The 122,777-nt window shown below is 24.7% G+C and overlaps 22 protein-coding genes and 2 non-coding genes across 26 annotated transcripts; 11 read left to right on the forward strand and 13 right to left on the reverse strand.

Moving 5' to 3' along the window:
• Nucleotides 1-1,889: 1,889 nt before the first annotated feature.
• Nucleotides 1,890-1,962, reverse strand: Trnaa-agc (transfer RNA alanine (anticodon AGC)). The gene has a single exon. It is a non-coding gene; the product is annotated as a tRNA-Ala (tRNA).
• Nucleotides 1,963-2,065: 103 nt separating this feature from the next.
• LOC128958522 (thioredoxin reductase-like selenoprotein T) lies at nucleotides 2,066-3,258 on the forward strand. Its single transcript, XM_054304393.1, has 3 exons — nucleotides 2,066-2,758; nucleotides 2,830-2,917; nucleotides 2,978-3,258. Exons 1-3 carry the CDS (start codon nucleotides 2,318-2,320, stop codon nucleotides 3,127-3,129), a joined length of 681 nt encoding a protein of 226 aa, XP_054160368.1. The 5' UTR covers nucleotides 2,066-2,317; the 3' UTR covers nucleotides 3,130-3,258.
• Nucleotides 3,259-3,554: 296 nt separating this feature from the next.
• On the reverse strand, nucleotides 3,555-5,320 carry LOC128958520 (arrestin domain-containing protein F-like). Its single transcript, XM_054304391.1, has 4 exons — nucleotides 5,162-5,320; nucleotides 4,619-5,102; nucleotides 3,885-4,555; nucleotides 3,555-3,807 (listed from the first exon to the last, which is right to left on the reverse strand). The coding sequence occupies exons 1-4, from the start codon at nucleotides 5,209-5,211 to the stop codon at nucleotides 3,597-3,599; spliced, it is 1,416 nt and encodes a 471-aa protein (XP_054160366.1). The 5' UTR covers nucleotides 5,212-5,320; the 3' UTR covers nucleotides 3,555-3,596.
• Nucleotides 5,321-6,025: 705 nt separating this feature from the next.
• On the forward strand, nucleotides 6,026-6,911 carry LOC128957916 (mite allergen Der p 3-like). Its single transcript, XM_054303731.1, has 3 exons — nucleotides 6,026-6,201; nucleotides 6,293-6,683; nucleotides 6,750-6,911. The coding sequence occupies exons 1-3, from the start codon at nucleotides 6,026-6,028 to the stop codon at nucleotides 6,909-6,911; spliced, it is 729 nt and encodes a 242-aa protein (XP_054159706.1).
• Nucleotides 6,912-8,960: 2,049 nt separating this feature from the next.
• On the reverse strand, nucleotides 8,961-14,588 carry LOC128957917 (phosphatidylinositol 3-kinase regulatory subunit gamma-like). Its single transcript, XM_054303732.1, has 3 exons — nucleotides 13,973-14,588; nucleotides 13,759-13,847; nucleotides 8,961-9,088 (listed from the first exon to the last, which is right to left on the reverse strand). Exons 1-3 carry the CDS (start codon nucleotides 14,485-14,487, stop codon nucleotides 8,961-8,963), a joined length of 732 nt encoding a protein of 243 aa, XP_054159707.1. The 5' UTR covers nucleotides 14,488-14,588.
• A 3,702-nt stretch (nucleotides 14,589-18,290) lies between these two features.
• On the reverse strand, nucleotides 18,291-19,871 carry LOC128958524 (protein LTO1 homolog). The gene is made up of 3 exons (XM_054304394.1): nucleotides 19,261-19,871; nucleotides 18,587-19,114; nucleotides 18,291-18,426 (listed from the first exon to the last, which is right to left on the reverse strand). Exons 1-2 carry the CDS (start codon nucleotides 19,311-19,313, stop codon nucleotides 18,637-18,639), a joined length of 531 nt encoding a protein of 176 aa, XP_054160369.1. The 5' UTR covers nucleotides 19,314-19,871; the 3' UTR covers nucleotides 18,291-18,426; nucleotides 18,587-18,636.
• Nucleotides 19,872-20,411: 540 nt separating this feature from the next.
• Nucleotides 20,412-21,835, forward strand: LOC128958521 (replication factor C subunit 4-like). The gene is made up of 2 exons (XM_054304392.1): nucleotides 20,412-20,997; nucleotides 21,051-21,835. The coding sequence occupies exons 1-2, from the start codon at nucleotides 20,639-20,641 to the stop codon at nucleotides 21,781-21,783; spliced, it is 1,092 nt and encodes a 363-aa protein (XP_054160367.1). The 5' UTR covers nucleotides 20,412-20,638; the 3' UTR covers nucleotides 21,784-21,835.
• Nucleotides 21,836-22,035: 200 nt separating this feature from the next.
• Nucleotides 22,036-25,246, forward strand: LOC128957918 (kinesin-associated protein 3-like). The gene is made up of 8 exons (XM_054303733.1): nucleotides 22,036-22,080; nucleotides 22,138-22,269; nucleotides 22,708-23,203; nucleotides 23,284-24,433; nucleotides 24,513-24,611; nucleotides 24,669-24,754; nucleotides 24,808-25,157; nucleotides 25,213-25,246. Exons 1-8 carry the CDS (start codon nucleotides 22,049-22,051, stop codon nucleotides 25,244-25,246), a joined length of 2,379 nt encoding a protein of 792 aa, XP_054159708.1. The 5' UTR covers nucleotides 22,036-22,048.
• A 544-nt stretch (nucleotides 25,247-25,790) lies between these two features.
• LOC128957919 (protein arginine N-methyltransferase 1-like) lies at nucleotides 25,791-27,561 on the reverse strand. Its single transcript, XM_054303735.1, has one exon. It carries the CDS (start codon nucleotides 27,321-27,323, stop codon nucleotides 25,791-25,793), a length of 1,533 nt encoding a protein of 510 aa, XP_054159710.1. The 5' UTR covers nucleotides 27,324-27,561.
• Nucleotides 27,562-36,923: 9,362 nt separating this feature from the next.
• Nucleotides 36,924-42,920, forward strand: LOC128957920 (serine/threonine-protein kinase Nek8-like). The gene is made up of 11 exons (XM_054303736.1): nucleotides 36,924-37,074; nucleotides 37,483-37,961; nucleotides 38,040-38,168; nucleotides 38,301-38,524; nucleotides 38,595-38,697; nucleotides 38,845-39,648; nucleotides 39,717-39,813; nucleotides 39,913-39,960; nucleotides 41,245-41,478; nucleotides 41,647-41,816; nucleotides 42,606-42,920. Exons 1-11 carry the CDS (start codon nucleotides 36,924-36,926, stop codon nucleotides 42,918-42,920), a joined length of 2,754 nt encoding a protein of 917 aa, XP_054159711.1.
• Nucleotides 42,921-45,218: 2,298 nt separating this feature from the next.
• LOC128957921 (acetylcholinesterase-1-like) lies at nucleotides 45,219-47,108 on the forward strand. The gene is made up of 4 exons (XM_054303737.1): nucleotides 45,219-45,435; nucleotides 45,514-46,231; nucleotides 46,383-46,871; nucleotides 46,943-47,108. The coding sequence occupies exons 2-4, from the start codon at nucleotides 45,618-45,620 to the stop codon at nucleotides 47,106-47,108; spliced, it is 1,269 nt and encodes a 422-aa protein (XP_054159712.1). The 5' UTR covers nucleotides 45,219-45,435; nucleotides 45,514-45,617.
• A 2,323-nt stretch (nucleotides 47,109-49,431) lies between these two features.
• Nucleotides 49,432-51,203, reverse strand: LOC128957922 (GPN-loop GTPase 1-like). Its single transcript, XM_054303738.1, has 4 exons — nucleotides 51,077-51,203; nucleotides 50,504-50,932; nucleotides 49,767-50,440; nucleotides 49,432-49,484 (listed from the first exon to the last, which is right to left on the reverse strand). Exons 2-4 carry the CDS (start codon nucleotides 50,872-50,874, stop codon nucleotides 49,432-49,434), a joined length of 1,098 nt encoding a protein of 365 aa, XP_054159713.1. The 5' UTR covers nucleotides 50,875-50,932; nucleotides 51,077-51,203.
• LOC128959008 (U4atac minor spliceosomal RNA) lies at nucleotides 51,075-51,204 on the reverse strand. Its single transcript, XR_008484570.1, has one exon. It is a non-coding gene; the product is annotated as a U4atac minor spliceosomal RNA (small nuclear RNA).
• Nucleotides 51,205-51,538: 334 nt separating this feature from the next.
• On the forward strand, nucleotides 51,539-52,253 carry LOC128958406 (cyclin-dependent kinase 2-associated protein 1-like). Its single transcript, XM_054304255.1, has 2 exons — nucleotides 51,539-51,981; nucleotides 52,046-52,253. The coding sequence occupies exons 1-2, from the start codon at nucleotides 51,720-51,722 to the stop codon at nucleotides 52,174-52,176; spliced, it is 393 nt and encodes a 130-aa protein (XP_054160230.1). The 5' UTR covers nucleotides 51,539-51,719; the 3' UTR covers nucleotides 52,177-52,253.
• A 105-nt stretch (nucleotides 52,254-52,358) lies between these two features.
• On the reverse strand, nucleotides 52,359-53,981 carry LOC128958583 (succinate--CoA ligase [GDP-forming] subunit beta, mitochondrial-like). Its single transcript, XM_054304461.1, has one exon. The coding sequence runs from the start codon at nucleotides 53,839-53,841 to the stop codon at nucleotides 52,486-52,488; it is 1,356 nt and encodes a 451-aa protein (XP_054160436.1). The 5' UTR covers nucleotides 53,842-53,981; the 3' UTR covers nucleotides 52,359-52,485.
• Nucleotides 53,982-54,197: 216 nt separating this feature from the next.
• Nucleotides 54,198-55,885, forward strand: LOC128958584 (ribosome production factor 1-like). The gene is made up of 7 exons (XM_054304462.1): nucleotides 54,198-54,649; nucleotides 54,714-54,770; nucleotides 54,837-55,164; nucleotides 55,241-55,323; nucleotides 55,393-55,571; nucleotides 55,634-55,760; nucleotides 55,821-55,885. Exons 1-7 carry the CDS (start codon nucleotides 54,311-54,313, stop codon nucleotides 55,860-55,862), a joined length of 1,155 nt encoding a protein of 384 aa, XP_054160437.1. The 5' UTR covers nucleotides 54,198-54,310; the 3' UTR covers nucleotides 55,863-55,885.
• A 112-nt stretch (nucleotides 55,886-55,997) lies between these two features.
• LOC128958582 (serine/threonine-protein kinase/endoribonuclease IRE1-like) lies at nucleotides 55,998-59,225 on the reverse strand. The gene is made up of 3 exons (XM_054304460.1): nucleotides 58,875-59,225; nucleotides 58,593-58,810; nucleotides 55,998-58,497 (listed from the first exon to the last, which is right to left on the reverse strand). The coding sequence occupies exons 1-3, from the start codon at nucleotides 58,944-58,946 to the stop codon at nucleotides 56,004-56,006; spliced, it is 2,784 nt and encodes a 927-aa protein (XP_054160435.1). The 5' UTR covers nucleotides 58,947-59,225; the 3' UTR covers nucleotides 55,998-56,003.
• A 1,228-nt stretch (nucleotides 59,226-60,453) lies between these two features.
• LOC128957923 (organic cation transporter protein-like) lies at nucleotides 60,454-62,421 on the forward strand. The gene is made up of 6 exons (XM_054303739.1): nucleotides 60,454-60,642; nucleotides 60,802-60,912; nucleotides 60,995-61,253; nucleotides 61,327-61,643; nucleotides 61,705-62,193; nucleotides 62,287-62,421. The coding sequence occupies exons 1-6, from the start codon at nucleotides 60,454-60,456 to the stop codon at nucleotides 62,419-62,421; spliced, it is 1,500 nt and encodes a 499-aa protein (XP_054159714.1).
• A 4,732-nt stretch (nucleotides 62,422-67,153) lies between these two features.
• LOC128957580 (transmembrane protein 53-like) lies at nucleotides 67,154-68,780 on the reverse strand. Its single transcript, XM_054303370.1, has 2 exons — nucleotides 68,151-68,780; nucleotides 67,154-68,079 (listed from the first exon to the last, which is right to left on the reverse strand). The coding sequence occupies exons 1-2, from the start codon at nucleotides 68,238-68,240 to the stop codon at nucleotides 67,216-67,218; spliced, it is 954 nt and encodes a 317-aa protein (XP_054159345.1). The 5' UTR covers nucleotides 68,241-68,780; the 3' UTR covers nucleotides 67,154-67,215.
• Nucleotides 68,781-69,765: 985 nt separating this feature from the next.
• LOC128958816 (39S ribosomal protein L51, mitochondrial-like) lies at nucleotides 69,766-70,662 on the reverse strand. The gene is made up of 2 exons (XM_054304753.1): nucleotides 70,297-70,662; nucleotides 69,766-70,228 (listed from the first exon to the last, which is right to left on the reverse strand). The coding sequence occupies exons 1-2, from the start codon at nucleotides 70,436-70,438 to the stop codon at nucleotides 69,885-69,887; spliced, it is 486 nt and encodes a 161-aa protein (XP_054160728.1). The 5' UTR covers nucleotides 70,439-70,662; the 3' UTR covers nucleotides 69,766-69,884.
• LOC128958818 (DNA-directed RNA polymerase III subunit RPC8-like) lies at nucleotides 70,637-71,588 on the forward strand. The gene is made up of 5 exons (XM_054304754.1): nucleotides 70,637-70,778; nucleotides 70,839-70,935; nucleotides 71,013-71,163; nucleotides 71,222-71,426; nucleotides 71,503-71,588. The coding sequence occupies exons 1-5, from the start codon at nucleotides 70,668-70,670 to the stop codon at nucleotides 71,551-71,553; spliced, it is 615 nt and encodes a 204-aa protein (XP_054160729.1). The 5' UTR covers nucleotides 70,637-70,667; the 3' UTR covers nucleotides 71,554-71,588.
• A 257-nt stretch (nucleotides 71,589-71,845) lies between these two features.
• Nucleotides 71,846-72,737, forward strand: LOC128957729 (mediator of RNA polymerase II transcription subunit 20-like). The gene has a single exon (XM_054303539.1). It carries the CDS (start codon nucleotides 71,958-71,960, stop codon nucleotides 72,681-72,683), a length of 726 nt encoding a protein of 241 aa, XP_054159514.1. The 5' UTR covers nucleotides 71,846-71,957; the 3' UTR covers nucleotides 72,684-72,737.
• Nucleotides 72,738-73,208: 471 nt separating this feature from the next.
• On the reverse strand, nucleotides 73,209-93,905 carry LOC128958872 (type-2 histone deacetylase 1-like). 3 transcript variants are annotated; one of them, XM_054304831.1, is made up of 4 exons: nucleotides 93,786-93,905; nucleotides 87,052-88,912; nucleotides 73,907-74,296; nucleotides 73,209-73,838 (listed from the first exon to the last, which is right to left on the reverse strand). In XM_054304831.1, the coding sequence occupies exons 2-4, from the start codon at nucleotides 88,889-88,891 to the stop codon at nucleotides 73,324-73,326; spliced, it is 2,745 nt and encodes a 914-aa protein (XP_054160806.1). In that variant the 5' UTR covers nucleotides 88,892-88,912; nucleotides 93,786-93,905; the 3' UTR covers nucleotides 73,209-73,323. The 3 variants fall into 3 exon arrangements, with proteins under 3 accessions (XP_054160806.1, XP_054160805.1, XP_054160804.1); XM_054304830.1 differs by having other exon boundaries at nucleotides 87,052-88,941; XM_054304829.1 differs by lacking the exon at nucleotides 93,786-93,905 and adding an exon at nucleotides 91,315-91,585 and having other exon boundaries at nucleotides 87,052-88,941.
• A 17,613-nt stretch (nucleotides 93,906-111,518) lies between these two features.
• Nucleotides 111,519-121,846, reverse strand: LOC128957924 (ras-related and estrogen-regulated growth inhibitor-like protein). The gene is made up of 5 exons (XM_054303740.1): nucleotides 121,786-121,846; nucleotides 113,354-113,410; nucleotides 112,437-112,516; nucleotides 112,123-112,371; nucleotides 111,519-111,917 (listed from the first exon to the last, which is right to left on the reverse strand). Exons 1-5 carry the CDS (start codon nucleotides 121,844-121,846, stop codon nucleotides 111,519-111,521), a joined length of 846 nt encoding a protein of 281 aa, XP_054159715.1.
• Between the last annotated feature and the right edge of the window lie 931 nt (nucleotides 121,847-122,777).

Raw genomic sequence — 122,777 nt, forward strand, 5'->3', positions numbered from 1 at the left:
ATTTGAATGCAATGACTGTACTAACAAATGGAGGAAACAATAGACCAGTGAATCATTGCATTCATTATTTTGATGACAAACTCCCAGTCATTGAATAGTTTAGTGATGAGAGCCATCTGTTTGGTCAACACATCACTCGTAATCACTTAATATTCACATTGAATGCCATAATATAATATATAGACTGATAGTATGCCATAATATAATAGACTCAATGATGAGCATTGCATCCCAATGTTCACACATCCGCATCACTACTATATCTCTATAATTAACTTTTGTATCGTTTTTATTGACTTAAAATACATACGGTATATATTTTTGACGACATATGTGTTGAGTATATAATAAAGCAGTGCTAACACTATTGATAGGGTTTTACTTAATAATTGTTAACAAATACAATGTTTACTTAATTTTTTACTGAAAAGAATTTTCATTTTTATTTCTTTATATATTGTGTTTATATATTTAATAAACAATTTTTAAAAATTAAACTCAACTCTCTCTCTCTCTCTCTCTCTCTCTCTCTCTCTCTCTCTCTCTCTCTCTCTCTCTCTCTCTCTCTCTCTCTCTCTCTCTCTCTAACATTTATTTTCAGTTTTGATGCATAAATACTGTATATGCAAAAACACTTTACTTTAATTACACGAGAAGTACAATTAATTTTGTTGTTTTTTCTCTAATCCATAAAAAGTTTTGCTTAGCTTTGAAATTAACTAAAATATCAAAACATTTTATGACCGTATTTTCAAAATAGCTTTTATCTAAAGTATATGTCATTTAAAATAACAATTTCTTCTATTTTATTTAACATAATTTAAATATTATAAAAATATATCAATTATTAAAAAAAAACATTTTATTATCACTGTTGTGACTAAAATTGTGATAAATATTTGCTTTGAGAGATAAACACTTTACTCTTACACTCATTCTTAAAGATATAATTTATTAAATTTAGGCTAAAAGTGATAAAATTAGAAAAAATAAAACAAACATTTTTTACAAATTACAAATAAAAGGTTAAAAATATATAATAATTATGAACTTATATTGTAATAATAATATTAATAAATAACAATCTTAATTGTAAATTATAAATTTGATTTAATAATTTATTAAATTAAAATTTATTTTATTGAATCACATTGAAACTAGTTTATCATATATTAATTAAAGCTATTTTTTAATTTATGAATTAATTAAAAATTTATAAACTAAAATATCAAGATTTAAAATATTTATATATTAAGCAATTCATAAAATATAAGTTAATTTGTATTATAAAATACCGCTATAATAACATGTTTCTAAAAATTATTACAATATTAACATCAATTATAAATTATAATTAACTAATAATTGCTAAAAAATATATATAATTTTTAAAATATATTAATTTTAAATTATTTATGACTTCCTAGAATTAACATTAAAAATTAGTATTTAAAGTATCACAAAACTGTTTTATTGTGTCCCATATTATGTATTTAATGTAAAATAAAAGTTTTGCCATTAGTTTTTCACCACAAAAGTTAATTTACTTGTTTTACTCCTAAGAAGTTAAGTCTTTAGTTATTAAGATATATTAAATATTTAAATACTTTCTGTTGGATTAAACATACAATACATGCATTATATAAGTAAATAGTGATTTAGTTCACAAACTTTTTTAACACAATTATTGTTTTGATTACTATTTATTGAAATATTAGTTAAAATTATTCATCAAAACAATCAAATTACTGTATATTAATTATGACAAATAAAGTGAAATATAGTACTATATTTTAATAATATAATAATTTAGCAAAAATAGACTAAAACAAAAATTTAAATAAATGTTAATAATTAGTTTGTTCAATGTGAATGCAAAAATTAATGAGTGGAGGCGCCGGGTATCGATCCCGGTACCTCTCGCATGCTAAGCGAGCGCTCTACCATCTGAGCTACGCCCCCGATATGTCCTCATATGACTATAATGTTATAATAATTCCAATTGAAATCACATTGAATTGTAAGTGTAATACACTGTGTATCACGTGATTAGTGATACATTACATTAGGAATCATTGACAGCCAACCAGTGATTGACGTTATTTAGGGTTTAATTGTGTAAATCATTGATAAATGCATTGATTAACAACACATTGTTTACATTGATTTATATTATAAATTGATTGCAAATTGTTTACGTATTTTAATGATTGTATGAAACACGTGGTGTGATCTCGATTTTGGTCAACATTTGAGACCAATAACTGATTGGATTAGTGTTTAGTCATAAGCAAAGTGTAAACAAATCTCAAAAAAGATGGAAAATAACTACTTTTTGATAATTTTCCTCATATTTGTGGCCTTCACGGCACGGGATATACTGGTCGGTCACCAACAGAGGACTACTTCAGATAATGACCACAATTCGGGTCCTGATATGGCGTCGATTGTTAAGAAGGAGATCCCTTCGATGACATTAAAAGCACCCGCAAGTGGACCGACACTTAAGATACTGTATTGCTATTCATGTGGTTATAAACGGGCTTTTGATGAGTATTCACATCTGATTTCTGAACGGTTCCCACAAATCAATATCATTGGTGACAATTACAGTCCCGGTTTAATCAAAAACAAAGTCGTTCAGTTGTTATCTGTCCTCAAACTAGTAATCATAGCACTACTCATGGCTAATGTCAATCCCTTCCAACTAATGGGTGTCCCGACACCCGGTGTCTGGTTTTGGATGACTCAACACAAGGTATTATTGATTGCATTGATTTTAATATATTTGATTTGTTTATTAAATGAATGTCTTTGTCTATCCATCAGATGTACGCTTGTCTCATGTTATTCTTCCTGAGTAATACCATAGAGAGCCATCTTATGTCAAGCGGCGCCTTCGAGATCTACTATAATGGTATGAAATATCTATTAGACATTTATAATATTATTAATGATAATAATTACTAAACAACAGATGTCCCCGTTTGGTCCAAAATAACGACTGGTCGCATACCATCGCCTCCCGAAATGTTTGAGATAATTGAAAACCAAAACAAGTTATACGCTAATCAAATGAATATGAATATAGATTTTAATTCAATGCCATTACCCGGTAGACCAGTTTAGTGATTAATTGTTTTAATATACTTTTGTATGAATTTTTCAATTATTTTTTTTGTTATTATTGTTAATCAAGTTTATAACGACATAGTATTAGTTTTATTTCTCCACTGAATTAATAATATTTTGTAATAGTTTGCCACAAATGACATTTAAATTAATTTGTTAAATTATTTTTTTGCACCAAACGGTGCACTAATTTAAACTTAAATTTAATTGATTTTCAATTAAAATTTTATTTAATAATTACCGGTAGTAAAAATTTATAAACCAAATCTTATTACAATATATTGAAAATATACAGAAAACATCAACAGTTTTTAAACATCTCTATACTCTGATATATATATATATATATATATATATCTATTAAAATAAATTTAAAAAAACATTTTAAGCGTCAAAAATAACAAACAATGATATTTCAAGTTTTATTTGTAGTGAAATAAAATGATAATTTCACGAATACCTTATTATTGTGTTTTACTTGTCTTGACTTTAGTTAAATACGGCGTAAATAGTTTATATATGATCTCTTCCCAAGAGGTATAGGCCGGCAATTTTGTAGCAAACAATTGAGTCAATAAAATATTTGTCAAAAACACCAACAAAATCAATGATAAAACAACTCGAAATGTTGTCTTCATATTAATGATTGCTAAGAATGTCATCATTTTGCAAAACCTATATTTATAATAACAAAATTGCAATTAATTGAGAGAACAAACAAACAAATAACTTGTTATTGTATATATAATTACCATTTTGACAGATATTTTTCAATCACAACTTCATTTGAATTTACAATATTTAGATCCTCTCCATCAGTGACTCCATTAGTGACGACTGTTTCTGAATTATCTATTATTTCAGATCTGTTGTGTAATTCATTGCTTTCATCACTGACGGGACGTTTTATTGGAGATATGTTTTCCGGACTAAAACAAGAATTCAAATTCTCGTCATAAATATTATCACTATTAGTAATGAAAGGTTTAACAGGACTTTCATCATTAAAATCTTTGAATATGTGATCCATTTCGTCTTCATTGACACTAAAGGAATAGTCAGGAATTTCTGAATGAGTTTTAAATAAAATTGAATCTCTTGTTTGAGAATCTCTCGTCTTTCTTGTGGTATTATTGTTGTTGTAAACAGAGTTACGGAAAGAGTCATCAAACTTAGTCTTATAAAACCAAAGTTCATTGTCTTTATCAGCTATTTCTCGCTCTAAGTCATGAATATTAATCTTAAGATCTTTGATATCATTCTGTTGTTGAGCGCACTCCACGTAAACACTCTGCAACTGTTCCAAAGTCTTGTAACGGTTGTCTTCCTCCTCAGTATACGCTTGTCTCGCACTTTCATAGGATGTGGTCAACTGTTGCTCAATCTTTTGACTTTCCATTAATTGCATTTCCAGATAATACAACTAAAAATAAATTATAAAAAATTATAACTAAATTTATTAAAAATTATTACAAAACTTCAATACTTTGTCTTCAAGTTCTTTGACATAAGACTCGAGTTTGAGCTGTACTTTGTTTTTCTCATCTAATTCTTTGAGAAGACTTGTGTTTAAAGACTCGCAAATAAACAAACTTTTGTTCAAACAATCAATATCTTCGCTCTTCAGTGACAATCTTTTTTCAAAACTTTCTTTCAATTGATTGATCTCTGTTTGTAAAACTTCTTTATCTTTTATTAGTTCCACGTTTTGCTCTTCAATATCAACTAATATTTGTTTGTATTTTTTAAGTTCTTCGTTGTCATCAATTAATCTTTTGATAATATCATTGCAATTATTAATACAAAACTCGCCGATTGTTTGGCTTTTAACTGGTTTAATGGTATTTATGTTTTGCAGATAATTGTCTTCGCCATCAACAGAGACATCAAATGATTCATAAATTAAAGACTCGTTGTTGAGGTCGATGTCACAGTTGGTCTCAAATAAATGATTGATTGCATTGTCGTCGCTGTAAATGTAATGTTAATTCAATTAAGACTTAATAGCATATAATTAGTTAATACTTACGACAAAGAGTCTACTTCTTCACCAATGATATCATTATCATTGGTATCCATAGTTGATATGTCTTAACGTTGACTACAAAACAATGATTACAATCAAAACAATTCATTTAAATGACAATTGAGTTAACATTTCAATACATTTATAATCAAAACTCAATTCAAATTCAAATTTTTAACCAAATATTTGGCGCTTTTGTTATAAAACATAAATTACGACATTTTATTTGTATTAATGTAACAAATATTTTCATTACTATTACCCTTAATATTACTATTAATTAATTCAATAATATAGTTGAATAATATTAATAATTAAAATTTATATTAAATCTTATTATTATTTATTATGACTTCAATTCAATTATAGCGATATCAAAATAAAGCATTTATTTTTTAATTCATTATTTCTTATAATGTTTTAAAATTGACAATTAATAGTAAAGATATAAAATAAAAATAATATAAGAATATTCCATAATTTTCAAATAATAATAATAGATATTATTATTGAATATATTGATACTTAACCACTTGATAATATTTTTTTTAATATAAATTATTTCTCAAATGACCTATTTTTTCTATTAAATCACTTGTATATCAATGTAAATAATATTATACAAAGTGTATATAAATTATGCAAATCGTGATAAACATTGCCATACATTCAGTTAAATTCGTGATTAAACTAAATAATAAACACATTTTCATATTTAGATGACATTCAATTAGAATGTATTTAAACACAATTGATATAAAAATTATTACAACATTTTGTTTTAATACAATTATAATCAGAGACAACATAAAAATGTCAATTTTATTGAAAAGTTTTATAACTTTATTAAGTATTAATGTAATACTAATGAATAGCGATGTAGACAAGGATGAGCTTAAAGATGAGAGAGTAATCGGTGGTAGGGATGCCTTAATGGGTGAGTGTCCGTATCAGATCGCATTGATGGCCAACGATCGGTTCATTTGCGGCGGATTTTTTATACACCAGAGCGCTATTGTGACGGCAGCTCACTGTGTAAGCGGGTATGTAATCAACTTAAATACTGTACATATAATCAATTTAGTCATTTTAAGTCATTTAAGTTTTTTATTTTATTTTATTAAAAACTACAAGACCTGGAAATACTGTTTATAAAGTCCGATACAACACATTGACTCATAAAACGGGTTCATTAATAGAAGTAAGAAGAGCTATACCGCACCCTAATTACAATCCGCGAACCAATGCCAATGACATAGCGGTGCTGATACTGTCGGCGCCCTTTAGTTTTGGTGAAAACGCTAATATCATTGATATTTCCCGATCAATGGATCCCAGACCTAACTCAATAGTAACAGTGTCCGGATGGGGCCGTATATCGACTTCCAGTTATGAAGTGTCAGAAACACTAAAAGTTGCAAATCTTAGTGTAATTAGTCGTCGCCAGTGCTCTGATATATGGTCACCAATCACTGTAACTAATGGTATGATATGTGCAATGGATAAGTATAGAAGTGCTTGTAATGTAAGTTTTTATCAATTATCAATTTTTTCGTCAACTTTGCATTTATCAATGTATTTATCAAAATAGGGTGATTCTGGTGGTCCACTCGTACAAAATGGTGTCATTGTAGGGGTTGTCTCATTTGGGTCATCTCGTTGTCTTCACGATCGACTACCCAATGTCTATACAAGAGTTAGTACTTACGCTAATTGGATCAGATCTGTTGTTTACTTTGCAATAAACTTATAGCACTTAAAGCATAATTTGCTTTAATTTTATTTAATAAAATATCAATTTTAATAAATTTTATAACAGTAAATACAATACTTTATTTTCCATTATAATTATTATTATACTGTATTTATAGACTTGTCATATTAATTTTTACATCACATTTTTATATCATTAAATACAAAATTTGTTTAAATTAAGCATTATAACAACATTTTATACAATATATTTTCAGTATATATTTTTTAACACATTATAAGACATTGTAACATATTATTCATATATTAGTTTTAATAGAAATTTTTAAACAAATATATGAAATATAATATAAGTACTTTTAATACATAAAGTAAATAATAATATAGTTATATAACAATTAATAACTCAAAACTTACTCAAAGATGCCTTTAAATAGTTTAGTATCCAAATGAGAGTTTTTAGATTTTAGTGAAACTTGACTATAATGAGTGATCAAACTATCAATGGTTGGATGTACTCCGGGATCTATTAGACCAAAGCCTTCATCTGTTTTCTGTATTAGCATCTGATGAATAAAATAATGTAGAGAAACGGCCAAAACATACTGTCCCTCAAAACGGCTACTTTCTCTAACAAGAAAAGTACCGTCAGGTTTGTCTCTTAGCAGATAATCTGCCTCAACGTTGGAACAGTTGTGAACAAACCATTTTGGAGACAATTGTGTCGAATTGTTTGTAAGCCATATATAGTCTTCACTTTCATGCAAATTGATCCGATCTGTCGGTGATCTCGATATATACTCTTCAATGACAATATCTGGTATTTGAAACTGTCGTTTAGCTTTCTTCGCTGACAATCGGTGTTTAGCCGCTATTAGTGTTGAGCCAATGCATCCCATTTTGTTGGCAAATTGATAATAATTTTTGTATTTTGATTTAATAATATGTAAACTTATAAATTATTATAATTTTACTCAACATTAATAACTGATTATTTTGTGTTAAATTTATTTTTCTTTCATCAATGATATGAATGATTGGCTTTGATGTCACTCTTAATTCAACTGACAATACAATTACTGTCCTTCAAATTGATTATACATTTCATATATCATGACTTTTATTAATATTACATAAAAATTTCAATTTTTAATGAATGAATACTATAGTTATTAGAGTTTTTGATATACTGTACACTATTTATTTAAAATAAATGAATGAGTTTTCAAATATTTATTAAATGTGTGATAAATTTTCGCAAAATTAACTTTAAAGTCAAGTTTATCTGATATCAGTGTTGTTTAACTTCAGTGATTATATTTAACTTATAAATAATTTGATTAATCTTTTGTAATTCATAAAACAACAAAAAAAATCCAAAAGTATTAATATTTTTTATAATTTATAAATAATTATAGAGTTATTGACTGTGACTACTAACTTGAGTAAGGATTTTAATTTTTAATTAAGTGATCAGATTGTAATTAAAAATTTACATTAAGTCAATAGATTTATTATTCAAATATATTTAATATATTAAAAAGTTTTTTTGTATATAAGTTGTACATTTATAGTACAATTTTTAACGAATTAATAAATAAAATTTTGTGTTATCTTAACGTAAGTATTGCTTTTATACTTTATTTTATTGCTTAACTTAAAAATGTTATCACAATTTAATTTGTTGCATATATTTTTTATACAATTTTGTAAACAAATTTTAAGTAATAAACAAAATACTCTAAATAGAGATAAAATTATTAAATAATATTTATACAAAAATTAATAATTAAATATTATCATGTACTATATTCTGTATTTATAGTAATATAATAAATATTAAATATCATTTATATTATATAAAATAATTATATTTTAAAAACAAAATATATCTTAACATTATTATTTTTAATTATAATATTTTTAGAAAATAAAAACAAATGTTAATTTATATGTAATACAGTAATAAATTAAAATTTAGAGATTCAGTGATTTTATATCCAATTAATAACTCAAAATTTTTTTGACATAATATTAAAACTGCGAATCAATCGATTGTTTTATTGAATTGTTATTATATTTATTGAATTCAAGCGAAAACTGGATATTTAAGAGTTGTATTGAGTTTCCAATTGAATTCAGAGAGTGAGTGCTTTGCGTAATGAAATACAAACTGTTGTAGTGTTGAGTATTTGTACGGCTCTTTCAAACCAAAACCTACAGAAAAAAACATTATTATAATAATTCTGATTAAAAAACATTTATTTAAGCATTTATTTATAGAATATGTTATATATGATTACAGATTCAAATAAATTATTTTTTTTCATTACGATTTTAGTATATAATATATTTTAATATAACATTTGTTATTAAAAATTATATAATGCTTTTGTATAAAAAGCAATATATAATGATTTCTTATGATATGAATATATATAATAAATATAAATTAAAAAAATGTTTTGCGTTTTTGTGTAAAAAATTAATATATTAGCAAAATATAGTCAAAATACTATTTAGTATAATATAAGTCAAATGTTATATTAATTATTTAGATTACTTTAATATTCACAGAAATATTATTACTTAATAGGCAATGTTTTTTACTTATAGTTTATAGTAGAGGTTTTATTACATTATAATTTAAATATACATATAAATTTCAAAAATAATTATTATGTTTTAACATTAATATTCTACAATTTTTTCTAAATTAGTAAAAATTGTAATATTAGTCTTTTATTATATATCGGTAATTAATAAAATCTTCATAAATGATTTGTAATATGTATTAATAAACTATTGTATATAAATATTAATAAATCTTAGAAATTATTGATTTAATATTTTAACAGTTGTTATCTATTAATTTTGAAAAAATAGTTTGATATATTGAATATATGAATTTATAAAGGTTTAAAATTCTATTTTTATAGTGATCTTTGAAAAAAACTAATATTTTATTTATAACTATAAAATATTAATTTTTTACTTTTGATAAATTCTGTAAAAATATATATAAATATTGATAGACATGTTGTATGTGGTATTTTTTTAAATATTACATTATATGTTAATACTGTAAATTGCATAAACTATTGAAATCAATTGAAAATAAAACATTTAATATTCAATAATGTATTGATATGTTATTTTTGAGTTGTTTAACCATTTATTGGTTACTTGTGTGTTGACTGATAAGTAATGATATTATTTTAGTCTCACATCCTATACCATCAAGACATCAGTATTTTTATATTGATTGTGAAGTGACGGCTCAACACTTAAGTTAACATTTATTTTGAAACACATGAGCATTGGGTAACTACTTATGCAAATAACTATTAAAATCATATTTATTTGAAATGTAGCGACAAATTTAATTTATATTAAATTTTGTGAAATAGTATGAGTTAAGCTCATTATTATTTTTTGATTTTTGTTGTTACAAAACTTGTATTTTAATATTATTTATTTTGAAAAATTCAACTCTAGTGCAAAACAAACTTGCGATTAGGAAAAGACAAATATAAAGAGATTATAATTTGATTTTTCTATACATTTAATGTTTTTCTAACCGTTTATTACAATACATTGTATGTGAGTCGAGAGTTAGGTCCGGGAATGACCTACTTTTCCGATGTCTGAGCAGAGAAAACACAAACTACTGAAATGTGAACGAAAAGTCTTTATATTATGAAAAGCAGTATTCAATAAATGAATGGAAAGTGAATTATACTGAAAGCTAGCGTTTAATTCGTTACATCTATTAATCATAGAATAAACATAATTGTTATTATAATAAGAAATTCAATTGATTTGTTCAAATGCATCAATATTTTTACTATTTATATATTATTTGTCATTTGGCCAACAAATCTAATACACTATTATATATCAATAAAATTAGATTAATGTTAGATCAAACCATAATCTATTATTATTCATAATATTGGTAATTTTATATTTTAACAATATTAAATACATTTAATTAATTGGCATTAAAAACTTATGGGGGATAATATTTTATTTTTTACTATAAAATCATTTTGAAATGTCATTAAATGTTATATACAGTGCTTTATAAATGAAAAAATAAATTTTTATGAAAACCTATTCTTCATAAGCAGTGATAAAAAGGTTGGATCTCACTATAGCTTAGCTGTTATTTAATAGTATTTTAGATTTAAATATTTGTTGTTGACATTTGTGGTTTAATATGAAATATCTATAATTTACAATAGAATTAATTTTTAAGTTAATGAAAATATATTTCTATAAAGTATACTATATTTTTAAAGATAACATTCATTGAATATATGATATTCTGTATAAATATTATAGTACTATATATACAACTAAATACTCTATTCACATACTCTAAAAATAAATGCTATTATTAAACACAATTATATAATATTTTTCTTATTGATTGCTAATATAGTCTTATTACATGATTTGCAAAAAAATGATTATTTAAAGATGAAATTAGTTATAATTTTAATTAATTAAAAATGTTTTTTAATAAATAATTTATATATCATATAAATAAATTATATCAATGGCTTTCGTTAATTTAATTATAGATTATACAGTATTTTATTGTATTAATATATAAATAATTTATTAACAATGTTAAAGACTTTACTATTTAATTAGTGATTGATAAATTTACTACTATCTATAATTAACAATTTTTTATTTTTATTTTACTTTTCTAACCAATATTTGATGGTCATAAATTATCTATATATAAGTTATATCTTTGCATCATTATACATATCTAGTGTATATAATATATAATTTGTATATACTATATATTATACTAATAATAACATACTGTATATATAATAATAATATATATAATGTATATTATTGAGTATAGCATAATGTATTATTAACAATTTAATACTGTAATATTCTAAGTTTTGTATATAATTTAATATTATATTTTAGACTCAATGTTAAATTTTAAATATTAAATATTAATTACTGTATAAGCTATTTACTGTCTATAATTGATAAGTTAATATAATTAGATATCTTTATTTGAAACATTAATATTATTTAATTATTCTCTATTAAACAAACCGATTAATGTGTTAAAAAGTAATTAAATATTATTTTAAAAACTTTGATACTATAAAATAATAGTCAAAAATTAGAATAAAAACTAATTTTATATTATTTATATTTGAATAATTTTTATATAAATAATTGCTGTATATTTAGTGAAGTATTCATTATTGTAGCGCTTTTAAAATGACACAAAAATAACTATAATTTATTATAAAACAGACATTTTAGTTTAGTATATATAGTATTTATGTTTAATACATTGTGTTTATAAATAAAGGTTTGTGTAAAACAAGTTTGGATAAAAAAAATCTTAAAATCTATATTATTATGATATATAGTATAGTACTGTATTTATATAATGTAATACTTTACAATATAACGATAAACTGATACACAATTTGTATTATAAAAATACAGTGTATAGTCTACTGCACTATAGACTATAATTTATAGTAATATGAAAGTATTAGAGATTTTGATAAATTATAAATAAATGACATAAAAACCAATTTTAATTGAAATAGATTTTATTTCACAAATATTTTATGGTATAACTTATATTATTAATGTTATAGATGTGATAACTTAAATTCATCAATAAATAGACAATTAATTAACATTTAGTTTTTAATAAAATGAAAGCCTAACTTACGATGTTATTGATATAATGTGGGAGTAATTAAAGGCATGAATTATTTGCTAAATTGTTTATTTTGAACACAAACTGCAATAATTTTAGGTATGGTTTTGTAAAGTTCATATGAGAGGAGAGTGGGTGTATATTTTAGTACTAAAAATCAATAATTAGCCAAAAATTGGAAGTAAATCAAAATTATCATTATATTAATATTATATTATATATATTTAATTCCTGTCGATTTTTTAATATTAATATTTTTTATATTGTTTAATAAAAAATTGATTTTTGTATTTTAAGAATTTTCAATAAAAAAATTCAGTATAAATATTAAAAATATATTTTTCATTAATATGTTAAATCTCCAAACTTTTATTTATATTTAACATTGTTAGCTAAAAAAGCCAGTTTACACAATAATTTTGGAAAAATATAACAAAATGATTTAAACTAAAATAAAAATACAATACCATAATTATATCAAAAATTTAATAACTTAAAAAACTTTATAAAACAAAATATTATCAAATCGATATTTATCAAAACTATATCATGAAAACCTAATTGAATTAATTAACTAAAGGATTGACACAAAATTTGTTTTTAAGTTATAGTATGCTTTCTTACAATATATACCATTACTATGATAACTATGACACTGTATTTATCATAACTTAATTGATTTACTAATTATGTTTATTATACTTATGAAAAACATAATAATATACTGTATTATACACTCTGTATTTGGTGTATTATGATGGCAATTATGCACACACACACACACACACACACACATATATATATATATATATATATATATATATATATATATATATATATATATATATACATACATACAAATAATATATATATCTTATAATAGAAACTTTACTAAGATAAATAAAGTATAATTTTATTAAAATAAATTGCAATTTCTACTTTAACTTTAATTTCAATGTATAGTTAAAGGTATAGTATAATTGACGTTATTAAGTGATGGCATTTTAGTATATTAACTACAATACAACTTTAATATAATAAAAATTATTTGAATTGTAAATATAAGTCATTGAATACATAATTATTGTGTCGTATAATTATATTAAAAATTTATTATTTAATATATGAAAAATGTATTAAAATGGAAAAATTGAATATAACTAACCGTAAACTGATCTCAATATAAGACAGTGTCTGATGTGTGATCCGCACACAAACGATAGGGTGTATTGATTGGGAAATTTCTCGCTTTTTCTAAATACAGACATCAAAAACATTAGATTAATCAATAAATTTTGACACAAATAAAGAAAAGACTGGCATTTTAGGGTCAACTCCTTAGAGAAATATATTAATAGATGTATAAAGAGAATGCTTACCGAACCAGAAAAGTTCCGTCAGATCTACCCCTCAGTAGACGTTCGGCACTAACTCGGGTACAGTTAGGTAACAACCAATTCAATAGATTATAACGAGTTAACCGACAATCACTACAAACACATTGCAGTGAACAGTGATTGGCATAACTTAACGGTCGGTTTGTTGGTGGAGGTGTCGGTGGTGTCAAACTAAATGCCGATTCATTGCCGATGTCTTCGCAAATGATTTGATTCTCAATTAATGTGGTCTTCGGTCGCATATATTGCTTGATATCGCTATAAATATTTGGTTCTATTGTTGTTTTTGGTCGACTTCTGTCTGCAAATGTAGGCGTCGGTCGAAGAAATTGTCGGTCAATAGTTGAGTTTCTTTCGGGAGTCAAATCAATTTGACTGGTAGTCACCCGAACCAGAGTTACGTAATCGGATTCATCTGAGATCTGATTTTCAAATTTTTCAAATTGATTACTAAAAAGCGATTTTCTGTGTCGAGTGGACGAACCCGACTGACCCATACTTGAAGCCACTCTTTAAATTCTGAATTCAATTTAGTTAATCAACTATTGTTTTATCACTAAAAAATTAAAAGATAATGATTTGTAATGTTTGAAATACTGCTATCAAATATCATTATTTGATGATTTAACCAAAAGGTTTGTATCTATGTTTCCTATAGGATATGATTTCATTTTCATATCATTAGAGGAAATCAGTCAATATTTCGGAAATTCCGACAGAATTTCATATTTTTATATATAATTATAAATAAAATTTCTATAAATATTATGTTGTTTTCTAACAACGTATTTGGCGATCAAATTTATGTCATTTGATTTTTGACGTTTCAATTAATACTTTCTATTTTTTATATAGATTTTAATTAATATTTATTAAAAATGTATAATTTGACAAATTCAAATGTTTTTAAAAATATGTATAAATAAGTATATATAAAAAATAATACATGTACATGCATAAATTAAGACATTTTTAATTATGAAATTATACCAATTGTTTTTGTATGTAATTTTTTACATAATTAATAATTTGAATATAATTAGCAATACATTTAGTAAATTCATTATTATGCTTATGTCATTGATAACAATTGCCAAAATATTACAATGTAGATAAATGATCATACAATTTAAATTTATTAAATTTATATATTTTCATTGATGAATTGATTTACTGTTAAATAATTTAACAATTTTAACAAATTTTGTGCATAAGTTCACATAGAAATGGTATCTTATTATACATTGTAATATACAGTTGAACACAAAACTATAGGGCCTATAGTATAGGCTATATCAATACCTTTTATAAATGCCTAACATATAATATAACAAAAACAATTATTAATATTTTATAATTGCTTTTTAATTTATATAAAATAATGAGTAGGATAAACTTACCATTACTAATTTATTACTAGTTTATTTGTACACAATTTAATTTTATAAAGCTTAATGACTATATAATAGTTAAACAAAAATACATTTAAAAATATCATAAAAGCAGGGTTGCGAAAGGTTTTCGATCTCAGGGGGGGGGTATAGGGTGGGGTAAAATGTCAAAATTTTTGAAAAAGCTTGGGGGGGGGGTATAGGGGGTATAGGGGGGTGAACAATTTTTATTGCATTTTTAAACGACAATTTTTCCCAAATTTGAGTAAATTCCCAATAAATTCCCAATAAATTCCCAATAAATTCCCAATAAATTCCCACTAAATTCCCACTAAATTCCCACTAAATTCCCATTAAATTCCCACTAAATTCCCATTAAATTCCCATTAAATTCCCATTAAATTCTTCATAAATTCTCACATAAATTTCTTAAAAAAGAAAAATATTCCAACTTAATTTCTTAAGACTCAAAATATATTTTCAATATTATTTTTACAATATTAAAAAATGAAATTTTACATAATATATATAAGATAAAAACAATTACTATAATTACTTGTCTACTATTTAATTAATTATTTACAATGTTGTTAAAATTAATGATATTGTAGTGAATTTATTGTCTTAAAAAATTAAATTGTAATTTAGTTAATTTAATTAGTAATTATTAAAAAATCTGAAAAATACAGATCAATTTGTTTATTAAGTAGCATAAACAATTATTATAAATTTATAAAATAAAAACATCAATATTTTTTTGATAATTGGAGGGAATTTATTAAGGGACTATCCACCCTTGAAATGCCCCAACTCTAAATAGTTTTTTTAGTACTTAACAAATTTATATTTATTTATTTTCTAAAGATAAGCTATTTATTTATATTAAAACTCAATTAGTATTTATATTTTTGTTTAATATTAAATTTTACATAAATGAAAAAATTTCTTGAAAATTGGTGGGAATTTATTAGGGAACTAGTGGAGTGCCCCAACTGGTGTAAATAATGTTAAATTGATGTAATTAAGTATTTTTATCTATTTATTTTGTTAAGATAAGCTATTTATTTATATTAAAACTTAATAAAGTATTTATATTTTTATTTAATTTTAAACTTTACACTAATCAAAAAAATTGGTAGGGGGCCCCCTAACTTTTTGGCTTTAGGCCAGGGGGGGTAAAACCTAAAAATCTCGACCTCAGGGGGGGGTAAGATGGCCTTACCCCCCCCCCCCTTTCGCAACCCTGCATAAAAGGTACTCTAAGTTTTGATATATTAATATCATTGTTGGCAGAGACAAAATATTTGTATAATACAAAGCGTAATATAGAGTTTAATACAATGTAAAATACATGACCAATTTTGTTTACAAAATTTTGTTTGCACCAACTAGTAATAAAAGCATTGATATAAGCAAAGTAAATAATGTTTTATAATTAATATATATTTAATATTATTTTTTTTTATTGAATTTCATTTTTTATTTTAAATTATTTGATTATTATAACTTAGAGACGATTATAATAATAATGCATTTTCTAGCAATTATATTTTTTCTAAATATTTTAAAGTAATTTTTAACATAATATACACTGTATATTATACAGTATATTAGTTTTAAATTTTGTATAATACTAGTTAGATCCACGTAATAAAATGTGTATCAATAGTTAACACGTTCAACAATACTCTCTCGCAATCTATCTCTTTACTAAACAATGCTTTCACGCGCTATAAAATATACAGTGTATTATAAAAAGTATATTTTATTTAATTATTATTATTTATTTAATAAATTAAAATTATTAATAATCGCCGACACATTAAAAGTAATTGTTTGCGTCACACAAATATGGAACAAACATTGAACAAATTATATAGTAGTAAATTTATAGTATAGACAAGCAGTACATTGTATTTGTAGTATACTGTATTATACAAAGTCAAAATTCAAAACCTTGTATTTTTCCAACCCTGATTAATATACTGTATAAATTTACAGGTAAATTATATATATATATAAAGATAAATAAAAACAAATATTTTTAAAGATAACTTTTATATTACTTTCTTTACTATCAGTATATTGTGATATACAATGTATAAGTGATTTTATGGAGACTAACTTTCCTATTTATAACGTGAATGATATACAGGTATAATGTACAGAGTCTTAAACAGCGGCGGCGGCGATGCTATTAATTACAATTATCTGGTCAACAATAAATTTGATTAAAAAGTTACCAATGGCAATGTTGTAGATAATTTTAAACTAAATAAAATTGTAATTGGTCATTTTTTAATTAATTATATGATTGGCCAGATAATTGCAGTCGACTATCATTTATAAATTTTTTAAACAGTCGAATATAAATTATCTGGCCAATCATACAATTAATTTAAAAATGACCAATTACAATTTTATTTAGTTTAAAATTATCTACAACATTGCCCTTGGTCACTTTTTAATCAAATTTATTGTTGACCCGATAATTGTAATTAATAGCATCGCCGCTATCATCGCCGCCGCCGCTGTTTAAGACTCTTTATAATTTTACAGTATATAACTTTACTCATTTGTAATTCATAAAATAATATTTAAGTTTTACCATATTTTACCATGTACTTTTATTTATTTTTAAAAATCTTTTAATATTCAAAAAATTGTGTATCATGTATATTAAAATTAAAATATTAAAAAATAATATGTAAGTAAGATAAATGAATTTTATAATAACTATAATTTAAGTACAAGTAAATAAATTTCAGAGTAAATTGGATTTAAAATTATAATTTATTTCTTTTATATAAATAAAATTAAAATTTAACAATAGTTTAACAACAAATATAATATATAGTATAATACTAATTATATTACTATAGAATATATTTATTTAACAAGTTTTCCAATCATTTCGTTTTATTCATTATATAATAAACTCAATTCGTGTCCAAACTGTTCAAGTCTTCAATTATAACAGTCGTCTAATTGTAATATCAATAACACGTTGACAATTAAAATCATACAAAATATCATGCATTTGGTCTATTAAAATAAAATGTAAATATTGATAAAAATAACATTAACATAACAATTGATAATTATTGATTTAAAATAATAAATAGTGACTATAATTAATATTTTCATTAATGAAAAGGCATTAATTCATATAATAGTCTTTATATACAAATATAATTTATCATACATTTTAAAATGTCATGAAAATGATGTCTAAAATGATGTCCAAAAGTAGTATTAAAAAGACATTTCTCCGCCTTTCATATTGTTTGGTGGATTGGGTGATGAGCCGCGAACTGAGCCGGTGGTTGAGTAGGTGCCTGAATAGGTTCCCTGACCCGAGTCCATGGATGTCCAACTGCTACCACCAAAACTACCCGATTCCATGTAAGCATTGGTACCCGATATAAGAGCCGCACATTGTTTGAATTTGGCGCGAATGCGACCCAACTTTTGTATGGTGTCCTCCTCTAAGAGATTAGTTTTCGGGAAATTACGGGTCATATCTAACAGTGTCCGCAAAGCAGTCAGTTTTCGTTGTTTATTGAGATCCTCTTTCTCAAGAATTGAGATCCACGCGTGAGTGAAGCCCTGATAGTAACCGATTTCTGCAGATATCTGTGAGCCCTTCCGTATGCCAAACACATAGCCATCCCTCCAACCGGCCTCTTCTCCGACCGAATAGCCCCGAGTGAACCCCATTTGTCGGTGACGTCTATCATATATCATATTTATATTATCTCTTCATTTTACTCATAAATTATACCATTTTTTAAAACTAATTATAAATACTTTACAAATGATTTATATCTTTACAACAAAAGATGTTATAATTAAGTAAAACAATCAATGAATGCAAACCTTTGTTCAGCAAAATTGATGTCATCTAAGGCTTCGTTGAAATCCTTTGCCATAATTATCAATCACTTAGTTATGAAAAACAATAATTGTTTTGATTTAATTAATTAACAAATATATATAACAAATATCATATAAATTCAATAATAACAGCAGTTATTGTTATACAAAATATTATGTTTTCATTGATTTAAACGAAATGAAAGCACATGTAATGCAAACTATAATATGTTTATAGTATTAATATTAATGTATTGAACACACAATTGATTGCATTATTTCTTTACACTATTTATTGCATTGATTTCAATGAATGAATCACTCGTTGAATGCTTTGCTCTAAAAACTCAAATCAAAACATTATATTCAATCAAATGTATCGATGAATCAACTCTTCAATCATTCCTCATGTCTTGCATTGACTTTTGTCATCACTTTTTTTGTTGATTATCACATCATATATAATCAGATGACTTAACCATTGAATCAATTTGTTGGATGTGTTAGACATGAGATGACTTCTTAGAGACTTCAAGTGAACGACTGATTCAACGTATGGGTCATCACTTGAGTTGTGCTCTCAATGCTCTCAAAACATACGATAAATGCGATCAATGAATGAATGAATGCATCAAATGTTGGATAATATAATACAAATGTTATACACATTCACACCAATAGATGTCATTAAACAGTGAATGCATTGCATTCATACACCAGCTATTAGTTCCCATTAACTCATTATTTGTCAATTGTTTCAAATTATTTATCATTTTTCTACAAATAGTTAATTATAAATATATTGTGTTTATTAATTAAAAACTATTTCAGTTATATTTTTAGCAATAAATTAATGTTAAATAATATTTTCTTAATTATATAAAAAACTGTTTGATTTGTTTTACAATTTCCTCCATTAGTGTCCAACTCTATGGCATTTTAGCCAAAAAGTGTTTTATAAGTCGAGAATCGTTTCATTTTTTTACGAACCGAACCGAAAGTTAAACCGAAAGCATACAAAAAAGTAAAAAGTTATTGAACTTAAAACTAAATCAAACCGTTATTTTTAATTAAAATTATACAAATTTTACGAATCAAACCAATAAATTAAATCTAAACCTGTTTTTGGTTTTATTTTTAACGGTTTAACTAAACCGAAACCATAATTGTTTGAGAACTCTATTGTGTATCGCAGTGACAGTCAACACAACAAACACGTGATATGTTTGACACAACCAGTGCTGACACGTGTTGTGAGTGAATGTAAGTCATGAATGAATTGCCGCCAAAGCATACCATTTGATGACATGTTTTCATTGTTGACACTCTTTTGTCTTATATTTCTCATCAATTGATCTCTTGTTTATCGGACTCACAAATCATGAATACCTTCTTCAAGAACTTTAAACAGTCGTCGACTACACAGCCGACAGAAGAGCCCATGGATGAGGAAGATGTGGTCAAAGTAAACATCAAGTTATCATTGAAACCATGGGTCGAGAAATACCGACCCAACACTATTGATGAAGTGGTCTATCAAACACATATAGTGTCGATGCTGTCCAAGTACTTGACCACTGATTGTTTTAATGAATTACCGAATCTATTATTATATGGACCGCCCGGTACGGGAAAGACGTCTACAATCATAGCGTTGGCTAAACAACTGTTTCAAAATCAATACAAAAACCGAGTCTTAGAGTTGAACGCATCGGATGAAAGAGGAATTGGTGTCATTCGGTATGTTTTGAAGTGTTATTTGTTTGAAATATAATAATTTTATTGTGTTTTAGTGAAAAAGTCAAGTCATTTGCTCAACAATCTGTGTCGACGACCACTAAATCAATTCCCGCTTTAAAACTGATTATTCTCGACGAATGCGATTCAATGACACGCGACGCACAATCAGCTCTTAGACGAACTATGGAAAGGGAGGCCAAGACTACCCGATTCTGTTTGATATGTAATTATGTTTCCAGAATTATTGAACCACTGGTCAGTCGTTGTTCAGCGTTTCGGTTTAAACTATTGGACTCACAGTTATCGGTTGACAAGTTAAGACAAATTGCCGATTTAGAGTCGGTTCGTATAAGTGATGAGTTGATCAACCAATTGGTCACATTATCGGAGGGAGATCTTAGGCGTGCCATCACTTTATTGCAATCTGTTTCTCAGATTAAAGAATCTGATGAAGAAGTTGACATCAATGACATACATGAAGTGGCCGGTTATATACCAAATCGATTTATCGACCAATTTATTCAAATATGTCGGTCTAAATCATACGAAAACTTAACTGATTTTGTCACAGAACTGATAGCCGAAGGTTATTCTGGCGCTCAGTTTTTGTTACAAATTCATGACTGGCTTATCGATTGCGACCAACTTTTATTGTCAGACAAACAAAAGTCAATTATTAGTGAACGCATTGCTTTCAATGATAAAAGACTTCTCGACGGCGCCGATGAGTTCCTACAAATCCTCGATATCGGCGCTATTGTCCTCAAAACAATTGACAGACAATAAATAAATTAATTAATTAATCATTTATTCTGTATAATTATAATTTAATTTGTATTAAAATTTAGGATTTTTTAAATAATTATTTTTATATTTGAAATGTAAATAATTTTAACTGAAGGATGTTGTCTCTATAGCAACGTTCTCTTTCTGTTATAATAACACAACAAAAATGATAATTATATTTTTGTTGTTGTATTTGATGTTATTTCTAAAAGCATAAAATGTGTTAAATTTTTAAATTATATATTTAGTATTTTATAAATTTAATATGGATTTGGATGATTTAAACTGCATTCAAAGGTATTGCAAATAATTTGATGTATTGTTAATTAATGACACAATTTATTCTGTTTGAAGACATTTGCGAACCAATTCTATTGATGTCCACCCGACGGAAAAAGCAATTATCATAAACTATGAATTAGAGGCTTCACTTGTCGGTGATTTAGGTGATACTATGCTTGAGGAAAGTCGACAATTGCAGAAAATGTGAGATATTTGGTGTATTAATACTGTATAATTTTCATTAAACGCACACATCTATTGCCTTTATGTACAATAAAACATTTGTTAAACTACAGTATAATACCTTTTAGATAATAAAGAGTCTCCGACAGCATCAGTGATGCTGTAAAGCACTGGTAGAGCACAGTTGAGAGCACAGGCATATCAGTAATATATCGTTGACTCACTTGAGAGTATGCTTTGTATCAATTGATATGCCATTTGATTTCAGTTTATTCAGTTATTAATGCTATTTATATCAATAAAATACTTCAAACAATAATCTCAACAAATATTGATAAATTTATTTTTTTAAATAAGATTTTCAATTTATACTAAATTTGATATATTTTTATTGATATCAAATTAAGTTGCAATATATTTATAAAATTGATTGAATTATTTATTTTGACAAATAAATAGTATTCGTGTTAAGAATTTGGATGAATGGACTGATATCAAGCAATTGGCTAAAGAGTTGATCGAAAAGTGTGATTTAATACCTGCTTCCAAATACAATGAATTGACCACTTTATTACATTATCTGCAAACACGTAAAGAAGTTGCAACTACTAGACCACAAACAGCACTATCAGATCGTATGAAAAATATGCTCATCGATAGACCTGATTCAGAGACAAGAGATACCACCGAAGAAGCGGTCATCGATAAACTCGATCATTACATTGAACTTCTTTATGAAGATTTGCCCGAAAAAATAAAGGGTTCACTTTTAATACTCAAATTAAGTAAAAATAGTGAAAATCTAATTGAATTGACAACTAATGAAACATTGGTTTGTGCATTGGCTCGAGTTCTTCGAGAAGATGGCAAAAAGTCATTGGAATTGGCCATTAATATTGTCTTCATATTTGCATGTTTTTCAAATTACTCTCAATTTCATATAACCATAAGTCAAGTGAGACATTCATTTATTTATTGTTAAGTGATTTAATCAAATAACTTAATACTTACCAATAATTAATTATTTACTTGTAGTTCAAAGTCGGATCCATATGTTTTGATTTAGTTGAGTGTGAGCTGACTCGAGAGGACAGTTGGATACAGGAGTTAAACGAGAAGAAAGCACTGGCAGAGGGACACTACAACCTGACAGCACAGGCAGACTTTGAGAAGAGTCTCAAGAGATATCAACTATTAATCCGTAAACAAAATAATTTGCTTCGAGTTGTCTATTATTTGTTACTCAACTTATCAGAAGATACTAAAGTTGAGATCAAAATGGTTAACAAAGGAATTATTCGACTTTTAGTCAAAACATTAGATCGCGATTCACAAGAGTTGCTGTTGGTTGTGGTCCTCTTCCTCAAGAAGTTGTCGATATATATAGAAAATAAAAATCAGATGAAAGAGTTATCAATTATCGAGAAGTTGGCGCCAGTATTATCCTTAACCAACGAAAATCTTGTTTCCAATACTTTAAAACTAATGCATAATCTTATATTTGATAATCAGCTCCGAGTTGTCGTAATAAAGACGGGACTCATCTTAAAATTAGTTACTTTTCTTAGTAAAGACAAACACACGAAGACTGTATTAACAATTTTATATCAAATCAGTCGTAACGACAAATGGAAGACACTCTTCAGTTATTCTTCTGAATGCATTCATCTGATTGTCTCAAAAGTACTGAATCCGACCCCTAATACATATAATGAGATCATTTCGTTAGCAATCAATTTAGCTCTAAATCAACGAAACGCTCAATTAATGTGCGATAATTCATATTTGAATGAACTGTTTGTTAAATGTTTTGAGACAAAAGATCCACTTTTGTTGAAACTGTTGCGAAATATCAGCCATCACGACGACCCCATCAAAATGCTATTCATTGATTATCACAAACAATTGATAGAAATTATGGTCAATGAGACCAAAGAAGAAATAATAGTTGAATGTTTAGCAATAATATCAAACTTGACTTTAACTCAAATCGATTGGTATTCACTATTCATTGAATACAATCTCTTTGAATGGATTTACGAGAGAATTAAAGTTGGAAATACCACCGATGATGATATTATTCTACAATTAGCTATATTTATAGGAACAGCTGTCAATCAACGAGAATGTTGTTTATGTCTTATGGATAACAAAATTATCCAACTTTTAATCGATCTGTTAAATGGTATAACTGATGGTTATTGTATATACTGTATAATAATTGTTGGATTAAAATATTCAAATTAATTGTTTGTCATTTATAGCCAAACAAAAAGACGATGAGATAGTCATTCAAATTATTTACGCGTTTTATATGTTTGTCAGACATTCAGAAGCCAGAGATGTGATCGTAAAAGATTCGCGTAAGACATCAATTGAATTGAATTGATTAACTAATTATAGATACAATTTGAATGCAGAAGTGGCCCCATATTTGATAGATCTTATGCACGACAGGAATAAAGATATCAAAAGGATATGCGACGCCACTCTTGATGTGATAGCGGTAAATAAAATGTCATAATCTGTTACTTTATTAACGTAATGCATAACTATTAGGAATGTGATCTCGATTTGGCCTCAAAGATAAAAGAGGAAAAATTCTGTTCCCATAATAAGCAATGGCTTGAAATGATTGAATCGCAAGCCTGTGATACTATAGATCAACTCAACAATGGTTTGGATGAGTCACTGATATATCCGGAACTACTCATCAAAACAGATCTTTTGAATGATTCGAGTTCTGACAATCTGTCGGATGAACACTCCATTCAACAGTCAATGCAAGCCATGTCCTTATCTATTGATGGCAGTGATGAACCTGTTTTTGTTAGCACTAAAAAACATGATATTATACCAGCGTTAGTGACCACAGCTATAAAGAGACCACAAACTGGATATAAAAATAGGTAATTATTAATACTATTACAGCATTTTATTTTATATTTTGAACTTTTTTTGCAGAAGTAGTACAGCGACCGCAAGGGTTAACAATTGAGAGCTATTTTACTGCCATTTATTACAACAATTAACTCCAAATATTATACATTTATAAGTTTACATATCATTATTACAGTTAATTAGAAAAATGTGATTTTTTAAATCAATCTATTTATATATCAATCAATCAATTAATGCTCAATATAACAAATTTTTAGATCTCTATATCAAATAACATACTAATTAAAGTAAACAAATTAAAAACAATATATTTAAAATTATTTTTAAATTTTTGCTTCGAAACAAATACAGATATTATTTTGTAAAACAAATATTTCTAACTTTAGTTAAGAAATAAAACACTAAAATGAGTATTTAATGAAAATATATTCTAAATATTCAATCATTTACGGTAATCATTATTACCGTACTAGCAATCTATAGTAACAGCAGTATATGACAATTACGGTACAAAATATCAATTATTAAAATTTAAAACATAAAACAATTAAAAAAATATATAAAAAACATACGATATAAATACAATATTGCAAAATGAAAAATGGGACAAAAAATATATGAAATATAGAAAATGTTATACATTATGAAAATGTCCTGAATTTGAGGTTTTCTTTGATTTCATTACAAACTTTGTTTTTGAATCGATAATCAATATTAATGGCCATTGAGTTTAAGTCTTTACTAAAACTCATTTTAAAATTTCCAATCACTTTGTCGTCTGTATATATAAGCAAATGTTGTTTGTTATCCATGAATAAAATAGTTGGTCTCAAAACAGTTTTCGGAGATTTAGGTCTCGTCGATATCATCATCGGTAAGGAAGTAGTTTTGCTGAAAATGAGATCAAATACAATGACAAATGCTTGTAAATAGTCATCTTTATTGGTCGTCAACTTGAAAGATGTCTCAAAATTGATATCATTTAAAGTCATTTTGTAAAAATCAAAACGTCTTAAGAGAGTCTCGTTTGTGACGATTTGTGAATTATTTATATATTCGTGAAACGGCTCTAAGATGACAGCCTTTTTGATGGTATTCATATCAAATCCGTAGACATTTTTATCCCAATAGTCAATATGTTTGACAAACATACTACAAGAATAGCGTTTGTCTTTACGCAAGTGATTGTGGACATTGTCGTGAGTGGCCATTAAATACATATGCGATGAATCGGGAAATATAAGGCCACCCTTTCTTAACCATTTGTCTCTCGCTTTTATAAACTCACTAAACATTGATCTGTAAAAAAGTGAATGATTGGCCCAATCGGACACAATTATGTCCACCTTTTCAATGCCATCGGGAAGAACAGTGTCATCAGTCAATTCACTCATTACATGAAACTTTGTTTTCAATTGGTAACCAATATTTCTTCTGTTAATCGGAAGAACTGCTTCTATTAGTTCCCTAATACCTCTGCCATCATATATAATGACTGTTTTAGCGCCCGCTTTGGCCGCCATAAGAGCAATAAGTCCAGTGCCTGAACTAATCACAAGAATGGTTTTGCCTTTAAACGACTCTTTATTATCTTCAATAACTTTCTTATAAGTGTTGTATCTATTCTTGTCTTTCAGTTCATGAGATAAGACAGTCCAATGAATACGTGGATTATAGTAGAAGTCAGCGCTCGTCAACTCATTGTATTCGAGATCTCTGTAACCATTAGTTGTCAATCTTCTGAGACATCGGCGACAATCACGAATCGGTCGGTCATCGAGTGATAATGTAGTCGACGTTGACTCGTAATCACTGTCCACTACTTGAACCTCGTCGTCATCAATCATTTCGACGTCTGATTTATCAATTATATCCACTTCTGTAATCTCTTCGATATCATCATCGCTATCAATGGTGATGACATCAGCCATTTGATTGGTGGTCACAGTTTTGACGCCCGGTTTAAGGCGTTTGGCGTCAAAAACATGTCTCTTGTCGTCACAAACAACAACTTTCATGTCATTATGACTGAAGACTTTTTGTGTACTCTTATCACTTGCCGTCGGTGTCACACTTCTTGACCTATCAATGACCTCACTCTCTCTCTTGATCTGTCTGTAAGCTCCGCGACCTCTCATCGTGTCATTCAAACCATAAGAAATACAATCATTCATAACAACAGTATTGATAACAATGTGACTAAAAATGAGGTCAACTATTGATGTAATAATTGTTTTGATTAACAAATATAATCACAAATTAAGTGTTAGTTTGAAATGATTTGACTTTCAATACAAACATTAAATACAATCACAAACATTGAGTACTAATAATCAAAATAATTGTTAAGTCAAGAGTCAAACACTATGTTTGAAAAGCCCTGTATTTTAACCGCAATTTTCACTCACATGTCATTCACTTACTTTCATCTGTACTCTAATGACATCTATATTACATGTATTGGCTTTCATATGATTTGTTAAATCAAAGACATATTTTTATAATTATATTTCAAACAACATTTTGATAAAAATCTTGAAAATTTTTATTTGATTTTAATATTTGATTCTTGAATATCCTTTAAAATAATTTGTTGCCATAAATCCCATAAATATATTATAATAATACTTAACATTAAATTAAATTTACATTACATTAAAATTTACATAAATGTTGAAAATATTGTGTAATTCTATATTTTATAAAACTTGAAACAATATGTAAGAATTTTTTACAAAAAAAATATATTTAAAAATAAAACAATCATTAGTTTAGTTTTATTTAAATAAAATTTAATTTGACATATAGTGTGGTTTACTTAAGAAATAATTTTTGTATAAATAAATAAACAAATAATCACTTAAAATATAATTTTCAGTCAAAATTACATTCAAATATACAGTTATAGCTGTAAAACATCTAATTATTATTTTAAAAATATTAATATAAAATATTCTAAAAATCGGTACTGAAATTGAATTCAAAATATTATAGTTTGTTTATAAGCACTAATCGATGGCGTCATATGATATCACAGGTCTAATACTTAATATATTATTAATATAGAGATAAAACACACAAAAAATACAAATCTATATACAATAGTGTAGAAACATATGCACACATAAAAATGTAAATGCAGTATAAATGTGTGATTTTTGCTTAATTAAAAAGTATTAAACATATAAATAATAAAAATATTGTTTTATATATCAACTATAAAGTTATATTTAGCATTAGTAAAATATTTATTACATTTATATATTTTAATAAATTATTGTCTTATTATTTTGATAATTTAATATAAATAAAACATATTTAATAAGTAATTAGCTAATAATATTAAGTGATTAATATTTTGACAGTTGAAAACATAATTTTTTAATTTATATGCAATATTTTTAATGTAAATTAAGATTATTGAAAACTTAAATATTAATATAAAACAAACAATTATAATAAACACAATTTACTATATTTATTTGTGCATGTTTATTATTTGTATATATAATGACATTTTTACTCAAGATATTATCGCTATGTATTTGTTTGTAAAGTTTAGTCAATTAATTATAATCGTAAAAAATTCGAGTTTTATTTTTTTGAATAACTTTTAATTTACGACATTATTATTGCTGAGTCTTCGACACAATAACTAGATTTGATTATAAGCTAAACAAACACTCAAATAAAGTGTTTGTTTGGATCAAGAATTGCACCAAAAATATGGCTTACGTTAGATAAGTCGCGAAATAAATGTTTTATTTGCTTTTGTATTGATTTTTATGCTTAAATACCAATGAATTTAAAAGTTATAAATGAGGATAATTTTAAAATCCAGACTAAACCAGTTGAGAATGCTAGAAAGCATTTCCACACGAATTCCTAATCATAATTAAAAATTAAATTCAGTATGATAAAATAAAATCAACTATAGTTATGTAGAGTATCAAACGATTTAGTATGACAAAATAAACAACTATAGTCATGTGGGGTATCAAATGATTCAGTATTACAAAATAAACTACTATTTTCCTAAAAAATAAACTTAAAAACGAAAAAAATAAAAAATCAATATTCAAAAAAAATTCAAAAAAAATTCAAAAAAAAATTCAAAAAAAAATTCAAAAAAAAATTCAAAATTTTTTTAATTAATTTTTGGACACCATTTTCTTCAATTTCCTAAAAAATAAACTTAAATAAGAAAAAAAACAAAAAAAAAATTCAAAAAAAATTTGTAGCGGATAGTGGATTCGAACCTATGTCCTCGTGGGACAGACAGACCGACAGACAGACAGACAGACAGACAGACAGACAGACAGACAGACAGACAGACAGACAGACAGACAGACTTATAGAATGCATATACGTATTCCTTTCAGGAATTCGTGAAAATACACTATTTTATTATATTTAACATAAACCATGACTTGAAGCTATTAGTATACTATCATAAAAACACTACATTTGTTTGTATTTGTTTTATATATCCATAATTAAAATTCTTTGATAACTAATATATAGATATTTTATACTGATTTTATACATTAAATAATATTTTAAAGTAAATATTTTAGTTAATCTTAAATTAAGTTCTATAAACATCTATTAAAATAGTAAAGTTATTTTTAATTTACTTATATTAATTAAATATTAAGTAAATATCGAATTTTATTATATAATAATAAATGAATTAATAAATATTAGATGATTGGATAACATTGTTAGAAAAATTATTGCTTTTATTTTGTAATATAATAAAAAATGCTAAAAATATTTAAAACACGAAATAAAGTAACTTATCTTAGAAATTGCATATAATTTATTTAATTGTGTGTCTCTATAATTTTTATTTCAATTTACTTTAATGTTTTTATTAAATTTTTTTATTTTATTTCCATTATTATTATTTTAATGGTTTAAAAAGCCATTTAAATATTATTCATTTTTTTATATAGTATATGCATTAAGCTATTTATAATACTTTGAGTTTATTATTGTATTAGCACTGTATCTAAATTGTATTTCACAATAAAAATTATTTATAGTTATATAACTAATGAATGAGATGGTCATATGGGAAAAATGTTTATTATAACACCACAAAAACCCCGCATAACTTACTATACTTTTATAATCAAAAGCGATTTTTCGTATACAATGATTTCGTAGAAATATTATTTATTACATTTCATAACATTCATTAAATCCAAGAATTTGTTATCATTTTTGATATGTTATATCAAATTTAGTAAATGTTTTCTATTTTGTGTGTAGGTATACGTCTAATGGTTATACTAATAATATATTGTAGTTTTATTATTATTAATCGCTTAAATATTAATGCAGTTTTTACTATATAATAGCACATAAAAATTGTAACATAAAAAGTGTTGCTTTTGCATAGTAGTTGTCATGTGTACTGTATTTGCAGAATATTCTGTATACAAAATCGTGTAAAACATATTCTTTGATATATTTTTTAGTATATACTATGAAAATGTATTAGTATTAGGCAGTGACTAGTATTTGCAAGTTATAAGTCATATATTGTTGCGATTTATTTGATTTTACGTCAGCCTCCAGTTTCATTTAAAACTATATACAGTACAGTACTATCCCATCACTTATACTAAACTAAAGTATAGCCGTCACAGACATAGTGTTAGAGTTTGTGTATTTGTGTTCACCTACCAGTGCTCTCACTTTCTCTCCCTTTCCATACATGATATTTTGCTTAGTTGTGATTCACAAATCTCTCTCTCATACAATATATCGTTATTTTATTAGCTTTTGAGTTGATGTTTAACTAAAACAAAGTGAAAGAATGGAAAGTTAGATAATATAATAAAATACAAGTTGTTTTGTAGTAGTAGTGAAGTGATAATAAAAATAATAAATCTATTGCTTGTTTGTGTTTGATTGTTGATTAATAAATGAGTTGTTAGTAAAATATAGTGAAATAAAGAGTCAATTAGTGATTGATGTGATGTGTAGTACTTTATTAAGAAGTTCTCCGGTTATATATATTATACGATACATTCAGATAGTGCTCAATGTATTTGCATTGATTGCATCGCTTGAAATCATTATAGTGTTAACGTTAATGAAAAGGACAGTTAAACAATGGCACGAAAGTAACGGCATTTATACGGATTTGAGTGCATTGATGATTGAGTTAACAATTTTTGATATAATATTAAGTCTATTAGGTATTTATGGCTTATATCGGGAAAGTTTTTCAATAGTGCTTATCTATGGAACCATATTATCACTTCAATACTTCCTATTTTTGGCATTTTCTATGAATTTAATACAACTCTCATTAACCGCTTTAAGAACTTTAATTGCTATTTGTTTTCTATACCAAACAAATCACAAACGAAATGATCTGAATGTCAATGAAGTCTAATAAATACAATTAATTAGATTTATAATTTGCACCTTTTTATGTGTCAACGCTATATACAGTATAAATTTGTATTGATATGAAGACATCAACAAAAAAATTTCATTACAATCACATCCAGTCAACCGTAAGTCACTTAATGGTGTTATAAATAAATTATTTTTATTTATTATACAAAACTACTCTTTTAATTAAATATATAGAGAACTTAGCATACATTTCAAGTAATTTCATTTTTTAATTATAGCAATTTAAATTTGCTTTTTGTTAAATATAGAAACGTTTCAATCAATTTAATAGTTTTAATATAATTTATATTATGTAAAAACAAAATAACCTAATTTTATTATTAAAATAATTATCAAATCTATATCTAAATACTTTCAAAATTTTAACGCTTTATTAGTTACAATTGATAAATAACTTCTTTAGTGGCGTTAGTTTAATGAATATTTTCAAATAAATATCTAAAATAAAATTGAAATATTTGTTTGGATGAAAATCTTTATAATTTTGCAATTATTAAGTCAATTCAATGGCATTGAAAACTAAAAGTAAAAAATCTTTACTATTATTTATTTCAATTTTTATAGGATTTACATTAATCCAGACAACAGAAAGTTTATTAAAATTATTAATCGGAAAAAAATTTATCGAAGGATTCATTTTTGGCATATTATTTGGCAAACAATACTATGAAAGGAATAATCCCAATAATGGACAATATTTGTAAGTGTTTTATTAAATATATATTATTAATATGCTATAAAACAATTTTTAAAATAAATAATTTTATTAGTATATTTTTACTTTGATAATAATCTATATTATAAAAATTAAATCTATTATTATAGAAAAATTATGTTAAAAATTATGTTAGAATTTTATTTTTTCAAAATTTAGAGGAAATTAAAGGGATTTATTGAATCTATTATCAACTAAACTAATCTAAAATTTATAGACTTTGTGACTTTAAACCCATTATTTTTGTATCTATTTATTTGAAAATAGAAAATGTTAATAATAGAAGATAATAATAATATTATATATCCCAATGTAAATGTAAAATACTCTAATAAATGTTTAAATTTGTGGACTTGACATTTTTAAAAAATACATTTAATGTATATTTAAAGCCTTATATACCACATATTTTATAACAATTTATTGAAGAATAATAGAAATTTTAAAATAGAAAAAAATTAAGGTTTTTGATTTTTTTTAGTATACATTATATTTATATTACTTAAAATTAAATTCAATTAAATAATGTTTTATTCAATATATGTCACAAATCTTGTGACATATTTTTATTAAAAATAAATAAAATAATTTAAAAATATTTTCAATTTAATAAATTTATGATTTATTTAACATTGTTAGTCCTCCTCCCGTACCACAAGCCCTATCTGTGCCAACACATTATACACCTCCAGTTGAGTCAACACCTGTTAAGAAGCAAAACTGTCCGTTCAGTGCAAACAGATATCCGTCACAAACACCACATTATCATAATATCCAAAGCAATTCAAACAAATACATTTCAAATAAACCCTTTAGACCACAAACTAAAAGAAAATCTTTAACATTATATCCAATTTTTCTTAAACAATAGTTATAAAAATAATTAAAAGTTATAAAGTTATAAATCTATTAAAATTTTATTTTTAAAAATATTACAAATTATAAAATAATAAATAAATAATTCTTATTAATTGTTTAAAATAATTAAATTTGCATAAATATAAATATTTTTATATTTATTGTATATAATATATAGTTACTTATATTTAAAATCAAAATAAATAAAATATTAATAACAATATTTTAAAATTAAACGTTATAATAAATATTTTATAAATTTTTAATATTAGTAATTTTAATAACACTTTACTGTTGCTTATTTTTTTGTTCATACATAATTATATATTTAATATATTGTAGTATACATATTTTACAAAAATAGATATAGGTATATAAAAATGTAATTTTAAATAATTGTAAATAATCAAATTTTAATGTAATTAAATTTTCATTAAATATTATAGTAATTAATAAATAAATATTTTTATTCTCATTTTAATTATGTCAATTGATATTATTTGAAATGCTGTTTGATTTATGAATAGTTATTAATATGCATTACTACTAAATAAGGGTTTGTCTCTCATTTGAGTTTATTATTATAAATTATAGTACTATTGCTTTAATTACAATTATTATATCGAAAACTATATTTGAAAAATCACGCAATTTATTTTTATAAAATCTGCATATTTTGAATTACTTACATATAATAATGTATGAATATAAAATTTATATAAAATTTTTGTATAATTTTATCATTATTACAGAAGATTGTATAACACATAAATTTTTCAAACAAAAATTGATGAAATAATATAAAGAAAATATTTTTATTTGTTTATTTGAATTATAACTACAATCAAAATAGAAAATAATTAAAATATTGTGATAACTTAATTAATAAACTAAATATATTTAAATAATATATTAAAATGTAAAATATTTCAATTATATCAATAGAGTATAAATCAGTTGTTTAGTATTGCCGATTAACTTTTGATTTGAATATTTTATTTATTTAAAAATAATATTTAATTCATTATTATAATTATGCCATAAATTGATGTTCAGTTGTCCAAAGAATCAGCTGACCTGATAGGGGGTCAGATGGCCTAACGGGTCATATGGCAAAAGGGAAGGTTAAGTGTCTCAAAATAATATCAAATAAACATAATTATAAATGTTATAAAATTTAAAATTAATATTATGTCTAGAGTTGGCAAAAAACAGAAATTTCTAAAATAATAAAGAAATTTGTGGAAAGTTTCTAATATAAATTTCTGTCTATGAGATTCTCATATTAATTTTGTTTTCTCGATATTTGTTATTTTGAAATTCATTATAACTATAAATATTAACTAAATTTTATTATTATTATTTTAATTAATATTTAAAGTAAAAAATAATTCATTTAACTCAAAACATAATAACATTAAACTAAAAATATAAATTAATTATAAATAAAAATTTTATGAAAACTATAATTATATTAATTTTATAAATAAGAATCTCATATGTATTTTCCTGTATATTAAATATTACATTCCTGTATATTTTTTATATATATTTAAATGCTATAATTACATTAAAATTTTAATTTAGTTTTTTTTATTTTCAACCTGAACAATTTTATATATTTATTTTATATATTTAAAATGTATATTAAAACATAATATTATTTTCTAATAAGTTGTTTTCAGAGATTCAGATTTTACTTTTTTAACTTCTATCTGAATTATAGTCAAAATTTTAAAATTTATAAAAGACTGACAGACAGATAAAAAGACAATAAATTCAGACTTTTTTAAGTAGTTCGTGAAAAATTTAAAAGTTGTAAACACAGTAATAAATTATTAATAAACATTACTTTAGTGAATAGGCAATGAAATTTAAAAATCAAATAAATTATATATCTGTTTGTTATAATAAATCAATTTGTAATTATATTGAAACATCTGAGAAATTAATTATTTAACATTAATGTAATTAAAATGTTTTTCATTTAAAGTTTAATATGTCAAATTCATTGTTTTTTTAATTTATATATTTTATTAATAATACATTTATTTATTACAGAATTGTTTATACAATAACATAAATTATTTACTTAAAACATTTTTTATGATATTTAAATTTAATTTAGTAATAACATAAGTGTTAGTCTTGACATAAAATTTTGATATCAAAATTTACATAATTTGTTTTTGATTAGTAGTGTTTTCAATTTTTATTATAGATAATTACAGTGTATACTAATTAACACATTGGTTAGAAAATGTCATTTTTAATAATAAAAAATTATTTTAAATTAGTCTAAAATAATATAATAAAATAACATATACTGTATATTAAATGTATATTAAATTTTATTTGAACAGTGATTATAATAAATTTGATAAAATGTTTGTTTGGCCGATAAAAGACAAGAAGATTATACATATTCACCACAAAATCAATCCATTCAAACAGTCATATCTATCTAACAATACTATTAAATCAATTAATGAATATAATTTTAACAAATAAGGCTTAGTTTTGTTTATATCAAATATTATTATATTTGAATTTTCATAAAATAAAAATTCATAACAATTTTGTCATTTAACTATTCAATATAAATCATTTATTATTTAAAAAATTTATTTTCAAAAAATAAAGAGTTTATTTCTATGCTTTATATACTTGTTTGCTAAACTATGTACAAAATTTTTGTAAACTTTTATCGTTTTTATTTTGTTATAAAATACTAAATATTGTTTATGTCTCAAATGAGATACTTTAAGATTAATATAGTATTTATATATCAAAAATTAAAATTAAGTATTTTAAAAATATTGGATATAAAATTATTTTTAAAGTGTATTTTATAAATATACTATATATATATTTTTAAATATATGCTATTAATCAATGGCTATTAAAGCATTTAATGTCACACATGAAGTGATAATCACAGGTAAGGGGTGATCAACGCAACGGTGCTTTTAATATAATGATATTCAATAATAACATAAAAAGCATTTACTCACAATACAGTATTTATTGTATTTAATTAAAGTGCAAAAACATTAATATTTGCAAACTATTGCGACAATAATAGCATTTTTTGTTAAATAAATGAATTAATTAGTAGTAAAAACTATATATAGTATTTACTTATAAATCAAATTCAAAATAAGCTAAAATCTTTATTACAATGTAAATGTTGTTATATGCTATAATGGCAAAATACAGTAAATATATAATAGTTTTAGTTATATTATAAATTTGTAAGAATATTATATAAAAACAATTAACATTTATTGTTGAAATATATGTGTATATATTAAAATTAATTTTGTGATTTAGTCAGGGACATATTGTTATATTTTATTGCTAAAGCAAATCTGGGTATTTGGTGACTATAATATAATAGTCTATTTATATTTTATATAAAAAATAGTTAAGTGTAGAGTAAAACAACGATAAGAGAGACATACCGTACATAATATTAGTGACTAATCTTATCTGACACACAAAACTTCAATCTAATCGCTTTAGAAGACAATAATAATTGAAAACCCAGTGTTTGTCAGAACTCCTGCTAAGAGTGAAATGTGTTTCACTAAAAATAGAGAAAATATACAAAAGAAAACAGAAAATCATTAATATATAATTATATAAATATATATATATATATTGTATGTATATATTATAATAGCTATCATTGATACTATAAAAGTTTTAGAATAGTCAGTGAAATAAATGAAAATTAAATTAAAAACAAAAGTAAAAAACAATGAGTGATATAAAAGTATCAAAAGGACTGCGATTTGCTGACACTTCGGCTTCAATCGAGATCTTAAGGGAAGAGAGACTTAATAGAAGTCGACATTTCCTTAAACAACTCAATTGGGATAACTATGAAAGGATTAGATTTGTTGGTAAAGGTATGTATGTCTCACATTGTCTCACATATAATTGTATACAACAAGTATTACTATAATTACATTTGTTTTAATTATCATTTTTAACTTTGTTAGTGCTGTTAACTATATAATAATTAGTATTGTTTTATTTTTTAACTACAAAAATAAATTTACATTTTAATGGAAAATACAAATTTTTAAGCTTAATTAGTGAAAAATAATGTCAATTTTTATGTTTTTATTATTAATATTAATGTTAAAAATATATAGATATTAAGTTATATTATATTATATCACAATGTTTAATAGTTATTTATAAATATAAAAAACAAAATCTAAAGAAATTATGATTTATTTTCAATAATCAAACATAAATCTATTATAAAAATATAAATCAAATTAATGATTAGCGATGACTGCAATTGAAAGGTGCGTTCGGAACGGCTGTCCTCTACAGGAAACGATCGGATGATATGCTAGTTGTGCTCAAAGAGATTAATATGAATGACTTGAATGCCACCGAAAGACAGTTAGCGATCAATGAAGTAAAAGTGTTGTCAATATTAAACAATCCAAACATTATTAGTTATTTCGACAGTTTTGAAAGTAATGGTAATCTGTATATAGAGATGGAGTACGCGGACGCCGGCACTCTGGCCGAGCTATTGGCACAACTCAACCAACCCTTACATGAATACGAAATACTTCTCATATTTAGACAAATTGTTTGTGCAATCAATTATTTGCATCAAAATAATATATTACACAGAGATATCAAAACGGCTAATATTTTTCTTAACAAAGAAGGATATATTAAAGTCGGAGACTTTGGTATTTCAAAGATGTTGACCACTAAACGTGAGGCCGAATCAGTAGTCGGAACGCCTTATTATATCAGTCCTGAAATTGTAATCAATGTTAAAATAATTAGTCAATTAATTGATATTAAAATTATTTTTATTACTAAAATGTTTGTCGCCATACAGTGTGAGGGCAAGAATTATAATCAGAAATCGGATATATGGGCCTTGGGTTGTGTTCTCTATGAAATGGCGTGTTTACACAAAACATTTGAGGGATCTAACCTCCCTGTCCTCATTAATAAAATAGTTAAGGTATAGATGCAATATTTTTATTGTACATGAGTTGGATAATATTGCTGCTGTTTAATATTATATAATATTGTTAAATAATTGATAAATGATTTTTATATTTGATTGAATAAAACATATTATATTATAATTTAGGGTCAGTTTGCTCCCATCAGACGTAACTATTCAGCAAAGTTTCGTAATTTAATCAATGAGTTGCTGCACAGGGATCCCAATATGAGACCGACCGCACAGCAAGTGTTGGACACACTGGTCGGTCAGCTAAATAAGTTACAGTTGGATAGGATTCAGATGTGGTCTCAATATCAAGAAATGCCGACTTCAGTCATCACGTCTGGTATTTTGATCCAAAATAGTAGGTATTGTTTTATAGACTAATGTATTGACTAATATTATATAAATATAATATTTATGACTTGAAAACAATAGTTCATTACAATATCCCCGATCGACTGTATATGAGGTGCTTATTGGGGAACCACATATCAAATTGTCACCACTATTATTACCCCCTAAAATCAGAATCAAAGAGGTTTTATATTATTATTTTAAATAACATTTGATAGTAATATTATTAGATGTTTTATTACATTTAATTTTGATATACAGTATTTTAAGTTAATTAATACAGACAACATTTATAAACATTTAATTAATATTATTTGTTATTTAAAAATAGATAAGCAAAAGTTTGACACATTTTTTAGCTCTGACTTATAACTCTGTTGTATATTCATGGGGTAACGGATCCAAAGGCCAGTTAGGTTTGGGTGAATCGATTCGTTTCTCATCAAAACCAGAATGTATTGAATCATTGCGTAACCGCAATATAGTCCGCATTTGTGCCGGCGATGGCTTTAGTGTCTTCATCAGCAAAAACGGTTTAGTTATGACTTGTGGTGATAATCAAAACCGATGTTTGGGTAGAAACGAAACGGTGCCCTCTTTTACACCTAAATTGGTCGACACATTGCTTAGCGCTGATGTTTCGACTGTCAGTTGCGGTACAAATCATGTGTCAATTGTGACCGGAGATGGAAAGGCATATTCGTGGGGATATAATATTGATGGCAGACTTGGTGTCAATTTGCACAACAACTTTGTCGATATACCCACTGGTGTTGTATTTTATGAAGACGTTTGTATAAAAAATGTTTTCTGTGGTCCCGACGCCACAGCCTTTATTGACGACAAGGGATTTGTGTGGATGTCTGGCAATAACTCATATAATAAACTGGGATTTAATGAAAAACATTATTTTAAGACCATTAAAGTTAGTCAAATGTGGTCTCCATTTAAATTAAAATGGATTAAACAAAGAGTACTCTCAGTATCATTGAGTTTGACGAACTCAGCACTTGTTGTAGAAGATGGACAAGTGATCACTTGTGGACTTAATAGTGACGCACAGTTAGGTTTAGGTCATGTGAGGCCATCGCATAAAGCCAGTGTCGTTAACCAATTATCACAACAAACTATAATTGTTAGTTAAAAATCATATTTTATTTGTTGAATGATAACCGAACCATTCAATTGTGACCAATCAATTAGAGAGTGCAAACGGGTTCGGCATTTATGGTGGCCTCCAATGCCGAAAATGTTATTTACTTTTGGGGCGCACGACCTGTCAATCCATTGCCAACAATTGGTTAAGTATTATAATTCATTTATTCATTTTATTAACAATTTTTATAATAAATTTATGATTAAAATTGTTTTTATATTTTATTTGTCTTTTGTTTTAAAGATATTGAAAAATCAGAGAATCACTTGACATCTGATACAATAAAATTAGGTCTGTTTTTTGGAGACTTTTGTTATTATATTAAGTTTTTAAATGTTTAAGTTTAATGAAATAATTTTGAAATTAAAAATAAACACATGAGTGACAAAAAACAGATAACTTTTCATTTAATTTTATAAATACAGTATAAAAGCATTTGCGACAAAAGCATTATATAATCTATATATAAATGAATTTTTTATTAGTTGACCATTGAATACATCTATAGTACACTACTATAGGTATAATACAGTACATTATTATAGTCATACAAATGTCATTTATATTCATTTATTATGCACTCAAACACACAATATTTCAAATATACTGTACTAACCGTAAGAAAATTGTATTAAAAAGACAAAAATGTATATTTTGTTAACTATTAACGCTGTCAGACAAATATAAATTAAAGCTCAAAATTAATTAATTACTGTTTATGTTTGTAATGTGTATGTTATGTATTATACTGTTTTATAAAGTATTGTATTATATAAAACATAACTGTATTAATAACAGCAGTGGTATAAAATTAATATTGTATAAACTAACGTTAGTTATTATATACGATACACTGTAGCATATTATTTATTAGATATTGAATATTATAATATAAATTATGCTATATATATAAACTATAAAATTTTAGAAATTTCGAAATTAATTGAATATTTGGTTTAAAAACAGCTGAATTTTACATCACTAGTAGTAATTTTACATAATATTGTTGTTACTAATTTGTACTGTATTATAGTTTTAAGTTTAACAAAATTAAAGTATAGTCAAACATAATAATTTTATATTATTTAATGTATTAAAGCCAGTGATTCTCTAGAGATAAAATAACACTAACCATAATCAATATAATCCTAATATCTCCAAAACTATGTTAGTTAAGTCAAATTATTATAAAATCAAATATAATTTTAGTTAATTGTGATAACACAACTCTACAGTATTATTATTAAATTGTAATACAGTATAAACTACTGTATAATAGTACAATAGAGTATACTACTGTACATACCTTATTTATCTTATATTAATTGATATTTTAATTATTAACTATTAACAAACATACATTTTTTGAATTATTATTACAAATAAACTCAGTTCAATTGTAAATTTTAGATTAGATAATTTTATAGCTAAATTACTTGTATAAAATCTCTGATAATTATTAGAAAATATTTTATATTAAAATATATTTAAACTTTTTTTTGGATAAAAAATTATTTAATTAGAATTTTAGGAAACTTAGTATTTAATAACTAAGATATTTTGTTGTAATAATAGGAGAATGTAATCAATCGTTGATGAATGTGGTAGAGATTGTTGGTCCGGATCACCCTATTGTCCAAATACGTGATCCAAAGATAATAATTGATAATCTTCACGATCTTTCACTATTGAATCTAACGAATAAAGCCATTATACTTAAGCCACAGCCTATTATATCATTATATTCATCACCAGTTCATCTCTATCAGGGAGAGGTTGTAGGACTGGCCAATCTATATGTATTTTTAGGTTATTATTTATTTATTATTAAAATTGCTTACAAATATTCAAAACATGTATACATTATGAAAATCAATATAAATTTATTTATTAACTTATGATATCATTATATACATATTAAATATTTTATTAGTATAGTAATGTTATTTATTCAAATAAATATGTTTTTACATTTAGATGACACGGTTTATGTTGTTATTGACACAACTATTCCATTAAATGAAGATAATTATGAATCTATAGAACAAACACCAGTTTTGTCAACAGTTCCAGAGGAAGACAACCTAACAATTAAAGACACAAATACTAGAGAAAATAGTAATTCATTGACATATCTCAGCCAAAATGTAATATTTTGTTTTTATTTTATATAATCATATGATATTCAATATATTTTGTGTTACAAATATTTGAAATTATTTTTTTGAAATTTAAAAATTTACAATATTTTGGTTAAGTTATCGATTTTTAAATTTTCCTTTTTATAACAATAAATTGAGAATAAATATTATGTACTATTTATATATTTATTTTGAATGTAATTTAATAAAATTACTCCAATTCAATGATAGAGAAAGTAAAATTTCAAATTATTATTATTATTGAAGTTATTTTAAATCTTTTTTTCGATTAAATTTAGTATGCTTAGTTTAGTTAGAATTAATTTTCAATTTGAAAAAACCAAAAAAAAATATTTTTAGTATTAATGTATAAAGTAAATTAAGCAACATAGGAATCTCACAAAATATATCCACAAAAAAAATTGATGAAATAAAATCATTTTATTTAATTTGATGATATCTATATCATGTAGACTAAAGTAGACTTACATTATATCTAGAAATCGTTTTAATAGACCCATTACTTATGGGGTTTTTGACATAAATTATACTTTGGATTATATATCAGTGAAATTACTTAATGTACCGCACATATCAAAAGTAAACTCTTTTAACTAATATGATATACTATACATGTAATATACTGTATTAATAGATAATTTATATATATATATACAGTAAATAAATTTATGTTATATGTAGATAATTAATTAATAATATTTTTTATATTTGAGTAATACTCAATAAAATCATTTAATTATATTGTTTTTATAAATTGAAAAAACTAAATAATAGATTCCCGAATGGATTCTCCAAGAGATGGACGACCAGACAAACAATACTTTCATTGAATTGCAAAACCTTAGTTCAATTGGTGACACAATCGGCATCAATGATAACACTTTTATATGTCCGCAATCCTGTGACTGTCATCAAGAAATCAATAAATTAAGACAAAAATTACAAGAAAAACAAAACACAATTCTTAGTCTTCAAACTCTTTGTTGTGAATTAGAGAATCAAAACCAACTCTTGAAAAGAAGACAACAGGAGTTCAGTCAAAAGTTTCGGCCAATGATTTGTAGTCAACAGTGCTGTCATATAATGTGATAAATGAAAAACTGACCACTTTTTTCATCATTTTTTAATCATATTTTTGCATTTCTTTTATTATTATTTTTATATTATAACAAAATTGTTTTCTATCGACTGAAGCATCCTTTTAAAACCACTTTAATGTCAATGCAAACAATTGTATGCATATGAGAGACCACTATAATAGCAATTGATATTTGAGTCATTTAACAAACAAAATAAACATTTCATTGAAATAGCACTTATATAAAGTAAAAATAATAAAACAAACTAAAAGATGTTATAATTAAAATAAACTTTTATCTGTAATAATAAAATGTTCACTAAAGTGAAAATAAATTGAGAGGACATGTATAATAGTATAGTATTGTTTTTAACATTATTTTCAAGCATTTGAATGCTTTAATTTAGAGATCAAATACATAAAATTCAATTGTCCTTTGAAATTGAAATATTAAAATATTCATTGTTTTATCAATGAATTACTGTATTATTTGTATAGTACTTATGGAGTGTGCTTTATATAAATATAAAATTTCATAAAATGCAAATTGAGACATAAATAATTTAAGCATACAGTAATTAACTATATTTAGTCATTTTTTATGTTAAAGTTTATTGATTACTGCAATCATTATTTGGATTACATGTTTATAAATATTTAATTAAAAAAATATAATGAATATTACTTTATATTTATTTTGTAAATAACTTGTCCCAGAATTCTGTCAATAATATTCAATATACTCTAAAAGTACTAATATTTATCAATTAATGTCTATTTATAATAGATTTTATGAATAAAGTTCAATAATTTGTTAAATTTATCATTTGTTATATGTTTTTAAGCAAACCGTTAAGTTTTATATATTTATTATTTGTATAGATATAGTATAAAAATTATTATGATTTTTAAAGTAAATATTAATAATTAAATATTTGATTTGATTATTATTAGATCCATCGAAATATATGAAACACATATTTGTTGCGATGAAATTGCGAACAATTTATTGGAATATTTTTTCAGTCAGTAATTATCTTCAATACTAAATTCATATCCAATTTATGTATAGTATTTAATTTATAACATATATAACTTAAGTCTAAATACTAGACAAAAAACACTTTTATGGCACAAAACATGGTATCAATTATCATATTTTTGGTCACTCTCTCAAACCATATAAACCTAAAGACCAACAGTGCTATCAGTGTTGTACAGCAGTGCGCTGATGAAGGACTGAGATAATTACTGTCCGAAACAATATTGATATAAATTGTCCGCAATTAAGGCCGAAGACAAAAATCGGTTAAACAAATGTCACAAATTGTAATAAAAAGTGAGTTATAAAAGTTTTACACAAAATAATATTTTCACATATTCTTAAAATAAACACATTTAAGATTATTTCCACATATTTTTACATTTTTTAATGAAAAATTGTACTTTTATACAAAAAATAAATAATTAAAAAGTGTTTAAATGATTGATTTTTAATGCAAAAGTAATGAATTTATTAAATATATATATATATAAATTATTCAAATAATGTCAATAAAATTTCAATGAATTATATGATAAAACATATATACTTTTTACAAAAATATATTTTTGAAATATTCATTACATATTTTGATGTCTCTAATTATTATATTGTATAGAATTTCATATTAATGCATATAAATTACTGTAAAGTTTTATTATAAAATAATAAGGAAATAAGTATTGTTATCATTTACAAGAATAATACAACAAAAATATTTAATTTAGTTATCAAATCTATAAATACTATTAATCATAAAAAGCTTAACAAATACATATAATCATCACTCGTGACAATATAATGAACAAAACAATCCATACAAAAATTGCTTAATTATTGATTTATATATAGTTTTTAATTTAATATAATAAAATTAAAATCACAAAATGTTTACATGTAATCTAATTTCCCAAAAATGTCCATGTACAATAAATTACTATTTTGACACTATAGAGACAATCTTTAGCTATGAGTTATCATTGTATAAAATTATATTTGTATTAAATTAATATTAATGTAAAATGCAGTTGAGTTTATAATTTGATACTTTAACCTTAACCTGAGGTCAAAATAATAAATAATAATCTATATAATCCTTTTTAATTCTCTTTCACAATATTATTCAATCATTATTTTGTTAGATTATGGATCTATTGATTAGTTAAACATTTTTTTTTGTATATAAAGCAGTTTTACAAAATAAAAAATCTAACAAAAAATGAATTTGTATTTAATGACAAAAATGAATATTTTATTATCAATTATTATATTTTCACAATTATTATGTAATTTTTTAGTTATCTCAGTGATTGTAACTACAAATTTAGGTCCACTTAAGGGTAGAGAAATATTTGTGTCCGAAAAAAACCAAAGCATTTCATTATTTCAAGGAATTCCTTACGCAAAGCCACCGATCGGTAATCTCAGGTTCAGACGGGCCGTTGCTTTAGACAAATGGTCGGGTGTTTGGGACGCGACTTATCGTAAAAACAAATATTTTACTAAAATATATAGTTTTTAATAATTATATTTTATTTAAATTTTAATCAAATAATCTATAGCTCGGCCGTCATGTGTTCAGCCAAAAGAGGACAATATCAGCGAAGATTGTCTGTTCCTCAACATCTATGTACCACATAATACATTCACAAATAATACCAAATATATGAAAAAGAGTGTAATGTATTGGATTCACGGCGGATCATTCATAACTGGATCCATATCATACGATCAGTTCAATGCCACATACCTGTCCGCTTTGGGTGATGTCATTGTGGTTGAAGTCGGCTATAGGTTGTCTGCATTAGGATTTCTATACGACGGCACAGAAGAAGCTCCGGGAAATCAAGCGTTTAGTGACTATTTAATAAGTCTTCAATTTATTCAAAAAAATATTGAGTTCTTTGGCGGCGATCCAAACTCAGTGACGATATTTGGTGAAAGTGCCGGAAGTATGGCTGTGTCGGCTCTAATGTTGATTAAAAATGGTCGCAATCTATTCAATAGGACTATAATGCAAAGTGGATCAGTTAATTCGTATTTGGGAAGTGAACCGAAAGAGTCGGCTCTTATCAAAGCACAAGATTTTGCCACAAAATTCAATTGTTTTGATAACAGCAGTAATAAAATAAACATTTCGTGTCTCAGAAGTATTGATGTCAAACAAATTGTTAACATTTGTGATACAATGCGATATAACAATCAATTTTTTACTCCAATTTTTGGCGACCAATTCTTGCCATTAAAACCAGAAATAGCACTTAAAAGAGGAGACTTCAAGTTAACATATTTTTGTTATAGATTTTTCTTAAATGATTATTAATTGATACATAAAATCTTATATAAAAACATCTAATATACAAATAATTAGATTACACTATGAATTATTATATCAGAGCTAAAAATAATTTTATTACTTTTACATTAATAGGAAAAATGTTGACCTATTGTTTGGGACGTGTAGTGATGAGGGATCGGGATTTGTGTCTGATCTTGGATTTCAAGATATGCTGCCCGACAGTCCTAATAACTCTATGACTGTCTCGAAATCCAAATTATTTATACAATTAATTTTTAGTGTAATGAAGGTATCAAATATCAAAAAAGTTGCAGACTTTTATACAAAAGGTCTCAAAGATAGCGACGGTGTAATGTTAAAGAAAGCAGTGGCCAACTCTTTCGGTGATTACCAATTGACGTGTCCTACTATCAGCTTTGGTAGTAAAATGGTCTTATCTGGTAAAGCATATTCATATAAATTAACATTCAGTACGAGACACGACTGGACAGGAGTACAACACGGAGATGATATACAATATGTATTTGGAGGTCCACTAAGAAATTCAAATCATTATAGCGATGACGTTAAACATCTGAGTCATACTTTCATTAATATTTGGACCACTTTTGCCAAAACTGGGTATACTTTACAATTTATACAATACTATCGGTTATTTTAGTTTAAAACCATATATTGAATATAATTATTAGTGTACCGCCAAAAGTCAATGGTATTGATTGGCCCGAAGCTATTGATAGAAACCACGCAAAGGCATCGGTCAGGTATATGACACTCAATCCAAACAACTATAAAATAGTTGATAACGCCTACAGACATACCTGCGATGACTTCTGGAACAAACAAATCAATACATAAAATATTTTTAAATCATTTAAAAGTCTTGTTAAATATTAAGCATTTATTTAATTTTTTTTAATAATTCAAATGTAATATTTAAATCATAAATTAGATATAAAAGTAAATTATATAATTAAAAAGTCTAATAATTTAAACATTTTTGGCCACCAATTCATTCTAATGGCGAGACTTCCGGCATACGGTTCATCCCATTTAAGGATCACATCTTTGCCATTATAACCATAGAATAGCATTTGATATATTGAAAGACTGACTCCACCGATAAAGTCATCGTCGTGTCCGTGATCTGCATCATAGACAAGAAAAGTCATTCGACTTAAGATTGACACCGACTTATTCTTCCAGTTCAGACACTCGTGATTCCAATTCGGATTGTTGTTGTCATTATGGATGTCTGTCTCACAATCACAGTCCCGGTCCACACATACTATTGAATAAGCGTCTGATTTGTGCCAAATTAAGAGATCCATATCTGGTAATTGTGCCGAATGTATAGTCACTTCAAGAGAACCCGTTAACAATAAATAATACATATTTACAGTCAATAGACATAAAACTAGGCTTAATATCATTGCAAACAATTGTAAGTTTGCATTCAATACAAAGTCCTTAAATGTGTGCCAATAGCCGACAATAAAAGCTACCAAACGTTGTGAATCATTTCGGTACTCATAAACGTAATATGATTTACATATTTCACACTTTGACCGTCGGTTACTTCGCCGTGTGTTAAGCCATCGCTTATGACAATATCGGTGCACATACTGTGCCGTTCCCTTGCAATCACACGGAGACATCAATCGAGACAAGGAATCGCTTTCCAGACATATCCGACACATTAGTCGTGACTGTTCATCATTGTCCTCATTCTTGAGTACCGATTCCTCCATAGTCGAGGACACACAACAATTGAAGATAATATTGAGTTTTATATGATATCAATAATTTTCTAGTAATTATTACACTATTTTTATGGCAATCATTTGTTGGCTTAGATTATCAATTCAATTAAATTTAACAATTGTTATCATAAATACATTTATTATTTGCAGTCAATGTTCATAACAATTATATCTCTCACTTAACATACAATTAATAAAAAATCAATTGATATTTTGACTTATTATAAGATCACTTAATAAATTGTAATAAAAAATTGAAAATTACAGTAAATATGCATTAATTTTATATAAAAGTTATAAAACAATATTTGTATTCCAAATAAAAGCCTTAATGTTTATAACAAAAACTAGTTTTTAAAAAAATTTAAATTTATTTATAAATAAACATAAAATAAATATTTACAAAACACGTTGTTATTAAATGATTGATTGATTGATGCACTCAAACATAATAAGTCTGAAATTCCGTATAAAGTTTTATTTAATTTTTTTTATTCAATTATTGACTTTTATGAGATAACAGTATCACTTTTATAATATAAAGTATATACTGTAGTAGTTTATTAAACAAATTATCATATTTTATCATTTATTATTTACAGTTTATGTTAGCTTTATATTAATTAAAACTTTTAATACTATAAATACGTTTACGTTAAACTTGTAGTTAGAGTTGAGGCAAATTTATATTTATTTAATATTGTGTTTTCACATAAATTAATTGAAAATAAAAGTGAAGTTTAAATTTGTAAAAAGGAGGTTTTGTCATTTTTCAATTTTCTGATATTTAAAAATAAAATTTTGCATTAATAAAACAAATTAATGTTATTATTTTATATTAATTATTTATATTTAAAAGAAATGCAATGAAAATTTTTCCCAGTATTTAATTATAATTATATAATAAATTAAAAAAATATTTATTATCTGCAAATTAACTATTTTTGGGTTAATTTCAATAAACCTATACTTTTTTAATTTATCGGTAAGTGTTTAATATTTAAAAAAAACAATGCAAATATCTAAATATTATGCTCTTAAATACTACTATAAATATTACAAAAAATACTGTATCAATAGTAAACACAACACAATTTAATGAATGTTTGATAAAAATAATGCTTTTAATTTCATATAAAACTAATTTAATTTGTAGATATTTTACTTCAAGTTATAGAAATATTTTATATAAATATTTTAATCTGTTTTACAAATATCTTAAATGTAGATTTTGTTGAATACAATATATCGTAAATGTGATTATAAATACAAATTTAATTGAAATGGTTATACAATAGAATCATGTTATTTATATTTAAATTATAATAAAAAATGATATAACTTTTAATATTTATTATAATTTATATAAATATGCAGTATATATATATATATATATATATATATAATTGTTTTCAATTTCATGAAACAAAAGTCTTCTTAAATTCTTTATATTCCCGTTTCTCTTCTTCGTCTAAAATAATTAAAAAATAAATAAAAATTGTTAATTTGAAATAATTATTATCGTAGTTAATAATAATAATCTACAATATACTTAAATTATAATTATACTGTAAAATTAATTACGATAAATTACAATAAGTAAAAATCATAAAATATTTTAATTTGAAGCATTAATATACTGTCTTTGGTATGAAATATATTTGTTTAAAATTGTGTATAAAAATAAGTAATTGAAAAAATAGCGGTAAAGTAAGCCAAATGAAAAATAGTTTTCAAATATGTCATTCATTACCTTCTTCTTCATCATTGAGGTCACAATTATGATCAGAATCGTCATCACTATCTTCATCATCACGTCGTTCCCGATATGCAGTGGCCGACGGGTCACCAAAAGTCATTAGTTCCTCCTTTTCTGTCGTTCCCTTTTGTTTCACTTTTAATAATTGTTTTTCTCGTTCTTTACTTCTGGCCATTTGTGCCTCCCGTTTAATCCTCTCATATTCGGGTCGGTAATCATTTTCATATTCAACGGCCGCTGCTTTGATGGCATTAATCAAATCATCCATTCCTTGTCCAGTTGTGGCCGAAACGCCGACTGCCGTCAAATTTTCATAAAACGTGTCCAAAACCAAAGACATAGATCTGGTTAGGTTTGCCATATAAGATGTCTCCTTTTCGATGGCCGACTCAAACAACTGCCAATCGCGCATCCAATCCATTGCAAACTTGCAGTCAATGGCATCGCATTTATTCATTGCAATAATTATCGGTAATTTGTATTTATAAACCACAGAACAGGCGTACAACATGTTGGACATGAATGTCACAGGATTTTCACTGCGGATTGTGTCCATCACATACACAATCACAGTTGGATACCGTGAGGCTAAAGCTTCTGTCATTATAGCACCCGATGCGGACCACGTGAACACTTCAATCTGTCCCGGAGTGTCAAACAAGACATATCTGGACATCAAACGAGACAAATGTGTCAATCAATTGATTCAATCATTTCATTCATATACTAACTCATAATTATCAGCTCTTTTGTCAATCAATTGGATCACTTGATCTAATTGTGTGGCAAACAAATTAAGACATGTAATGATGGCTCCATTTGGTCCCAAATTGTATTTTTTCATCACTTCCTTATAATTGACAGTATCTCTAATGTCTATATTTGCTGGAAATGGTGTCTTAAGGACAGCCGGATCACAGTTGATAACATAAGGGACAGACTTCTTCATAAATAAATGTTGACCGACGCGACCACAAAGTGTTGATTTACCGCTTCCGGCCATTCCTAATATTATTACACAAACAGGTTTTCGGACATCACTACCAACCGTCTCATCGGTTGTCGACGAGTTGGACGCACCCGTCGTGTCGTTTGTGGCCATCTTTGAGACCGAACTGTACCTCAAAAAAGCACTGACAATGAGTTTCACGTGTTTTTCACTAATTTGTAAACAAAACGATTGTTTATTATTTAATATAATATAATGTGTTATAAATTTACATAAAGTATGTCAAGTGTTTGGTATTAAAATTAATTTAATTATAAAAATTAATTATTATATTCAATAATTAGGTCACAGAGACCTCCAAAAATTGCATCCAAACAAACCCCTAAAAAGGAGGTGCGATGCGGGCTATTGTTATGGGTGTTAGCAAAGCTGAGCTCACTTAACGATCACTGCAACAGCTATACCCCCTATGACAGGAACAGTAGGTTTACATAACTGTCTATCAATCAGTTATATATTTTTTCATATTTTCTAAATAACAGTTTCTATATATAGTATTCATTAATATATTTATTATATTTTTAATAACTTTCTTAATATTATAATTGAATTTATTTTATAGAAATATTAATATTATAATTATGTGTTTATAATATCATTTTAATTAATTTAAAATTAATTATATTTTAATTAATAAATTTAAAAACTATTTTTAGAAATTCAAATATAATGTTACGTCTATTGTATGTCAATAATAATAATAATGGGTTTAATGGCAGACATTACGTAACGAAAGTATTGAATGAAAATCAATATAAAAAGTCATATCAATTGTAACACTATTTGTGAACAATTGATTAAATGTCACCAAAAATATTGAGTCATTAATTGATTTGATGGACAAAATAGTGTCAACTGATCCACACTTTCAACACTTTGACTCAATTGATGACAATTTCTTCATAAGAAAATATTAACAACTGATTGCCGAAGAAGACATGGATCTAATTATGGACGACAAACCAACTTCAAGTGATTCACCGCTTATGTTGAATCAGATGTCCAGTCAATTGGCTCAACAAGTATTGGCCCAACAAATGGTGTCTTCAAGTGTTGTCTCATCTCAGGCACAGTTTGTGGCCGCAGGTGTTCCCACATTACTGACACCATCGCAGATGCCGTCACTCGGCATAAGTCCCATTCAACCGACGAACTCAACATCAAAATACGCGCAACTTTTGCAAGTGATTGAAGAATTAGGTCTGAATTGTATTTAGGATTTGAAATATTGTTTATTAAAACAATAATTTTGTCATTTTTAAAGGCAAAGACATTCGGCCGACATATTCGGGTTCAAAGAGTTCGGCCGAACGGCTCAAGAGAGGTATAATTCACGCGAGAATTCTGGTCCGCGAATGTCTTATTGAAACAGAAAGAAATAACTCAAGAAACTGATGACCACTTTATTTATACAGAAATCCATCCCTTAATTATGATATCAATGAAAACATTTTTATACGATATTTCCATTGATTTAAACAAATCATTGACTTATTTATCAAATAATTATTTTTTATTTAATTACCAAATCATTGATTCTGTAATAAATTTACATAAAATATGTTTCAATTTGTCTAATAAATCGATAAAAAATAATATTCATGAAAAATACAGATTAATTAAACTTTTGTCAATAATAATAGCATATAAAATCTAAAACACTATAAAATTGGAAATAGCTTTTTGTCAACAATTTGTCATTCATTATATTTTGACCGAATTGACGGCTTTCTGTGCCGCGTCGTCCAGATCTGCAGCTGATATGATATCCGACACATCACTTAATAAAGCTCGCGCTGTCTCAGCATTGGTGCCCTCGAGTCGGACAATGAGTGGAACTTTGACCAGATTTTTGGCAGCAATCAGACCTTTTGCAATGATTTCACAGTTAACAATACCGCCAAATATGTTAACCAAAATGGCCTTAACTTTTTGGTCGGCAGTTATTAAACGAAAAGCATTTTCGACGCCCTCCTGATTAACAGACCCGCCGACGTCCAAAAAGTTAGCGGGATTTCCACCGTAATGATGAATAATATCCATTGTAGCCATTGCAAGACCAGCACCATTGACCAGACATGCAATATTGCCGTCCATCGGAACAAAATTTAAATTGTATTCGCGGGCCAATTGATCTCTTGGGTCTTCTTCAGAAGCGTTATCCTTCTCTATTTGTTTCATCCATTGTTGTCTAAATATTGCGTTTTCATCGAAATTGATTTTGGCGTCAAAACAAACTAATTTATCTTTGGTTGAGATACCGAACGGATTGATTTCGACTTGAAGTGCGTCTAAATTCAGAAACAATTTATACAAACGAGATATTTGTTCGGCCGCGTCGTCGGCTAAATGTCCGGTTAAACCCAAACCATTTTTAGCTACATTTTTAGCTAATTCTAAGTCCAAATTATCGGAATTTGTATCAATCGGTACAATAAACTTATGGATAGCGTCGGGATTTTTTTCAGCCACCTGTTCGATGTCAACACCGCCTTCTTGTGAGACAACAATCACTGGTCCATTGCTGGCTCTGTCTAAAAGTATAGCTAAATAAAGTTCTTTCTTAATGTCGAGCGCTTCTGCAATCATCACTTTATGAACTAAAACACCACTTTTGGTGGTCTGAGCTGTAATCAGATAATCGTTTAACATTTTACCACAAATTTCAGATACTTTTGATTTGTCTTTTGTCAGCTGAACTCCTCCTTTCATCGAAGAGTTCTTAAAATATCCTTTGCCGCGTCCACCGGCCAATACCTGGGCTTTAATGACATATTCTTCTACTTCGGCCAAAGAAAGATCACTGAATTGTTCACTCGAAGATTTAGATGAGTCTGCCGAAGGACATTCGGTATAGTTGCCGATAATCGACTTAATCTCATCGACACTTTCGACAACACAGAAGCGCTGAACCCTAACGCCATTGTTTCGCATCAATTGTTTGCTTTGATATTCTTGTAAATTAAGACATCGCTTCTGTTGATAACAACTGTTGACCACTGGAACAGATCGACGCAGAAATGTATTGATTGGTAATAAATGTTTTAATTTTAATGCCATCGTCTCTATTGTCTAAACATATCACTGTTTCCTCCAATTAAGTGATGTATTTGTGTTTGTAATGCCGTTTAAAGACAATGAATATATCCTAAGAAATAATGGTAAACACAGTGATTGCAAATGTGATAAAAACTTATCAATAAATATCATATAAATTATGATTGCATTTCATAACACTTAATCAAATCATCACTAATTTATTATAACATTAAACAGTGTGTATGACTCCGCCTATCCATGTGTTTCCATAACAACATTGTATTATAATCAGTGCATTGTATGAAAAAGTGGGCCAAACTTTATACTTGTTTTCCATTGATTCTTGAATTTCATTTCAATCGCTAAACTTAATGCCGATTGCAATGCGTTTGCGTTAAACGTATGAAACGTTTGATGAGTTGAACACATGTTTTGTCTCTTTTAAGTCATTTATTTTGATTGTCATTTGGAGACCAATTGATTGACAACAATGGCTCGCAAACAACGACGACAACAACAAAATGTTGAAGAAAATGATAGCACTGAAGATGGATTTGATTTTGAAGATATGGACAATGATGATGAAGAAGAAGTCACACAACAAAGTGATGATAATTATGAAGACATGAATAACTCTGATGGCGGTGACAGTGATTATGAAGAACCAAATGATGATACTATTGGTAATGATGAAGACGTTGACAACAATAGTAAGAATGAAAAAAGTGAAACAAATGTATTGTTTCCCGAAAATGATTTGTTGTCTAAAATCAAAAACAAAATCAGACGACGAGAGGTGTATTTGAAACTCAAGAAAGAAAAGAAAGAGGTATTGTATTGATTGAAACTAATGAATTGTCTCAATATATAAACATATTTTGTATTTGTTTTAGTCCAAAAAGGAGGCCCGAACTGCCCGACAAAATGAGGCCAAATCTATGGGAGAAAAGGTATGTTTGAATTTGTATTAAACTTTATTAACGTTTGTTTTTATACGACTTGTTTTGACACCAAAGGCACAGAAATTAGTTCCGCGAACTATTGAGTCGACCCGAGAACCGGATGAAACAATGGTTGATCCTAACGATGAAGATGTCAAAGAGGATGAAGAACACGATGAGATGGCTACTTATTTTCGTAAAGAAATTGAACCGAAAATATTGATTACATCGAGCGATAATCCGCACACTAAGACTATAAAGTTTTGTCGTGAATTGAAACAAACGATACCAAATGCAGAGTTTAGATTTAGAAACAGATCCAGTATTAAAAATATGGTTAAGGCTGCCATCGATAGGGATTATACAGACATTGTGATTGTAAACGAAGACTGGAGGAAACCAAGTAAGAGATGAAGTGTTATTTGATTTTGAATTTATATCAATTGTTATTATATATAAATATATATTCATATTAATAGATGGCTTACTTCACATTCATTTACCAAATGGTCCGACGGCTCACTACAAACTGAGTTCAATTCGTTATTGTAAAGAAATAAAGGTATGAATTGTTAATAACATTACCGATAAATGAGTTAATTTTATTTATTTTATATAACCGATTGACCAGAAACGGGCACAATATAGCTCTCATAGACCCGAAGTAATTCTTAATAATTTCAACACAAGACTCGGCCATTCAATCGGTCGTATGTTTGCTTCAGTTTTTCATTACGACCCACAATTCAAGGGCCGACGTGTCGTTACATTTCATAATCAAAGAGATTATGTATTTTTTAGACATCACAGGTATGTTATATATATTTTGAGCTCCTATTCGATGAATAAATATTATTTTAAATCTTTAATAGATATGAATTTAAAAACAACTCAAGAGCTGCCATTCAAGAGATCGGCCCTCGATTTACACTTAAGTTACGTTCTCTACAAAAGGGAACGTTTGACTCTAAGTTTGGTGAATACGAATGGGCACTAAAGGTATTGTTGCCATGAAATTGACTCTCAATTACTCTTTACTTACAATGTCTTTATCTTTAGCGACACGACTCTGGAGTAAATCGAAGAAGATTTGCGTTGTAATAATCTATATAAGTTGTCAATCATTTTACACATAAAATTACCATAAATTTTAAAGTTTATTTCGTGCAAAATTATTAAATATAAGAATATAATATGTAATAAAAAATAATACAACAATAATGGAAAAATAATTTGGTTAACTTAATCATTATATACATTAGTATTGCCCCAATTTGTGTCCACTTTAGGTGGCGAACCCTCAATATTAATGTTATTAAATCTCTTAACGGGTGAACCTTTTCTCTTACAACTCTTCCAATTGATTGACTCGAGTGAGTCATCACTGGGTATACCGTTAGGCATTAAGTTTTCATTATTTTTGGTAAACCATTTGATACCACTCCTCGGGAGAGACTCATAATGAATTGAATCTCTTTCATAATAAGTATCAAAGATATCCTCATTTCGACACATTTGTAGAGCAATGTATGAATGTATCAAAAGACGGGGATATCTTGTAGTAAAGTATTCAACAAACTGATTGGGTATCGAACCCAGAGATTGTTGTACTTCATGAGGCAGTTCCCTATAGTGGTGACGTTTATTACGCATTGCGCGCAATAAATCTCTTACTGATGATCCGCGATATGAGCGAAATTTCTTGAGGTCTGCTTGTAATTCAATTGATATGTGTCTTCTCCAATCACCTCTACAAACGTCAAGTCCACCCCTCTCTAAAGTTAACACTACGGGTGAATCTACCGGTTCTTTTTCAATACGATCGGAGACATCCTGCAGTAACTGCAACGCCTTACTTGGTGTCCAAAACAGTGGGTGTTTAACCACCGATTCGATGTTTGGTCGATCTTTTGGATCGGAGGCAATCATGGCATTTATAAGGCTATATTCACTCATAGTTTCCTCAGTTTTCATTAGCACGATATCAAACCGACCAAACAGTATATTTGACTGTCTGTGTAAAAGATCTCCAAATGGGTGATACCCTTTGGTTAGGGTATAGTATAATAGACATCCCATTGAAAAAATATCAATAGGTTTTGAAGGCTTGAATGTTATTCTCTCAAGTTTTGAATTTAACACTTCGGGTGCAATCCAACCCTCAGTACCTTTCAATGTTATCGACACTTCAGTCGATAACTGTTCATTTGTTAATACTTTTGAGACACCGAAGTCAGAAATCATAACTTTCCTTAAATAATTGGGCGGTAATGGATGTGATATCAAAATATTCTGAGGTTTAATATCCCTATGAATTATGTTTAAAGAATGTAAATGTTCTAATCCTAGACATGACTGATGCAACACATGTTTGGGATTAAGCTCTGCCAACTCACCCCTACCTTCAATATAGTCATAAAGTGTGAGGTCAGCTAATTCTATGGCTATATATCGAAACATTTCGTCCGATTCGGTGGCAAAATATCTTATCAAATTCGGGTGTTGGAGTGACCGAAGCAATTCAATCTCACGTTCGGCCAAAACAAAATGGTCGGCCACTACCCTCTTGACGGCAATCTTTTGTTTGTTTTCAAACAACCCCTTATAAACACATGTACCTGAGCTGCCCCGACCTATAATTGCTTTTGTTTCAAACTTAACTTTTCCAACAGTAGTCCAGTTGGGATCATTGATTTTGTTGTGCTCTTTGTTTGATTTAATATATCTTGAATTCCAATAGATTATGACCGCAACAGATATGACGGCCACTATAAATGTCATACTTGTGCGCAACAATTCTATATAAATATGTTTCATATCAAGAATATCTTGATTTGAAGATATGTTTGATATTATGAGTGGTTCCTCAACGGAAGTTTGCTTTTGTTGTGCCAATAAGTGAAGTGGTGTTTCACTGATTTGAAATTGTGGATAAATTTCATTTTTTCTCATCCTTGGGTACTCATAATAACCAAATACCAAAATATTAAAATACTGTTCAATTGTGTGAATCGATTCAAATATGTCCGGCCCTTCAATCAGTAGATTTCGAGTCTTTTTTGTCGGAATTAGTGGTGTTTGTGTCAAATCTACTAAAGTAGTCAATGCATACATCGACTTTGAGTTCGCCATTTCTCCGATATATAGCGATGGATACAATGGATTGCTTTGTTGCAAATTTCGAGGAATAACAGTCCCACCAATGGTTGAGAAGGGAACCCGTCGGAGAACAGGTGTTATTCCGTCATTAAATTGAAAAATGGATACAACTGGAGATGAGAACTGATGAGTCCATAATAATCTGTTTGCATCGTTAGACAAATCAATTGTTGCTATCCTTCCAGTTGTACTTGAAGTCAAATGAAGAAATTCGTAGGCATTTTGTGGTATTGAAGACACGGCAGACGCAGAAAAGTCGGTAAAAGTCAAGTTCCAAGTCTTCTGCTTTGTTTTTAAGTCAAAAATAGACAAATGATATTCACTTTTACCGATAAATAAAAGATTTGTCGTCTGCGTGTCGTACGATGTGGTGGTCGACGGCGGCGACGGACACATCGGTGTGTCTGAGTTAAGGACATCCACGCGATGACCTGTCTGTGCATTTATGGTAATCCATTCGTCAATCTTTTTGCCCGTATATAGCAATCCATCAGAACTACGGCAAGGACTCGATGAGACCAATTCGCTTACAGTGAACGGCAACTTCTCTAATGTCTCTGTCTCGCCGTCCGTAGAACTAATCGGTTTGATTGTAGTCATTAAAAAACAAAAATTATTATTGAATACAATTTCAGACACAAAATTACACAAAGATTATCATCTCATACATACCTGAAGCCATTGTAAAGATAAAGTGATCCGTCTTTAGGGTCCGGAAGAAATAAAGTTCTTCGTCTCTGTTGTTCTGTTATGTTCTCAACGGTTGGAACCTTAAGTATAGGCGACTCATTGACCGACCATTTAATAAGACCCGATGTTTGGCCGATAGCGTGAAGAGTACCGTCCAGTGTCGACACCAATAAAGATGGTTCTCTGATGGCCACTGGTTGCTAATCAAAGACATTTGTAAACAAATTGGTTGCAAACAATTGGTGACCAATTGGTGACAATTACCTCATTAGTGGTGATCAATGAAACCCAATGAAGAAGAAGTGTTAGCGACAATAATATCAATGATTTATGCATTTTATAGGCGTATTGATGGCTATTATGAATCGGTATTTATGTCTTAAACACATGTCTTGTGTGTCAAACAATTACTTCAATACTATTAACGATAACATTATATCATTGCATAACTCTATTCATATGTTTCAATGGTTTTTATTGTTATTGCGATCCCTTTAATAATAAAAGCACTGATTGTTATCGCATAATACTCTATAATATGAGTACAGTGTATGGCAAACATTTGTTCACTTAACTAATGGCTTCACAATACAGTAATGTCAACAATGATTCCGCTATTTGTGTTAAAACTCGTGTACTTTCACAACATTTCTTATGCAATCAAAGCTTTGAATGCGTTAATAGTTTGCATAACTTATATAACATATACTTTATATCACAATATCTTTACTTTAGTAAAATATAACAAAATTCAAATTAATACATATATAAAATTTATATTTAATAAACATTATATATATATTATTGTAATATTTAATTATTACAATATATCGACATATTTTGAGTAATCGGTAATTTAGTGTATTTACAATATTAGGAATAAAATGCAGGAATATTTTAGGAAAATTATTTAATATTATTTAAACAAATTTTGGCGCTATTTTTAAGTTTATTATTAATTTGATAAAATTATTGCAATTAACAATATTATTACTTCAAATATAGAAATATTTAAATATCAACAAAAATTATTTATACGACTATTAATTTATGTATTATTATTTATTTATAATCAATTATTATTAATGATCAATTGTTTAATGAATTTATATAATTATTTAATAGAAAAATAAATCATAATTTAATATAAACTTGTTTTAAAGTAATTAGTATTATAGAAAACTTGTTTGTGATGTTACAACAATTGAATTACATTATTTAAAAATACAATTTAATTTATTTACATAAATTAAATTATTTATTTAGCTGCTGAACCATAATATTTGAATAGTATTGATATAATTTTACAATATTTGTAATCAATTTAATGTTAAGTAGATGTAAGTGTATTTGTTTTAATAGATGTAAAGATTAAATTTAAAGCAGACATTAATATATTGTTGGAGCTGTCAGTCAAATCAGAGGCCAATTCAAGGATCTGTTATAAACAGTATAAAACATTACCAAAACTATCAATAGATAATCAATTGCTAATCAATTGGTATCCTCTGAACCATTCAATCATACTTTCAATTAATGTTTTAACTATTTCTTCTGGTTTTTGTATTGAAAAATATATTGACATAAAAACTAAATATTATAAGTGATAACAGTTTATATTAAAGATATACTTTATTTGAATCTAAAGTAAACTTTTTATTAAAACTATTAATTTTGAAATATATTTACTCAATACTAATTTCTATATAGTAGTTTCTGTATAAATACATTTAAATTATACACATTTAAAAATTGTTAGTTTAATAATTTAGAAAAATCTTTAATAATTTAGAAAAATCTTTAATAATTTAGAAAAATCTTTAAAAATTTAGAAAAATAAAAAATGTCTCTTAAAGACAAACCTGAAGCCAAATATATATCCGATATCGTGGGTGAGTGGGGTCGTTGGCAGTTAAATCTGAGCGCATTTGTCTTTGTTGTCATTTCCCTCAATGCTTACGGCGATCTCAGCTATAGTTTTCATGCATATGATGTTGACTATTGGTGTCGTGATATACCCATTGAATCTAAGGTTAGTTATTAGTTAATTACAATTTAATCAATATTATTATGTTATTTTTTTGCTAAATTGATAAATTTTATTTTTATATAATCAAAATCAATTTAACTACTTTTTTAATACAGTTTAATGTCATTTTATATTATTATTTTGATTTAAATTTTATTGTAGAATAATATATCACTTGAAGAATATCGATGTCTAGAATATACAAATCCAAATCAAACTTGCAATCAATGGGAATATAATACAACAGATTTTCATAAAACAATTATTACTGAAGTAAATACTATAATATATATGAATTAAATAACAAATTTTTGAAAATATAAAATTAAAATAACAATTATTTACAACTCTATAGTTTGACTTAGTTTGTGACCGATCTAACTATGCATCTCTGAGTCAATCATTTTTTATGTTGGGTTATCTGATAACTGGTGTCCTATTGTCTCAATACGCCGACAAATACGGCCGAAAGCCATTGGTTTGGGTGTCATTTGTCTTACAAATAATTTCATGGATTTTGGGCGCAACTGCTGTCAACATTTGGATGTATTCAATCTCTAGACTATTACTAGGACTAGCAATATATGGTTGTTCCGGACCTATTTCTACATCACGTAAGTTATCTATTATTTTATTACATCAATAATCTAAATGTAATCTAAATATAATTATTATCAAAAATATCAGTATTGGAAAGTTGTGGTCCAAAACATAGATCAGACATTTATATGGGAGCCGGGTTTGGGTGGGTTTTTGGTTATGTTATGTTACCGGGAATTGCTTTTTGGCTCAAAGATTTCCGAATAATGAATTGGTTCGGTATTGTGCCGATCATCATATGTATGGTCTGGTTTAGGTTTATACCAGAGTCTCCCCGTTGGCTGATAACCAAAGGACGCACCGATGAAGCCGAGGCTATACTCAAAAAGATTGTTAAACAAAACAGATTGAGTGCTAAAAACTTTGATCAAAAGTTTTTGCAGTTTAGAACACATATTTCAAAAGTATTTATAAAAACATATATTTATTGATTAATTTTATTTATAAAAACTTTATTGACAACAGAATCAGACATCTAATAAAACTACCAAAACTTATAATATGTTTGACTTAGTGAAGACACCAAATCTGCGTAACTATACTCTTATATTTTGGTTTTCATGGACAGTACTGGGACTCGTTTATTATGGATTCACTCTAAATATGGGCGATTTTGGGGGCAATTTTTATATTACTTTCCTATTATCTGGTATTGTGGAACTGCCCTCTTCATTGATATCAATATTAGCCCTGAGATACATGAGTCGACGCATGGCATTGATTACATTTCTGTCAATTATCATCATATCTTCGTTAGCCATTATTCCCACAACTGATCCCAATTGGAAGGTAACATTTGCACTCTTTGGTAAATTTTCTGTTGGATCTCTTTGGTGGATATATGAGATATACGTACCAGAAGTATACCCAACAGTATTGAGAAATACTGGCGCCGGAACTTCATCGTCATTCAGCAGATTAGGTTCAATGGCTTCACCATTCATGAAGAATTTGGTAAATAAATTAATTGATTAAAAGTTATGTTATTATAATATAATGTATATGTTTTTATATTTATCATATTTTATTATATGAATTGCGATAAAGGCTGCAAACACCAGCTTATCAGTAGTAATGGTTTTATATGCATTTTTATCGCTTTGTTCGGCGATTTTAGCCCTTTTTTTACCTGAAACTAAAGGCACGGAAATACCGGATACATTGGACGACGTCAAGGCATAAAACAAAATGCATTTTATATTTAATAGTTGATAGATTTGAATTAATATTTGAAAGATTTTAGTAGAAATTATAAATATTATTATATTTGTAAAATAATATGATTTAATTTAATTAAAATCTGCTTTATTTATTTTAAAAAATTAATTTTCAATTTATTTATAAATAAAGATTATTTTTATATTAATCACAATATTAAAAATAATGTCTTTATATATATTTCTATAAACAAAGTTATCAAATAATTAACTTAAGTAAAAGATTATTTAAAAAATGCTATTTAAGCATTTACACTATATATAATATTTTATTTAATATGTTTATTTAATTTCATTTTATTAAGCTTAGTGTGAATTTATCATTTATCACTAATTGTAATTTATGCTATTAACTATATGCTATATTTAATAAATAATTTTTGTTATTTTTAATAACATTGAATAACAACATAACTACCAGCATTAAGAAACTAATAATAATAATGTGTAAATTTGAATACATTTTCAGTTATACAGTATTTATCAATTTGTCTAAATAAACTGATGATATATTATTTATACAAAAAAAATATTTTTACAATATAATAATAATAATAACAGTATATATTTTTAAAAATATGTTACCTAAAATATCCAAATTTGTTGTTATACTTTCGACTCTATCTAAAAATTTATATATTGAAAATAACTTTTTATTATTTCAAATTACATTTGTATGGATTTTAAAATTGTTTCAAAAAGGGAATAATTGTTTGTTGACAGAAAATGATTGTCAACTAAATGATTGTTTTAAATGTAAAACAATTGAACGACAAATAAAGTTAAAAAGTATTAAACCAAAAGGTTTAGTAAATTGTTTGTTAAATTTGATTAAATATTCACTAAGTATTGCATTAATTTTTGATACAATCACTGTAGTGTGTGAACTGTTAACTCCATATATTTTTATTAAAATTATATATTTTTTACAAAATAAAGATGATTTAACTTTTGGTTTAATATATTGTTTATTGTATTGTCTATTAAATATAATGAGTACAATATTTGATGAAAACAATATATATTATTCAAATAATTGTAAATTCAAGATTCAAGTGGCACTCAAACAATTAATTTACAAGAAATTCTTAAAATTGAATCTAAAATCGCGAAACCTATACACTTGTGATCAATTAAATGTCTTATTTAGCGATGCAATGAATATATCATTATTAGTCATGTATTTAACTAAAATGATAATAAATCCGATAAAAGTTGTGGTCAGTGTCTGCATATTGTGGCAAATGATAGGAAATGTCTCTTTGGTTACAATAATAGTGCCGATTATGTTTGCACTCAGTATTTATATGATTCAATACAAAGTTTTGCAAATTCATCAAAAGATATCAAATTTGATGGCCATTAATATGAAGAATTTAAATGAGATTTTTACTAATATTAAATCTATTAAAATGTTTGTTTGGGAAAAAATATTTATAAATAGAGTAATTGATGTCAAAGTCAAAGAAGTGGATAAGTTTCGACAATTAGTTTACTGGAATTCAGGTATTTTTTATATATATATTTTATAATAACATTTAATTTTGTTATTAATCTTATTTTATTAGTGTTAGAATTAATATGGAAATTATCAGTACTAATATCAATAGCAATGTGTCTTTCAATTTACATATTCTGCAATGGTTTTGACAAAATAAACATTAAAATAATATTTACAATATTTTCATTGACACATAACATTGAATATGGTTTATCATCGGTACCACATATGTTGGACTCAATTATTAAATTTAAATCAAGTCTTCAAAAAATAACATTTTTCTTGGAAAGTGAAGAAGTGATTGACTCATATTTATTGCCTGTTTCTGATAATACCAAGTCTTCAATAATTTTAGATAATATATGTTTCAGTTATAACAACCAGATTAATCAAATAACTAATGTTTTTTTCAAAAATCTATGGCTGGAAATACCATCAAAATCATTGGTTGCCATTATTGGTGATATAGGTTGTGGTAAATCTTCGTTATTTTCAGTAATAACTGGTGAGATGTTTCTACTTGAGGGCACTATTCAAGTTAACGGTGCAATTGCTTATATACCACAAAATCCATGGATTCAAAGAAAAAGTGTCAAACAAAACATTATATTCAATTCAATTTATGATAAGAAATGGTACGATAAAGTTGTTAAGTCGTGTGCACTCGACTATGATTTTAAAAACTTCCCAAACGGTGATCAAACTTTGATCGGCAATAATGGCATTGATTTGAGTGGAGGTCAGAAACAAAGATTATCACTTTCTCGAGCTGTCTATCATAACAGCGATATTTATCTGATGGACGATCCACTCAATTGTGTGGACACACAGACATCTCATCATATATTCAATGAAGTGATTTCAAATGAGAGCGGTTTGCTTAAGAGTAAGACTCGAATATGGATTACAACTAATCATTCATTTCTTAAATTTTGTGATTATATTGTTGTCTTAAAAAATGGTAAAATTGATAATTTTGGTAAATTCTGTGATTTAAAAGATTTAATTGGTTTGATTGATGTTAATAGAAAAATAAATACTAGCGATGAAACAAATATAAATAATGAGTTTGGTTTAGACACTGAAACTGATAATATGATATCACATGATGTGACAAATGATATATCATTTAAAGATATTTACAAATTTTGTAGACAATCGTCATTAAAATTGTTGATTGTTCTCATTATTATTTATTTATTATCTAATTTGTGTCAAATATTGACTAAATATTGGATAACAAATTGGACAGAAAATCTAAGTCCCAATTATACATCTAATTTTTGTCTAACAGTTTATCTAATATTGGTTGTCATCAATGCTATCCTAACTTTTATATCAAATATAACAGTATTTCATTTAGCTGTCGAACAATCGTTTAAATATTTTAAACATCTGTTGCAAACAATTATACACTTTGAATATCAATCATTAGTTACCATATCTGTGGCAAACTTTGTCTCTCTATTGATGGACGACTTATATATAATTAATACAAACATACCGTTTAATTTGATACACTTTATGGAAAATCTATTTTGGATTTTGGTTATAGTATTTATAATTAATCAAATATTTTATAATTTATCTATTATCTTAATCATACTATTGTTTATCAGCATTAAAATAAATGTAAGATTTTTATAGATACTATAGTTTTTTAATATATTTAATTTAAGCACATTTTTAATTTATTAAAACTATTTCTCATTATATATTAGAAATTATATACAAAAACTACAAAACAATTAAAACGACTTCAAATGAAAACATATCCAATAATTGAGAATCATTTAAGTGAAACCCAAACCGGAATCACAACTATCCGGACATTTGGCGCACAAAATATGTTTATCAATGAATATTATGACCAAATCGATAGACAAACTAATGTTGAATACTGTTTACTGTCATCGAGTCGTTGTTTAAAAGTAATAATAACTTTTATGAATGCAATGGTTATGTTAATGGCTTCAATACAAGTGATATACAATAGAGATCATATCACTGTAATTACCGGTGCGTTTGTATTAGAAAATTGTAATACAATTATCAATAAAATAACTCAACTGATCCACGCCGGACAACGATTGATTCTTGACTTTGTATCAGTTAAAAGAGCTCATTATTATATGGATATAAAAACAGAATTGACATCAAAATCACAGACTTTAATCAATAATGACAGTAACAACTGGTCCTTCACCGGTGATATTCAATTCAAAGATTTTACTGCTTATTACAATAAAGGCTTTAAACCAGCACTTAAGTCATTAAATGTTTTTATTAAAAGTGGCCAAAAAGTGGGAATCATTGGCAGAACCGGTTCAGGTATGTTGTATTACATGAATCGGTAATTGATAAATCTGAAAGGATGTCAATTAATTTTATTATTACTTTTAATAGGCAAGACATCTCTGGCGTTATCATTATTGAATATATTTAGCGAAACGTCGGGTCAAATATTAATTGATGGCATTGATATATCATTGATAGCCTTAAATAAATTAAGATCAGAGATTGTGATAATACCACAAGATATTGCATTATTTAGTGATACATTAAGATTTAATTTGGATCCAAATAACCAATTTAATGACAAACAACTATTACATTGTTTGACTAAAGTGTGGCCAAAATTTTTAAACATTTATTCAGATGGTTTAGACTATAAGATAACAAATCAAGGATTTAATATGAGTTGCGGTGAAAGACAACTCATTTGTTTAGTCCGAGCATTACTTCGGAAAACACGGATTATTATTTTGGATGAATCGATGGCTAATATGAATAACGAAAGCAATAGATATATTCAAAACGTTATTAAAGAGTATTTTAAAAATATGACTGTCCTTATAATATCTCATCGATTGCATGATGTCATGGATTGCCATAAAATTATTGTTATGAATGATGGATGTATTAGTTTTAGTGGATATCCTAATCAATTACCGGTAGTATTTGATTAATGGATGTGCCAAATGAGTAAAGTGTATAATTACCGTAATTGTAAACATAGAAATAAATTTTATTTTAATTACTATATTTATTTAATACAAGTATAATATTTGAAATTATATTTATTTGATTACCGGTATAATATTATTGTCATATATTAAAATTATAATTTTACAATGTATACTGTAATAATAATATATTAATAATTATATAAAATCATATTTTTAAATTTAATATATGTTTAATAAATTGTAATATTTATATTTATAAAAGATTAGCGACAATAATAAAAATAATAAGTTAATAGCGAATAATATTTGAATGAATATTGATTTTGTTGAGAAACTTGTCGATAAGTTCTTCATATTCAATGGGATGTTTAGGCAGGTGCTGGACGTGACCGCTCTCATCCCAGCACTTGAATGTCACATCAATACCTAATTTACGCCAAACATCGGTCAATCTTCTATTAGCTGAAGCCGTGCCAATCCTATCATTTTGTGAGACCAATACCAGTGCTGGCACTCGCATATAATTACCCCAAACCGCTTGAGAGGAAGCCTTATAGTATTTTGTAGCAAAACGTTTGCATACTTTTAAGTGACCATTAATTGAGGATTTTATTATTTTATATAAGAATGGGTTTGTTGTCAGTGAACGCGAGACACCATTTGAGAGCTCTTCAAACGGAACAACACTATCGAAGACAATACCTTTGATCCTACCATTTAAGCCGTCTTTGTCTTCATTGTTCTCTATTTGTTGCTTTTGTATTTCAAGAAGCATTTCTCCAAACTGATAGGCGCCGACACTAAAGGCGTGAAGTATTACTGAAGGATATTGTGATAGCTCTGTGTTGAGGGCTGTCACACAATTCTGTGCTATTTTTCGGGAACCGATTGAAGGAAACATTAAATCAAATGGATTTGTCTTCACTGTCAAAACATCAAAGCCTTTTTGTAGGTAAAGATTGCTATATTTGTCGACATGTTTTTCCTGAGCCATCAGCCACGTCAACAATACCACCAATGGTCGAGATCTTAAGCTATTATCACTTTCATTACTATTCTTGTCTTCAATAGTTGATAAACGACTTGATTGATAGTTTAAATGTTTTAATGTAATACTTTTAGCTAATATTCTGGTCGATGTATCCAAACCCGCCTAAAATTCAATAAATTGTTTTTTCAATTTTTTAAAATTTTTTTAAATTATTAATTAATTTTAATAATTACCTGTTTATTAATGGCAGCAGTCGTTGAAAAGTTAGCTTTTATAGCAAAGCAAACATTTCTTTGAAATACTTTAATTAAAATCATTTTCATTAAAAGTCAGTTGAAATTAAATGCAAACTTTAGCGCAAATAAACTTTAAATATTTATAAATAATTTAAAGTTTATTATCGGATAACTAATCGTTTAATAAAAAAGAGTCCGGAATTGAAAGTAACAAAACTTTAGACTAATGTGAATGAAAAATATGAAACTATGTGTCAATCAATGTTTGACTAATTATTTATTATTATTATCACTAAATTAAACAATTGCTGTCATTGTATGACAATTTGGATATGACATCATTTGGTGAACATTAGTCCTACAGTTTTATATGATATACCGGTATATTTAACATCAATTATCAAAACAATAAATATATTTTTAACAAATAAATTCAATTAATTGACCCAATCTTTCAATAATAACTAATAGTCAATCAATTATGACATTTACAAACTCGTCGATCAATAAACAAATTCAAATCATATTTTTAAGGGTTAAGTATTATTAGCAAAGCTATTGTAGGGACTGGTAGTTGTTTTTTGACTCAAATTAAATACAGAAAGTGTTTGCTTGAAAGTCACGCCACTCTCTAAATGTTGTCAAACCATAAACCAGTTGGTAATGCAATGCATGCGCTAAACGCCTGATGTCTTCATAATAATTACATAATTGTATGTCTAATATGACTGACCTTCATATATATATACTGTATATATATATATAGTCATCAATACATTTACATTGTTTTATACAGATTATATACAATACATTCAATATACTGTTTATGCAAACCTGCGCTCACAGTCATCAATAACCGCTTGGATACTAAAGAATCGATTCTTAGTATTATTTTTATTGAATTAATATTAATTTAAAGTTTTCATACATAAAGTCATTTAAAATAATAATAATTTTAATAAACAATTTACAGTATAAAACTAATAAATAATTATTATTTAAAAATATATTTTTAATATTATTGTATTACTGGTACAAGTTTTAAATGTGACCTTGAAATTCAGTTTTTTCATTTGAATTAAATAAAATGCAATATACAGTACACTTTAACTTTATAACACCAATAGTGTACAGTACTGTATATTATATTTCAACTAACGTAATAAATGTAAAAATTGTTGAGTAAACTAAATTGTTAAAACAATTTGTAAATTTAATGTTATACAAATACAGCAAAATATTTCCTGTATTATTCAAAACAAATCAAAGTATCATTTAAAACAATAAACCATTTTTCATGTTCAGTAGAAATTTAGCAATATATATATATATACTAAAATAATTAAAATTGTTTTCAATCAACATTATATTTAGTTGAATTACCGGTAAATAATAATTATAATTGATAGTACATTGTTTATAAACACTTTTCCTATAATTTAATAAATAAAATTATTAAATTATATAAATTATTATTGATTGTAATAAAATGTCAAAATTTGTCTAAACCCAAAAAATATCCGCTAAATTTGCATAAATATAAATATAAACTTAAAAATAAAACAATTAATAATTCATTAATCATTATTAAAATGTGACGAATAATTAATCAAATTTTTATTTAATATAATTATGTAATTAATAACTATTTTTTTAATTAAATCATTTGTCTATAAATATAAATTGATTGAAGTGATAGTCACCACATGTGTGACAACTATCTCACTATCTCTACGGGTATTGCGGTGGAGGCGGAGCTCTCTTGAAGTTAAGTTTTTTATATAAGAAGAAAATTCTTGCCTCCAATTCGTGATATTTCTTAGGTCTCAACCATTTCCAGTGGGAATAAGTCTTTTTCTTGCGAACAGACATTTGGAGTTCATTGCCCTTAAAATTCTTGAGCCATCGGGGAGTGCCTGTCATAAGATCGGTCACTGAAACACTTCCGTCGCCCAACAGATCGATGTAATCGTTTTGACCAAACAATGCCTCCTTTTTTCTCCATTCATCGGGAAGTGGTTCGTTGGGAAGTGTCCGCAACGGTCCGACGTCGCCCTTAACTCGCGGCAGAAACCCTTAAACCAAAACAATTGGATCAATTGATTCATAAATAAATCAATTATCAATATATACTATATTATACCTCTGCAGTGAATATGCGGTTTATAACCGAATCTTCGGATAAAAGGTCGCCTTTGGAAGTGACGGACACTGACTTTAACGGGATTTGTGGTCACATTGTTGTGAAATAAAGTGTTTGTCATCACATGTCTCAACAAATTCATGACTTATTATGTGATCATTGAATATATCACTGAATAATACAAACAATAATACAATCGATGAAAGTGTGGAAACATTGAAATGACAATCAATGATGTGTTGATGTAATGCATGACATCATTGATGATGTGATAAGTGATCTCAAGTGTGGACACAGTGTTTGGTCAACGATTGAAAGCAGTGGTTATGATATGATTGAAACCAAGTGGTGATCAATGTCTTGATTACGCAATGTATGTGTTGGTACAACTCGAGGATACCATTCGTATTCCTCCGCATATGTTTGCCATCAGTCAGAAGGAAGCCATCACTGATGAACTGAACCGAAAGTTGGCTAATCGGGTATTGTAATGGACATCCTGTTGGATGACTAACTAACCGATAATTTTGTGATTATCTTAGGTTATCATAAACACTGGTCTCTGTATATGTCTGTCCGATATCACCAAAATTGGTAAATCATTTCTCTATCAAAGCGATGGCGCGACCCATACGTTAGGTTTGATTACCAATTATTTTGTCTGTTATTTGCATTTCTTTAACTTGTTTTCAATTTGTTTTTATATGACATTTCAGTTAACTTCCGATTTGTGGTGTTTCGTCCGTTTATTGGTGAAGTAATAGTCGGCAAAATAAGGTCGTCATCGATGGATGGAGTGCTTGTGTCGTTGGGATTCTTTGCCGACATCATAATACCACCTCATTATCTTCAGGATAACTCCAAATTGTATGTCTTTTAAAATATGTATAAAATGTATTTGAATTGTTGTCAACTTTTTTATTAGCGATGAAACGGAACAGTTGTGGTTTTGGGAGTACGAAGACAACAAACTATTTATGGATATCGGAGAAAAAATTAGATTTAAAGTCAAAGAGGAGCTGTTTGTTGACACATCACCATCTGGTCCCACATCGACCTCAAACATATCCGGTGGCGATAATACTAATACAGTTACCGATAATAAACGCAAAATTCCGTATTTAATCAAAGTATTAATTAATTGCTATTTTTTTTATTTCTATGTTTCAATTGTTTTGTTTGATTTGATGTAATTGTCTTTCTTAGGGAACAATCAATGAGTCCGGATTAGGTCTGATCTCGTGGTGGAAGGAGTGATATATTTATGTTATTGTTTTCATAACTAACTAAATGTTTTATATATCAATCAATTATTACCGGTTTTCCTAAAATTATTGGTAATATTGATACAAAAATTATTTTTAATAAAATAATATGAAGTTTAATGTATATAATTAAAAGTAATAAAATAAGTTAAATTTAAATTATTTATTTAAATAATATCTTTTAATAATATCTTTGGTATCATTTGATGGCCAATGATGTCTAACCAAAGACTCGAAAGATATTTTGAATTTGTCTTCATTTTTATTACTCATACTTTAGTCAAAAGGTATCGCTGTTTGCAATGTTTGAGTCAATTGTTAATAGTTTTTGACAATTGAAGACAATATTTGATTACAAACACAAACACGTGTTAAACAATAATCTTAAGACAAAAGATGGGTGTTTCGTGTGTCTATTCATTACCGATTCCGTCGGGTAAAAGTGGCCAACACATGATTGAATTAATTAGCAAACAATTGGAAACATTTGGCGCCCAAAAATGCGGACAATTTTATGTGGAATGCGATACTTATTATTCGGTAAATACGGCGAGTGGACCGATATCTGACATAATGGACACAATGATACCATCGGGTGGTCAGACATCACGTATACTCAGTATATATCATTCATCTGAGTATCCATTGAGTTGTTTTGCACTGTTGGACACGGGATTATCACTGGTGGCCGACGCCTCCTTTGATGCCATTGTCATGAATTTGTCGGCCATTTATAGTAACAAAAAGATGTCGCGCTTTGACTGCAGAGGACAGAAGTGGTCGTTGAGTGACTTTGCCATCCGAATCGGTTCCTGTTCTTTGGGACCACAATTCAAAGGTGTGCTATTGGAGGTCGAATACAGACCTTCTGTAGTGGCCAACCATTGTTGGGATCTCATCAAAGAGTTGGCTCAAAGTCTATGCTGTAGTGGTTTATCGGATACTAATCAATGGATGGCATCAAAAATGAATGATATTTATTCACCAATCGATACAATACAACAATATAACCATTACTTCAATCAATTGCGAAAAGCCGTAACAATATCGTCGCTGACCACCAATTCGGCCGCCAATTCAAGTTTGCCGAACAATACAACCAATACTACGAATACTAATTAACTTTCAATTATTATATTATATTACAAATGTATATATCATATCATATATTCTTTATAATGCAATCATTTTTCATACAAATTTTATTTTTAAATTAATAAATACTTGGATTCAAATAATCATATAAATTAAAATTTTAAAAACATTTTAATCTTATATTATTTTTCATTACATATTATATCTGTACTCTACATGACATGACATCCCATTTCAACTATACTGTTCCGGTGTATCGGTTAATATACAAATTTTCTGTAATAAATATTTTTTATAAATATTTACGATAATGTCATATAAAAATAGCGTACAATTGTTGAAAAATTAAAAAAAATTGTCAGACATTTAAATTTTGGTAAAATATAAGAATTTATTTAATTTTTATTTCGATGTCATGTATCATGAATTAAGGTATATATTTACAATTAAATTTATAAAATGGATTTATATATATAAAGTTATAATAAAGCACTTATTCATAATCTCTTTTATTTGTAAAATATTTGAAATTAATGAATAAAAGTACAGTATTATAACTAAATAATATATTTATAATTATATAAAAATGATAAAATTGTTTAAAATAAAATATAAATTCAATTATATATAATTTCAAATATAGTTTGTATTAATGACTAATAATGAGCTACACGTGAGCCAAGATCTGGACCTCATTGTTAGATATTATAGAAGTCGATAGATTGGGTATAGTTGTCGTTGTGGTCGGAGTATTAGCTGACATAATAGTGGTCGGAGTTATGGCCACTATGTTGACACCATTAGGTGTACACACTTGCGATGTATTTGTCGTTTGAAGTATTGTCACCCGATTAATGTCATGTTGTGATGAATAATGACTTGGCTTTTGTGTCATAGGTTTACATGCTTTGGGAAGTGGTGTTTGTGTCTGACTAGTGGTCATTGTGGTCGACACAGCAGTCGATGCACCTGTTGTTGTGGTCAATGAAGTCGACTGTCTTATCTGTGTAGCCGATGGTTGGCTCTGTACTGATGGTTGCGGTTGTGACACCGTTTGTGTGGTAGCCGTTTGATATGATGGTGCCGTCGATATTACTGCCTGTACTTCTCCAGTCCTATAGCTGGGAGGACGACTGGTTGCCCGTTGTATTGTATTATGTTGTGACTGTCGGGGTAAAGTTCCTATTATGATAATAATAATAATAATAAATTAATATTAGAAATTAAAATTAGTTTTATTTGAAACCTACCGGTCATACTAGAAGCAGCAGATGATCTATAAGTGGGTGGTGGCGATACAGGTGACAATGAGGTAGACTGCGGGTGCGATGAGGTCCTGTCCAGCAATAATAACCGAAGTCGGTATTCTTGCATTGACGCCTGATATGATGGCGGTGGCGGTCGGTATTGAAATTCAGGATAAAACATCGCTCCGTACGGATGATGATGAGTACCAGTGCGACCGTAAGGCGCCGGTACTCGTGGCACAAAACGGCGAGACGCCTCATTAAGTGAACTGCCGTTACATAATGACTGTTGTTGATGGAGCTCATGAAGACCTAATATGGACCTCCAGGTCGGACCCGTCGATGTCAGCCTCCATGCAATCCCACTCACAGTTATTAAGATTATACCAACGCCTACATTGGATTAATACAAAACATTAATTTAATTTCACTTTAAATTATAGGTCAATAAGTCTAGTGATTGAGTAATAGGACAGAAAAGGAAATAAAATTTAAATGATATTTAATGTCACACAACCTGGCAGTAAAAATGGCCAAATAAATGACATTTTTATAAGTAAATCATTTTAGTTATATAAATACCAAAGAGGCGAATCATTAAAAATTAAATATATTTTTTATAGATATCTATTAAATTATATCGTTATAATCAGACATATAAATTAATGACTAACTGTTTTATACAAAGATATATAAAAATAATTAAATTTATAAAAACGGATATTTTGCTGTAAAATCTAATTTAATATTAAAAAGAAGTCGATTGAAGTAAAATGTAATTATAAGTTAAGAGCAAAAAACAAATACATTTGTACTGAAAGTCGTAAACACAACCAACTTATGTGACAGTGTTGTTGGCTATCGTTATTGACTTTACTGTCACTTATTGTAAAAAAGATAATAATAATTATTATTATTATTACTCGAATTTACTTTTTAAGGACAAATTAAATTCTTGTTAAATAAATATCGGATTTTTTTTACTGACTTTGATAAAAGAGAAAATGTTTAGACAATCAATATTAAAGTTTAATTGTATTTTGTTTGTCAAAATTGAATTTACTTTCATTGAAATTATTTTCAGTAATAATTGTTATTTAAAGTCAAAAACCCATGGTCATATTTTATATGTCAACTAATTATGTAATTTAAAATTTTCAATAGATTTTTATATAACTAAATAAATAAATGACTAATGAAGCCTATCTGACAATTTAAATATAAATTTCAATAATGTTTACATATACACAAAACGGTAGTTTAGTTCACAGTTAATTGGATTTATAAACTAATTTAATTATTTAAAATAATAACATATAAAACACAAGGCTATTGATAATTAGCTTTAGTGTTGTTATCTAAATGTAAAAGTTCACAATATATAAGTTTAGCTAAAACTATATAAAATTAGCATAAAATCTAAATGATTTGCAACAAAAATAATACATAATAATTTATTTTTTTATTTATTGCAAAAAAAAAATCATCTCATGTAAGTAATAATGTTATAAATCACTAAATAGTTATTTCATAAATGTCCATTACTATATAGATATATATATTAACTTATATCCTCTATTATATACAGGATATTGTATGATTAGTTTTTGTAATAATTACTTCAAACGTTGAAATACAACAACAACAACAAAACAAATGTCAAATATTATATTATTAATGTATAGAAATATTGCTGTATATAAGAAGCATAACTTTGAATTAATAGGTGAAATATATATTATTTAAAAAAATTAAAAAGTCAATTATCAATTAATATATTTACTTTTAATAAATTAGATTTTTTTTTTTAATATAGAGGAAAAGAAATTGCAATAAAAAATTGCAAATTAACTGCAAATAAATTGCTAAAATTATAATACATTTTGTAACTGTGATTAAAGAAATTTTTTATGATACAGTATATAAAGTACTTTCATATTAATGATTAAATATTGGATCAATTAGTTTAAGGAAGTTAGGACTATATTTCAATAATACTTGAGGTTTCATTACGTTATATAAGTTATATAAATTATTGCAATTATATTTATTGTATATACATATTATACCAAATATTTTCAAATTAAAAGTCTTTATATTTATAAGTTATAAATTATAACAAATATTTTTATGGGTCTAAAAATTATATGATTGATATATCACTGTAATTGCAATATACAGATTGAATATCAAACAAATTGTCACCGATATTATAAATATTGCAATAAAATATTAAAAAATGAGTTAAATATTTACAAAATTAGTTGAGACACAGATTTTCAATTTCCATATAAATATTTATAACATATTTTTCTTTAAAAATGAATATTACATATTGCAAAATAATTATTAGTCTTAAAAGTCTTGTAAGCAATAAATTAAAATATTTTATAATCGTTAATGTATTTAACAAATACGAAAACATAAAATATCCATTTATTTCATAATATCATTGATTTTTTCTGTTACTTACATATTTTAAACAATTGATTGTTATTATAGTAAATTGAATTTGATTTGAAATATATTTTACATAAACATTATAATTTTATTATCAATTGTTTAGATTGCAATTTTGATTTTATCATAAAATTGATTGTTTATATATTATAGTACAGTATGTCTTAGTGTTGCAAATTGCAATAAAGTTTATTCATTTTATTATTACTTTATAGATAAACTTAGTTAGAAATTACATTTTTTAACATTAAATTTGGTATTAAAAAGGCAAACGAATTATACAAACGGTTTAATTATATAAGACTAAAAATAAACTTTGCGTTATAAACATAATAATAAATCAAAATAACAATATAAATAGTAAAGGAAACGACTATATGTCAACACAAATGAATATTATTATAAAACCATTTAAAGGGCATTAGTTGTATACATATTCAGTATTAATACATAAGATAAATAAGTTTGTAATTATTGCCAACAATTTAATAGCCGGCTTATATTTGGGAAATAATAATAATAATATATTAATAGGTTAAGGATTCATATAATTTTATCAGTTATTAAATATTATATTTAATGCAAAGTGCATGAGTTAGACCATACCATCTGATTATTTTGTGTTAATTGTTACAATAAAATAGATGTCACATATGATAAAATCAATAACCAATATTTTGAACAATGAAATAAACTACTTTGTGCTTAATTTGTAGTTTTTTAGTAAAATATTATTTATAACAAAATGTAAATAAAGGTATGCATTAAGTTCAAGGTTTGGCAAAAGTAAAAATTACTTAATGCTTAAACATATCCGCCAACTAATGATTAATTCAAACTAATATTTATTATTCTCACAAATAACTGACAGATCCCACTGTATATACCATATAATAACTAAAATATTATTGCATTTTATAACCCTATAGATGACCTAAATTCAAAAAACATAATATTATTGCTATCCATAGTAATGTCATGAAAAGGAGATTATTTTAAAAAACTTTTTGGTGAGTTCTGACTAATCTTTTTTATATCATATAAAAACCTGATTTTTGAGTACCACTTGTTTTATTAAATATCAAGTTATGCTTCAAATAAATGTAACCAAAACACCGCACACACAACATGTCATGATTTCATATACTCGTATCAATCGTTTCTCATCAAAACAAACATATTTTTTAGATACTCATTGATAATCACAAGAAAAATTTATTTTTATAATAAAAGTATTTTTTGTAGATTTATCGATATTTCTAAATAAAATTAAGTGATGTTTGAAATAGCGTTGAGAAAAGCTTAATATTAAGACTAAAGTATTGTTTTATATCAAACAATCCTTAACTTTATACTTAAGACAACGGATATTGAATTTATTGATTAGTAAGTGATATATCAGTTGATCCTCTCTCTCTCTCTCTCTCTCTCTCTCTCTCTCTCTCTCTCTCTCTCTCTCTCTCTCTCTCTCTAAACACTAGATATAAAATCTATTTTTAGTCTTATACAATTCAATTGAAATAAAATAGTTTCACATCAATAATGGTTATAAATATATTATAACAAATATATTTTTATAAATAATATTTGATTTTAAACCCAACATTAGTTGAATTTTTCTATTTTAAACAAAAATTTATATTAAAAGCTTTACATGAATCTCGTATTATTAAAATTATAAAATAATATTTACTTAAAATAGATACATATAAATTCATACATAAATATTAAATTATATAATTCATGGGTGTATCACTGCATTCAAATAAAAATACACTTTATTTGAATTTTTATTTAATAGTGAAATATTGTGTTCATTAAAATAAATTATTCAAAAAATGGTTTCAAAAGTATTAATATATACTCTACAAAACTCAAAGGCAATACAATGTGGCTATAAATTGATGATAACAATAGAAAACACAAAAAATACTAAAACTTAATAACTTTTATAAAGCAAAGTAAAAATATTTTTCAATATACTGTAATTTTATTACAAAAGTAAATCGAAATATTTATTGTTCAAAATAAACATAAAGATAAATAAAAATGAAATAAATAAAAGGATCACAAAATATATTAAACTTATTTTTAACAAAAATTTATAATTTTATTACTGTTATTATAAATTTAGTTTATAGTTAATTTATATTGAAAAGTAAATTGTCGCTATGATTGTAAAATATTTCAAAATATATATTAAGTTTACTTCAATAGATATTATGGTTTCTATTTTTATAATAAAATTATTTTCATAAACAATGGTTTAGTGGTCTAAACAATAATTTTCACTCCAATTCCTCTTTTTTAGAGTAATGAACAATAAATATATCTTTAATATCTTATTTTAAGCATTATTTTTCTGGTTTTCACTCATATATACTGTATATAATGTATTTATATAAGTTTATTTATATACAATTTAAGGCATATATTTAAATATAACATAACCTGAATTGTTTGATATCGTGTTTACTATTATATGTATAGAATTAAAATTTATGTAAATTTGTTTTTTATAAGCCACATTAGACTTAATTTTAATTAACTATCTTATAAATTGTAATCTCATGTATCATCACTCATAAGTAATTTTTTTTGAGTGACTACTTATTATTAAATTTAATAATAAAAAGTTAAAATATATTAAATATTTCCTTAATAATTATCAGTTGTGTTAAACATTCAATATAGTGGACAACACCCCAACTCATGTGGCAAATCACTCATAAAGTATAATACAATATAACATAAACTAAATCACTGTAAATATGTTATAAAGTTATATATTATATAAATAACATTATAATGTTAATATATTTTTTTGAATCTCACAATCATTTATCGCAACATAATCTTAAAATTTCTAAAACATTGTTAACTACAATCATGTCATTAAATTGAAATATATTTTACTATTGTATGTGTAAATAAAAGAAGTTTACTTTATGTTCACAATTTATTTTCATGTTTTTTGAAAAAATATATTTCGAAGAAAAATGAATCGCAAAATATTAAATTTAATAATAAAAATTATTTAAAAAAATATATAATCTATAAGTATTAAAATAACTTTTATTATAGTTTAATAAATAAACTTGATAATTTAATACTAGTTATTTATATCAAATATCCAGTTTATAAATATAAGAGTATATTATTAATGAGAAAATGATATTAAATGTTTAATATGTATATATAAACATTGGATATAATGTATACTACAATATAAATTACAATACGCTTTATAATATTATAGTATTATATATTATACATCTTTTTTTAGTTTATAGCCAACAGTGCAAAACCATCTCTCAATCCATCAATAGATAAATATACACATTATTATTGAAGTAAACAAATAAATAGAAAACCCATTATATATGATGTGAGTAGAAGATCAATGTCCGCCCGAAACCAACAAACCAAGGGATCGACATTTTTGGCTATAGTTTGCAACTTTGTAGACATTATTGTCATTAAATTAGAGCATAACTGGTAAACGAGTGCAAAACACTCGAGACATATGCATTTAAATGCAGTTTTTTAAACAATAAATTGAATAAACATTAATTATTAGACCGAAAACTTCTTGCTTTTAAAAATATAATCCAAAAATTTGTATTTTAAATCCTGTTATAAATATTATATGAATTGTCATTTTCTTAAATATAAAACACATGATTAACACAATGAAAGTTTTTGCACTCATTTCTTAATTAATAACACATTTAACTGCAATAACTCATTGAAAAATCATTTAGCAAATTATCACAAAAATAATGACAATTACAAAATTATCCTAAATTTCTATTTATAAAATTAGTTTTAGTTCAATATTTGTTGTCAAAAATTAAATTAAAAGTTAAACAATTAGATAATCATTAGTGTAATTATTGGTCTTAATAAATGATTAATTTTTGGTCTTCTATTTTTGGGACAAAAATTAATAGCAATAATATATCAGTTTATGTATAAAACAGTAATATTGTTGTTTATGTCCTAAAATAAAGTATTTATTATTTTGCATTCAAGTGGTTGTAATAAATTAAAGGAAATATTTACATTAACATAATCTTATCCGGGAAACTACTAATTGGAAAACTATTAATTTGTTCAAAAACTCGTGCAAATTGTTTGTATATAAAATTGAGTTAACTGTCATTATTTTTAATAATTATTATAATGTTTGTAAAACTATACATGATGGTTTTTTTACTTATAAAGTAATTTTTTATTTATATACTCCAATATTATATGTAGAAAAGTTATATACTGTATAATCACTAAAATTCATTTTACTTTAATTATATGAATTAATTGCCGACAAAAGTAATTACATAAAAAATTATTTAATATTATAAAATCGCTTCAAAAAACACTAAATTTCCAGTTTAATAATATAGTCAATAAGTTAAGAGGCTAATTTAAAAATTAATTAAATTATATTTAAAAAATATTTTTTGTATCAATCATATTATAACAGTAAATTTGCCTATTGTTTCATGAAATTTTTTAAAATAATATTTTGTAGTGAACATAAGATTGTAATCAATTACATAAAGCAATGATATCTTTATATATATAATATACAGTATATATATATATATATATATATTAAATAATCAACTCAAATACAATTAATATATTACAACATCTATGTCAATAAAATGTGTATTTTGATAAATTAATAGTAAGAAATATCTTATTGTCAATATCATCTGTTTTTTGCTATAATAGCCATATTTATTCATATAATATTCTTGATATTATATATCCACATTATATTAAATAATATTTGATATATTGAACTGCATCTATGATGTAAAATGATATTACTTAATAAAATAAAAATTATTTTTTTAGAAATTAATTTTTGAAACTAATATAACTTCATTGAATTATCAGTAATAAAGAGATACTTAAAATTAATTAAATAATTAAGTTTTTAATAACTGAAATTATAGCTTTACTAATAGACCAAATGTGTGGTCATACCAATTATATTGTATATAATAAGAAACAAAATAATATCATATTTTAATGATTTACTATATATGTATTATTAGACACTACTATCAAATAACAAACGATTGATCCATTTCAACACATCATATCAAATGCTTATGAAAATAAACGATGAGATTATCAAATAAAGCTATAGTATTGCACTTTTAATATATTTATAATACAGTATAAAAAGACATATGTATTAGATATAGTTAGAGGGGAAGTTCCCTAATAAAATTCCTCCAATTTTTCCGGAAAATATATTTTATATTATTACAATAAATATTAGATAAACTTAAATATTTTACAAAAAAATCATTGAAATATTTAAAAATAAATTTTAATTTAATAAATTTATTGATACTATTTATCAATACAAAATAGTCTAATATTTGTTTTTCAAACATTTTCAAACATAATAAAATGTATTTTTAGTGTTCAATATGTGATTTGACAAAGAAATAAATTCCCGGGGAATTCCCAGTCAGAATATTAATAACTTTTGGATTATAAAACGAGGAAAAGAATTTGATCCAACCCTAGATGTAGTGTATAATAAATTTAAGTCAACAAACACTTAAATTATAATAATAATAAATTGTAATTATAATAGAAATCATTAAATATAGTTAATTGGGTGAATGCAAGGAGTTGTTAACTCATATCACTAATATGGATAAAAATTATTATTAATAATAATTTAAGCAAATTATAAATATTTTTAAAGAACTAATTAATAAATATTGATAAATTTAAGAAAAAAATTGTTGCAAAATTCACATTAATCTAATTTTATAATAACAATTTTCACTTAATGTTATAATCGATAATATTATATTAATATAAGTAGTATATGATATCAAAATTCATATTATAAGTAAAGTCATAAGAAAATAACAAAAAAAGTCAATACAAAAGCGCTTAAAACATAAATTTTTGTGAGTCTAGTCAATGGTTATGCTATGAAATGGACTAAAATGACATCCAAATCCATAACACAAGTGTTGGTAATTAGCATAACTTATGACTGCCGGGCCTTCACATACATTAACACATATCCCAATGTGTGTCTTAGTTTTGAATTGAATAATATAATAACACACTTAATACAAAACATAAAATTAAAATTATGTGAATATAAATAGTAAGTGAGACTATAATAAACTAAACTAACTTATTTTATAACAATACATAATACTGTATATTAGAAAATCATTAAATTACATTGATTACAATAAATATTTTAATATAATAACTGTATTAAATATATTCTATGATTACGTGATTTATTTCATATCAATCATTTACATACCACAAAATTTATAATTTTGTAGTTGCAATTTAAAAATTGATCTCTTAAAAATAATATAAATATATAAATTACCAAAAATGACATTTTTATTGATAATAAAATAATAATTATATAATGAATAAACAAAAAAAAAACATTGAACCTATGAATTCGAGTTTTAATAATAAAAATAGAAATTTTTACTAAATATCAATACAATGTTAACTTAAAGTACATTATGTAAACCTCTTATAAAATACTATATATTCATACTTAAAATAATCCAATATTATATTTTGTAATCATTTTATTAAATACTATTTTCTTATTATTTTTAAATTTTCTGTTAAATAATAAATATATATTTAGTATTTTATGCAAATTGAAAGCAAATGATATTTTATGTTAAGTTATAATAATAAAATTACTGTATTAGAAAATATAATATTTTTTGTGTAACTTATTAAATATGATGAGAAAATGTTTGTGAATTTTGAATATCTTCATGAAAATTTTATTTAAATAACATTAATAATTTTCATTGTAAAACATTACTATTAGAAACTTTATTATTTACATAACAGTACATCAAATAGTCTGAAAATTCAAAGAAAAATATTTCTAAATAGAAAATATGAATATTATATACTGAGTTTACGTCAATAAAAAAAACATTTTTTAGGTATAATTATATTTTGAATACATAAAGTAAAGTGTATTTTTTTAAAGATTTATATAAAACTTTCAAAATTATAATATTTTCGTTAAAATGATGTCATTTGTTTGTTTAAAAAATAAATCAAATGTTGAAAAATTGCAAATTATAATAAATTTCAAAAATATAATTAAAAGAACTTAAGTTTAGTCATAAAAAGAAAACTATATATTTTAGTGTATATAATACTAGTGTACTGTATATTATAATCAATATATTTTAAGTTTGGTTAATCTTATAAAAATAATAAAGTAATCTAATATTTTTTTATTATTATTTACATATTATAAATAATTATAATTAAAAATATAACTCAAGTTTGAGAATTTATGGTTTAAATAAAAATAATTAGTAGGAGTTTTTCAAATAAAAACTGAAATTTATTTGCTATATATATCAATATATTAAGGCTTAGACCTCTTAATGGGTCAAAAATGCAAAAATACAAGTTTTATTATTTATTATTAATTTTGCTGAAAATAAATATATGATTTTTCTCATATTATACACATTTATATAATATATAAACATTTTTCAAAATATTTTGTTGATAATTCAAATCCTCGTTTAAGACGTACTTATGTCAAGTGTTTTACATAAGTTTTGCTTTTATTGCTAAAAACAATAAGACATTAATTTATATATTTAATAAAATTGTTATATATGTAACTATTTTTACTTAATAAATGTATTATTTAGCCATAAAATTAAAAAACAAAAATATATAAAGAAAACATTTAATCCGTAAGTATTTTATGGAAAAATAAAGTCACGCTTTAGTCAAAAATGCATTTTATTTTTTCTGAATATGAGTTCAACTTTTGTTGTGTTTGAAAATTCATACGACTATTGCTATTAAATATGATTTGTGAATATCCTTTAAAAATAGAAAATTTTAAAATGATATAAAATTGTTTTTTTTGTTGAATAATATAATAACTAATGTTATATCAAATGTGTTGAACCAACCCTGAACCATATTTATGTAATTTAAATGTTTAAATTTTAATTATAGACAACATTTATCGTAATTATAATTGTTTCAAAATTTTCCATTAGTTATTGTAAATAAAAATCATAGGTTTTAAAAAAAAAATTATGACTTATAAATCATTTAACTACTTTATTAATAAATTAATTAAAATTGATTTACTCAGTTAATAGTATAATTCAAATATTTATGTTAATATTTCTATTGAATTGAATGAACAAATCATAACATAATCATTAAAAAATTTATTTAAAAATACAATAGAAATTCAAATGGTTTCAAGATTTTGAAGACTACAGACTTTTATCGCACTATTGTTTTAAGTGCCACACAATCGCATACATATTAAACAATATACCCTATATAAGCATTACTTCCGTAAATAAATTCAAAAAAATTTTAAGTAAAATAAATCTTATGATATGAGCTAAAATATTAATAATTTTTAAATTTGTAACAAATAAAACTAATTTTTTGAATAATAAAATAAGAAATAGTATTTTACAAAATTTAATGATATGTATTTAAGATGAATATAATCAAAAATTTCAATTTAATAAAAATGTTGAATATATAGTGCTTTCAATTTAAATTTAATTTAAAATGAATAAATCCAGTTATTTGAAAATTAAATTCAATACTAATATAATAAATTACATCATAAAAAATAATTGATATTAAAATTGTAATTAAAATATTTTTTATAACAAATATATAGATATATATACTGTATATAACTTACTGTATATATAAATTGAAAAATAATTGAGTTTCTATTAAATAGATTTTTACTGTTTAATGAAAAGATTTTGATTAAAAAAATGGAAACTAAAAATTACTGTTAAATACTTTTATTCATAATTGTTTTCTATTCATACATTAATAAAAATTTTATATAATTTTATATTTTATATGGTATACTATAACTTTGATTGTAATGAATTGTAAATTAAAGTTAAAGCTTTTATTATTTTTAAAATGTTTATCAATGTTAAATCTATAAAATATTTTGTTTAATATTTAAACGTATTTTATTATAGAATAAATAACAATTAATGAAAATTAACAAAATTAAAACCAATATTATAATTGAATTGGTAAAGTAATAAGTTGTTTAGATAAATAGCGTCATTATATATATCTTCAAATTAGTATATTTTGTAAATTAAAAAAAAATATATAAAAATTATTTATAAAATTAAAATATATGCTTAAAGCGGTTTTAATTAATTAGTTGAAATTTAATGAAATATAAGTTTGTATATTATATACAATTAGTACTGTAAGAGATAATTATTTAAAGCAGTTTTTTGTGGCATAAGATATTATATTTATATCCATCCCTTTTTGCTGACTATCCCAAACCCTCTAAGTTGAGACACATTGTGTCACTCATTTATATTGTGTGATAAAATTGTTGAATAAAAGGATAATTATTTTTCAGTTAAATGATCCGTTAAACTACTCTTATAAATCTTAAGACAACTATTCTGTGTATTATTTTATATTTAGGGTTAAGTTATTTTCTAAAATTAATGCATTAATTGTGAAATTAACTTAAAATTAGATTCAATCTCGATTTGTATTACAAAGACAATTAAAGACATCTTTATAATTATATCACATTATTATTATTATTATCATATTATTTATATTTTATATACTATGTCCTGACGATGGTATTTATATGTCATACAAATAAATTACTGTTTTATATTGTATATTAAACAAAATGCAATTTTACATTTCTATAAAATATTGTATCACAATTAAAGTTTGGATAATTTATGATTAGGAAATCTTATGAAATATTAATGTAATAATCTATTCAATGCAATATTGTTATGAAAACAACAAACTTTAAGCAAATCTAAAATAAAAATAATAAATTCGTAAATAATTAAATACTTAGTAATAAATAAAAATATATTTTGTATTGTATTGTAATTTTACTGTTAAAATATGCCATTTTGTATGTATTTCAAGGAAAGATTTTTACCAAAAAAAGTCTAATCCATTACAAACTTGTAATTCAAACTCAAATATATTGTACACTATTAGTTGTGCCAATGCTATGGTAAGGGATGTCTCAATAGTGGTTATGGTAGTGATTGAGAGGAATACATGCCCTCTGGACATTCGGCATCTCATATAACATATCAATAGGTTTAAATATATTTAAGTATATATATATATATTGAAATTTGAAAACTAGTAGTAGAAGAGGACCTTGAATTGCAATAAATATATGACGACTTCACTCACTCTCTCTCTCTCTCTCTCATCATATTTTTGTGTTGCAATCATTGAGATTAAGAAAGAAAGAAATAAAAGTAATAAACATTTTATGCTAAGAAATATCACAACAAAAGATGGATATTATAATATCATTTGCACTGATTTTTTATGCGTCTTAAGAGTATTAGACAGACTGTGAGGCATAAAAAAGCAAATCATTTTAGCGAATAAAATATCATTAAAATCATATGTTATATAAAATGCATTTTTCTTATAATACAATAATATATCATAATATATGAGAGCATTTAAAGACCGCACAAAACAGAAATCAAATATAGTTTTTATAACACCATATCATTTACTATACAGTATTATAAAAATAATGATATGAGAAAAGGAAACAACAAATTAAGTTAATATGAGTTTTAGAGATAACTTACCGATCATTAGTAGAGCCAGTGTCAGGTGTTCCCTACCGGTAGATCTGAGGGCACCCAAAATGGTGCCAATTATTGAACACAATAGTCCTATAAATGCAATCAATAGTATAAACCATCGAATAGATACACCATTACATGAAAGACATGTTTTGGAGGTTGAAGTCTCTGTTTCACTGACAGCACAGGTAGGTCTCAAATAGTTTGGTCGCGAACAATGAGCCAATGCAGCTGTCGGTGCATGTAATATACGTCTAGATGGCAACGGTGGCCGACCAGTAGGTAATGGTGGCGGTGGAGGAGGTGGTGGCGGTGCACGAATTGGAGCTAATGGTGGTAATGGTGATAGTGGTGGCAATTGGATTGATGGCGAAGGAAGAGTTGAATAGGGAGGAGGAGGAGGAGGCAAATGGGAGTTAAGGATATCGGGTAAGTCATGAACTTGCGATTCATTCAAACGGCTTTGTGATTGAGTCGGACTTCTCAGTGTTGTTTGGCTCGACATCACATGCGATGAAGACATTTGGCTCGAAGTTACACATGTCTGAGCTTGAATTGGGTGGGATTGCGACTGTTGTGCTGAAGATTGTTGTTGTTGTTGCTGTTGTGGCACATGATTATTGACATTATGGGACACTATTGGAGATGATATACTAGTCCGTTGATGGCAAGCATTGGTCGCATTATTGTGTTGTTGTTGCTGTGACTGACCTCCCGATGCTATGGTCTGTTGCGGTACACTTCTGCTATTGTTATGACCATTATTAGCATTATTACCATTATTATTGATGTTATTATTATTGGATTGATTGCCACCAGTTGTCATGGCTTTGATGACATCACACAAATCAGAGTAGAAGACACCGATATGTTTGACAACCGATGAACGGGTGGACCGATTGTTACGCGCTCTTAGACCGTAACTATTGTCGTCACTGGAGGAACAATATTGTTGTCCCTTAAGAGCGCATTCGCTCTCATTTCGAGTTATCATAAAACAAGTCTTTGATGTATTATTTAACTTCTGGAGACAATCACTGGATGATGAGATACTCTCATTATTTAATAGTCCATTACTTTTAGCACAAGTGGTGGTCACTAAGCGATCACTATTGAGGACACTATTAGTTAAGGCATCGTTTGACAGACAGTGGTCTCCATTATTAAGATTATGTGTTTGTATGTCTTGAGCGTCGACCACAAGTGGTTCGCCATCACATGAAAAGGCTTTGTTGTCAAACGCGGAAAGACTGGAAAGGGAGCTCTGGTTGCTCTTTGACTCAGAGACTGGTACTACTGGTGCTGCCAATGGAGTGGTGCCAATGCAATAGTGATCAGCTCTGATGGTTGTGTTGGTAGTGGTGTTGTGTAGTGTATGTATTGGATGCTTACCTCGCCCTACTTGCACTACCACCAGCCCATTCCCAATGGCATCGCCTGCAATGCCTGCGCTCGAGATATTATGGTTTGTATTACCAGTCAGTTTAGAGCTGGTTTTGCTACCAGTGCTGGCAAACTGGCTCTCTCTGTCTTCTTTATCTTTGTTCACTCTATCTCTCTGTGCAATTGAAACTGTAGTCCTTGTTCTGAGTCGAGGCATTGGAGGTATTGGAGGCACTGTTGGCATAGTATTGCATTGACTACCCATTCCTCTGTCGTTAGACTTATCTATTATATTCCTATTGCTATTGTATGACTCGTATTGTAATCGTTCACTCAATTGTATTATAGCCTCCCTCTGACCTCTGGAACCACCAGTTTGTCCAAAACTAGAGCTACCAGTGCTCAAGCAATTGTCATTCCCTGACCTGATAATGCCTACCATTGCATTTGGTTCGCCCATCGCGTCTTAAATGTCAAACAACTTTCCAATAAATAGTAATATTAGCATAACTGTTGAATAAAAAAAGCGATTTAAATATAATAAAAGTTTTAACTCTGTTATCATTATGTGTCCATTCTTTCGGTGTTTATATTCATTTTTAACATCAATAAAGATATGAAGAGAGAGAGAGAGAAAGAGAGAGAGAGAGAGAGAGAGAGAGAGAGAGAGAGAGAGCTAATTATTACCCTTTATTCGATTTATTTATTTTTATACTTAAATATAAATATAAAATATCTTTTTTATTTGTTTTGAAAACACAATTTTAGAGTTTAAAAAAATCTTTAAAGTTTTATTTGATTTTTTGAAAAGTTTAATATTTTTAACTTTTTTCTACATAATATAGCTATTATATGTTATGTTAAACATTTTATAAAATTATTATTTTTAAAATATTAATAGAAATATAACAAAAATAAAAACTTTGATAATATACGATAAAATTTTTAAAAAAGTTTTATCATAATATAAACTGTATGTATTGTATAATAATTACTTATATTTACGTGAATGCTCTAAATAATAGTATTTAATTGTATTTTATTTTGAATATACACTTAATTGACTAATAAACGACTAAATATATACTTCGATAATTACCAGAAAACAATACAAAACTATTATTTTAAGGCAATTAATTCAGGATCAAAATCGCTTAAATATACTGTTATAATAAATACAGGTGAGGAGAATAAAGTTGAAGACGTTTTTGATGAACGATTTGCTTGATATGGCAAATATTGGATAAAAGATTTTTACTAAAAAATAATCTGCAAATATGTAAAATTGTTGTTATATAAAATATTTTAAAATCTAATTAAAAATTTGGCTACAATTTACTTTTAAAGTTGAGATATACCTTTAGACATTTTTAACCAAAATTATTTTAGTTATTTTTGTTTGTTTAAACGAGTATTTTAAATATTAAAAAACTGATATTTTTTGGGGACATAGTAAAACTTAAAGGCATCATTTGCTAAAAAATTAAATTAATTTTTAATAAAAGCAATAGTCGTTTTGACCATTTAAAATCTCTATGGACAATAAAGTTATTATTTTAGTTAAAATCTGTATTAATAGTAAAAAAATAACTAAATATGCTCTAAATAAATATAATATTATTAATTTAAAGATATCTTTAAAAAAATATTAAATACTATAAATTAATGATGAATATTTTTGTCTAAAACTTTACAGTCTTAAACAATGATGAGATAGAGTATATCTTCAAGATTTTCTATATTTGTTTTTTAGATATTTATTAAAATTTTGTTTTATAATTTAATTTTGATGCATTAAACATGACTGTATAAAATGCGAAAAATATAATTTATTTCTCAACTTTAACTAGAGTAAATTAATGTAATTATTTATTGCTGATAATTTTTTATATTAATGTGATTTTGCTTTATTAATTTAAGCAATTTTATAAAATTTTGCTGCGGATTTTTAAGTTTTAGAACTAATTAATTGTTTTTAATTTTAATTTTTTAATTATATGTATTATTATTACAATTATTAATTTAAATTCAGTTATTTGAGTTATGTTTAACTTATTTGATTTGTCTTTTGACTTGGAATTTTAGAACTTTTATGCAATTTTTTAAACTAATGTTTACATTTATTATTAGGAATTATGATTTTTATAACTTTTTTTGTTTTAAAATATATTATTATTAAATACTAATATTAATTATTGTTTAAAAATCACTAAAAGTGTATTTCAACTTTGAAAGTAAATTGTAACCAAATTTTAAATCGTATATTAATATAATTTTTATCACACAATTTTACATATTTGGAGATTATTTTTCAGTAAAAAAATAATATCTAATATTTGCTATATTTTGTAAATCATTCATCAAAAACGTCTTCAACTTTATTCTCCCTATCTGTATATAATAATTTTTGAATAAAATCTAATAAAAAATTGATTCACAAATTATTTGTTATCTCTTAAATCTATTTTTTACGTGTGAGAGTAAAATATAAACTATATAATACATTACATCTATTTTTATATTTATGATATTATGAATCTATAATTATACTGAGTCTTGATATCTGCAAATTATTTCAGAGTTAATAATAAGTTATATATTGTTAAATACAATAATAAAAAATAATAATAAGTTACACTTTAAAAGTTATGCTATACATGTTATTATATTATTTATAAATCAAAAGTAATTAAAATTTATATTAAATAAAGCTTAAATAAATACATGAAATAAATTATAATCACCAAAATATGTATGAGTATGACTCACATATAATCAATATATACTTATAAACAATAACATAAATAACAGATAATTGTCAAACAGTAACTAAAATTAGTGTCACTAAATAAAACTAAGAAATTGTTGTCAATTCATATTTACCATTATTTTAGTCAAACTATAATTTGATTTATATATCGATTATATATATCCCACAATTTATATCCCGATTATAATTATTATAGTATTTTAGTCTCGTTTTGGGGTCAACTAAATTCAATCAAAAATGCAAGAGATATATAAAAATATGATTATTAACACAATTTTGTGTAAACACGACTTGATTAACACAATTTGCAGTCAATGCATACAATAATGTTTTGCTTTCAATATAAAACATAGTTTTCAATTGTAATATTCAGTAATAAGTTATAAACTCAATGTTATTAAATACAGTATAATTTCACTAAACTTAATGAATAGTATTACTTATTTATTACTCGTAATGAATAAAAATAATAATTAAATGAAAGCATAAATTAACTCCAAATAACTCTTTACTCTCAATAACATCACTTTCATTTGGTTTGTGTCTCGGAATAGATTGTATTATAATATTATTTATAACGATATGAAAAGTAATTTTTTATTAGTAGACACTTATTCGTGAAATAAATTATTAATAGCACTATAAATGAGTGACACAGCAAATATGATTATAAGATTATAGGTTTGCACTAATTAACACAGATATACATATAATAATATACTGTATAAATATATTTTAATTTTAATATATAATTAGATGTAGAATAACTATACATACATTTTAGTAACTGTTGAAAAAAATTATATGATCTAAAATAATATTAATCAATGTAACACACATTTTTAAAAGAGTACTATTTGGTGATCATATTTATAAAATTGACATTTAATAAAATGCATTAGTTTTTTCAGATTTAACTCTTGAGAAACTTAAAACTTATACAAAAATTTTTAGGTAAAAAAAGTTTTTCACAACTGTTGTGACCAAAAGACTGTTTAGTGTGAATGCAATGAATAACTCATTTGTATCGGTGATCATAACTAAGTGTTTAGCCAACAAAACGAGGAATGCTTTTTCATGGACTTGTCATACACTATATGTCTCTCATTATGTGTACTAAAGAGTGAGAGAGAGACTAAAGGCTCTCATTATTTAGCGAAACAAACGACAACAACACCGGAGACAACAAACAGAGCAAAACAGTGCACTCATTGTCAGTCATTTGACGATTAGATTCATATGTCATATATATGACTACAAAATCTGGTTTACAGATAACGGTATCGTCACCTCCCGTCACCCCACACATGCATTTAATAGAAAAGATGCCAAATCTCATTGGAATAGACATTACAATCTAACCAAACCAACCAACCATTTCATACAGTCTTTTATAATAAAAGCATATTTAATGCAAATATTTTTCACTTTGAAAAAGAAATTTTTATTAGAAAATATGGGAATAGTTTGAATAGTATTTGAATGCCATTATATAACCATAGAGTAGTCAACAGGGATTAGAGGCACATGAAAGTAGAGACCTGTGTTTAATAAGACCTAAAAAAGTTGGGAAAAGGAGGCATTCCTGGGGTATGACACTCACACTAAGCTTTTAAAACATTTTTTTTTAAAGCACACAAAATCTCATTATTTTTCCGACTTTTTTGGGATCATATTATCGATAGTCTGCAAAAATTTTATAAAAACTTCGGAACATTTGAAATACTTTTAAAATGAGTGTCCAATACTTTTTTGGATCTCAAATAAAACTATTCAAATATTTTTGTAATGTTTTGTGCGTTGAAAACTCGTAAATCAATCTTTGAAAGTAATAGTTACACGACTGACAACAGTCTGCATAACTGCTATACCTTTTAATACAAACATAAAGAGGAAACTATATCTTACTTTTACTTAAGAACTCGACGAGAGGTTTCAGTTGGCAATACTTAAATAGTTACCCAAAAAAAATCATTTCTCAATACAAAAGGTCTATCAATAATAAACTGCAGACAAACTTAAACATTTGAATAGAAATCTTTAAAAATATCGCGACTTTCTTTCCAATGGTTAGTAGTCGTGGGTTTTGTCAATGTATTTGATTGTTGAATACTGTATTCACTTTAAAGAAGTAGTTATTTGAATGATAACAACAACAACAACAACAACAACACAACTAATGCCATAATTTTCTTTCTTTAAAAATTATAAAAACTATTTCTGTTTTTCCGGAGACATGAAATTCTCTCATTCATGGCTTTGAGGCAATGGTAGGGAACACACACATCACTACTGGATATTTATTATCATTTTTTTTGTGTTTTGTATATCATATAATAGACAAGTTTTCAAAACATTGCAATTAAGCTAAACATAAACTTTTAAAGTACTCGAAATGAGAAATTAAACATTGAATTTATATATTTTTGAAATTATTTTTAGACATCACATATACATTTAAGAGTAATAATAAATAACACTTACGTTTAAACAAATTTATTAAAGTTGTTTCAATTTAAGAATATAATTAAATGAAAATAAATATAATATATTTAGAAATATAATAACAAAAGTATTTTATTACCAAAATTTTATATTTGGTGTTACTTTTCATTTGTAAAGAACTGATCACTAGTTAAGGTTTGGTTTTGGTGTTAACGTCTGATTTTTTCAACGACTAGTACTATAAAACTGATGCATTTGTGACCATTTGCTCATTTGAAACACATTTTAGACTAAACCAAAATATTACAACTGATTGTACTGTTAAAGGGGGTGGCACTCCATCAGATCGGGGGTGCATTCAAATGATGGCAATAGCAAGCAATCCGAGAGAAGCAAACCAAAAGCACGTGTTTTCATCCCTCATATTTACCATCAATTGCCTCTCAATTTTTATAGAGAGAGAGAGAGAGAGAGAGAGAGAGAGAGAGAGAGAGAGAGAGGGAGAGAGTTTAATTGTAATAATTGGTTAAAACTTGGGTATATATTTAGTCATAGACTGATGACTGTGTCATATAGATTGAAGTTAAAGATGAGTAAACCTGATATCATTAGCCAACCCTATGTTTCCAATTTTAGAAATTATTGACATTATATTTGTAAAAATATGCTAAAAATAATCAAAGAAAGAGATAAGAGTTTGACTTTTAGGAAGTGTTTTTACAATAAATTTTATTGTCTTTTTGTTAAAATTTTTTGATAACAAATATTGAACAAAAAATTATAATAACTTGAAAACAACTATAACAATAACAAACTAATAGAAAATAACGATTGAATGACTAACGTGTTATTAACTTACTTAGTATGTATGTAATTATAATTTTTTCTATATTTAGTTATAGATTTTTAAAAAAATTACAGTTGTTTAGTATAAATCAAGTGTTGGAGACCCAGACCTACCATTTATTAGATAATTTTATTTCTCAATCTAATATAATTTTGTGTTTTTTGTGGCCAACACTGATATATAATACTTTAAGAGCAAAATTAATGTCCAAAAATTCTTTAGTGATTAATATAAATATTTATTTTTATTAAATTAACAAATATATATATATATATATATATATATATACAGCACATAGTGTATATACTTTTTATGTGATCTTAAATCTGCTGTTTTTGAAATGTTAGGATCATATGGTGGCGGGAATGGGATGGTATGACATGGGATTCAATGTGAATGCCGTTATAATGTTTATATCGTTGCAGATGTTTAACAGATGCTAACCATATTTCATAGCACTAGTGATGTCTCAAACACACTTTCACCCCCTCTCTCTCTCTCTCTCTCTCTCAAACATACTGTCACTTTCTCCTATGCCTCCCTCTCCTCCATTCTACCCGTGCTATCGGATCAGTACAATCTCCGGGCAAACAAAACTCTATTGTAAAGAATAACTGAATTTTTTTGTTTCATTTTTATTCAGCTGAGAGGACCGGGATTTTTCAAGACCAGCCCAGACCCTTGTGTACTGTAAATTCATGGCTAATGCCAGGCCTCAGACATAGACGCCTTTTTGGTGCATCAGTGAAACCATGAGTTCATTTACGGTCATTTGCGGCAAAAAATGTTGCAATCAATGAAAAAATTTCTATACGTATATCAATGATATAATATTTTGTATCGCATGTGTGTTAATGACCATATAGAAAGTCATAAATAACACAATTGTTTATATATAATAAATTAAAACAAAATAAACTTCAAAATACTGATATGTTTGCTCTCAATAAGTAAAAAAATAAGTTTTCATTATTTTTAATTAAGCAATAAAAAAGTTGTTGTTTCGAGACATCGTTTTTTATGTGTCTTTTTGATGACAATCCGTAACAAATGATGCCAACAGTGGAAAGTGGTCGCAATGTTAACATTAATGACAGATCACAACTAATTATTATTTAATTATATTGTTTAAATAGTAAATGTATTGTAAATTTGTTTGTATTTAAAATGCTTACGATTATCAAAGATGATAATAACGTATAAAATATCAATTAATAAAATTTATAACATATTTGTTAATTAATATGTTGGGAGTTTGCAAACAACAACAATAATAACAATCATAATAAGCAATAATTATAATAATTCAAGAATTATTGTCTTATATTTTGCTTAAAATTATTTTGTTATGAATACTGAACTCTTCACCCAATTTTTTCTCAAGAGATTTGAGACAAACAACTTTCATATTATTACTAATACTAAAAACTAATTATAATTATTATATTTATATTTTTCAAACATATTTTTATCCAATTAAAAACAGTCACCATAAACAACAAAATAACAAACTATTTAATGAGAAAAATATAATTTAACTGATATAGTATATGATATATTTGGCATATCATTTAAATAACTAAATCTTATGTTAAGTATTTTTGTTGTTTCAAAATTAGCATAACTTTTGGTCTCATATTTCTAATTGATTGCTGATTTATCCATTTGATTATTTTAGACACAACTATAACTTAAATATAGAAATAATAATAATGAATATATTGATTATTTCTTAAGATAATTATGATATTTCTTCCTATTTACCCAACTGTTTGTAATCATATTGTAATACTGCAGTATATGTTATATATTCTATTATTTGCTAAATTAACTAAAATTGTTATAATAAAACAACTTTCATTTACATAATTTTATCATTGTTTTTAATAATCAATATTATCCATATTTATATTTATGAATTTTTAGATAGATATTGTATGCATAGATAATAGAGTAAATATATTATATACTTTGTATAAATTAAATGATCGATCTTTGAGTCTCAAATGTTTATTTTTATTAGTTTAACTTATTTAAAATTAACTTTAAAATAATTAAAACTTTTAATATAATTTATTAATTAAATTTGAAGTTTAGATTCATATAAAAATCCATATTGTGTAGATTGTTAGTAAATTAATGTAAATCATACTAAAATAACCAAATTATTAATAGATTTATTTGCTTAAATATTGACTAAACAAAATTTAATACATCAGATACCGGTTATTTATATTTAAATTAAAACATTATTAATCTATTATTAAATTAGTTTTATTACTAATACTTCCTCAATAAGTAATGCACATAAACGCAAAAAAAAATCATTTCAATTACTCAAATGCATACTATTTTCTATATAAAAATTTATTAATAAACTTATTAATAATGACTGAGAAATTGATTTAACAAAAGAAAAACAAACGATATTTTTTGTAAAAATTGTTGATTCAATTAATTTAATAAAAACTTATTTTTGCTGTACACACATGTGAATTAAAATATTTTTTTAGATTATTAATCTTAAGGGTTTTTATATATATTTTTTATCAATTTTAATCAATATTTATTTTTATTACACATGTATGTGAAAGTAAAAACTGGTCCCAAATTATGTTACTTTTATATTATCATATTTTTTTTATTATATTTGAACAATAAAAATTTAAAAATAAATAATTTTTGTTTCAAAATTAGTAAAGCTATCACTAAAAATCTTTTAATCTACACTTTTTACATAAATTTTTATGTTTCAATTCATTATATGATAAAAATTTACAATAAAATGCTCTATATTTTTAGATAAATTTGTAAATTTAGTTTACATTATAGTGTATAAAAATATTTTTTTAAAATCCATTAATACCTATTATTATTTGTTATTAAACAATAAATATTATTAAGTAATGAGATTAACGATGTGTTAAGTGATAAAAATGTTTTTTAAATAACAGTTATATTAATAGATAGTCATAAATACTGTATATTAATTTAAAAAGTAGACTATTTTCCCCGTTATTATTAAATCTTTAAAAAATAGAAATTTAAATATTTTTTAAGTTTAAACAGAATAGTCGAGAAATACAATATATAGTATGAACTCTTTTTTATAATTTTTACAATTATTACATTATTATATATAATAATAGATTTTTAAGATAATAATTTAAATATACCTTTGTAATCTATAGTATAACAGTTAAAAATATAATTGTTATTTAAATAACATATATAATATGATTAAAATAAAAATTAAGTTAAACCCATACAATATCTTAATAATTTAATTGTTTATTCCGTTTCTTTAATTTTAACAAACTATATAATATTAGTTGACGTTAAAACATCATTAACACTATTTATTTAGACGATCTATATAATGATAATAATCTATTAAAAAGATAAATATTATTATAATATTAAGTTAATTGCTATTTATTTTACAACTAAGCTATTATCTTATACACGGGTCATATATTTTACATAAAGAATACTATTGTATATATAAATTATAATACTATAAAAATACAAGTTTCCTTAACTAAACAAATATATTTATATAAATAATAACAAATTATAAAATAAATTCATAATTAAATTAATTTTTATTTCTTTAATTAAATTGATAATTAACAATAAATTTTAGATTATTCAATATCAAATATTTTAATTTTGTTTTCAATGCTTAATTTTATAAAGATTTTATATAACTTTTTATAAAAATTCTTAATTTAAGTAAAATTTAATGTTTGTTTGTCTGAGTTTATACTTATCAGAAGTATTGAAATCTAAAAATTATTTATTTGTTAAATATTTTATGTGTCAAATAAATATTTATTATTTAAAACTATAGTAAGTTATTCACAAAAAATTAAATGTTTATGTTATGTAACAAAATTTTTAAATCAATTTTTGTTATTATTTATTTCAATAATAGCAATATTTATTATAGTGATATTATAGTATTTAATCAACAAATATTTGATAAATTAATTTTTTTATTAAAATCTAAAAACAGGTCATAAGAGCGCTGGAAGTATAGGAAACACTCTTTATTTTTACATAATATATGGTTTATATAATACGTTAGTTTATATCATATCGTATTACATAACCAGAAACAGGTATATCTAGAGAATAGGTATTATTATATTTTAGTGAACAAGTTTTTTACTAATAATAGGATTATCTGTATTTGAAGTAAACATTAAATATATCTAATATAACATTTATACCCCCAATAGGTATCAAATGATGTGTGATATAAGTAGAGTGATTCAACAATTTTTATTTATTTGTGGCAATATTTTGACTATCATTTATTTATTTAATAATATTTATATTTTTAAATATTTTTATAAACTATACGTAGCATCAGTAAAAAAATTTCATACCTATAATATTAAAATCAAATGTCAAATTTTTTTTAAAGATATTCATTAATATATATATATATATATTTAAAAAGATTTTTATGTTAAATTTAAAATTGTTTATAATTGATCAAAATTGATGGATCTTTATCATCAATAAATAACAATATTTTATAAAATTTATGTAGAATTTGTTTAATAATACATTACAGACATTGCCGTTATGTTTGGTGACTCTAATATAGAATTAAATGACATAAAGTAGTTATAATGAGTTAGTCTAATGGTTGCAATTGTTGCCAATTCTGGTCATCACATCATTCATGTGACCTAATAATAGTCTGTCAGAAAAGTAGACTCATTTGTAAAGTAAATATTATATGTCTTTTTTATTATAACCTTAAATGCAATTACTTAATACAAAAGCAAAAATAAATTTTAAATTACATAAACATTCAAAATAACTATAAAAATAAATGATACACAATAATTACTAACTATTTTTTAAAAAATAAAAAACAGTGCTTTTTAAAAAATTAATTAACTAAACAATGAAATAAACATAGTAATTTATATCTAAAATTTATTATTATTATTATTAATATCATATAGTTAACGTAAGGTAAAGATGAAAGTAATTTATAAATAGATTATTCATTCAATTTTATTGTTTAGCAAAATGTGATTATAGACGTTGTAACATTGACTAAGTTTAAATCATTATAAGTTAAAATAAAAAATAAATAACACATTAAGGTTAAAATAAATAATTTTTTACTAAATAATAAACTTTTGCATACTTTTTATTTATTAAATTACTTTTATTATTTTATTAACCGTATTTAAAATATACTATTAATTTAAAAATAATAAACAGAGATATACTGTAAACAGTATTTATATTAAATACATTTACGTTTTGTGTTATTTTTAAATATAGAATATATATTATATAATTTTTTTAAGTAATTTAATTTTAGTGAAAATGTTATTATATTCAAAATATACAACGAAATTATATTTTTATTTGTAAATTAATTAACTACTTTATAGCATGAGTTTTGGCAATAAAATGTTATTCATATTTAATTAAAAACTTATTATTATTTAAACAATAATAATAATTTTACTAAATAGTAATTATTATAATTTAAAATTTCTATTATTACTATTAAACAGAAGTTATGATGTATTGTAAAGGAAAATTAGTGGATTTTTTTAACTTTAATATAAAATTATTTTTGGATTAATTTTTTAAAAATATAATACTTTTATTAAAGTTTATATAATGCTAAAAATGGGTTAAATCCATGTTATTATTTAACATAATGTGGATTATAATACAATTGAGTATTATTGAACCCATTTAGTGTATTATATGTTTATGATTACCAATCCTTGAGATCACGATTTGATCTCAACTTTTATTTTATGAAATAATAACATTTTTTTGTTGCTATTAATAAATTATCATTTGTTTTGCTTTCCTATAATAATAATATTGTATAATATAACTAAATTTTTAATACTGTATATTAACCTGGTACATTATATTATTTACTGTAGTATACTAAGTAAGCATTATTAACTATGCAAAAAACCTATTGATTACTATTCTACATATAAAAAACAATTAGACAATCGTTTATAATGTATATAAAATATTTGTTTGCAAAAATACATTATTAGTTGAAACAGTAGTTTGCTATCATTTCTAATCAAATGGACAATACTGTAGACCAGTTGTCTGTAATTCACAAACAGCTTTCATTAGCATAGAGTGTGGCAAACAATACATCTCTGGTGTTTGCAATTGCATGCATGCGATGGCAAACAAACAAAATAACAATTGCTATCATTTCCTGGATTTTTAATCCAGGAGTAGATCACAAACAATAAGAGCTGCAAATTATTGATAGGATAGGCAAATGTGGTGATCACCGGAGCCAATCACTCCCCGGGCGTATCATTACCATTGAGTCTATGGCATAGACTGTAAGCTCTTTCATTTAGATAGTCATTGACTATTGTATATATATTTGTCAAAAACAACTGATAGTAATAGATTAATATAATAAGAATAATACAAACAGCACTAATGTATTTCATATTTATTTTAAGATTTAACCTAAACATCAACCAATATAGCGATTGTATAATGTGGGCAATAGTAGAGTTAGTCATAAATTCGTATAATTATTTGAAAAAAAACTATTATAATAAGTTATAAATCTTAAAATTATAGTATAAGTATTATTTATTTTATAGGTTACCGCTTTTTTCTTAGTTATACTCATTATAATCACATGTAAATACAGTATACACATACAAACATATACATTATTATCTCATATAATATTATATTACCAAAAAAATATATAATCGAGACAATCATATTTAATACTTAACTTTGTATTTGTTTCTAAAAATTGATATTCAATTCATAGCTTTTACATATATAATCTGCACATGTATTAACTATATTTACTATAATAGAGATATTTATAAGTATATAATATAGTGATTATAATTTTAGTCATTATTTCGCTCTAATTCATAACATTGTATATCTATATGGCGATGACATTTAAATTTGACTATTTTTTAAATTGTTATTATATAATAGAGTAAATATAAAATAATATGGATATAATTTTATTGCCAAAAATAACAACACATATATTTTTTTGTTTCATTTTAGACAAATTCAATTTGAGCGCATGAAAAATATTAGACAAAAAATACTAATCAAATAAAATTAATCAAAAACACAAGTTTTTGAGTCAATGTATTTCATGCTTTCAACAAAAAAAAGTTGAGTTCAACTATAATTTCAAAATGCAATCTAATGTTATCATAAAATGTGTAAATTGCAAACATCTGGTACATAATCAAAGCTAATATATCCCACACCTTATGATTATTTGATGAAAACTTATAGCCATAGGCAATGTGATGACTATTAATGACAAAAACATCTGTCTCTCGGCTACTAAATAATTATCAAACAAAATAACATTAACTCTCAAATTTTTGGTCATTTCATTAGCAGTTTTAATAAAACTAAGATTTTGGAAAAATACAATTATTGACAACTTATAATATGTTTGGTTTACTGTTTATGGCACTTAAATACTATATCACTTAAAGTGAATATCATTTTCAAACCAAATATAACTGAAAAGCAGTTCAAATAAATTGATATACTATATGACGACTGTCCCGACATAAGTCGTCAAAACTACGAGAGATTTAATGACTAAATTTGGTAAACATTTAATGATTTGATATTTATTTGTTGAGCTTTTAATACCTATTTTGTGCTTAAAGTCAATGTTAATGAAACTGTATTTTCTTATGTGATTACAAACAAACAAACAAACACTACAACAATACTGAAGACTACTTTATACTTGTTTTGTTTAAAATATTATTTTCTATACATTATTACTAAACTCTAAATTAGTTAAAACTTAAAAACTATTAAACTGTAGTACATTTATGGCATGTGATGCAAATGACCCCCTTTTTAGTCGTCAATATCATATGACAAGTGTTGGCTGATTATTGTTAATTTAACCAACTATTGAAACCTATATATAAACTTGATTTTTAATCAATTTACTTATCAAAATGATTGATTGACATTTAACTTATATTGACTAATGCATAAATACTCTTATGTTAGATTTATTTTTATTATATAAAATATTGTATTATATATATATATGTTTTAAAATATCACAATAAATAAGATTATATGTATTTACGTGAAAACGTGTTATTTAAAACAAGTTGTGTTTTAGAAGATTTGAATAATGCTTTATAAGTGACTTTAAATACAATTAATTTTATGTCTGCATTAGGCCTTCCCTTCTCGTGATTTGATTGTGAGAGAGATGTTGTGTTTTGGTTTTTATTAGCAAAAAAGTTTTAAACTTTAAATACATTAATAATATGTATATACAGTACATGTGTAGCCATACATCTAAAACTAAAACTCAAGTAAAATTAATTCATAGTTTTTAACAGACATGTCTATAACACTAATAAATAATAATAAAGTTAATTGTGTTTATAGTATGAGTTTATTTCGTGAGAGTCACCTAAATATTCAAACATTAAGTTCAATTAAAATTCATTATGTTTTTAATTTTTATATATTATATATGGAAATGATGTCTATTTCATAAATATTCATGGCTGGCAAAAGTTTACTCAATTATAAACCGTATCCTATTGTAATATACTGTATATAAATTAATTTTTATGTTTTAATTTTATAATTATTTTGCAATGTTAATACATTATTGTAATAACTGTTTTTCATATTTCAATCAATTACATAATTTACTCATTAAATGTATTTATTTAAATAAATCAATTGTTATTATTTGAGTGTTGTATTGAATTGTATTGAAATTCAATTACATTAAATGCTAAAAGTCTAGTAAAATACGGTAATTGCCTCATAGACTATGAGGTCATAGTGTAACCATAGAGTGGGTTAAAAACAAATACAATAATTATAAAATTCAAAAAATCATACAATAATACAGGTATCAACAAATTTTTAAAAATTTCATAAATATTTAAAACAATAAATTATTAGGTGTAATTCACATATTACGTTCACACTCGAGTGGAGGGGGTGTCGACCAAAGCGAACTTTTGCAAAAGAGGGGTATAGACCTTAAGAACGTTCGCGTTTAGATATTTTATTTTTTAGATGTGGGGGGGGGGGTTAGGGACATGTGAACGTAATTTTTTAAAATGACTACGTGCGAACATAGGGGAGGAAGGGGGGTCTATATTTCTTAAAAAGTGCGAACGTAATATGTGAAATTGTTGTAACAAGGTAAAAAATAATTGAAACTAGAATAGTGATACATGAACTAATATTTAATACTATTAGTATTATACTATAGTACTATTGAAACTTCCTAATTAGCGACAATCATAATAAGTTTGTAAAATAATGTAAATAATTTTTTTTGTTATCTTATTACACATATCAACAAATTGTTAAACTTCATTGATTTTTAAACATAAGTTTTTTTTAAAGAAAAAAAGATTTATGTCAAGTATAGTAGGAGTTATATTATATAAGTTATATAATAATAAATATATTATCAAATAATATGTCATTTTTTAATAAGTATTGTCAAACTTATCGAAATAAACATTGTTATAAATTATAATATAATGTAAGTACATATATATTATATATCTAGAGATCGAGGGCTTAAAAATTATGTTAAACTACTTATGAAGAAAAATCAGGAAAAGTTTGATTTTAGTTTTTATAATTAAAATAAGAAAGTTTTGATAATTATATTGTTTAAAAAAGATTATTTATTAAATCACTTGTTTATCATATTTTAATTTAAAAACTATATTTTTCTCGCATGAAATATTTAGTGATTTATCGCATTGTAATTAGTATTTCATTAAATTTAGTGATTTGTTTATTTTTTATTAAAGATAATTACATATTATTGTTATTGTTATTATTATTATTATAAATAATAAGCCTTGAGTAAATGAATTATTTAATTAATAATGGCTTTAATAAAAAGTAAAAAGTTTTTACTTTTTTTGCTATAAATTTATGATTATATGTGATATAATTTATATTTTAAAATATTATCTCACTTATTATCCCAAAATAAATTAAAATTAATTTTATTTAACCAAAAACATGTTAAATTTATATTGCATGAAATCCATGACTATAGTCTATAGAGTTAAGTATCTGTGACATCACTCACTATTCCCACTATTTAAACAAATATAAAACAATAGTAAAACATTTTTAATAGTTTTCTATAAATTAATTAAAACTTTTATAAATAATATTATTAAAACTAATAACATTTATTAACTTTTATATGATTTTTTAATAATAAGTAAAATTAAAATTACTACTTAAAAAGGTATAAATATTGAAATTAAAGTTAAATCAATAATTATGTTTTATTATGTTTGATTAACTTTGATTCATATTTGTTGTATTCATTTTAAAGAGATATTAATTACATTTTAATGTATTTATTGCTTTATTTTTGGTTTTCTAATGTTATTTTGCATGAATGCAACCACAAAAACATTATAAAAAATAATTGGCTATATTTACAATAAAAATACAACTTTTATTATAAAACAGAGAAACATATCAACGATATTTAAGTGCATTTTGTAAATCACTTTTCCGTAGTTTTTAGATAATATAATAATTGTGTAAATATTCAAAACAACTTTGCATTCAATTGAATTTTAATTAATTTTTTAGAAGTTTTAAATTCACAAAATATTTATTTCTTCCGTATTGGAAATAAATGTTAAATACAATCAAATGATTTGTAAAGACTATGAAAAAATTAAAAACTAATCTAATAGTCACAACTAAGTCTTAAAAGTCTAATTGAAAAAATAACAAATATTTTGCAAATCGTTAGTTGAGACTAAATAATTTTGTTTAAAAAATATAAATTTTGTTTATATTATAATTTTGATCACACTTTTGCATATATTTTGTATAAAACCATATACCGTAGTTTAATATAAATGGTTACTGGTAAGTTTAATATACCGGTAAATATTATTTTTATTTTTAAAAATATAAAGTATATAAAATATTATTTATAAAATTGCTTTAATGTTATAAATCATAATTAATATTATATTATTAATAATTATGACAACAATAATTTAATAATGATAAAATTATAAATTATTTATTAACTTTATATATAAATCTAAAAATAATAATTAAGATAGATAATATTATACATGTATATGATAATTGCAATTGATGAAAGCATACGGTATACAGTACTTACATTACCGTAATTATAAATGTAAACAAATTTACTAAAAATAAACAGAATTATTATTATTTATAAATAAAATAAAATTAAAAAATTACCAAAACATTAATATTGATAATTTAAGTCATATGAAGTGTAATAAATAAACAAATTTTTAATCCTAACGGTTTCATCACATATTTGCTCTACATTTTTAAAACCATTAAATTTAATAATTTTCGTCTCTTTTACAGATAATTCAAACCATTCTTTTGTTCGCTGTTTTGATAAATCAATTAACGAATGGACAACAGCTTTGGATATATTGTTACACAAATCAAGATTAAGATAACGTAAAGATGGCATCGATTGTACGGTTTGACAGATATTATCAGTAATATTGGTTCCGTGAAGAGATAAACGACGCAAATGTTTCCACTTTTCAAAGATATCTAAAGCCTCGGTATTTAACTTTTCAATGGACACACACCTAAAGGACAGATTCTCCAATAATGGCCAATATTTAGCCATACATTTCAACGATTTAAGTGTAAATAAGCCAAAGTTAAGTTCAATTGACTTCATTTTCGTACAATTAGTTGTAAAGTGAATAAAGTCTTCGTCACAATTAGCAAACGGTAAGTCCATTGCCAGGTGTTTGAGTCGAGACAATGAGGCAATCGGTCGATAATTTCTTTTGCTAAATCCCTCGCAATTTCTTAAATTAATTTTTGTTAGATTCACAAAATGGGAACCAATTGTGTCAATCACTAGTTGGTTCAATGTATCAAATGTTGATAGTTTGAGATGTTTAACATTTGTCATATTTTTGTCATCAAATGATTTGAAAAAACCATTAGCAGAAGTGCAAGAAATATGAATTTCTTCGACTGATTCAGAAATACAGTCAAACCATTTCAAGTTTAAGTTTTGGTTCCATTCGGTGACTTTCAAACACTTCAATTGAGTACAACTTCGGATGAAGTGCTCGACCAGTAGTTTTTGATTCAATTGAATACTGTTTCTTATATTCAAATGTTTTAGTCGTTTAGCCAAATGATGCGCTAAAGACATCCAAACGGCGTCTGTAATAATCATTGAATTCAAATGAAGACATTCTAGTTTAGGACAAAATCTGGAGATTAAATCAACTAATTTGTCGTCTAAATCAATGGTCCGCAAGTCGAGTGATAATAATTTTGGACATCTCTTGAATATTAGACTCAAATTACGGTAACAATGATTGAAAGACCTTTGGACTGCATTTCTCAGATCAAACTCATTGTCGTTCAACTCATCTTCGGTAACGACAATCAAAGCACAGTCAATAAGGTCTTGACTCGTCATTAAATGTCTTGAATGTATTGAATGGTCAGAACATTGACTCCTATTATATGTAATATTCTTCATTCCGACAGCCATTTGATTGTTAAGCAGCTCTTCCAGCAATAGTTGCCATCTTTTACAGACTCGCATACATCTGAACCGATCGGTAAAAGATATATGTCTTAGAATATGTCTCAGACAGTCATCGTTAAGACTGTCGAAGTCAGTGTTGACCACAAAATTATCTTCAATTATCTGGCATTTGGTCTTCAATTTTTTGCCATTTCTTCGGCCACTCTTCTCCTTTCTTGTGATCACTCTTTGGTCAAATGTGTTGACTCGTGTATTAGCTTTTCTTCTGTTGTATTTAATCCTCGATGCAATTGATAGGTCACTCATGTCTGATGTCTGATCCAGTAATCACTTAATGTCTTTGAAAACAATGTTTTGATTAATTTGTTGTCAAAACTGTGTTTTGTTTGAAATAACTTTCAATGCATTCAATAGAAGGCAGTATTTGTTAGAAAACTATTTATAAATATTAATCAATATTTTAGAGAATTTGGTTATTATTGTATTCAATGTATTGTATTATTAGATATTAAATATAAATTAGTTTTTATATCTAAGTCTACCATATATTATACTTTTAGTTCAATTGCAATAATTTTAACAATAATTGTATTATGTTTTAGACATCACTTTATCTAAGATAAATATACAGCAATTTGATTCACATTTAGCAAATTGTTTCAAATTTAGTCAATTAGTGAACAGATTTATTTATTTTAATATATATATATTATATAATAATTATTCTGTTATTAATCATTATTTCTTTAATAAAAATTAAACATACTTTTAAAAACTTTTAATAAAAATGTACTTTTAATATATAATTCTTTAATCATATGTATAAAAAAAATTTAAACTAAAATATTTTATAATTATTTAAAATAAATAAATCTGTTCACTAATTCACTAAATTTGAAACAATTTGCTAAATGTATATATATTTTCATTATTTCTGTTAAACAATTTAATATTTGATATATTGATTAATAATCAATGATTATACTGTAATTGAAAAATATTTAGAAATGTGATTAGCGTTATTGAGATTTATAATAAAATATTTGATATGTTTATTTTTTAAAAAATTTGTTGCATAATTTATAAATTTGTATAAGAACTTTTTTGTATAATTGGGATTAGGTATGTAAGGACAGGGATGATCCATATCACAAAAACTATAATATATATATTAAATTCTATAAATTATAAATTATACTAGGTTAAAAATTATTAGATACGTGTTCCGGCATTTTTAAGTTAGTTGAATAGCATTTGATTAAAATTAAATTGTTTGTTTAAAAAATGAAACTTTAGAATGGCATAACTTTTAAATTTATCAATATATTGTGATTACTTTAATTGATTTAAATTTTATATTTTATTACTAACAATTAACTATACATCAAAATGTGCTATTACATAAATCACAAAATTTATAAATAATTATAATTAGAAAAAATAATTTTTTAAATATTAAAAAATAAACAAGCTAGCATATTTTAATGTATAGATAATTTGTTAGTAATAAAATATAGAATTTAAAAGTCATGTCATTCTAAAGTTTCATTTTTTAAACAAAAAATTTAATTTTAATTAAATGCCATTCAACTAACTTTAACACCATTATTAAACACGTATCTAATAATTTTTAACCTAGTATAATTTGTAATTTATAGAATTTTAATATCTATTATAGTTTTCGTGATATGCATCATCCCTGTCCCCAAGTATACCTGATACCTGAGCCCAATTATACAAAAAGTGTTTATACCAAACTGACTGTTCTAAAAAGCAATAGTTGTGACTAAAATATTTTTAAAAATTTCTATCCAATCTAAAGGTATACACAAAAACCTTTTTCACCAATTTTGTGAATTATTATATATAATAAGTACAAAAATAAAATAATTATATGCAATTGAATAATGTGTTTAATTGAATTTTTCTAATATAATAAAGTTTCTGTTTATTATAAATAAAACAATTTGATTATTTATATGACAATAATACTAATCATCATTTTTCAATTATTTTTTATTTTTATTATTATACAATATTTCAACGATAATTTATATGTTATCCCACTTTTAAAATTTAATATTAAATATTGATTTATCAAATTATATAATCTATAATAAAATGTTTTTAAAAAGTAGTTTCATTTTAGTAAATAAATTTAATAAGTATTTACAACAAATAAACAACTTATTTGTCAATAAAAGACAATTTTTATTTACAATTCAATCAAATCGTTTAGTTTATTATAGAGCTTCTTCATCGGTAATATTTATTTTATGACATACCAGTGCTGATAATATGTACAATATTTACGGTATGTCTAAGTAATGTGCCGTTGACTTGATGTGCAATTTGTTTGTATATAAAACTATAAGAAATGGCAATAAAGTTCAATGAAATGACAGTAAAAGAAGTCAACGATTGTATGTCTGGTTCAGTGAAAATCCTGACAAATCTTTACTAATCTTAATCATCCAAACATACCGGTGCTCAGTGGGTCTCTTATACAGTATACACAACTCTATTAACAGTTATAAATCATTTCTAAGATATTCCCTAATTATTGATATTAATATAAATAATTTTATTGAGATATAAATATAATATAAAATGTATTCGTATTTCGTATATAAATAATATAGAATATTGAATATAAATAAAATACAAAATATTTCAATATTTAATATAAATATAGCGTTGACTCTCTCGAGACAATTGTTTTTATAGGAAATAATTGTCTCAAAGATGTTATTTGTTATCATTTTTGTTGGTTATGTTTATAAAGTTGTATTATATTATATACAATATAATAATAAGTCTATTGGAGAGCAATGTCTCTCATCTCATCTTAACTAAGATTTTCTGTGGTTTTGTACTGACTTTTGGTGAACTTTCCAGTGAACGAGTCATTAAACCTGTCGTTCCTCGAGTCCAGAGATTTCTCTAATAAAACATTGCCTCCAACTCTATAACCAAATATATACTGTAGTTATACAACCAAATGTATAGACTATTATAAAAAATACTAATTTCATGGATGCAGTCATTGTTGACAATCAATGGATACAATCATATACTGTAGTCATTCCAACTCTTATTTGTTTTATTTGATCTCTAATGTCGTTTACATTCAATTCAATCATTGAAAGTGATTTAATGTATTGTAAAATTCATTTATTTCCTCAAATATAAATTTTTATTAAAAACATAAATATTTTGTCATTTACTAACAATATTAAAACAAAAATTAGTTATTAAAGTACTATAAGTTATATTGTATTTATATGATAATTAAATGATTTTACTAATAATAATTAAATATTAAATAAATTTAAAGTATAATTTATACTTTTAAAAATATATGTTAAAAATAAGAATTTTAAATAAAATAATTAATAAAATTACTTCCTATCTTTGTTTAATTAAATACAATATGAATTTGACAATAATAGTTGCTATTAAATAAAATAATTTATATTTATTTATATTTAAAAAAGATAAAATACTATTTAATTTATAAATAAAAAAAAATAAAAATTAATAAATAATAAATAATTATCTTAACACAATATTATCTAATTAATGGATTTATTTTTTATTACATTTTATAATAATAATTTTGCATTTACTAAGATTTTTATACTTTAAATACTATTAACACTATGGTATTAAAAAATAACATGATAATAATACAGTATTTTTTATTTAAATTATATTTTTTTTATTTTAACTGAAAATAAATCATTAATATTGCTAATACCAAATTATATCACAAATTAGTTTATAATATAGTATAATATAGAGACTAATATTAATAATATTAATTATTTTATTTATTTAACCAAATATTCCAATTTTACTTATTTAAAGAATCAGATAATCAACAAACTAAACATAAATATGATATATTAATAAATAGATACAGTATTACGCGATTTTACATTATAAAACATATTTATGTTTCATAATTTATTTAATAATAAAATAAATAAAAATGAAATCTAAATTATTTATATCAATTTTATTTATTTATTAAATTAAATCCATATAATGAATAATACATAAAATTTGAATCAGACAAAAGTTATATTTCATCCATTATTTTAGGGAATGGTTTTGTTTATAAATGTTATGAAAACATTTTAAATAATTTTTTTTCTTGTTTATCTTACATTACAAATAATTTTCAAAAAATTATCCAATAATTATTACAAAGTACAAGCTTTTGCTTATTTATACAATATTACATAAATAATAATTAATGCATTTTTATAATGATTATAATGCAGTATTTAAGGAAACACAAGTTACATAACGTTTGAAATATTATATAACTGAATAATATATTACAATAATATTTAATACAAATGGTATGAAATCATTATTATCACAGATAAAGATAACCTTTTAAAAAGGCTTATCATTTACAAAGATATGACTGCTTTTGGTGATCTCCTAACAGTCGGTATCATTACTCCCACTAATTTTCGTTTAGCATTGAGAGCATAGTTTGTTTGGTTTTTATATCGTATCAAATGACCATTATTTTGATTATAATGATTGTTGTTTTGGTTGATATTGTTATTGACATCATTGGTAATGTTGTTGGTATTGTTATTATGATTGTTGTGATGACTTTTCCCAAAGACGTGACCAAACGCACTGAATACCCGCGAAACGGTAACAATACTTAGTTTTCGGTGATTATTATTATGGCTACGATTTGAGTGGTTTGTGTCCGATCGGTGCGATATTTTGTTGGACTGATGAAGAAGCCATTCAAAGGCCTGAGAAACACCCAAATTGCTATCGGCAGCAGATATCTGACAATTAATAAATCATAAACTATTAGATTTGTATTATCTTTATATCATTATTATAGGATTAAATTATTTTCATTTTATTACATATTAAACAACTAATCATTTTAATTGACCATATCTTTAACATTCAGTACATTTATGCAGTAAAACTGAATAATATCTAATTTGAATCATTTGATAATATAAAAAATGAGTGAAGATTTACTTCAAAAAATTGTGATCCAAATTTATGAGCCAATGAAGTGCCCTCTTCTTTAGTGATTTGTCGGCCGACCTCGAGATCACGTTTGTTGGCCAACAAAATAATGGGTACATAAACGGGTCCCCGAATAGCTGTAATATATTGGAGATAGTGTTGAGCCAATTGAAAGCTATTTCGGTCACAAATGCTATAAATTATGACATAGGCTTCGGCCCATTCTATCTGATCCTTATTTACCATATTTTCATTGTCCTAATTGTTTAAACATATTTATTATTTACAACAAAAAAATTAATTATAAAATTATTGTCACTAACCGTCCAATCTCTGGATATGTCAAGAATTTCGACATTTGTCATTCCGTTATCTGTTTTTACTTTCTGCTGATAAAACCAATCTATAAATATATACATTATAAGTAAAATTTAATATAATTATTATAAATATTATTACAATTAATTATCAAATTGCACACTTTATCATTAATTCAAAATTAAATTAAAATTAAATATTTTGTTTATAACAATGACTTTAAATCTACATTTAATATGATTTGTGTCATAATTTATATTATATATTGAATATATTGTCTTTTACTGTACTAAAGTAAGTATACAAAACAATACTACTAAAAAATTTATGCACACAAAATAAAGGAAACTTACTGTAAGCTAATTTTGAAGATTAAATAAGGATTTTTACACAATTTGTGTGTAAATGTGTTTATATTAGTAAATAAAATCTATAGTTTGAGTTCAAACTCGTGTCTTCAATTATTTTTTATTTTGTAACAATTGGATAAAATTTTATTGACTGATAAAAAAGTGAAAATAATAACAAATAAAACGATTGTTTCCCAGAATATGCCTTTAATAATCAATTTATAAAACAACAAATATTTTTATTATTAAATAAAAATACAATAAAGAGTGTACAGGTGTTTTATTTATTAATACTTTCAATTCAATGTATATGTACTGTAGCTTACAATCAATTTGTTTGCTGTTTATAAATAAAACTTATAAATTTTAAGAAATCAGTGAAAGTCTAAACTTTTAATATAATTTTATTATTATTATTTTATACTAAAATATTTTAAAAAGTATAATTGTAATAGTTTTTAGTATATATTTTAGTATTAAATTTAAAAAAATACATAATCGCAATTTTATTACTTTAGTTATTTATTTAATAATTAATATCATATAAGAGATGTTCAACAAATTATATTTACCTGTATTTGACTTATATTCTCCAATATATCTCTTAGTTAGAAATCGCACAGTTATTGCTGTAATAAAAAAATTTTTTTAATTAATATACACATATGATATTCACATAATAAAAAATCTATAACAAGTTTTTAATTTAGTATTTTATAATTTGTTGGATAAAAATTAATTCTGTTATCATTTGACTTAATCACATGAGTTTTATCACACAAAATTAATATAGAATATTATTTATCGATATTTTTTTGCTAAAAACTCAATATCTATATAAAAATGAAATATATATGATAAAATTAGTTATAAATAAATTATATATTTATATATACAGTATTTACTTATTATACTGTATATGCTGTGAATTATACAGTATATAATGTATAATAATTACAGTAATCTATCAATTAATAGATCGTTTGCCTTTAAAAACATTATTTCTATAATTCTTTTATTTTTTTGAGGCTCAGTAGGAAATCAATAAATTTAATTAATATAAGCTATTAAACATATATTTGAAATAAAATTTTCCGTATAAAAAGTATATGTAATAACAAATCAGTTGCAGAAATTGTGATAAAATTATTAAAATAGAAATATTGAAAAAAGAAAGAAAAATTTCAGATAGCCTTCAATGTAACTTCAATTACATAAAAAATCAATTACTAGTTTTAAATTTTTTCGGGACACATAAAATTTGCACAATTTTTATGCTAAAATAAAAAAACAGTAAACTGACTTACTTTAGCTTTATGTATGCTTTTTCTATGATTTATATTAGATTTTATTTAGTTGACAATAAAAAATTCAATGATTAACTATTGATATAAAAAAATTTAATGATTAAGCTATTGATATTTTAATTGCGTTAACTCAATGTATTTGTTTATTATAATGAATTTGATTGTTAGTCAAAACACTTGTACTTAATTTTTTAAATTATTTAAATTCTTGAGTATTTTTAACTGAAAGTAAAGAATTAAAAATGAGTTTTTTTCAATATAAGTGGATCAAGGCTTCGGTGGGATATGAGCTCCGACTTATAGGGCATACATCCAAAAAAATCTACTGATTTCTTGAGATCGACATACAGACAGACAAAGATTATTAGACAACAAAACATGACTTATTCACACCAATACTTCACACAAACAGTATTTCCTCTCATTTATGAGATTTATATCTATTTTTGTGATATTTTTACTCAATATGAATGTTAAAGTAAACTAATAAAGTGATTGACTCTCAATTGTCAGCAAATCGTGTGTCAATATTTCATAATTATTCAGTGCATTTGAATAATAGTAAAAATAATAAACCAATTTTTTAAACTAAAATTTTAATATTGAACTCAATCTCAAGATTTAATATTAATTTATGCATTTCTGAACTCAATATTATTTATATTTTTCTCACTTTTTTCTTTGTATATAATAAAGATACAAATATTTTTAAAAATAAATTAACGTATGGTTTATAGACTATTAATAGTTATTTAGGGAAATAAACAAAAAAATATTATTAAAAAACATATATTAAATTTTCATTTCAATTGTAAATATGTGATACTATATAAAGATATTTATTTTTAGAGAGTAATACACTTAGAAAACAACATATTTTTTCTCAAATTATTTGAAAGCTTATATCATAACTAAAATTTAAATAAACTTTTCTAAAGAGAGAAAGCAATAAACAAATTCATTAATTACTTTCAATATTTTACTTAAAATAAATTTTTATGTGATATTTGTAAGTAAATATTTTGCAACATTGATGTTATTAACATTGACTTAAAATTGTCGCATTATTCACTATTTAATTTGAAAAATATTAAGAAAGTTTTTATTGATATATTATTATTATTATTATTATTATTATTATTATTATTATTATTATTATTAKTAGTAGTAGTAGTAGTAGTAGTAGTAGTAGTAGTAGTAGTAATAGTAGTAGTAGTAGTAGTAATAATAATAATAATATAATAATAATAATAATAATCCCAAATGATTGCAATTTTTATATTTATTTATTTTATTTTTTGATTAAAAGAAATATTTTTTTGTGGAGCAAATGAACTCTTACAGAGACTGATACTAAGTTTAAGGATTAATGTCGTCCAAGAGTTATGTTATGTTATGTATTGAATGAAACACTAAATATTGATATTATTTTTTCATTTAGAGGTCATTGAATTTTTCGGATATAAAAAATTGCTAAACAATAGGGTTTATTATATGATATTTTAGAAATATAACTTAATAATTCAGTGTTTAATTTAGATAACTTTAAAAACGTGTCATCATTTATATAATCACAAAAAATAATTAAAAAATGCTTAAAAATCAAAATGTGCTAAAACTGGACAACAAGTAAATAATTGCTCAAAAAATTTAGTTAAATGAAAATTTTGAAATTACATTAGTTTTTTAAATATATATGAATACCAATAAAATAATTCATTAATAATAAACATATAAAAAACAATATTATGAAAAATAAACATTTCTAACAATTGTATATAGTTTTAAAACTCTAGTAATTAAATTTTAAGTATCATTGACTTCTTTTTAGTTTAAACAAAATCTTAAGCAAATACAGTAAATTATATATACTTTTTGTATACATTTCTAATTGTATCGTTTTTTAAAAAAATAAATATTGTGTGCAATACAACTGGGAATTAATTGAAAAATAAATAAAATCTGTATAATTTATAATCAATAATTTATATATTTTTGTTAGGGATGATTCACATATTATGTTCGCACATTTTAAGAAATCTAGACCCATTTTCCTCCCCTATGTTCGCATGTTACTAATCCCAACCCTAAGAAATAAAATTTAAATATTTAAATGCAAACGTTCTTAAGGTCTCTACCCCTCCCCTCGTTCGCAAAAGTTCACTTTGGTTGACACCCCCTCCCAAAGTGCGAACGTAATATGTGAATCACCCATTATAAAAATTTTACAAAATAAATTGATTTAAGTTTTAGCAAAACAACTGTTTTTAACATAAATACTATATATACAGTATGTGTAGACAAATTAAAACTTAACGAAAGCTTTAAAAATTAAGCTTTTATGTAATAATATATAATTTTTAAAAATATTTTTCATATAATTTCTTATTTTCACATCTTTCAAAAAAAAACATTTTCTTAGATTCAAATTAAAAAATAAATATTTTTGTTATTCAACTAATATAAAACAATAATTTATATGTTTAGACATTATAAGTATTTCTTTAAAAAATAGTTTTAATAGATTTTTATAAATAAAAGTAATCTTAATATTTTTATCTGTTAGTAAATATTATACGGTATATGTACAGTAATATACACTAATATATTGATTTACTGTAAATTTTTGTTGAAAAATTATTTGTAAATTCAATTTGATGTGCAATAGTTTCTAGTACTTATAAAAATATATAGTTAAAATTTTATGTAATGTAAATATTTACAGTAAATTTTATGATAAAAATATAATTCAAATACAATTTAAATTTAATATAGGAAACGATCATTAATATAATTTTGATATTTAGTTTATTTATATATATATTTATTTATTTACTATATACTAATAATCTTATATTTATTAATAATTATACTTAAAAATCTAGACATTAATGTTTATAATACAGTATATTACATACCTGTATAAATAATTAACTGTTTCAACTAATTTAAATGCATCTAATATTTTCAATACAATAAATTTACTGTTAATGTATAAATTTAACATAACTTTAGATTAAAATTGTAACAATAATAATGAAAGACAACAACAAATGTGTTTTATTTATGAGTTTGTGTTTTATCAAAAATAAATGATTTGTCACTTTTGAAGATCATTGTTAGTTAAGAAATGCTTTTATCACTTATTTTATGTTATGATTGAATGAGTCATTTGGTGTTTAATTTAAAGAGTGAAAGAATAAGTATTTAGGATGACATCCAAAAATGTCTCCCATTTCCTACCCGTTTCCTTATCATTACAATTAACCCTCAAATTAATCTCTAAATACTATATGTCCTTAAAGATGTTTATCATCACTTGAAAAGATCTCTTTCATTCCTCAGACATATGGACACCGAAGCCATCAAAGAGTGTCTCATATAATGTATTTCAATGTTATATTCAAAGAGATTTATTTCTAACATTGAAATTCTGGAGATTTCCAGTGCTTTGCTGTACAGTAAATGCATAATATATATATATATATATATATATATATACTGTATATACTGTTAAGATATTTTACTTTGAAAACAATTTTAATCAATACTTGGATAGAAATAAAAATTAAAATATATTTAATTCAATATAAAGTTAGACAATGCAAAGCTATATCAAACATAAAATCAAATTATAATCTCAATTGCAATATATGTATAAAAGCAAGTAATGGTTCGATGAACTCAACAATTAAGTTAACATTCAATTGAAACATCAAATATAATAGTTTGCTTGTAATTGTTTGAATAAATAGTATATATATACCGATATATATAACAGTCAATGTTTAAACATTTATTTTATTGATATTTAAATATATCAACACTTGTATGACTTTTGTCTCATTTCTTGTTTTATATATTTATTAGATTCGCAGTATTCTCTCACTCACTCACTCACTCACTCTCTTAACATTCACTTTACTTAATTAAATATAAATAATTTCAAAAAACAATTATCATTTATTTTTTTTGTTTGTCTTAAATAAGTTAGCAATTATTTATCTAATTTACAATATATTAAATGAATTGAATTAAAGTATAATATTACTATATACTGTATTAAAATATTGCAATTAAATAAAAGTATTAATTAAAATAAAATAAATATTTTTTTTGTATAAAAAACATTTAAATATTCAAAAATTATAGTTTAAATACAATCATTTTATTAATATATTACTTATGATTTACATATATTAAATGACATTTAGAAATTCTAAAATGACAAAAAAATTATTTTAAATAAATAAATAGTTATTAATGCAATTTGCATATAAATTTTCTACAGTTTATACTGTATTAACAATTTATAATAATTACTAACTATAAAAAGTAAATACAAAATATTATGCAATTTTCATTAGATATTAATTATAATTTATAATTATTAAACTCTTAATTGTAAATAATTTCAAAATATATTTGCTGTATATTAAACTACTTTAATTTTATAATATTTAATATTAATGTAAAATTATATTTTCTTTCTATACTATTATTAAACATTTTTATAAGTATTAATATATTATTACAGTATACAAAATTTAATAATGTTTGCTATAACAATTTATGAAAATAAAATATTTGTAAATGCATTTTTTAAAATATACAATTACTTAAAAATAAAGATTTTACTGTATTTTTACTTAAAATCAATGAACATTTAGCTTAAGTAAAGCGAAAAATTACTTAATATTATTTAAGATACAGTTTAGCAGAAAAATAATTATTAATATAAACTATTACTTTTTATGCCGTGGGTCATATTATTAATATATTATATTTTTTAAAAACTAAACCTAAAGATATTATAAATAATATAATTTTTTATAAATAAATGCATTCATAAAATCAAAATGCGGTCAAAATTATTGGTCAAATGAGGTTTGAAATGAAAATTCTATTTTAAAGAATTGAATAATCAATTAACAATTTTATTCAATATTTTTTTCATTTCAATGAAAGTGTATTTATTTTTATATCTTTAACTATTTTCGTGTTTTTTAGTATAAAATCTTAGATTCAAATTAAAAAATAAATATTTTTGTTATTCAACTAATATAAAACAATAATTTATATGTTTAGACATTATAAGTATTTCTTTAAAAAATAGTTTTAATAGATTTTTATAAATAAAAGTAATCTTAATATTTTTATCTGTTAGTAAATATTATACGGTATATGTACAGTAATATACACTAATATATTGATTTACTGTAAATTTTTGTTGAAAAATTATTTGTAAATTCAATTTGATGTGCAATAGTTTCTAGTACTTATAAAAATATATAGTTAAAATTTTATGTAATGTAAATATTTACAGTAAATTTTATGATAAAAATATAATTCAAATACAATTTAAATTTAATATAGGAAACGATCATTAATATAATTTTGATATTTAGTTTATTTATATATATATTTATTTATTTACTATATACTAATAATCTTATATTTATTAATAATTATACTTAAAAATCTAGACATTAATGTTTATAATACAGTATATTACATACCTGTATAAATAATTAACTGTTTCAACTAATTTAAATGCATCTAATATTTTCAATACAATAAATTTACTGTTAATGTATAAATTTAACATAACTTTAGATTAAAATTGTAACAATAATAATGAAAGACAACAACAAATGTGTTTTATTTATGAGTTTGTGTTTTATCAAAAATAAATGATTTGTCACTTTTGAAGATCATTGTTAGTTAAGAAATGCTTTTATCACTTATTTTATGTTATGATTGAATGAGTCATTTGGTGTTTAATTTAAAGAGTGAAAGAATAAGTATTTAGGATGACATCCAAAAATGTCTCCCATTTCCTACCCGTTTCCTTATCATTACAATTAACCCTCAAATTAATCTCTAAATACTATATGTCCTTAAAGATGTTTATCATCACTTGAAAAGATCTCTTTCATTCCTCAGACATATGGACACCGAAGCCATCAAAGAGTGTCTCATATAATGTATTTCAATGTTATATTCAAAGAGATTTATTTCTAACATTGAAATTCTGGAGATTTCCAGTGCTTTGCTGTACAGTAAATGCATAATATATATATATATATATATATATATATACTGTATATACTGTTAAGATATTTTACTTTGAAAACAATTTTAATCAATACTTGGATAGAAATAAAAATTAAAATATATTTAATTCAATATAAAGTTAGACAATGCAAAGCTATATCAAACATAAAATCAAATTATAATCTCAATTGCAATATATGTATAAAAGCAAGTAATGGTTCGATGAACTCAACAATTAAGTTAACATTCAATTGAAACATCAAATATAATAGTTTGCTTGTAATTGTTTGAATAAATAGTATATATATACCGATATATATAACAGTCAATGTTTAAACATTTATTTTATTGATATTTAAATATATCAACACTTGTATGACTTTTGTCTCATTTCTTGTTTTATATATTTATTAGATTCGCAGTATTCTCTCACTCACTCACTCACTCACTCTCTTAACATTCACTTTACTTAATTAAATATAAATAATTTCAAAAAACAATTATCATTTATTTTTTTTGTTTGTCTTAAATAAGTTAGCAATTATTTATCTAATTTACAATATATTAAATGAATTGAATTAAAGTATAATATTACTATATACTGTATTAAAATATTGCAATTAAATAAAAGTATTAATTAAAATAAAATAAATATTTTTTTTGTATAAAAAACATTTAAATATTCAAAAATTATAGTTTAAATACAATCATTTTATTAATATATTACTTATGATTTACATATATTAAATGACATTTAGAAATTCTAAAATGACAAAAAAATTATTTTAAATAAATAAATAGTTATTAATGCAATTTGCATATAAATTTTCTACAGTTTATACTGTATTAACAATTTATAATAATTACTAACTATAAAAAGTAAATACAAAATATTATGCAATTTTCATTAGATATTAATTATAATTTATAATTATTAAACTCTTAATTGTAAATAATTTCAAAATATATTTGCTGTATATTAAACTACTTTAATTTTATAATATTTAATATTAATGTAAAATTATATTTTCTTTCTATACTATTATTAAACATTTTTATAAGTATTAATATATTATTACAGTATACAAAATTTAATAATGTTTGCTATAACAATTTATGAAAATAAAATATTTGTAAATGCATTTTTTAAAATATACAATTACTTAAAAATAAAGATTTTACTGTATTTTTACTTAAAATCAATGAACATTTAGCTTAAGTAAAGCGAAAAATTACTTAATATTATTTAAGATACAGTTTAGCAGAAAAATAATTATTAATATAAACTATTACTTTTTATGCCGTGGGTCATATTATTAATATATTATATTTTTTAAAAACTAAACCTAAAGATATTATAAATAATATAATTTTTTATAAATAAATGCATTCATAAAATCAAAATGCGGTCAAAATTATTGGTCAAATGAGGTTTGAAATGAAAATTCTATTTTAAAGAATTGAATAATCAATTAACAATTTTATTCAATATTTTTTTCATTTCAATGAAAGTGTATTTATTTTTATATCTTTAACTATTTTCGTGTTTTTTAGTATAAAATCTTAATAAAATAATTATTTATATATAAATATAATATTCTAAATATTAAATATTAATTTTTAAACTATTGATTGCTTACCACTTTTTCCAACACATTTGGCTCCAAGAACTAGGATTTTAATACATGACATTTGTGTCATATTTATATTTTTTAATTGTAAATAATTATTTGCACATTTAATAAATATAATATAATAAATTAATAAAATATTGATAAAAGTTGATTTGAGTGAAAAAATGTTGATTTTTATAAATCAATTTTTGTCACGAAAATTGTTAAATATTTTGTGGCATACAATCAAATGTTTAGACAACACATAGAAATCGGTGTAAAACTTAATGAATGAATGAATGAATGAATAATTTAGAGAAAACTTTTCACTAATATATATAAATCAAATGTTAGACAACACAACACAACACAACTCCACACGTGTTGATCCCTCCCTTCATCTCTACATCCCATGCCATCCACCACTACTGCGCACACATCATAGGCAAACATCACTATTACGGGGTTAGCGCCCAAAACCATAGCCATACCATATAAATATATTAGTAATAATAATAATTACCTATAAAGTGAGTGTATGGATAAAACTAACGGTTTAGTCGTATTGATAATATAATACGACCTCAAAACCCAAAAATATGTGGTCAATTAAAAAATTTCTGAGTTTAAGTAAAAATAAAAAATAAAAAATAAAAACTAATAATAATAATAATAATAATAATAGTTTCTCTTACAAGTTGTACCGGTGCTTAACACTGGGATTAATGATAAGATGAGACAAAAACTAATTGATTTGTAGCCTAACTTTTAAACTAAAAGGTGTTTTCTCTCGTAATAATCATTTATATTCCGTTTTTGGGGCCAATTCTTGTTGTTTTTTAACCCTTTATTTCCTTTATATTATAAGAAACTTTTATTTCCTTTTTTATATTAGCGTTAATTTATCAAAACAAATAAAATTTTACATTTATTGCTATTATTTTAATCGTTTATGATAATTTTATCACATGAATGATCCCTAAATATAAAATTATAAATGTATAGTTAAAAGCAATTAG

Source organism: Oppia nitens, unplaced genomic scaffold (genome assembly GCF_028296485.1).
Source record: "Oppia nitens isolate AA-2021 unplaced genomic scaffold, nextdenovo-longstitch-racon4-pilon3 scaffold3_pilon_pilon_pilon, whole genome shotgun sequence".
Taxonomy (NCBI): domain Eukaryota; kingdom Metazoa; phylum Arthropoda; class Arachnida; order Sarcoptiformes; family Oppiidae; genus Oppia; species Oppia nitens.

Bases quoted from the DNA above. Each gene is read 5' to 3' on its own strand.
- LOC128958522 (XM_054304393.1), top strand. From the start codon at position 2,318: ATGGAAAATAACTACTTTTTGATAATTTTCCTCATATTTGTGGCCTTC. The intron at 2,759-2,829 runs GTATTATTGATT...TCTATCCATCAG, and splicing joins TTTGGATGACTCAACACAAG to ATGTACGCTTGTCTCATGTT. The intron at 2,918-2,977 runs GTATGAAATATC...ACTAAACAACAG, and splicing joins CTTCGAGATCTACTATAATG to ATGTCCCCGTTTGGTCCAAA.
- LOC128958520 (XM_054304391.1), bottom strand. From the start codon at position 5,211: ATGGATACCAATGATAATGATATCATTGGTGAAGAAGTAGACTCTTTG. The intron at 5,103-5,161 runs GTAAGTATTAAC...TTACATTTACAG, and splicing joins GAAGAAGTAGACTCTTTGTC to CGACGACAATGCAATCAATC. The intron at 3,808-3,884 runs GTAATTATATAT...TTATAAATATAG, and splicing joins GAAAAATATCTGTCAAAATG to GTTTTGCAAAATGATGACAT.
- LOC128957916 (XM_054303731.1), top strand. From the start codon at position 6,026: ATGAATAGCGATGTAGACAAGGATGAGCTTAAAGATGAGAGAGTAATC. The intron at 6,202-6,292 runs GTATGTAATCAA...AAAAACTACAAG, and splicing joins GCAGCTCACTGTGTAAGCGG to ACCTGGAAATACTGTTTATA. The intron at 6,684-6,749 runs GTAAGTTTTTAT...TTATCAAAATAG, and splicing joins AGTATAGAAGTGCTTGTAAT to GGTGATTCTGGTGGTCCACT.
- LOC128957917 (XM_054303732.1), bottom strand. From the start codon at position 14,487: ATGGGTCAGTCGGGTTCGTCCACTCGACACAGAAAATCGCTTTTTAGT. The intron at 13,848-13,972 runs GTAAGCATTCTC...GTCTGTATTTAG, and splicing joins GACGGAACTTTTCTGGTTCG to AAAAAGCGAGAAATTTCCCA. The intron at 9,089-13,758 runs GTTAGTTATATT...TTTTTTCTGTAG, and splicing joins TATATTGAGATCAGTTTACG to GTTTTGGTTTGAAAGAGCCG.
- LOC128958524 (XM_054304394.1), bottom strand. From the start codon at position 19,313: ATGGCAAAGGATTTCAACGAAGCCTTAGATGACATCAATTTTGCTGAA. The intron at 19,115-19,260 runs GTTTGCATTCAT...GATATATGATAG, and splicing joins ATCAATTTTGCTGAACAAAG to ACGTCACCGACAAATGGGGT.
- LOC128958521 (XM_054304392.1), top strand. From the start codon at position 20,639: ATGAATACCTTCTTCAAGAACTTTAAACAGTCGTCGACTACACAGCCG. The intron at 20,998-21,050 runs GTATGTTTTGAA...ATTGTGTTTTAG, and splicing joins AGAGGAATTGGTGTCATTCG to TGAAAAAGTCAAGTCATTTG.
- LOC128957918 (XM_054303733.1), top strand. From the start codon at position 22,049: ATGGATTTGGATGATTTAAACTGCATTCAAAG. The intron at 23,204-23,283 runs GTGAGACATTCA...ATTTACTTGTAG, and splicing joins TTCATATAACCATAAGTCAA to TTCAAAGTCGGATCCATATG. The intron at 24,755-24,807 runs GTAAATAAAATG...CATAACTATTAG, and splicing joins CCACTCTTGATGTGATAGCG to GAATGTGATCTCGATTTGGC.
- LOC128957919 (XM_054303735.1), bottom strand. From the start codon at position 27,323: ATGAATGATTGTATTTCTTATGGTTTGAATGACACGATGAGAGGTCGC.
- LOC128957920 (XM_054303736.1), top strand. From the start codon at position 36,924: ATGAGTGATATAAAAGTATCAAAAGGACTGCGATTTGCTGACACTTCG. The intron at 38,698-38,844 runs GTTTTATATTAT...ATTTAAAAATAG, and splicing joins CTAAAATCAGAATCAAAGAG to ATAAGCAAAAGTTTGACACA. The intron at 41,817-42,605 runs GTAATATTTTGT...ACTAAATAATAG, and splicing joins TGACATATCTCAGCCAAAAT to ATTCCCGAATGGATTCTCCA.
- LOC128957921 (XM_054303737.1), top strand. From the start codon at position 45,618: ATGAAAAAGAGTGTAATGTATTGGATTCACGGCGGATCATTCATAACT. The intron at 46,232-46,382 runs GTTAACATATTT...TTACATTAATAG, and splicing joins CTTAAAAGAGGAGACTTCAA to GAAAAATGTTGACCTATTGT. The intron at 46,872-46,942 runs GTATACTTTACA...TATAATTATTAG, and splicing joins ACCACTTTTGCCAAAACTGG to TGTACCGCCAAAAGTCAATG.
- LOC128957922 (XM_054303738.1), bottom strand. From the start codon at position 50,874: ATGGCCACAAACGACACGACGGGTGCGTCCAACTCGTCGACAACCGAT. The intron at 50,441-50,503 runs GTTAGTATATGA...TTTGATGTCCAG, and splicing joins AAAAGAGCTGATAATTATGA to ATATGTCTTGTTTGACACTC. The intron at 49,485-49,766 runs GTAATGAATGAC...TAATTATTTTAG, and splicing joins CCTCAATGATGAAGAAGAAG to ACGAAGAAGAGAAACGGGAA.
- LOC128958406 (XM_054304255.1), top strand. From the start codon at position 51,720: ATGGATCTAATTATGGACGACAAACCAACTTCAAGTGATTCACCGCTT. The intron at 51,982-52,045 runs GTCTGAATTGTA...TCATTTTTAAAG, and splicing joins GCAAGTGATTGAAGAATTAG to GCAAAGACATTCGGCCGACA.
- LOC128958583 (XM_054304461.1), bottom strand. From the start codon at position 53,841: ATGGCATTAAAATTAAAACATTTATTACCAATCAATACATTTCTGCGT.
- LOC128958584 (XM_054304462.1), top strand. From the start codon at position 54,311: ATGGCTCGCAAACAACGACGACAACAACAAAATGTTGAAGAAAATGAT. The intron at 55,165-55,240 runs GTAAGAGATGAA...TCATATTAATAG, and splicing joins CGAAGACTGGAGGAAACCAA to ATGGCTTACTTCACATTCAT. The intron at 55,572-55,633 runs GTATGTTATATA...AATCTTTAATAG, and splicing joins GTATTTTTTAGACATCACAG to ATATGAATTTAAAAACAACT.
- LOC128958582 (XM_054304460.1), bottom strand. From the start codon at position 58,946: ATGCATAAATCATTGATATTATTGTCGCTAACACTTCTTCTTCATTGG. The intron at 58,811-58,874 runs GTAATTGTCACC...GTCTTTGATTAG, and splicing joins CATTGATCACCACTAATGAG to CAACCAGTGGCCATCAGAGA. The intron at 58,498-58,592 runs GTATGTATGAGA...CAAACCGATTAG, and splicing joins TATCTTTACAATGGCTTCAG to TTCTACGGACGGCGAGACAG.
- LOC128957923 (XM_054303739.1), top strand. From the start codon at position 60,454: ATGTCTCTTAAAGACAAACCTGAAGCCAAATATATATCCGATATCGTG. The intron at 61,644-61,704 runs GTATTTATAAAA...TATTGACAACAG, and splicing joins TTAGAACACATATTTCAAAA to AATCAGACATCTAATAAAAC. The intron at 62,194-62,286 runs GTAAATAAATTA...ATTGCGATAAAG, and splicing joins CACCATTCATGAAGAATTTG to GCTGCAAACACCAGCTTATC.
- LOC128957580 (XM_054303370.1), bottom strand. From the start codon at position 68,240: ATGAAAATGATTTTAATTAAAGTATTTCAAAGAAATGTTTGCTTTGCT. The intron at 68,080-68,150 runs GTAATTATTAAA...ATTGAATTTTAG, and splicing joins CTGCTGCCATTAATAAACAG to GCGGGTTTGGATACATCGAC.
- LOC128958816 (XM_054304753.1), bottom strand. From the start codon at position 70,438: ATGAATTTGTTGAGACATGTGATGACAAACACTTTATTTCACAACAAT. The intron at 70,229-70,296 runs GTATAATATAGT...TTTTGGTTTAAG, and splicing joins ACCGCATATTCACTGCAGAG to GGTTTCTGCCGCGAGTTAAG.
- LOC128958818 (XM_054304754.1), top strand. From the start codon at position 70,668: ATGTATGTGTTGGTACAACTCGAGGATACCATTCGTATTCCTCCGCAT. The intron at 70,779-70,838 runs GTATTGTAATGG...TGATTATCTTAG, and splicing joins ACCGAAAGTTGGCTAATCGG to GTTATCATAAACACTGGTCT. The intron at 71,427-71,502 runs GTATTAATTAAT...TGTCTTTCTTAG, and splicing joins AAATTCCGTATTTAATCAAA to GGAACAATCAATGAGTCCGG.
- LOC128957729 (XM_054303539.1), top strand. From the start codon at position 71,958: ATGGGTGTTTCGTGTGTCTATTCATTACCGATTCCGTCGGGTAAAAGT.
- LOC128958872 (XM_054304831.1), bottom strand. From the start codon at position 88,891: ATGGGCGAACCAAATGCAATGGTAGGCATTATCAGGTCAGGGAATGAC. The intron at 74,297-87,051 runs GTAAGTTATCTC...AATCCAATGTAG, and splicing joins ACTGGCTCTACTAATGATCG to GCGTTGGTATAATCTTAATA. The intron at 73,839-73,906 runs GTAGGTTTCAAA...TTATCATAATAG, and splicing joins TGCTGCTTCTAGTATGACCG to GAACTTTACCCCGACAGTCA.
- LOC128957924 (XM_054303740.1), bottom strand. From the start codon at position 121,846: ATGACACAAATGTCATGTATTAAAATCCTAGTTCTTGGAGCCAAATGT. The intron at 113,411-121,785 runs GTAAGCAATCAA...TTTTTATTACAG, and splicing joins CAAATGTGTTGGAAAAAGTG to CAATAACTGTGCGATTTCTA. The intron at 112,517-113,353 runs GTAAATATAATT...ATATATTTATAG, and splicing joins AGAATATAAGTCAAATACAG to ATTGGTTTTATCAGCAGAAA.